Below are 124991 nucleotides of genomic sequence, written 5' to 3' on the forward strand. Positions count from 1 at the left end.
TATTAGAGCCAATGGGAAGTCCAAGAGCTCTGTACCCTGTTAAATGGCTGTAATTGTACAAATTACCTTTCAAAAATGACAGCACCAGAGGCTCAGTGCCATTTCTGACCATTTCTTTCTCAGTGACTTGTTTGCATCACTTGCATTGCATAAAAAGTTAAAACTCTCACCTAGAATTATTCAGTGTTAATTCATTGGCAGATAAACAAGAATGAATTTACTTATTATAAATAAACTTCCCAAAAGCAAAAACTCACACAAGGGACTTCTGAAGAAGCTGCTGGGCACGTTGTGAGAGGAATTTTGTCATGAGTCAGAAAGCAGGCAAGAGATGATAGCAAGAAAAGACAGGGTAGATTTTCATTGCGCCAAAATGTTGACAGTGAGTGTTCTCATTGCCCCACAAGACCAGTGTTTCTCAATACACTCAGTAATCTGGAGAGCTAACAGGTCTGAGAGTAGCAGTGCTTACTCTATTCTAAGTGTGTGAAGATGTACTGAAACCATGAGAAACAGTTTTACAGCAAAGCAGATGCTCTGAGCATCCAGCCATGTGGATGAAAAGCTTCATACCATGATGCTTCATTTGCTAATCCACTGAATTTTTCTACCATCACATGGTAAAATCATTGCACACATGCCAGAATCACTGCATGAGTGCAGCACCAGTCTGCTCAAAAATTGTTGCCTCAGAGTTCTGATTCATCAGCCAACTGGCAGAGGTAATCCAGCCCTGGAGACAGGGGGTGAATCCAGATCTGACCACCTAAGGGGCTCCCTTAAGAAGAAATACTGTACAAATGTTTTGATTTTTCCTGTCTCCATCTGACAGCTGGAGTGGATAAAAACCAGAGTATAAAAAGTGTACCAAACCACAACTTGGGCTGGTTTACAGCATGGTGACTGTTTTTTTTCCAAAATAAAAGGACTTGAAGTTATGGCTAAGTGGAGTTTCTGCAGTACCTTTCTGTAACTACCATCAGACACAGAACAATGAGATGCAGCCATAGCCTTCTGACAACTCCCTTTGCTACTGAGTTGCATAAAGGATGAATTTGTGGCACATAAACCTCCTTTGTTCATCCTATAAAAATGGATGATTCAATGTGCTGACACCTTCACCATTTATGCTTAAGATAGTAGCTAAATTTCAGGTGTAGTGGTACTCTCACTTTAATGTTCTCAACTATCCTTCGTTATAAAATCCATTATTTTATTTAGATTAGCTTGACATTTTCTTTGTCTTCATGAAGAGGTGCAGAACTGTCCCCAGTATAAAATGGGGATCTGTTAAATAACTATGTTCTTAAAAGTTTGCTTTGTGCATAGTTAAGACTGAAGCTATATCTCCAATTATTTTTAAGACTTGAGTTTTGAAAATTGTGTAATATATAATCATAAGGGGCACATAAACTGTGTTGTATAGCTTTAACACCACCCTCCTTGGATGACATGACTGAATATATGAATAGAGCCATGCTCCTGCAGACAATACACAGCACCAGATGAATGGGAACCCTCAGCACTGGAGAACATAATCTGATGGATTCTGAATGCTAAGACAAAAGCTGTAAATAGGTCAGAGAACTTAAGAAGAGTTAATTACACTCAGCACTCCTCAACAGAAAATCTGGCTCACAAAAACAAGTCATCACTTTCCAACTTTTATGACATTTTATCTCCTTTTCAAATTCTGATATTGTTCTTACATTTCTCCAGATCTACACCTATCGGACACCCTTCTTGGATGTTCTTGTCATTTTCCAAAGTCCACCCTCTCTGAACATTCTCAAGAACACTGTCAAACCACGGCAAGAGTCAAATATGCAGATCTGTGTGGTGGTAGGTCTTTGAGCCCAAAGTCATCCTAAGTGCCAAGTCACAGACATCTTTTACCCAGCCACACAGACCTAAATTCATTAAAGGAATTTACCAATAACTGACACTTTAAGACCCTGCATGTCCAAGATTTAGATGCTAAAAACATTAACTTTGCTCCTACCAAATCTTATGGAATCAAATGTTTTTAGCAGTGAAAATGGTAAAACACTCAGAGCACAACTTCTGGGCACTTGCAGGAACAATTGCATTTTGATAGCATCTAAGGTCCAGGGGATTCACAAGTTGGGCTTTTGCCTGGCTGAGAGATTGATCTAAGTGTTCTTGGAGACTGCCAAATAAGCAAGCTTTTTATATCATCACATATTGATATAACACATGACAGGCAGAGGTTTGAAATCCACACATCTCACCCTACTGCCACATGAATTGCACCAAGCCTGTGGGAAACTTGGCCTCAAGCCCTAATTCTGCCTGAGAAAGAGAAGGGTTCATTTCTTCCACCTCCCAGGGAAGAATCTCAGTTGCAAAATCCTGGTGTTTGGGGTGGGTTCCCTATAATTTTTCAAAGACAGACTACCTTAGATTATCAGTTGAGGTCTGTATCATTCAGTGTATGCATTGTAATTGCTATCTCATAACAGAATGATTCGATAACCTGTTCCAGATGGCTCAGGCCAGAAGCTCAAAAGCACAGTCCCACACATGTTTTCCTTTCCTAGCCAAACATAACACAAGCAAGAATTAACAGTGAAAATTAACATAGTATGTAATTGTAAAAACTTCACTAGTGCTAATTAAAATGTACTGGGAATGTGCAGTCCCTGAGATGCTGTGGTGTGTTGATCTGCAACTCACAATATTGTTTTTAGGAAGGAGAAAGTGTAACAGTTCCTGTTGTGCTGCCGTTTCTTGGGGCTCAGTTACCACCTGTGTGAGATACCCACGGAAAAAAGAGCCAACATGGCATCCCTTCCTTCCCTCCTGCTCAGACACCTGTGTATCTGAGGTGTATGTTCCTTTGGGATGATGATACCACTGATAGCACTGCTCCCAAAGAGCAGCGAGCTGAGCATCATTGCAATGTTGTAGCAGATGGAATCACATAGTGCCCAACTACAACACTTTAGGTCTTTGTTCTACTTTATCTAACTCTACATCTTTGTCCTGATTTCAGTTGGTGTTAAACCCCAACAATCTTACACCTGTTGCTCTCTTTATAGGTCTGTGGTCACTATGATAATGGTTAACAGCACAATTTCCTTTAGGATAAAAGTTATCAGTGGAAAACCCAGGCACCACTGGATCCATTATGAAATGTAACAATGCTAGGACTAGGATCCGACTTTATTGATTTGAAAACATATTAATCGTTTTATTAGATGAGGAATAGTAGGATCTAGCAGGTGCATACCAAAACCCAAACAGTTAAAACTATGCCCACTGAACTGCATCTGCTGTAGGACAAAACTATTTCAGGTATACTACCTTTAGTCAGATCAGGTTTGATGTTCGTGATCACTGGTTTAGCTGTAGTGCTTTCTAGGACAGTCTAGGAAGATGCTTGAGGCAAAAAAAAAAAAGAGCAATATACTTGAAAGAATGCTTTAGTATTGTCTAGTGTTTTTTTAACCCAATAAAAGTAAGATAAGCAAGTAAACTAAAAGCTTTTTATAACTTTCTCAGGAAAAATACAGAGTCTTTCTCAGCATTTTTGGTGCACGCGACAACTTTCAGCAGGTCCCTTCCTATTATTAGTAATTTGCAACAGCCTGTAACGTTCTTCTTGAGCTTTCAATCCTTAAATGACCAACATTTATGCTTTTAAAACTATTTTCCTGTAAAGAGTATATGGAACATCATCCTCTACCTAAAGACAAAAAACATACTTGAGAACTTATATCTTCCCCTTGGTTCCTCTGTCTGAGAACATAGTGTCCTGGCCACTGTTCATACTTTTACTTGCTTTACTGTTGAATCTCATCCTTGAGCATAGCTCTGGTTATTGCAGTTCACATTTTGCCTGAAACTAGACAGATATTTTAGTTTGGTTTTGTTTGTTTTATAACATTGACATGTACATAAACAGGGCTGTGGCCTTTTCTCCTCCGCATTTTTGTCAAATGGTCTAGACAATGTGGTTGAAAACAATGATCTTTAATCTTGTGACAAAATGTTTACCAGCTCCTTTTAATAGCAAGCATAAATTCCTTATGGCCAGTTTCAGCTAATAATGACCTTCCATAAATAAAGACCTAAAACTCCTAGTACTCCTGGACCAAGACTAAAGTCTGTTTCACTGTTGGAGCAAGCCAACATTTAGTCTTTGCGAGTGCCGGGGATACATAAACCACTGGTCTCCAATTATGACCAGACAGTTCGAAGTATGTACTAAAACCTCCCTTAGGAATATTCAGGACTGATTTATTTTATGCTTAAATGCCTTGAGACTTCTGTGTCTTTTGCAGTTTCCCAAGGCCTTTACCAACCCAAGCACAGCACTGTGCACACTGGGCACATCTGGCACAGCAGCATCAGGTGGTACCTCGGAGCAGTTGCCTGGAGACAGTGGTTCACCTTTCCTGGTTAACCTGGCAGTGTACCCTGTCTGCTGGGGCATGAATGCCAGTAAAACACCAGCTTCACCTGTGCACCTGCATCTCTCAGCTACTTTAATTCCATCACACGGAATTTATATTTTGGATAGTTTTTGTATTTGGGTTAGTTTTGGTTTGGTTGTTTGTTTGGGTTTTTTTTCCAGATTCAGTTGAGCATCCTTTCTCCATTTTAGTCTCCTTTGGCCATTCACTCTGTTTTTCTCCAGAGCAAAACATCACCCTCTGCAGCATCAAGCATATTCTGTGTTTTTCATTAAAACACTTCAGGTTCTGAACAAACCCAAACAAGCTGTGTAAATGCCATCTCTCAACAGGGATGTCTGAATGTTCACAAGTATGTGTACTATTTTTGTAAGGGTATCTGCCAGAACCCTGCTGATGAATCCAGAGTAGAAAAAATTTGACATCAGCCCTCTCTTCCAGACCTTTTCTCTTTTCAAGTGGTGGAAACCATTCCCTTTCTAAACATGTTTCACTCCTATAGTGCACACGTAAGCAAAGACTTGTGGTCTCTTTTTCCAATAAGACACTTGGCGAAGATGTTCGCATTTTTTAGTCTCTTCCTTATCTTAAGATTTCCAGGGTTATATGTTAGACAAATATAGGAGTATCAAAAACTTTCCCTATGAGGAAAGGGATAATTCTGACTGTTTTGTACTTACTCAACTGCTTTCCTAACTCCAGGAGACATTTATAAACTTTTCTTCAATTTAAAGACTACTACACTTAATTTACTTATTCCCACAGCAGGTGTTACACCAGTTCACAAACTACCTGTTTCCTTTTGTAAGCTAACCATGTTGTTTGGAAATAAATTGGCTATGAAACTGAGTGGTAAACATGACGTGTGTAGTCTGTTTTCAGACTCATTATTCACTCTGCAGCAACAAGGGCTGCTGTAAGGCAGTGATTTAGAGCGCTAAAGGTAGCAATTCCAACAAGAGGGATGTACTCCTGTTTGCTGGTTCTGCTGTGTGTGCGCTGCAGCGCTTAAAAAGTCTTGCAAAAGGATGCAGTTTACAACACAGAGTGTTTCTTTTTTTTTTCTTTAAATCTGCTGGCCTGTGCTCTGAGTTGCACTGGTTGTCACAGCAGGAGTACCAGGAGTTCCCCCTGTAGAGCCTGGCTGTTCCCAGGGCTCCCTCTGTTCGGCTGCCATGGGGTACCAGAACCTGAAGCAGCCATGTGAAAAGTCAGTGGAACTGAACCCTTCTTCCAACAGAGGCACTTGTACTGTTAACAGAGCCCAAAGCCAGAGCCTGATAAATCAATCAGTCTCCATTTTGCTCACTGTTTCAGAGCAAAATTCAAGAAGCTGAAGTTGTGCCAGATAAAGAAAACAGAAAGGAACAAAAACTCTGACAGGTTAAATGTGAAAAACAGAAATTCAGGCCAAGAAAGTTTGAGAAACAAATCATAAGAAGCATAAAAGTTAATAATAAATTCTTTTCCAGACACACCAAGAGCAGGAAAACTGCCAAGCAGTCTGCAAAGCCAAGAGATGAACAAGGTATAAAAATAGTGCTTAAAAAAGATAAAATTACTGTAGAAGGTTAAGTGATTGTTCTTTATCTGCATTCACTAGAGAAACTTCAAGAGATTTTCATAGTGGAATTAAAAAAAAGAAAAAGAATGAAGAAAAAAAACAACAAAAAACCCTACTTGGGAAGAGATGTCTAAATTGAAGTGCCAGCAGGAGAGGCTGTAGAACAAATCAAGAAAACGAAGAATAACAATTTGTCAGAACTCACTTGACATTTAGAAATTGTTGTTAACTGAATTAAATATGACAGTGTGTAACAGCTGAATTATTTATCTGAAGTGCAATATCTTGCAAAATTGCCTCAGTGCTAGAAGAACAGAAGGTACCAAATACAGTACTGTATTTTATAGTCTTCCATATAATGGTTAATAAAATACAGAATGCTAAATCCAATATATTAGGAAATCAGTAGCCCTGCACAGGAGACTTAGTGTTGATCTCTTAGGCATAGATTTTCTATGAGATTATCCTTAAGAACTACGTATCTCAGAAAACTAGCTCTGCTTCATGGTACACAGATTTAGTTTTACATTTACTCACTCCATGCAACTGAAAGTGGCTCCAGCCAACTCCTAACTGGCACATGTAAATAGCAAATGATTTTTTTTCAGCAAAACTTGGGAATTTGTGTACAATAGTTGCCATTTCTTTCTAAGTTTATAATTTCAGCTACAGCCTTTGTAGCCACCCTTGGTAACCCCAGAAAGGGACCGTGGAATGGGCACTGAAGTTGAGTTAGGTGTGGCTGAGACTCCAAGGGGTCTTCGCACTGGAACATGGAAGGAACCATTAGGAGTTCTGCTGAGATACCTTTAGAAGACTAAGGAGGGGGAAAGAAAGAAGGAATTACCCAAGAAGGTAAGTCCAGCGTTAAGCCCATTGCCTCTCCTCTGCACTCCATTTTTGGCAGCAGACAGATGCATCAGTACCCTGGGTAACTGGGGGACTTGGTGCTAAGCACAAAGACCGCGTCACTGAGAGAGTACGTAACCTTCTTCCTGTGAGTCACAGGCTCAGTTATGTCTCAGTTTGGCCTCTCACCAGTTTCCTTCATAGCTCCACAACTGGAGGGTTGGCCCTTCCGGTTTTGATCAATTGCAATGATTTCTGATGTTTCCCTACTCCATTTTAGTTTCAAATGAAAATCTTTTCTTTCACGAACTAGACTGCCTAGTCACATTTGGCCAGGGCAGTGCAGCCTTCAGGTTGCCTGCAAAGCATCTGACTATTAAAGTACCAGCACCATCACATCCAGAACGCAGCAGGCTCACTGAATCCCCAGCCCTGCCTACTTGGCAGGTTCTGGGAAGCACACCACAGTCACTGTTCTGTCCAGAGTCCAGGAGGGACAGAGGTACCACCTGCAAGACCTTTGCCTGCAGTGGCACTCCACAGGTCCTTCCTCCTGAGCACTCTGTAGACAATGTGCTATTCAGTCTGCATTTGGGTCCAGACAGATCTGGCAAGCCTAGTTATGACTCATTCATTTTCTTTAGAATCCCGTACTCCTCAAATTTTTGTAGTTTCATAATAAGCCTCCTCTAAGTTAGCTGAAAACTGTTAAACACATCTGTTCCTGCTCCTATTGTCAAAAATAAGGCAGTCTTCTGTTTGCCTTCATTTTTATTGGCACCCACTACTTGAGCACAGAGCAATGTGCAGTCTAAATATTTTCCAATTCTACTTCCAGAAAAAGTTTCAGTTTTGATGACTATTTTTCAGTGCTCCAGTCTACCATTCAAGCCACTTTCTTTACTATATTTTTCCTCCTGCTACAATTTAGTGTTGGAGCCATGGCACAGCCTGTAAACCAAAACCTATAGATGAACCAGAAATCAGCTTGGTGATTTGCTTGTAATTCTGAAAACACCCTTTTACTACAAACAAAAGCATTGCTCAAGTATTTTAATACTTTATAGCAATAGAGAAAACTGCTGCAGGAGATGGGAAAACACTTTAAGATAAAGATTAATTGTGCAACCAACATTTCATGTGGTTGCCTTCCCCCATGACAAGCTGAAATCTGAATCCCTTTTTTCCCTTCCTCCACAGTTTCCTGGACACCTGCACCCAACACTGTTTGGGATCACTCTCATGGTCTTTACTTATTCTGAGAAAGTGACCTCACCACTCTCTACAACTGCCTGAAAGGAGGTTGTAGGCAAGTGGGTGTTGGCCTCTTCTCCCGGGCAACTAGGAACAGGACAACAGGAAATGGCCTCAGTCTGTGCCAGAGGAGGTTTAGGTTGGACATCAGGAGGAATTTCTTCACATAACGGGTTGTTAAACATTGGAATGGACTGCCCAGGGAGGTGGTAGAGTCACCATCCCTGGAGCTGTTCAAGAAATGACTGGATGTGGCACTTAGTGCCATGGTCAAGTTGGACTTGATGATCTCAGAGGTCTTTTCCAACCTAATTGACTCTGCGAAATAACATTTGCATTATACATGCTCCCACTTAGGAGCTAATTCTTATCCAACTCCTCCGATTTGCTCAAAACTGCTACTACCTCTTACTATTGCTCTATTTACATCCAGTTGGCACTTTGTTGCTTAGGTTAAATATATTCTAGACTTGGTGGCAAAGAACATCCTTTTTTTTGGGACAAAAAACCCTTCAATTTTTCTGCTGTCAGATGCACGTTTTAGTTAGAATAGTGTGAATGCTGGCAAATACATTTCATCTTCTCCCTCACTTGCAGGAAGTGAGCACCATCTCTCTGTTTCAGCAGATTAGGTTGAAGTTTAACTTACACAATAACCATACAGTCTCTAAAATACACACGTGATTGATCTACTCAAATACATGCCCTGTATGAACATTACAGCCGGGTTTCACTCCTGTGTGCTGTCCCACTTGACAGTTTGAGTCGTTTTCATGTCTTAGCGAAACATGTCAATTCCTCTGTGTTCACTGACTCTGCATGTACTTGCCAATGAACCACAAAAACACCCAAGACAATTTGGGAATATATTCCACATATGTTCCTTCAGAGCAGAGACTGTAAGCCCCAAGATCAGCTGGGTCTTGCCAAAGCAAAACTGGATGTCCCAGTGATAGGACAAGGGGTAATGGCTCTAAACTAAAACAGGGTAGGGTTAGGTTAGATATTAGAAAGAAATTCTTGACTGTGAGGATAGCGAGACATTGGAACAGACCGCCCAGAGAAGCTGGGGCTGCCCCATCCCTGGAAGTATTCAAGGCTGGGTTGGATAGGACTTTGAGCACCCTGGTCTTGTAGAAGATTTCCCTTCCCATGGCAGGGGCGTTGAAACAAGATGAACTTTAAGGTCTCTTCCAACTTAAACCATTCTGAGTCCATGAAAATATACTGAACTAGAAGCTGAACACAGAAGACTGAGGACTTCCGTGTACACACAAGCTTCCTTCCTGGATATATTCCCGCTGCCTGGGCATTAGAACCACAATCCAAGATTGTACAGGTTTTAGGATCATAGGAAAAAAAAAAAAGAGACATTAATACCCTCATTTCTACATAATTCTAATGGCAAGATGTTCATAGTTCTAATTTGATAGCAGATTGATGGCTTGAGGAAGACTAGCTCTGTGCAGTACGATCCAAAGTCTGTCAGTCACTTCAGAAAATAGCCAACTTGTGTCTCCCAGTAGAAATCAAACCACAAGGATGTGAAGGAATCTTTCTCCATGATCTTAGATAAGGATAAGCTCAAGCCACAGCTTCTATTTTTGAAGCTGCAGCTGCAGCCTTGTGTTTTGAGAAAATTATTCTTGAACTTTCATATGATAATGTGGCAATAAAACCATCAAAACCATAAGTAAGAAGATATTAATTAACTGAAAAGCTTTCATGACGTATGTGATACTGTGAAATACTTACAAGGCAAGTATCTTCCATTCTGTCTCTTCCACTTAGCCATCAGTCACTCCTATGCATAGTCCAAGTCACCTGCCTTACTATTAACTATTTATGGAAAATGGGTCAAGAATAAAAATAAGAAACAATAATAAAATGCAGGCTGCAGAGTGACATTAGGTAAAAAAGCGTTATTTGTCCACTGGTCACTATAATGTATCACATTATATCACTGTGACTAACTGGTTTAATGCAGCAGAGTTTAATTAAAAACAAAATAAAAAACCATAAACCCCCAAACCACACACTGTGCATTCTTCTACAGTAACAATCAGACCAACCAGTTACTTCCTTCTCTTTGCACAGAATGCAGGATAAGCGAAGAACAGCAAAAAATAAGGAAGTCTAAACAGAAGAACAGAAAATCCTAACCCTCATTTTCCTCCCTTATATAAAGTTTGCAAAATGAATCCCTGCACTAGAATTCTGTTACCTTACCACTAAAGATAACTGACAGCTTGTTAGACCAAAACTAGGAGGACCAGACACTTTTTTTCCCCTTGCAAAAGCAACAGGAAAGAGAACAACAAAAATCTTCAATTACTGCACCTTTCTCATAAATTCCAGGTAATGTTTTCCTTGTGCTGCTATGTGAAAGGCCCACACAATTAACAGGACAGACTATATGAGTCACATATGTACATGTGGGAAACCGGTAAAGCAAATATATACGGAACAGTTATCAAGCACAAAGTAAGCACAAAAGAAAAATTAGAGGAAAAAATATATCCACTAATCTTTCAATAAAAACAAAGCTTGAAGGTTTATAATGGTCTGTGAAACATTCTAAGAAAGAAGTACTGCCTAGAACACAGAGCCCAGCTGATTTCTAACAAAGCAACAAACTCCACCAATGTAACTGCAGAATAAGCCTTAGAACAGAAACCTCTAAGCCCTGGGGATTTCCTCCACAGTTCAACAGACCTCACCTCCTAGGACTTAAGGACTGAAGCCTCTTGTGTATCTCCTGTAGAGGATTTTCTTCTCCCTGAAGAAGCTTATGAGGAATTCTGAAGTTCTTCTGTACTTTGCTTGGCATTAGATTTCCCTCTCCAGACTCACAGCTTATTGTATAAATGGAAGGGATTTACAGCATGCAGAAGCAAATGGTATTACTATGTTTTCTTTATTGGCATTTATAAAGCTTCCTGAAAGAGAAATGTGTACACATTAGGCTCTCTGCAGTTAAAAGAAAAAAAATTGAGCAAAAAAAGAACTGCTTAGATAGTATATTCAGAGAATAGTGAGCAGCATGACTCCACTTCTAATTTATAACATATAAGTCACATAATTTTTAAAAACTAAACATTTCCTTCTGCTTTGGCTCACCAAAAGGCAATTTTATTGTGAAGCAGCTATATATTATTAAACAGACATGACTACAGGAACAAGAGAGATTGCACAGAAGCCATCTGATTTCACTTTTAAAATTGCTACAGGAAAAAAGGTACCTAAGCCAGCCCAGTTCAAATGAAGATGTACATTTCAAGTACCCAATTGAAATGCTCTCAGCCGAGGTAATTTTACATTCTCATTACATTTATTACATAATGCAGAATTTACTTTGGTAAATGTGTGGCTGCTACCCTTTTGGAAATCAAACTGCCAATCTGTCCATAATGGAGTAAAAAATTTAAAAATCAAAATCCAATATGGTCAATCCACTTAAAAATCTGCATAAGTCTTCCATGAAACATTACCAGAGAAAAGGACTCAAACAGCTCTTAAATACAATAATTAAAAAAAACTTTGCTAGGTTTCAAGGCAACAAAAGGAATTCACTATTTGACCTCTATATAAATAAATCCAAAGATTTCTTGCATTTTCTTGATTCTGTACAAGTTTCAGTAATTAGTTTTATTTAAATATAACTTTTACAACAATTTAACCCAAGATCTTAATGAAAATGAAGAAGGTTGACAGTTCTAATATAGAACTTCCACAACGGTTATCTTAACACTGACTAACAAGGAATGGCATATAAAAGATTTAGAAATTACACATTTTAAACTGAAGATGTTTTATCTCAGATTCACTAGGAAGGTGACTTTTATCTGTTAGCATGTAACTTCACTCTTCACCTACCAAACAAAGTGTACAAGTTATCACAGCAAAATTTACAGAATAATTGCCTTTGGCCTTGGTCTTACAAAGACCTATTTACACATTTGAGATAAGCAAGCATCTTCTTCCCTTTTAATTCTATACACGTGTTCAAGCTTTAAGCCTATACTGGGATCTACAAAGTCTTGTGACATAAAAAGTCTCTCATATATACACTTTGGACCATTGGAGTACAGTGACTTTATATATGTGAACCATCTTTTGCTAAATCACCCAGTCCTCATCGCATGCGTATCTCATGAAGCCCTCACTTCCACAGTTAACTCCTTGGTGCTGATGGGTTTGACTGCTGAAAACAGCTATTAGTCTGGGGGGATATATCAAATCATTGTGCAAAGACGCTGATGTGCCTCGAACTGCCCCCAAATGCAATCAGACCTGCAAATAAGAGATACGTGTCCTAATGTACATTAAGTAAATACCATAAATCACATGTGGGAAGACTGCAGCTGCTCAGTGATCAACCCCCACATGCTCACCATCTTATTCTTTGAAGTTTGTGTCATTAATCGAGCACCTCAGATCAATTTTTGCTGGAGGAGGTGTTTTACACATTTTTTTGTTTTCAATTCTGGTTCTTGAACGCCCACTGCCAATGGCGGATTGTTTCAATGGTAAAACAGATCTCAGCAGCAAAGGGTTAATGCTGTCTATGCATAACTGATACAACTCGATACAACAAAGGTTTAAAAATCCTTCTCTCTTGTGACAATCTAGCAACAAGACAGATTTTTCTCAGTTGAATATTTAACCCATGCCCAAAATGAATGCCTAATATACAGAAGGCAGTTATTCATACCACCATTAGAATTTCCAAGCACTGACAAATTTGCAATTAAAAGAAAAGCAAGGTACAATTGCAATCAAGTACATGACTTTTTACAGAAGGCCTCATTGTGATAACTTATATACAGCATAGTGTTCTCATTTTCCTTAAAGTGCTATTATCATCATACTGATACAAGATCATCTATTGTTTTAGAAGGTCCTTTAATACTGCACCAGCACTGGCATCAGGAGACACTGGCAGTGGTGTAAAAGTAGGCAATGCATCAGAAATAGGTTTCATAAGCAGATGACCAGAACTACTAGCTGGTGTTATGAGAGGCACGGCTGCAGATCGAGGTGCTAAAAATGGATTTGCATCTGGTCTTCTGCCCACTGCCGAGACTGCAGAATCTGGAATGTAAAAAACAACAAAAAACCTAAACTAACAATGAAAGTACTTTGTTAGAATCTACCCAACTTTACAGCATTTGTTCACAGAAAGTTCTAAAACTGCCTATCACTTGACAGTCCTTGAAAATCTCCTTGCTGTGGACTGTAGACACTCTCAAAGACTTTCAATCTCCCTGTCTTCTCTCATAGAACCATAGAATTGTTTAGGTTGGACAAGACCCTTAAGATCAAGTCCAGCTGTTAACCCAGCACTGCCGAGTCCACCACTGAAATTCCAAAACAGCTCAGGCTACCCAAAAAAAAAAAAAATAAAATCTACATATCTCTGACAGGCAACATGAACACCCTTTGCAGTTCATTTCTCACACGCAATGTCAGACACGAAATATCTGTCACACTGGCTCCAGCACTATGTAAAGGCACAGGGCCCCTACACATGCACTACAATACAGTGCACAGGTAGGTTTCCCACCACATGGTGCACTGGCACAGCTTACCCAGGGTCAGCCCCAGGAAAATCCCTATCCACAAACATCATAGACAGTGAGTCACAATTTAGTGGTTCTACACAAGGAAATTTTTGTTTTGCCACGTAAAACAGATACTTCACCTATATTACTGCTATGCTACAATAAAAAAAGAATAAAAAAATCAAACTTAATTTAGGTTTATTTGAATAAATAACTACAGCTTTCAAAGATAAACTGGTATTTTGGAGTAGACATTTACACTTTGTAACATCCAACTACTTGAGGTGACTTGAAAGAGGATTTTTTAGCATCTCTATCTGTAGATATATATATGTAGGGTTTTGGTGTTTTTTTTTTTTTTTTATTTGAGTTTACAGTAGAAAGTTTCGAACAAAACGAGCTTCTGCAAGTCAGCAGGCCTATATTAAGGTGAAGTCTTAAATGCATGTAAAACAATTAACTACAAACTGGACTAGTTAAACTGAAGATGGGGATCTTAAACTACTTACACAGAAGTGCATTAGCATGCATAATATAAGCCTAAGTGTTCTCTGCCTTAGGAAACTCAAAGTCAACACTCTTGCACAGCTTACAGAGATTTCATACCAGGCCATACACTTAACTGATTTTATTTCGGTCCTCTCTGAACAACCAGGTTCTACATAAAAGAGACACTACAAGGTTGTATTACTTGCATTCTTCACTCACTTCAACACAAAGCTGATCAAACAGGGATGCTGGAAATCAGGAGTGGGTTCACTGACACACCATACGAAGCTGTCTGCACAGCATCTGTTTGGCTCTGACAGGTGCTGTTAAAGCCTTTTCATATCAAAGACAATTTGGTCCCTCTAATTTTCCGTATTGAGATTTTAGAAAGTGGGGTGTAGAAGCAGTGGGAAGGAGAGATGGGAAAAGAATTGAAAAAAAAAAGAGAAAGTAGGAAATGGTTGTGGGAGAGTAAATCAAATCCATATTTCACAAGGGAGGAAGCACAGAATCATTAAAATCCCCTTGAAAATTCTACCTTTAGTTATTTAAATTCTGTGAAAAGATTCCAATGTTACCTTGCATTTGACTCTTGGATGGAGTACTGCTAGTTTTACCAGTTCCTGCTGCTCCTAAAGGCTTCATATCATGAACAGAGAGCTTTGGTGGGGGAAGGCCTGGGCGAGATTCAGTTTCAAGGAATTTCACGAACAATTCTGAAAAAGACTGCAAGAAGCTACTGGTTACTATATTTCACTGATGCTCTGGTGAAAAGCACTAAGTCAAAAATACATACATTCGTAAACTAAAAAGCTGTCAACAACCTCCAAATAATTTTGTACTGGTACTTAGTACTAAGCAATCCTTAGTGAGTGACAATGAAATTTATTTTCAAAATACACAGTTTGTTGATGTCTAAGTGGCATTTATGTAAAACTGATAAACTCTAAAAGTAACATATATATTTCCACCATGGTTCCATTATTGATTTAAGCCAATTGTTTCAAGAAATCCACACTGCTACTGACATCACAGTATTTCCATTTTCTTTGCTCAACCAGTCACTTATTCAGAAACACATTAAGTCCAAACATTTCTCTTAAAGCCCATTGCATGCTTTATTTCACAGAGACTCTTGAATAAAGGAAGCATGGAATGATTAAGGTGTCAGTGGCATCACAAGATAAAATTTTGCTTAGTAAAGCCTGTACTATATGTACAAAAGCATTAATTTTCCTCTTTTATACCTATAGTTAATCAGACCACAGTCCTCTGGCAGCTTACATGCCTGCATTATTTTAGAGGGAAAAAACCAATCCCTACATTTCAAGATGATTTATAGGAATCAATTCTCAACATTCCTAGCTCAATTGAGCAAAAAACCAAAGTTAAGCCAAAAACCCTAATCCCACAGTGCTCAATCTTTGAGTGCATTATTTATTGGTCTGCAAAATGGAAAGTTTCACAAAATGCTCCCATGGATTATGCTATGAGATCTGTTGCTTTACTGTATTTGAAAACTTAAAATATCAACTTTATACGCTGTAAGTAAGAGGCACTAGCTGCAGCAGCTGAAAAAGCTTTTCAAATTAAATTTAAAGGACATATGGGAACACAGTCATCAAAATACAATGTCATGGTCTTCTATACTGTTGAGTATTGCAGAATTCCAGACTCAACACGTATTTAGCTTCTAGCACTGTTGAGTTTCCAAGATAAAGTCCGTACTGTAAGAAGTCAGTGATCCCAGGAACCAGTGGAAGAGTAATTGTTTTCTCCATTAGCCCAAGACTTAGTATTGTAAAGATTTCCAATGTCTACATATTTACTTGGTTCAGGAAAAAACCTTTTGCCAAAGCAGTTGCACAAAACAAATAATGCAAGATACAGTAGCATCAGTAAATTAAGCTCAACACACTGATGAACCAAACATCAGCATTAATATGCAACTGCCCCATTTTTCCAATCAAAAAGAATGCACAATTAATTCTTACGCTATTAAAAATGTTCTGCTGAGTTGGCCTCAAAGGTGTACTGGGAACACTCTTTGACCCAGCTCCTCCACCAAGCCAGCCAGTCACCCATCTCGTAACTCCTCTTTGCTCTTCAGATAACAACTAGAAAAGTATTTTAAAAAAACTAAGTTAGGAAACAAAAAAAAAATAAACCAGTAGGTAAAAGAAGTGCAGCTTGTTATATTTATTCAATAACACTATGTGAGAATCCTACAGATACATAAAAACTAAAATTACTGTAAAAACTATGTTCTCTGCCTCCCAAAGACTGGCAGTATAAAAACCTGGATCTTTATTTAAAATTATAAGCCCCACATTCTTCACAATAACTACTGGTACATATATAACTGGCTTAATTTTCTGTAACTGATATATTACAGTTATTGTACATACCAGCACAAAGTTAAACCCCTTCCTTTCTGCATTAGCATTCCTCATCAAAATGAGATCTACTCTATTAAAATGATGTTATCAAAAATTCCATTAATATCAGCATGTCCCACGTAAAAAGCATGAGATAAGAAAGCAAAAAAAATACTTTCCCCTCCAAGAAGTGCAGGGATAGTCACATTTAGTTTAGCAGCAAGTAATTCTATTTTCAGGTAAGGATACTGCAAAGAAATAAGGAAGTCTGGTTTTCTGCAAAGCATTACCTGATCGAGTTCTTCCTTTTTTATTCCCAAGATACTTCCCATTAACCTTAACACTTCAAGACGTTTATTTTTTGGAGTATGAAAGTGTCCAATAAAGAGATTTCTCATCAGGAGCCTGCAGAACAAAGGAAGCCTGTTATACAATCTCCTGTCATGTAACAGCTGATACCATTATATTGATGCATTTATTCTCCATACTCTTGCTTAATTTGCAATAATCCAAATAAACAAATCAAATACAAAGAACTAAAAAGGTACCTCACCCATTTCCTCCTCCCACAAGTTATCACATTTCTTATACAGTACGTGTCAACTTGGACAGTATTCAGCAATACTGTAGGCAGTGAAGTGAGACCAAACAGTACATGAACAAGCTTTGATGTACTACTGTACCAGGGAAAATGCTTATTCTAAGATCTTGATTCAGGAGAGCAAATGACTATTTACAACCACCAAGCAATTAAAAAATGTCAAAATAATGACAGTATAATTGTAAGATCACATACAGAAGTCCAGTTCTGCACTACTCTTGCAACTGTATTAGTAACATGTCTGTACATTGAGAGGAATAAACCCCAAAAACTTATAGTGAATCTTTCATTAAAGACTTACTTGTCCACTTTTCCTTCTGTGCTGTTCATAAGGTTCATTAGTTTATTTTGTACATCTTCTAGCATTTCTTTTCTGATCTCACCTGTTATGTCACAGGAAATAAACAAAAATTCAAACTTTGAAACACTGTTGCGAAATTTACCAATAACACTACACTTTTGTAATAAAATTGTTATGGTGCATTTATGCTAATATTGTTATGGTGCTTTTAAATAAAAAACAAACCCATAAAACCTATTTGATTTTTTTTAAATAAAAAGTGTCAACTTAGTAAGTCATTATTATTTGAAACCATAAGCTAAAATTTTGGGAATGATAATGCTAAAGTACAGCAACACACAGAAACTAAATCCACTGCGGAAGATCTGATGAACTGTTCTGTTCTACGTAAAAAATATGCAACTGGAAAGAAACTCTTGGGCAACTGGCTAGCAGAGCAACATCAGCAACTTGTGGGTCTCTTCTGTTAGGACCTTTCCCACTCCTGTTACTGATGCAAGCTCTGAAAACAGCACGCTGGGACACACTAATGCACCCTAGAACCAGCGCTGTGCTTCACCATTCAGTATACTGGCAAGCAAGGCAGATATATGCAAGATTACCCATACTTTTGGGAACAAAGACACTTAGTAAAAAATGGGAGAGATGAAATGACAAATTACCATCAACCAAAGACAAAACTGAGAGGAAAATGGCAAACACTTTAGTCAGGCATCACAGCCTGCAAACAGAGTGAACAGGCCAGTATTAAACATTAATGAATGTGAACTTGTCTAGGAGTGTGCTCGGAGTCACTGCACACATTTTCGGTCTCCTTTTCAATGCTGAATCTAAGTTCTGATGCTGTTCTGTAGCGGCTGCAATGAAATCTGTTCATTTAGATATCACAACACTGATAATGACCTTCCTGGCCTAGACAAACACTCTATTTTTCCTCATCAGAAACATGAAACAGGAACTATTAGCAGAGTAAGAGAGGAGTTTAGATTCTGCATTTATCAGTGCTATAGTTTTTCAGCTTTCTGAAACTCCTAACCTCTATTCAGGACCTGTCTACTGTCCACACACTTGAGCCTCATGCATCAGAGTCTTTAATAAGGGAGATACAAATGTAATAACCCATTTCTTTAAAAGGAGCCATGGCATGATATCGTTATATTCACTGTTGCCCAACAATTTCACAGCACCAACTTCTCTACAATTCTAAAACTTCACTAACATAAACTACTTGTTAACTCAAATACACCCAATTACCCCAATCATACTGTGTCAGTAACTCAGGTTTCTTCTGGACTTCCCATGAAGCTCATAAAAGTAAAGCTCATAATAAAGAAAAAAATTCTCCTAAAAGTTTTATTTGCCATAAATATTTTACAGCATTCCGACTGTAAGGAAACAAGACAAAAATTTTCTCTTTATAAAAATGCAGATATATTAGAAACTGGGTAGAAGTATCTGTTGTTCAAGTTTGCACAGCTTGTACAAAACCCAGAGTAATTTGCTAGAAAAACTTATCTCCCTTAAATCCTCAAATGAAGAATTTAAGAACACTGGCAGTTAACAAGTTCTCAGACAAGAAAGCAAATAATTACATACAAGGTACAAAGAATTCTTAAAAGATAAACTCCAAATGGCTTCACCTCAAGACAGTAAAAATGTAATTTCTCACCAAACTAGGGTTCAGCAAGATACTACCTCTGAAGACATTTTTTTCCTAATAAAAGTACAAGTAAGCCTTATTCACACACACAAGCTTGACAAATATAATATGGACTGTCCATGTGAAGACCAACTCTATCCTACGTTTGTATAAGCTGACATGATCAACTTTTTTTCCAAATCTTTGCTTATATCCAAATCCAAATAGGAAAACTGCTGATCAATTTAATTTTCCTATTATTTTAATACTTCTTGGGCTCATGTTAATTAAAATTACTTAATTAAAAACAACAACAAAAGATACTTTTATCTATCTTGTAGTTAATTTCTAAAAAGCCTCCACATCTTTGTAGGAAGAGTGACTTTTATGAATTTTTACACCCTTCAAATCATCTGGGATGCATGAAAAACATTCCACTCCCGTTTCCACAACTTTCAATCATTAGTAAATGCATGCCACAACTATGTTGACAAAACATGGTTCTCAATTAACACCAATAATTCCATGAGAATCCACACTGAGATTTTGTATTTATACACATCAAAGAGCCAGGCTGTGAAATGGATACAACCTAATATGCCCTGTTCAAATACTCCATGTCTTTACACAAACATTTAACTTCACAAATATGAATTTTGTACAGTATAGAATAGAATTGAACTAACCCATGTCGTGCTGGGAACACACAGAGTAAGCTCCTTATTCAAAGCAAGTTAAAAACCAAAGAAAAATATATATTTTATAACAATATTATCTCGTAACAACCACATCCATATGCATTGAAATCTACTCCAATAGTGTGACTGCTCTTCAGCACTCCTTTCTCAAAACACCAGGGTGAGGCACAGGAGAGTTAATCCGTGGTTTCAAGGTTTAAATTTACTTAAAATTATGCTACTTTGTAAATATGCTTAAATAGGACCCAAATAATTTAAGGAAAACATTGGTAATATAATTATAGAATGATAAGAGTTGCAGGAGCGTACATAGAAGCTGAGTTATTTTGATCTCTATAGAGTAAAAGGGAATAAAAAAAGTTAAACTACTAATGTCACAAATAGATAAAATAAAGAGCATTTGAAAACAAATTTTAATTAAATCTTACGCTGTTGCTATTTCTCTACAAAGCAAAGCAATTGTGTGTTGTTTTTTCAAGTTTTATTCATGTGATGAATTTTAAAATGAAAGTATTAACAGTTCAAATACAATGTTACTGCTGTTTTTTATTTTTTCCTGTCAAAAAGATTTATATGAAAGAGGGTCAACTTTTAAGGACCACTACATAGCTATATTCCATCCACCATAGTGACTATGCAACTCTATCATTAAATGTATTTTTTAAATGAAACATTTCCTTCTAAAATAGAATCTTACAGCTAAAAAGGACTTAAACATGTATTTTGGGTATATGAAAAGACTAAGTAACAAAAAAGACCTGAGCCAAAATTCAGTATGGACTGCTGTAAACCAGACATTTACAACAGTCTCCAATAATTTGTTAACCATTTATGGCAATCCAGAAAACTGCATCTGGTACATCTTATACTTTTCCATTAAAATCACTTCTCCTGCCAAAAGAATCCATAAAGAAATCCTTCAAAAGATTTGGCCAACAAAACTGTGTCTGGGAATGTATTTGGCCAATTTTCAATAAGACATTATATGTTTTCTTGTGTAAATAGAGAAAATGAAGTGGTGTCTTTTTTTTCCCATAAAAATTATGATTTATTCTACAACAACATTAAACTGCTGTTTCCTTTATGCAACAATCTCGTTTTAAATTTTTTTATCAAGTAAATTGCTTGCCAATACAACACAGTTTGATAAAATACTGAGGTTTAGTTTTCTCTCTGAGTTCAAACCTCTCCTGCTTTTATGTGCAAGGGTTTGCAATCAAAATTAAACAGTAATGAAGAGTTTCCCATTTAAGAGTGCCATATTTGCCTATTCCAAAGTTAATTTCAATCCAGAGTGCCTATGAATTTTTGCTGTAAATGTCTGCAGTGAGACAGATAGACAGATCAGTCAATTAAAAAATAATCAGTAGTTGTACATTCATGTAGTAGCTTGAAATTTAATTTGAATTCAGGGAGCACTCCTGTGATGTCCACTTGGATGCCAGATTGCACTTAGACACTAAAATAAATTTAAGTAAGTACACATTCAAATATGTAGTGAAAAAGTCATATGTTTTTGTAGGGTTCTTGCTGGAGAAGACTTCCAAGTGATATTTCACACCAACCATCTGATTATAAGCTTCAAGAAAACATCACTTATTTCAAGAGTAAGACTAATTATAATTTAAAAATGAATAGCAATAATTAGTTGTATATGCTCAGAGCAAGAGTCACCACTGCAGCCAGCTGAGATGACAGTCACATCTGTGCAAGAGCTGCTCCCTCTTACCAATTGCACACCCTTTCTCTTTATCTCACTGTATTCCTGTGTCTATGTCAAATATGGTAGTTAACTACTTTGGAAGATGTGACAACATTTGGTATTCCACAGACTTGTAAAAAGCACACTAACAGAGCTAAATCAAGGGTTTTGGTATTTACAGGCTTTCTTTTGAGAAAGATCCCTAACAGAAGGTAAACATACCTTTTCATATCCGCTTTATAAACAACGAAGTCCTCAAAACGTGGCAAAGAATTACTCTTTTCCTCATAGTATATGAATTTTGGTAAGTTTCTAGGAATACTATATTGTCTGCTCAGCTGCCTGAAATGTTTTAAGCAGAAATAAATAAATATAGTTACCTTCTTTCTTAAGCTCTTCAATCTGCTCCTCTTTGATATCAAGCTGCTCAGTAAGCCTGGATGCTGCATCCAGGGCAGTATTTGCCTCTTCTAAACTTTCCTAAATAGAGGGTAAGAAAGGGACAAAAAGAGAAGCAAGAGAGATCACCATCACAATGACGTTAATACAAACGTAACACATGCAGAGACTTCAATCACTTGTTCTTTTGAATAACTGGATTGTAAACATCTTCAGAAAATGGATGGTCAGCAGAGGAATGGTACTTTGCTTGTTCAGTCAAGAACTAGCATTCAGTTTCCTAGGGTTCAATTTCATTATTCAACCCACCTGCAGTGATACAACTTTTTCTTCTAGGTTTTCTGCTTTTTTCTTCCATTCTGCACTCTGTTTTTGGTGTCTCTCCAGCTCTGCTGAATACAGAGCTTTTTCTTCTAGAGGGTTAAAAATACAAAATGAAACAAAAAAACCCCTTAATTAAGAACATTTAACTCTTTTTGGGATATGCAATTTGCAAAACCTCAGCATTATCATATCTGGTGTTCATAAGGTAGAGGTGGAATTAGCATTTTATAAATGGGATATTGATCATCAGCTTTCACAGGGCCAGAATTGTTTTTATAAGAATTTTAAATGTCAACAGATTCTGAAATTCAGGCTACCAAGAGGAAACCAGGGAACTACTGTTTCAAAAGCAGCAAAATATGTTAACTATCCCAGATGGAAAGTGCTTGTTGCAATCTTTGCTATTTCTTGACAAACCTTACCCTGTTGAAACTGCTCTAGTACCATCTGCAGGTTGGCCAGTGACAGTGCATACTGCTTCACTTGGTCCTGGGAGATGGTCAGCTGCATCACAGTTTCATCTCTCTGCTTGGTAACCAGGTTTAACTGCTCTTGCAAAGATTCAACTTGCAGGCTAGCCTGATGACTTAATGAAAATAAAATACATTATTTAGGAAGGCAACAATAGAAGTTATCACAGAGAAAATTAAATCCAGCAGAAACAGCTCCGCACAAATTTTTCAGCTCAACTTCTAAAATTGAAGGCATTTTTTCCCTGATCCCTCTTTAAAAACAAATGAACAAAAAACTCACCAAAAACCAACCAATTTAACAACAGATTTTAAGTAAGTCTGGCAATAAGATTTTGACAATCAAAAAAACCCCACACCCAAACAACTGCTTTTGTTTGAAATGCGTTAGGAAAAGAAGAAAAGTATCTGTAGATGTTGCTCCATACTAACAACTGAACACCTCATTTAACTTCCCATCATGCAGAAATATTATGAACCTGATCTCCTCGTATGCCAGTCTTTTTAGAGAGTGGCATATCAGGTGGGAAATAGGCAGTATTTCTTAAAAGGTATTTGAAAAATTTATGAAGAATTAAGTAATATTGATTTCACACAACCATCTCCGACACTTCCACTTTCTCCACAGTTTTTCACAATGAATTCTGCTCAACTCAGAAATCTCTTTACTGAGAAAGTTAAGAGCAGAATCCATCTTTGACACTTAAAAAAAAAGACTGCAGCTACACACATATTTTTAATTAAAAAAAACTTTTTCATTTCGACAACTGTAATAACATGAAAAAAGAATTCTTTTGCCTAAAGTAGCCAACATTTGTTTAAATAAAATAATAAAGCAGTAAAGATAAGCCTTGAGTAATTTAAATATTTGATGTTTCATTGTCCTGGCTGAAAATCATGTTTATGGCAAATAAATAAGAACACATGATTGGCTCTAGCCTCCCAGATTCTGCTACCCATGAGAGTTTTATTTTCTCAAGTGCTTAGAATGTTGCGGAATGGCAATTCAGCAAAACAGAGCCGCCAGTCTACTTAACTAGGATATTTAAAAGGCTACCTGGCATTTTCCACTGCAGTAGATGAGGACACGAGTTTTTCCTCCAAAATCAAAACCTTCTTTCTTAGCTTGACCTCTCTGTCTTCTGCAGCCAAAGCTTCTCTCGTGTAGGAATCTTCCATTTCTAAGAGGTGATTTCGTAACCTCTCCAGCTCCTGATTCAGGCGCTGCTCTTTCTCGTGCAGATGCTGCACCTGTGTACAACACACCTTAAGTTGCTTGTACTATCACTTTCCATAAAAATAATGTAAGTAAACATAACACATGTCCATTGAAGCACACTGCATGTGTATCGATTTTAAAACCTTTTAACTAGTGACTGCTATTAAAAATAGTGCAGAAAATACAACAGATGGAATTTCTTACTCTTTATTTCTTGCAACTGTAAATTATTTAGTGGTGTACCTCACTCTGCAGGGCACTGCTCTCCATTTGCTTCTGTTTGAGTGCTACCATGACTTGGTCTCTCTCTTGCTGAAAAGTAACAGCCTTTTCCTGCATTGACTTAACTTCATTTAACAGCTGATTCAATTCTCCTGTCTTGCCCTGTTGAAGACACAAACAAACATTTCAAACATGGCCAACAGTTTTACCAAAAGAGACACCATCTTTGCTCTGAAGAGTGTAAAGATGCTACTGATCTAACAAGGAAAAGGGCAGGATATCTATGGCCTTACAACACAGAAAAACATTCAGGAAAAATATTATTTTGAAGTTATTTCATTCACATGTTACATGACAAAGTAAAAGTTGTTGCGAGAAGATACACAGGGCATTGCCTTAACTGACTGCTGCGAACAGATATCAGCTCTCTTAAATGAGGGACATATATTATGTACAAAGTGTCTCAGACATCTGATACTTGAAAATTTCACTCTTCCCCCAGTGTTTGGAATCTGTTCTCTGTGATACCCATTTCTCAGGCCATGCACAAGTAAAGCATCAGCCTGGATAAGTCAGCTTGTCTGAACTTAAAAACACTAAACACACAAAGAAATCTTTAAAAACAAACCGTAAGGTGACCTCACTTCAAAGATTAGCCCTCAGTGAATCACAGCAATGTCCATCACATTTTCAGGTGTCAACTTTCCATGAATAAAAAAATTTCCTACAACTTTACACAAGCATATAAAGAAGTGTGACTATGTCAGTTACAAAATTCACACGTACATGTGAATGAATTTCAGTTATTTGAAACTTTTCAGCCTGCTCCTTCATTTGGTTTCATATGTTGCTTTGAAAGAAGTTATTTTTATCAAGTATGCTGGACAGAAGTAAACCAATCTTTGGTTTTATCACTAACACTTAATCGCTTCAATTATTAGCTTTTATTAATCAAGTTAAATATAGTAAAATTCTTCTTGCAGTAGAACCATAAACCTTCAGGAAAATCTTCTTTTTATGTCATGCTATCTTTCGACACATGCAGACACACAAAATTGGTTGACTATTACTTTTCCTGGTTCTGCATGGCAAACACAAAGTGTGTAACAGGAACTTCTCCGATTTGTGCAATAAAAATGTGCAGACAAATGTTCCAGGCTTGTGAAACCAGAAGCCTTTTCACCAGAGATTGGAAGGGTGCAGGCAATGACACGCAACACAAAGAACCCAGCCAGACACTGCACATTTTCATAAGTTAGAATAAAAAAACCCAAAATAGTAACACTGTCAATTTGTAAAATATTAGTGTATTTTATATGGGCAAGACTGTTGAACATAAGAAGTCTCAAAGCTATTTTTCACAATTTAACTGCACTTTTGAGACAATAAACCTTTTCATCACAATTTTACAGTATTTCCTTAGAAGCCTTTGCTATGAGCAAATGGAGCTAAACATCTGTCCTAAGTCAAACTTCTTTAAAAAAAAAAATCCTAGTTTTTCACATGTATTATGGTAAAGTTGAGACTTCTAAATTATAAATTTAAAAAAGACACACACTGTTAAATGTAATTAATATTTTGGTTTTCCAAATACTTTACACTGCAGATATAGCATAGCTATAGCTATGTTTGAAAATGCTTCAGAGATAGATGTGAGGGTGGTGAGACACCACAACAGCCCCACAACAGGGACTTTGAGCAACCTGGTCTAGTGGGAGGTGTCCCTGTCCATGGCAGTGGGATTGGAACAAGATTATCTTTAAACTCCCTTCCAACTCAACGGATTCTATGACTCCATGCGTTTTTTCTTATACTTACAGTGCAGGAGAAAAATTAATGCCAAGTTACTTAGAAAGAGTTTGTATAAATACCACTCTCTGGCAGTGGGTAATGCTCATAACCTTGTAAAATGAAATGGGATTGCCAAGAACAGGGAGAATAAGCACAGTATGCATCGAGTCATAGAACTGTAGGACAAATGGCAACCAGATCCAGAGACCTGGGCAGTACAGAGGAAAGAAAAAATTATCTGTTTAGGATTAATTACCAGAAAAAACTGCCCACTAGGCCACACTCACTTTCAGTGCCTAGGAGCAAACCAAAAATATCTGCACCCTGGAGTTCTGCTGTCAAGTGTTTGTCAAAAATACAGGAAAACTGTATTTGCACTGTACTTAACACCTATTTCTCAAAGAGAAGTGCCAATTCATACATGACTTCATTAACTCCAGCAGCAGTTCATACAACATGGTGTAGCAATGATGCCATTTAATTTCTTGCTCTTTTAAAAAAGATTCTTCTTCAAATTACATACATGGTAATAAGCCACTGCAACTTTTCTCTGAATACAAACTTTTTTCAAAGTATCAATTTTTCCATATGTCAAATTGTTGAGAAGAAACTACTAAATCAGTGTGTCCAATTTTTTTTTTTTTTTTTTTTAAATGGAGTCTCCCCATTCATCTCACTGAGATGTTGTAAAGCAATCCCATTGGAATAACAAACACTTGAGGAAAGTAGATTGGGAAATTAGTTGTGCTGGCTAGCTCTGCAGAAGTTTGAGCATCATAAATTCAGTAAAAATCACACTTCATGAATGGGGCCAAAGTAAAATATTAAACAGCTGTTCAGTAAATAAGCAATTTCCAAATAAATGAAAAACATAGTTTATGGTTGCACAATTAACAGATAACATTGTAAACCACTCACCTGCTGACTTTTATATTTTTTAATTTTGCAGAGGGAGGATTTTTGGTGAATGTAATTCAGTAAGGACTTACAAACATATTTCAGGCAAACACTTGAGGGCTACGTGTACACAAAAATACATTACCATATGACTAATTTTAAAAGACAGTCATAAATATGAATGGACATACCTGTTCCTTCTCTTTCAACAGCTTCTCAAAAGCAAGAGCTTTTTCCTTCATTGAGTGAGACTCAAACTCTTTCTCTTTCAGCATCATTGAAAATTGCATATTAGTTTCCTGAAGTGCACGGAATTCTGTTTCTTTTTCCCTACACCTTGCAACTATGTTTTCATTTTCTTCTTTCAGTTTTCGAATATCCATTTCTAAAATTAAATTTCTTTCTTTTAGATTAGTCACGGCTTGCTTCAAAAGCTCATTTTCATTTTCTTTGTTACTAAGATTTTCACTCACAGAAAGCAACTGATCACTTTTAGATTTAATTAATATGTCTTTTTCCCTAAGCGATTTCTGTAAGACATCATGTTTTTCTTTGATCTGCCTCATCTCTGACTCAGTCCCTTCTTGACTCTTTCTTTCAATCTCTGATGCTGTAGCAACAGAATCAGATAATCGCTGATTGTTTTCCTGAAGAGTCCTAATAGTTGACTCTTTTTCTTGCAACTTTTTCTTCAGTTGTTCCAACTCATTTTGAAGGAGTTTACACTCATCACTGAGTACTTCAGGAGGACTGTGTTGAACACTTGAAAGCTGTGAAATGGTGGAAGCTGCTGCCAGAGATGGTGTTACCAAATCAAGTTTACTCAGGAGAAGATCCTTGGTGTTATAAAGCTGTCCTATGCTGTGCTGAACTTGTGCTAATTCCTGACTAAAACTTTTCAGCTTTTTCTCATTCTGTTCATAACTCTGAATCAAGCCATTATAATCTACCTGCAGCTTTGAAGTACTATCACTTTCAACTGAAATTTGTGCTTGAAGCTTGTGTAACTCTTCTTGGAGATGAGCTGACTCATGTTGCATGTTCTGAACTGTAGTTATTACTTGTTGTTTCCACTCTTCCATTTTCTTTACTTGCTGTTTTAGTTTATCACGTTCTTGTAGAAGTTCCTCAAACTGGTTACTGTTCACACCTCCTGACCCGTTATCAGCACCTGTGCTGGATGTCTGCAAGACAGTCAATAAGGTTTGACATTTTTGACTCAGAGCATCTATTTCGATATCTTTTTCTCGAATGATACGGGACAAATTCTGAATAGTTTCTCTAGACATGTCTTGACTGCTGTTTTCAGATCTGTTAGATAACTTTTGATTCTCCTCTTGCAACCTCACCAAAGCTGCTTCTTTAGCAGCAACCATGTCCATGATGTTACGATACTCTGTTTTTAACTGACTGTTTTCCCTTGTCTTTTCACTTAGAACTGCTAATACTTGTTCTCTTTCCCTAACATAAGCTTGCAGCTGCTGCTGAAGACCAAGAACATCCTGCCTATAGGAAGCTGAGGAAACTCTAGCATTGAGAGCTTGTATTTCTAAATCCTTCTCTTGAATGATCCGAGTAAGTTTCCCAACTTCATCCTTAGACAACTGATCAATCTGCTGACTTAGAGAAACATTCTTTTCATTTAGAAGCTTAATCTCCATCTCCCTTTCTTTGATACCTTTTACCAATCTTTCAATTTCAGCTTTAGATAAGTCATGTTTTTCATTTCCATTTTCTCCATTAAGAGTTTGAACTTTGGTTTCCTGAAAAAGATCAGAAGAATCAGTCTGAATAATCTGTCTCTCTTTGTGCAACTGAGTTTTAATTTGTTCAATTGTTTTCTGCAAATTTTTAATTTCCTCATCTTTCTCTAAAAAGAGTCTTTCATGTGTGACATTCATTTGCTCACACTGAAATCTGGATTCATCTATTTCTTTTCGCTGCTCCTGCAATGACTGCTGAAGTTTCACTGTTGTTTGATTCTGATCTTCTATCGTTTTTTTGTGAACTTCTATTTCTTCTTCAAGATTATTCCTTATCATTTTTAACTGTGTTACCTCACTTTCCAGTTCAATAATAATATCTAAAGTTTTAGGCTCAACCACAGGCGTGGATCTACTTTGCTGGTCCTTGAGCCGTTCAATTTCTTCTTTCAAATGATTATTTTCTTCCTTCATGACTGCAAGACTCCTGTCTTTTTCCTCCAAGTTCTGTTTGAAGACATCCTGCTTTTTTGAAACTTTCATATACTCCTCAAGTTCCTGCTTCAACTGTAAGGCTTCATTTTTGTATTTTTCAATAAATACCTCTTTCTCTTTTAATAGATCTGTCAACTGCTTTTGTCCTCCTAAGCTAGTAGTCAACATCTCTTTTGTTTCCTGATGGTCTGTTTCCATCTGCTCAATGCTACTCTGAAGTTCAGCAATCTTGAAGTCTTTCTCTTGATGGAGCTTAACCAGGCGCTCGTGTTCCAGCTGCAGTGCAGTGGTATCCATACTGCGGGCGTTTGATAATTCCTCAATAGTTTGCTTATACTTATGTGCTTGTTCCAAAAGCCTCTTCTCTGCCTGGTTTAATTCGCTCTCTAACTGTCTTTTTTCCATTTTCAAAGCCTCCACAACAGTGTCTTTTTCCAAGTAAACTTTATTTTTCTCAGAAATGGTATCACTTAACTCCTGTTTTAGTTCTTCAATGGCTGCTATGAGCTTTCCATTTTCTGTTCTGAGATCAGACAGAGAATTCTCTAAGTGTTCATTTACTTGTTTATTTTCTGAAATGTCATTCTGTAATTTTGCAATTTCTACTTCTTTTTCTTTCAGAATCAGACCTTGACAAGCATAGTTAGATTCCTCATTACTTTTTTCTGTTAACTTGCTCAAGGATACATGAAGTTCCTCCTCTCTTTCTTTCAGTCTCTGCTGCAACTCTCCAATTTCTTTTTTACTATGTGAATTACAGTCTTGGGCTTTCCTTAGTTGTTCCTGAAGATTTTTAATATTATCTTGTAGCTGCTGCTTAGTTATATGCAAATCATTAAGCGCATACGAACATTGGCTTAGTTTTTCTTTCTGACTATCTAACTCTTTAATAATTTTCATCTTCTCAATTTCTAATTCTGATACTTTCTTTCTTTCAGAATCAACGTCAAATTTCAGCTGTTTGATGATACTATCAGTTTCTGTGTGTTGTTTTGAGAGCTGCTCTTTCAGTGTAATCATATGCTGAAATGAACATAAAGAAAAGAATTAATTAGGACAGGAGAACTAGATGAACTATGCATTTCATTTTCATCCTCTAAACAATTAAAAAAAAAAAAAATCGAGAAGAAACAAAAATGTTTCTTAGTTGCCAACATAAGTTAGCAAGTAGTATCAAGTAGTCAATGCTCAGTTAATTAAAACCAAGTATCAAATACGGACAGATTACACTTCACAAAAAAAAAAAATCTCCCCTAAAAGAACTCTAACTACTTGATCAAAGAAAATAAAAAAGGACTACCTAAAAATAAAGCACTGCCAGAATTTGTCAAGGCGGTTCAAATGCAGCAAACACTCAGTGCTTAAAAAAAGGGCGGCACTACATTTAAAATAGCTGTATATTCAATTCTCAACTTCTTGTTTGAGCTTATTTTTAAACAAGACTTGCTTGGATTCATTTCACAGGAAGAACTTTAAATGTTCAATTCCATGTAGTAAACCAATCTTGAAAACAGATGGCTTGCAACTCTTAAGTTTACAGGTCAAATATATCGGAACTGTAACAAAAAAGTATAATTTAATTCTGATTACATACAATTGGTGACCTTTTTTACTCCACAAATGCTTGTATTATAAAGAACTTGTAATTAAGTAACTTAAATATTCAACATAATTAAAAATTATGAAAGGAAGAATGTTTAAAAAAAAAATCATTCATGTAATTCAGACAGATCAGAATATTAGCAGGTTAAATTCCATCAGAAATCTTGCAATGAAAAATCAGGTACTATTTAACTGGACTTTGTAAAGTAACATCTGTTATAGATAGCTGACATGCTGTATTATTTCTTTGTCCATAACAAGGGGGTTCCTTGCATTTCAGAATTTCACACTGAGATGACAGATATGGAGAAACACTGATCCCAATATTTTTTTAAGCCTCAGAGGATAACTTTTATTTCCCTGCTATCTATGTTCAAAGATCAACTTAAAAGATAAACTCACATAAATAAATGTTAAACATTTATTTAGTAGTTTAATAATTAGTTGCATTATTTATTACCTGAGTAGCTTCTTGATTCTGCTTATCTAGTTCTTCCAACTCCGCTATTAATGTTTCTCTTTCAGCAATGCTTTCATCTAATTCATGTTCTTTCCTTTCCAAATCTTGTCTTAACTGATTTAATTCTGAATTCTGATCCTCTGTATTCGGAGAAAGAATATTCTCATGTTTATGTTGTGCACTCGTCAGTTCCTTCTCAAGTCCCTCAAGACAAAAAAAAAAATTATAAATATTAGACTTTATCTTGGTGAAATTTATGAACTGTTTTGATTTGAGATTGTTTCCTTTCCCCTCCTCAACTAAAAGCAAAGCATGCATTTTCATGTTAGAATTTGTAAGCTTATATGAATACTACCCCAGTTAAAAATTCTTCATTGTGAATTATTTGCCTCTACCATTCACACATACACACTTATTTCCTCATCACTTCGTTCAGGAGTGCAGTTTATAAACTTCTGCATAAAAAGCCATGGTACAGTAAGAAATTATATCCACCTCTGAGATATGGACTGACAGCTGGGATAAACTAACATATCTGCATGAGTCACTCTAAATGTGGAATGCTGCATGGGGAGACAGGAAGTTTTAATCAAGGGCACCTGAATAACATCATTATGAAAAATGCTATGGGAACCCTTGAATGCATGCAAAAAAACCACAGAAGACCAAAGCAAACTAAACCAAATCTCTCAAGTCTGAGAGTTTATAAAGGACCAAGTCAACCATGACAAAAATTAAAAGTGCGTTCCAGAGAAACTGCATGTTCCACTGCTAAACTTCATCAGCAAGATGGAATGTAGTATTATTACACTACTACATAGAAGAAGAGAGATATTTTACAACTGATAAGTGTCAAAACTGAAACATCCTAAAGCAGAAGTAGAAAATGACACATTTTACAGAATGTACTATTAATACTTTAAAAACATATGTTACAGCTGTCTAAATAACAACGAGATATGTGGAACTCCACTAGTTTTCCTTAATAGAATACACTGTGGAGTTTCATAAATCAAAATGTATTGTTTCCATCAATTCCATGTGCAATTATAGAATTAAACAACAATTATGTCCTTTTACATTACAATGTTATTTATGTAGAAGTGTGAATGCTCAAAAAACTCCCATATAGTGCCAAAATACATGTTTTCCATCAGTTACTACTGTTAGGAACTTTTCTGTTGGCTTAATTTAGAAATTGCTTTACCTGATTTAAACTGGAAAGTCTTGCTATTTCGTTTTCTGCTTCTATAAAAGAAAATGAAATAAAATACATAATTTTACTACTTTTCAAACTATGATAAAACCAAATCATTCTTCCACCTTGCCCCTACAAAACTCTGCTGCTCAGAAGAGAATAGTTTCACAGCATTTTGTGACGACAAGCACAAGTGCTGTCAAATGCACCATCAGTCACCACTGCAAAGCAGCGCGTTACTTTTACAACTGATTCCCCATTAGGAGGACTTTGGTACTGCAGCTTATCAGTTATGCCATATTAAAGTATTTTCTACCTACATATATATTTCTTGAACTGGCACGTGACAGTGTTTCCTTAAGGAGAAGATATTAGCAACCGAGTGCCTTTATACACACAAAAGAAGTACTTTCAGAATTTAAATGAACAACTGCTATTGAGGTTTACTTACTTTTAAAGAAAAAAACCCCTACCAAACCGTTGGCAGACATGATTACTTACTCCATCAGAAACCCCTGTGATAATCATGTTAGCCCTAATTATATCTCCTGCTTAGCCTTACTTCAATGGATAATGCTTTTCTAAAGCAGCAACATTTAAAAGGTATGTATTCTCATATTCTATTCCAAATTTATAAAATATTGAGTTTTAAAAGTGAAAGCCTGTGAAAATATACTAAAAATAAAAAAGATTAATAAAAAAAATCATAATCTTAGTACCTGATAATGCTTGCTGTAGTCTGACAACATCTTGTGGTAATGATGTCTTTGACTGGAGCTTCTCCTGTTTGTTCAGGAGAGCATCTTGCTCTGCCACAGATCTTTGAAGCACACTAAACTCATATTTAAGCTTTTCATAATCTCGTGCTAGTTGAATTTTTTCTAGCTTTGCCAATTCTTGCTCTTTCAGAAGATTTTTGTTTTCTGCTTTGGCAGAAGACAATTTGTGATTTAACTCTCTTATTTCATCCTCAACCTGCAACTCTTCTGCTTTTCCTCCTTGTAGACTCTGAGCATTTTTTTTCTGTTCAGTAATTTTAGAGTCATCCATGGTATCAGTGCTCACACCATCTAAAAGGTAAAAGATATTGTTTGCAATATTAACCAAAACCATCACTCTAGATCTTCTACTTAAGTCTCTTCTTCCATCTCTTCTCCTGACAGAGGGAAATAGCCTAAAATGAAGACACGATCATCATCAACAGAAAGCTTGCTTAAATAGGTTTAGCATTTGGGGCTGTGCTATACATGTTACAGATTTGTTAAGTAGCTTCTTGAATACTTAGATATACCTGGCTCAAAATAATTTTAAAAGTTAAGGGTTGAAAGACATATTTTGTTCGCAATTTAATTAGAATATACTTGATCCCCACCTCTCTTGGTGAGGAGATGATAGAAGGTAATTTATCAGGGCTTGGAATCCCTCAATTTTCTAAGAACAATTTATCAAATGCCACCTAATTCAGATTGATGCAAAATCTATTTATAATTTAATTAATTAAATTTCAAAGGTTTGCCAAATGGTTGCTATAGAGAAAAATTTGCTACAAATAATTTGCTAAATGATGCACAAAATTTTTCCACCTGAAGAAAAACATTTTTCAGAAATAATGTTTTTACAGGTACATCATACTATCACGACATCCATATTTTTGTACAATCCTCTGTAATTTCCAAGTAAGTCAGAACGTACAAAAAGGTATCATCAAGAGTGAACAGAAAAAAAATTAAATGAAAGCACACTGCTTGTGAATTCACTTCACTTTCCTCTGCTCTAGTCCCTATTATGTTGTCAGACAGAATAAACTAAACAAAAATATAAAATATTGTACTTCCTCAAAAGCGTAAGCAGTATTTATTTTGCAGATAACTGGTAATGCAATAAGAAAGGGATTTCTGCCTTTGACTTCATTAAATTAGGCCTGCTGGTGTATGTACGTGGAGTAAAAAAAATTACATCTTAATAGGCATCTGATTTTAAGAAATAAATTCCTTATCAGTACTACCTTAGAAGTAAAGGGGCTGTGAGAATACTTCTCTTCTTACCAAGAAGGGAATGGATCTCCCATTCCAGGAGAGTACATACTCTTTAAGAAGTCCAAGTTTTAACAGAAAACAAAGTAGAGGTTTACAAGCAAATCTTATATATTTGTGCAAAGAAGCCCCTAGAGGAAACCAACCTGACATGAGTATTTTTAGGGAATGTGAAATACCTACAAGACAACAAAAAGTTCTCTGTGGGAACTAATGAGCTTCTCCTACATTGTAGTCCCACCACAGACTGGTCCTTACAGCAATCATAGTTTGGTTTGCGCTGGAAGGGACTTTAAAGATCATCCAGTTTCAACACCTGCGTCATGGGCAGGGTTGCACCCACTAGATCAGGTTGCTCAGGGCCCTATTCAACCTGGCCTTGAGCACTTCCAGAGATGAGGCATCCTCAACTTCTCTGGGCAACCTGTTCCAGTGCCTCACTACCCAATCCTTGAGCTTTCCGAAGTAACCCAATTGGCACAGAGTACTTCTCACAAAAGTTATGTGCTGATATTTTTTATCTTCAATTCTATGTCTCATCCACACCTATATTCAGTGTAAGTTGAAAAAAAAAACTAGAAAGTGTATAATTTAGAGCACAATGACTGATATGTATATCAGATTGATATATGTCAGAGATGAAACGTTATCATTCCAATGTTCAAGCCAACCAGAGTGAATATAAGACACAGGACAGGACACAAATACCTTAAACAGAAAGCTGAAATGAAATTGAAATTCGAATTCCTAAACATCATGTATATGATATTTACTACACTGCTATGTGCATATTCAATGCATAACCACAACTCACTCTACATGAAATGAAAAAGAAAGCATGTGGTAACAAAGACCTTGCTGCAATCGGTTCTCAAGCTCTTCAATTCGCTCTTCATATTCACTCAGTTCTTCTCTGTGCCGACGACTTATCTCTACTAACTTTTGTCTGTGTGCATCCTGCAATACTGACAGTTCATGCTGATGTTCATCTATTTCTTGACTTAAATTCTGTTTGAGCTCCTAAAAAATATCATTAGAGAAACAAAATGGCAAAATATAGGACAGCACCTTATGAAAAAACAATGTAATAAAAAGTAAGATGTTTTTCCCAGTCAAATTAAAGGATTTATTAAAAGAATCTCTCACAGGACACGTCAAGTTTCTTGATTTTTGTTGATCTGGATTTTTTAAACGTTTAATGAAATTCCTTTAAAAATTATGTTTTTACAAATAGTATGCTCTACACAACAGCAAATATTAAATCAATGTAGAGAGATCACAGGTGTTACAAAGGAAGTGGATACACTAGGACATATTTCCAGTAACTTTCAGGGATGACAGCAAATTCGTATTTTGCATCTTCAATGAAAAAAAGGCAAGATGTTTCTAAGAAATGAGAAATTATTTTCTGTTTCAGTTTCATAACTCACCAACAGCTTCACAAAGTGATTTGCCCTCATAAATACTAATGTAATTTTGTCAAGCTTACATACTGTATTAAATCATACAAATACCTTTTCTCAGAGTAACTGTTTTTAAATATTGTACTGCTGACTGAAATACTGCTGTGCTATTACATGCCCACATGCATTTTTAATCACATAAGTGCTAGTGGTAGTTAAAATATTTACAAGTCATGTGACCATATGCAAAACGATGAAGAATAAAGGCTTAAGAAAAGATGAGTTTGTCATCTTACCTTAACAATATTCTGTAGTTTGCATATTTCACTTTGTTCAGCATCATTTGTGCCTTGCACTTTTGAGGACTGAAAAAAGAAAAACAACATATCCATATGAAAATTATGATAAATATGTGTATTTTTCATGTAAGTGCTTCCTCTATTGATACTCAAAAGTAGAAAACAACCAAGCTAACATGAAGCAAAACCAAAATCCACAGTGATTTTGATTTTTAAAAAAACATTATAATGGAAACATTTTAATTTTCCATAGATTTTTATTATTACATGCATATGTGTAAAAGTTTGGAGTGTGAGGTATTATTGCACATAATAAGACAACAGGGTTGCTTAATTTTGAGTATTTCCACATGGGAAAAGCATACCTCTGAAATCAGGCTATACCTTGAAAAATGGTGATCCACATCACCAACAGCTTGAAAGATTATACTTTCTTGTCTCAACAGACCATAAATTATAACTGACATATCAAGGACTGAGAGAAGAGCAAGTAAAACCAGTATGCAAGTATCCAACTATTACTTTGAACAGTACTGTGCTATCAATACAACATCAATACTATAGCCAGGAAGAAGGAAAATATTTTTTTGAAAGGTTGCACAAAAATGAAACCCTGAAGCAGCATTCTAAGCAAATGGTCATAAAACCCTTTACCTAACTTGACAAATTATGCATAAAAGCACCACAAAAAAGCATATGGAAGTCAGTCACTGGATGTGTCCCCAGTCACGTGTCAGCAAGAGGTTTCAGCTTTTCCATTGAAATATATTGCTTCTAGAAATTTTTCAGTATGAACTCTTAAAACATCCACTCCAAAACCACCAAATGCAATGGAAATGATAATTTGGAAGGGAGAGGGAAGGGCAAAGTAGAGGAAAAACCACTCACCACTGCAATCTGCTTCCAGTGGTCAACCTCAGATTCGAGCCTCGAAACTTCATTGGACAATCTGTTTATTTCTTGTTGTGACCAGATTATATCTCCAAAATCCATGTCATCTCCTTCAAAACCTGAGGAATGTCTGACCCCTGGAACATAGGAAGCTGAGGCAGTGGCTGGTGGCAAAACACCAGCTCCTAACTGTGCAGTCTGAGCAGCTGTCTGTACTTTCTGCAGTTGTTCCTGTAGCGCATTCTGTCTGGCTTTTAGATGGCTGATTTCCACCTGAGTATACAAAATAAAATGCATTGTTTGAATAAGAAGAATATCAAAATACAGTTTACTTTATTCTTTGTGGCGTTATGAAATATGAACCAAACAACTCCCCCCCAGCACAAATTACTGATCACTTTCACCAAAAAACCCCAAAAAACAAACCAAAACCAAAAAGCCCAAACGCTCTCATAGCGGAGAAATGCAGTCTTAGCTCATGTGTTATAAGGGACACGTATTTTTTTTTAGCAGCCAAGGTACACAAGTACTACAACAAGATTCAGGCTAACAGGTTATAAAAAAATTTAAATATATAAAGAGGGTATTCAGACATGAAAGTCAGGCAATACATGATGCCTCCCCAGTTATTTTTATTACATTTTACTTCTTTTAACAACTCAGTGTATTGAAAATCTACATATTTGCAAGAGAGTGAAATTAGCTGCACGCAATTTTCTCATAAGAACTCTGTTATTGTATTTAAGAAGCAGAATTTTATACATCTCATTCTGCTTCCTCGAGCTCTCACATGCATTTATGAATAAAGCAGAAATAAAACTACATTTGTGTAACTCTAGGCATACTGGCAACTTTCTTCATTTAAAAGGCTATGAAATCTCATGTTACACAGTAGGTTATAAAGCTGGTGTTTCCATCATAGAGGGGCATTTTACAAATTTGGAAAGCTAGCTCTGTTCCCTTTAATTGTGTACGTTAAGATAAATAATGATATCTACAGACAAAATAACTGCTTCAAATAAGAATTTGCTCCTGTTGTCTTCCTTAAAGGTAACTGAATCAGAAATACAAAGCAGTTGAGTGTCATTTCTCACAGCGATCCCAGAAACAACAGAAATTCTGACAGCTGCACGACATTCCCAGAGAGTTTTCTCACCTCAGCTATCTCCCGACAGCTCTGCTTACATTACATGACACAATGAAATATATGTCTTAGTTGACATTAACAAAACAAGAAACTACAGGTGTGACCAGTATTTCTACTGGAAGAGAACAGATACTGTAACAAAGAACTTAAACACCACAACAGATAAATATTGGACATACTTACTGGGATATTTTACTCTGTATCCTACCTCTTTCTGTTGAAGCTGATTGCGGTACTCTATAGATAACTGCTTTATTTGCAACTCTGCTGCTTCGTGCTTTTCTTCTAAGTCACTACAGACTTTTTTCAGCCTATCATTCTAGCAAAAATAAGAAATTAACGTTGGTTAACTCGGCACAGTTCTTAAAGAATCAGAAAAGCACAAGGGTAATGAACAGTAAAGAAATAAATTAAATTGTACAGATTTCTTGTGTTATTTCATTCAAAAAACAAAGTAACAGCAATGTCCAAATGTGGGCCCAAAAATCAGGTTCACGTCCAAGCTTTCTGTTTTTATATGGCATGGACTCTGGCTCACTTTCAGATAAAAGTTTTGTGATGACCAGAGGTAAATGCCAAGAATAAAAAAAAAATAATAAAAGAAAATCAGGACTGAATTACATCTTAGGAAGATTCGCAGGTGGAATTTAAGAACGGCCATAATGCACAAACTGGAGCTAATATCCAGTGTTCTCTCTCTAACAGCAGCTGGCAAGAAACTAGAAAAAGCAGGAACAGTTATGTCCCCAAAATACTACATTAACTTCACAGTGCTCTTGAGGACTGAAGACATAAAAGAAAGTTGTTGGTTTAGAGTCATAAATAAAGCCACAAGGCCAAGTCCTGTAAGTGCAGAAAGCCACTTTCCACAAGGGCACATGGGATTTGTAAACAGTTTTGGAAGACCAGGAGCAGCCACAGCTACATCAGAATGACCACAGGGTAGGGCAACACAGAGAGAGAACATCACCAGGGAACACACCCACCCTGTGCCTGAAGCTGCTGCAAAAGACACGCTGCCCTGCATCAGCAGACATTCTACATCTGCTTGTTCTGATGGTCATATATGAAACTTGACCTAGAGCTAAAATGTATGAAAACTTAAAGAATTTTTGCATTTTCAAGCTTTTCAGGCTCAAGTTGCAGTCCAAGTCCACGTGATAGGCAGGCACAGTCAGGGATGCAGTAAAAGGCAAAAACTTGCACCACATGCTTAATCCAATAAAACAATGTATCTCCCTGACTGTGATGGCAGTTTGTCACAAAAAGTCACATTCTAATATCACAATCACCCTTGTTTCTAGATTTACCCAGGGACAAGCAATTTCAGTGCAATATTTCACCTTTATACAAAATAAATGTTATGTACTGCTTTTAATTACAATAGTGTTCCAAAGTTTCTTACTTCAAACTTTTGTGCTGCATTAATACTTTCTATTTCTCTGAGTCTAGAATTGGACACGTGGAGTTCCGTTGCTGCATCTGAAAGAAAGTGAAAATTTTCATTTTTATTAAAATCCACTTATCTGTTAACTAGACAGCAGTTAAGAACAGTTATTAATACATATCTTACTTTACACTGCTTTAATGTTCATTCCTAGGTAAATATCAAAAGTGTTTTTATAAGAACACTGACAGAATTATTTGTCAGACAGTCTTTCTGAATCAAGTTTAGTTAACTTGTATCTAGGCTTTAAATCAAATCAAACCCCTAATACATTAGTATAGATTTCAGCTTTAAAATAAGGGAAATGAAAATGTTTTACTTGACTATTTTGTGTTCCTGAATCTGTTTCTCATTTACAACTTTGCCCCTGACATGACAGTTGTGTGTTCCTTTGTAATCTCATGTGAAATTTCAAAACAAGAATTAGTTCCATTAAATGCACACAGCAGTGACTAAACATTCAGGAAAAAAACCAAACAAATCACCCAAACCCAACAAAACCCATGCAACTAAACACCAGCCCCATAACTTACTTTCATTTACAAAGGTAACACATCTACCATCCCAGTTTATCCTGTACAAAAAGCACATCCCTGGATACACTTCCTTTAATGATCAACCTTCCTCAAACTATGTTAACTGATCCCATGTCCCATTTTTAATAGGCTGAAATACCACATTTCATTTTATCAATGAGAAATCATCCTGAATTAACTATAAAGCAATCCCGACAATTTTTCAGATTTTGAAATAAACATAATTTCCAGGTAAATACTGTATTTCATCATTTCCTATGTGCTATTTAAAACTGATGCAGCTCAAGCACTGCAGAGGCAACAATCTACCCGTAAAAACTATGAAACAAAGATGTTAAAGTCTATAATGCACAAACAACGTTCTCAGTTCTCATGGCAGTCAAAGCACTGAAGGTAAGGGATAATACTAAAAATTAGGGAACTTTTAGAAATTAGGAAATTAAAAAAAGGAAAGCAAGGAACTATTTAAAAAGTGTTCTTTAGGCCACAAAGTACTTTAAAGTCTCTACAGATGAGTACTTGGATGCCACCAGATTTTTTACACCCTCAAGTCTAGCAATCAATCTATTACTCTGAAATTTTTAGGACACCAAAGCTGTTCTCAGCAGTATTTAGCAGTGAAGAAGTACACCTGGAAGTAACTACTGAGCATCAGTACATCTCTTTGCACAAACTCATGCACAAATATGTGAACTGAAATCACAATTTATCTTTATAAAAGCAAAACAAACACACCAGGTGACTGCATAGTTCAGGAGCCTAAGTTTCCAAACTAAACTAATATGGACTTTGAAATTTAAAACAATTCTAAGCAAGTCTTTCAGAAAAGAGAAAAAAAAAAGATAATTTCACACTTATAAGAATAAATTTCTCTCTTCTGAGCGTTTTACCTGTATTACCAAAAAACCCATCCATATAAGACATGTAGCATCAGCTTGCCAACAAGATTTATACAATACACACTTTCACAGTATACTTTCATAATGCTTCATAGATGAGAGGTTGCAAACGAAGTAGAATTGCTTAATCACATATTTAAGAGGACTATTCAGCTGTTCTTTGTGATTGCTGTTCTTACCATCAATTTGAGAAAGCTAGTTTTTAAAATAATTTATAGTTACAAGAAGGTAAACAATACTAGGGGTATTAACCTACTGATATTTATTACATTATAGAACTGCTTAAGAGAAAAAAAGTATTAAAAATTTGTAACAAAACACGTTATTAAAAATATAAAGAAAATAATATATTCTAGGCTAGATTTACTATTGCTTTACTGAATATCTTACACTGATGTCTTGGCTTTTTTGTTCTTTCTGTTTTAAACATAAATCGTTCTAGTCTCTAATCCCTATAAAACAAGGGCCATGTTCTCCTCTTTGGCTGTAGGAGAGTTGTAGAACCTGACAGGTTTGTCTGGGCCCAACTGAAATATAAACAAAACCACCAGAAACACTGGACCTTTGCCTGAGAGTGACACGTCAGACTTAGATCACACCAGTGGCAAAACAACCTCTGTACTGCTACAACTGGGCAGTATCATGAAACCAGTCAAAAAGCAGCTAATCAGCGGGGGGGTGGGGGGGTGTCAGATAAACTAAGCAAGCAGAATGGAAGAAGAGTGTTTGTCTGCGTGCTTTCATTACGGATCAACACAACACTTCACGCAATTAGAAACTTCCGAATAATAAGCCTAGAACAGGTTCACTTATGCTATTACAGCCAGGGAATATGTTTGTTTATTCTCCATATCCTGAGGTCACAGGGGCAGAATAAAAACGGAAACAAAAGCAGCAAAGCCGGCAGCCCTCCTGAAAGGCACCAAGCAGGGACCAGCTCCTCCCGGCCGGCGGGTCCCAGAGGAGCCCGGCAGCCGGAGGAAAGGCTCCCTGGCGGAACCGGGCCCGCCCCGCAGCTCCAAGCCCCCCTTACCTCCCACTTCCTCGGCGCCCTCCAGCAGGATGTCCTTGGTGAAGCTGGAGATCTGCCCGGTGAGCGAGGACAGGCTGTCGCCCACCTGCCCCAGGGACTGGCCCAGCCCCGAGCCCAGGCCGCCCAGCCACGACGCCATCGCTGCTCCGAGCGCTCCGGGCCTCGGTTGGCCCCGCCGGCCGGGCCCTGCGGCCGCTTCCCGCGGGCCGAGGGGCCGCCTCCGCCTCCCTTCTCCTGGCTGGGGAGAGTCGCGGCTCTTGTTGCGGGCTCAGCACACCGAGATCGGCGACTCCTCCGCCGGCGCCGCGCGCATCCTCCCGGCTCCTCTCGCCTCAGTGGCTCCTCCCGGCACAGCTCGGCTTCTCCCGGCTCGGCTTGGCTCGGCTCGGCTTGTCCCGGCTCGGCTCGGCTCGTCCCGTCCCGGCTCAGCGGCTCCTGCCGGCAGCTCCGGCCGCTGCCACCTCAACGGCCGCCATGACACCCCTCCTAAACACCATAGAGAGCGAGGGCTCGGGCTAGAGCGCCCCCGCGGGGGCGGATATGGCGTAAGCGGCGGCGGAGGATGCCGGGACAGTGGCGGAGCGGCGGGAGGGGCCGGGAGGCGGTGGATGGCGGCCTGTCGCGATTAGTGACAGCCCGTATTAACGCGAACCCGCCCCTCGGGACAGACTTGGGCCCTATGCCAATAACAAATCAGTGTCCGAGTCTGAAGGATGTCCTTCGGACTTTTAAAATACTTAAGGATGATAAAAATATCTTTTACTGTGGTTAATTTTACAATTAAGTATCAAGTACGGCAAGTAGACAATAAAGTAGCACACAGGGCTTTTTGTCCCACTCTTTTTAATTACTGCTCTTGAAAAATTAGAAATGGACTATTTAGCATCACAACTAAGTTTTTTAGCCGACTTCATCCACTTTTGATAAGGGTGCACAGAAACAATCCAGTGTACTCTGTGGATTGACTAAACTACAAAAACAGTGCATTTGTGTCACAAAAAGAACGTGTATTCTGGCATCAAACTAGGAAACGGTAGCTTACTTTAAAATCAGAAAGCATATAATTTTTAAAGATGTAACGTAACTATAATGGGCACCAACTTTCTTCCCTAACAGGAGTGTCTTTATGTAAATTCGAGAGCATCAACAGATGCAAAGACATCAGAGATGATGAAATGTCAGTTATGGGCAACAGAAAACTCCCTCACTGCTGATGTGCACACACACATCTGGTGCAAAGCCCACTGATACCTGAGATGAAATTTCAATGTGTGATGAGCCTGTGCCCAATCAGCGTATAAGGGAAAGCAAGTATTCAAAAATACATCGGTCAAGTGAGGAACATTAGAAGCTATAATCATATTTATTTAAAAAAGTGATATCAAATACAACCATATATATTCATGCCTATTTGGAGAGCATTTTCAAAATATCGAACAGCGCTGCCATTTTCCAGTCGAAACAATGACTAAGCATTTCCGCTTTCCCTTTTTAATCTTTTCAGTATTCTATGCTTTATATACACAAAATAGACAAAAATTATACAGGAATCCAGAGCCAAGGACATGATACTGAAAACAGAGTCTTGACCAAAAAAACCCCAAAACTATTACTGAAATAAGATTTCTAAAATACACAACTATTAGGCAAGAGATGAAAAAAAAAATCCCTTACAAAATCCTCTACACTGCTTTGTACACAGGGGGTTTCATGTAGCAAAAAATAAAATTTTATCAATGCTTGCATGCTTTAAAGACAGTATCAAGGTTTTTCTCTTTTTTTTTTTTTTTTTGCACAGTGGCATTTAAATATTACATCCCTTTCTGTTCAAACCATTTTATAAGTCCCCTCCTGAATTCCCACAGTGGCTATACTGAGGATGGGGGGGATTAAAAGCAAAGTGTAATTACAATTATTTGCTTTTCTTAACAAAGAAAATAAAGTGAAAGTATTTTGATTTGGTAAAAGCAGTTGAAAAGTCACATGTACTAACTTTCTGAAGAACAGTGATTGGGGAAGATGACTATGGCAGGTTAAATACTACAGCATTCCCTCCATGTCTGAAATGCAAATAAGGCAAAATGTGTGTATACAGGTTAAAAAGGTTTATTGCAAAACAGCTCATGCTTGTAAGATGAAAACCTGGATATAACACAAAGCTACAACCACCTTGAAACTCAAGAACTAAATATTTGGATCTAGCAACTTTGAATGTATTGAGTATTACTCTCACCTACTGATTCTGTGTGGGAAGGGAATAGGTATATATGTATTACTGGTTAGACTTTGTTTCCTCTTTTTTTTTGGGTAATGATTTGTGAGTAACTATCAAGATTTACCAGGAGTTAAATTTGTTTTATGCAAGACAGTAATGGCTTACAAAGTGCACAACATAATTTTCTGTCTAAGCCCTTGAAGAAAGTTTCTACATCAATTTTTCTTTTCCTTGGATTCTTACTTTGATTCCTTTAAAAGTGACATGCTGGTAACATGAATTGCACAATACTATTTCTGTATAAGTCTGAGTTCTAGAGTTCTCCTATACCATCCCCCTGTACTGGGTTTTTCAGTACAAAGCACACCATTTGTATGTTTTCATCATTATTTGAAACAGTAATTAATTTTAAAAAAATCACAGACTCTTAAAACTGTATCATGTTCTTGTTCATTTTTAAAAGCCTGTCAGTTTTGTAATAAAACAAAGCAGCTTGCGAATGATAGTATTTGTCTGAGATACAGAAACAGAATTGTTTACTAGGCACCTGCAGAAGCCATTTTAGCCCCCTACCACTTTGTAAGTCTGTAATAGAAACAATAGCCCAACATTAAAACACATCATAGATTTGAATTTGTATTGGTTATTTTTAAGCTGTCTGCAAAGTAAAAAAGTATGAAAAGTAAGAAGTGTACCTTGGCTGAAAATTAAATTTAAACTTGCTGAAGTTTTTTGAAGGGCACCAGGAGCCCAAATGTTGGAGTAAGCCAGTCAGATATTAGATTAGTTTCAAGTCTACAAAAATGTAAGCATTTAAGCAGCTCATATTCATACCTGCTGTTCCTAACAAGAATTGCATGCAGGCATGACTGCATTACAACTCTTTTTCCTCCTGTCCTCATAAGACCGCGAAAGCAGTTTATAGAATTACACTTACAGAACTAATTCTGGAACATATTTAATGTAAGTATCTCTCATTCCCCCTGCCCCTTTGATTTCTACTGTCAGCAAACCATAAATTATGTCACATGGACCCTTTACTGCAAAACAGTAAAACTGCTGGATGAATGAAGTCTGAAATTCCCTCAAATATCATATCATAATTAAAAAAAATAAAATAAAAATCTGTCTGCTCCCTTAGAATGGACTTTGGCCTAAAGCTATAACATGGGAAAAAAAACCCAACCCTTCAGCATGACAGAGTAGATAACACTGGAAGTAGGCTCTAAATTAGTAAACATATTATAAGCATAGTTAAGCCACACTGAGAACTGTTTATCACTGAAAGAATGCACACAGAAAAATGACATCACTGTTTTATTGACTGCTTCTTGGCAGGTGAAGTTGAGGCCTGAGTTATAAAATATGTACTGTCAGTAAATACTACTATTCTTTACCTTGGGTGCAATGGAGAGGCACAGAGGAGATCTTGTCACTCTCTACAACTCCTGAAAGGAGGCTGTAGTGAGATGGGTGTCAATCTCCCAGGTAACAAGAGGAAATAGCCTCAAGTTGCACCAGTGGAGGTTTAGTTCAGGTATCAGGAAATATTTCTTCACTGAAAGGGTTGTCCAGCATTGGAACAGGCTGCACAATAAGTGGTTCAGCCCCCATTCCTGGAGCTTTTTAGAAGAGGTGTGGATGTGGTGCTTAGGGACATTAAGTTTAGTGGTGGACTTGGCAGTGCTAGGTTAATGGGTGGTCTCTTAGAGGTCCTTTCCAGCGACAGGGCTCAGAATTAACAGATGAGCTTAAACTGCTCTCTCAACTGCTTGACTAGACAGATATGCCTTCATCATTAAACTTGACATTCCACTGAAAATCAAACTGTTTTTTGTTGAATGACAATGTTTCTACACAGAAAGGAATGTCATTAGCCCTGTAATGACTCTCTCAGTTGCGCTTTTCAGGCATCGTTACTTTATATTCCTTCAATATTAAAAGATTTGGGTGATGAAGTGACTTACAATGTGACATTAAAGTTCAAAGGCAAACCTCCCTGTTACAGTGGTTAAAAAAACATGTATTCGGCCTGGGTTACAGTTAATGTCATTCAAGGGCTTAGATTCTTTTTTTAATCCAGGGCTGCTAGAGTTGTAGAAATGCTACATTTTTATTATATTCTTATAATAGAGGATAAAATGTCCAAGGTCCAAGTATTGGCATCAGATTGCCAGTCTATACCTATTTATAAAAATTAGTCTTATTTCAGAATCAGTTTATGGCACAACAAAAAAAACGGAAATTAAAGCTGCAATTAATTTACAGATGAGCAAAGAAATAATTCAGTGCTGTAGAGATACCTTTCCTGCTTTCCGTTTAATAGAAATTTTAAACTGAAAGCAGAAAAGTATATCCTGAAAAATACAGCATTTCAAAATGGCATTTGCATACATGGACTTTTAAAGCCATTGTTTAACTATATTGGGCCCCCTGGTGGTCTAGTGGTTAGGATGTGGCGCTCTCACCGCCGTGGCCCAGGTTTGATTCCCAGTCAGGGGACTTCTCCGGGCAGATGGAGCTCATCAGCCCTGCAAGGCCATCCATCTAAGAGAAGGTCACTCCAAGCAAACCTACGTCCTGAGGACCTCGCTGCCACCGTCCGAGCTCGCTCAGCCCTGGCAGATGAACCTTAGGGTTAAAGGGTGGGCTCAGTTCAGCGCACACTGTGTCTCACCTAAAAAATCCACTGCGCAGGCTTGAAGGGTAAAGACCTTTCCCAAATCTTCGCTCGCGAAGACTGGCCATGATTAACTATATGAATTTGAGACATTACAAATAATTATAATGCGTATGACAGAATTATTTAAAAAAAGACAAAAATCAGTTTTTTAAAAGTCTCATGTCAAAATCCATATTGTCTTACACATACCTGATTCTGGTGACACTGGTGAAAATTCAGCACATATGTAAGGAAAACAGAATTTAGCCCAGTTATGTATAACATAATAATATCCTAAGCTATCAGGAAACCATTGCTGTAAACAAATCTTTACTGAGAGGTAAGAGCCCTTTCATGTACAGTACTACTTGATGCTGAATGTATATTTCCATCTAGCTACTATTCATTTCATACTAATTTTAATTAAATGTTACTTTTGTAACATTTAATGCAATGATGTAACTTAAGAATATTTTGATAAAGAAATTTGGGGTTATCTTTGAAAGATTCTTAGAATGCCTGTGCTAACTGTTAATGCTTTAATTGGACTACAGCTTATATACTCTATCTACAACATATTTCCATATAATTTATATGTAAACAGAATTTGTATTTCAAGCACCATTTAGGAAAATGAAACATATCTCTTTCGTTGCACTGAAGTTCCAAGCCAGGTTTGGTCACCCTTTTACACATTCATCCTGGATATCAAAACAAATGTCTTACAACCAATAGCATAAGCTATCTCACATACTTTGCTCCCCAATTTTTCTCAGGATCAGAAACAGCATGATAAAAATTTGTAAGGTGCGTGAATAAAGGCCATTCCTGAAAAAACGGCAACATTCTGACAGACACTCATAAAAAGCATTTCAGAAAGAACATCCACACAGGCATAAATATTCATTCTTAAAAGAGCTACTTGCACAGGGGTCATTTCAGATTGCAGGAATGCACCTTGTGTGTGGCACTGACTTTATGGCACCTATATCCCCTCCTCCTTTCTCCTAGATTCAGTTACAGTTCTCTCATACTGAAAGGCCAAAATGAAGGTTTGAGCTTGAAAAGGGGGAAAAAAAAAGACTTTGGAAGAGGTAGAAAAGAAAACCTGTTCAACCCAATTAATTGTATCCTACTTTAGTAGTAAAGACAGTGGCTTAACAAGAAAGAACATAACAAACAAAAATTTATAAAAAACCTCATCAAACCAAATAAGGCAAGTTATCTGCCAAAACCCAAAATGTTAAACATGGATCTAAAATTTTAGAGTTGGAATTAAAAGTAAAACCACAAAGTGCTAGGAAGTCAGAAATCACTGAAAGATTCATGAGTAACATTATACTCAAGAATCCACTAAAGATTTTATCTTGAATTGTAAGTATGAAATCTATGGATTCTTGTTTCTCCTGCAGAATGGGTCATTTCAAAAATGGACAGCAGGATCAAAAAGTTGATGTTAAGTCACTCAGAATTACAGAATATTCTGAGTTGGAAGGGACCCACAAGGATCCTCAAATCCACCTCCTAAAGTGAATGGCCCATACAGGGATCGAACCCATCACCTTGGCCGTATTAGCACTCTGCTCTAATCAACTCAGAGCTCACAAAATAAATTTAAGATTAACAGAACTTAATTATTTTCCCCATTTTAGAGCGATTTATTAAAAGGAACATAATAATTTATGAGCACAACTTATTACTTGTATCTCTTTTTCCGTTAGTACTGAAGGAAATCAGTAGATGCTGGTTTTGGCACCATTTATATCTTATACAGAATTCTTCAAAACAATTTAAACTTGCTTTTTATATGTAAGTTACAGATGCTATACTCATCTGACTTTGTTCATGTGAATAGTTCAGTAATTTTAACACTACTACTTTTTTGAGCAGATGTTTTGTAGTAGGAGTGCTACAGTTTTCTAAATTAGTGTGATCTTTTTCATATTTGCAGATTCCCTCTAAACTCTGACCTCCAGCAGCCCCCCTTTCATTCCTGCTTCCAGAACTCTGAAATGAACCCTGCTTGTGCAACATTCACACGGTAGAATTTTAATGGAGACTTAGCGTTTTGACAATAAGAGGGGAAAAAAATTATGTCATTTCTCCTCTTCCGAATTCAAGTGGTTTTTAACAGATTCCAGAGACATATTCATGGCTGCTTGAAGCATGTCTTCTTCACTCATATCACCTCCTAAAGACAATAAATGTGTATAAGCTGTAATAAATTCACAGAGCTAGTTCTTAACTGTAGTTAAATACTTCTGTTGTTCCTTTTGTCCACATCCACCTTTTTCCACCCCACCCACAAAATTGTTTTTGTTTTTAAAATCATTGAACATTGTGAACTTAGTTTTCCACCAACAACAGTCTGTTTGTAACACATAATACACATCAATTTTGGATCACCAATACCTAATACTGGTAAGGTCTACATTTAATGTTCTACTGAAAACTGGTTCCAGTAATTTTGTCAGATATTAACCCAAGTGGTCATACAACTTTAAAAGTAATTTAGGAAACAAATAGTTGGCACAAATCCTGTCAAAGATTCCAATTTGTAATGCTGAAGACAAACAAAACAACAAAAAGCAAAGCAAGAACTCAAGTGATCTAATAGCAATGCTCTTCACTTTGAAACAGGATATTGAGATTCAAAGAGGAACAGGCTTTTCAGGAAAGTGATCCTTTCCTTCACTGCCAAAAAAGCAATGGCTGTGACAGTCTGAATGGCTGCTGGAGTGAGGAAGTTGGCAGACAAGGAAGGTTAGGAAACAGCACAACACAAAGGGGAAAAAGACAAATATTTCAGTGTTGGATGTAACTGTAAAAAACAATACCTGGGTCAGCTTCTTGAGTGCTTGAGCTAAGAGTTGCCTTATCATGTAGGTTTGGCGTCTGATCTTGCTGCTGTAGCTGTTGTTGCTGTCTGAAAGTGTCATAAATTTGTAAGAGACTAAGATTAAGACCAGTATGACACCTGAGTCAAGTTCATTTCATTGTAAGGAAGACCAAGAAACAGAGGTAGAAGCTGTTTGGTACAATAAAATCTCAGTACTTAAAATCTCTTCCATCATTTCACCCTGCTAACCTTCAGACACCTATCTTCACAATATTATAGCCCAAGCCACATTACTACTTTCCCACCATTGGGAAGTTCTGCATTCTTATCCTACCACGCGAAGTCTAACTCCTCCCATCCATAGTATTTCTCCCTGGTCTTTATTTCTTCCATCACTAGAAGACAGAGATAAGGAAAAGCTACAACAATAACACAACTATGTATTAAGAAAGTACACCAGAACAGCAACATAAAATATCTACAATGCTTTCACATGATGCACATGAGAAGCATCACTACTAGAAGCAAAGTCTTAAAGAAGTAGTATTTTTTGTCAGGAGGATAATTACAGAAATTTATAGGATTTCATTTAAAATACTTCTATAGCATGTGTATTTTCTTTCTTCACAAGACTGCTGTTGCATTAGTAACAAACCCCCTCTTATTTACAGGTTTCTTCATTGGAACCACATGAGAACAGTAAAATTTAGGTACTGTTAAGAAATCATGTTAAGAGAGAAAAGTCAAGCTGGACCTCGGTAAGAAATCCATCCACACCCCAAAAGCACTGAAAAATACGACATGTACTTCCACATGCAGTTTTCTAACAACTACTTTACTTTTCAAAATAGGCTTGTCTTCTCCTTCGCAGTTCTTCTGAAGAAAGGGATTCTGTCTGACTGCTGTGAGACGACTGAGGAACATTCTGCGGTAACGAGCCTGAGAGCTCACTTCGACGACTACCTAAAACCAGAACATGCCACATCCTACTCATTACAGTAAAATGAAGTTAGCAAATGACATACAGCTTAAGAATATGTCTTCAAACTTGAGAGGAAGAAAGAAACTTGTTGGAGAAATAAGCACCTCGACTAACTTCCCTTGATACTATCTCTCCTCCTCACCTTAGGACTGTTTCCCTTCCCTCCTGCCACCCTTAGCCAATCTGTTCTTCCTTCCTAATGATCAATGGAACGTGAAAGTTATAACTTTTCAAAAAGCAGAACAAAGAGAGCTACAGGAAATTCTGCATCATCCTTCCATGCCTCAAAGCCAATCTTTCCAGAGAGCTTGATGCATGCTGGAAAGTGCCTGACAAACTGATTCCAGTAGCAACACAAACACGAGCAGAGAAATTTAGATGGACACTGCACCTTGCATGCTGAGCTGAATGGCTCTGCGAAGATCAGCTTCTTCATCCTCCATATCAATTTCCTGCCTACTTAGAGCCAGGGCTCTCTGAAAATTCTCTTCATCTTCATCTAACATGCCTGTTCCATCAAAAGGATGGTTAACTTCTATTGCTTGGTCCACATCACTTCTGGGTAGCCTGTGAAATTCACATGTTTATAGCAAAATTCAGACAGAAGTTATATTATAGAGTGAGTTTTAAAATTACTATTTTCTGCTGATTTAACTCTAGGGTTTTTTAACTTCAGAAAAAACGTTTCTATTGTGAAAGTCTGTTACATAAACAAGTATTTTACTTTCTACATTAAAAAGCACAAAAGAGCTGCAAGCAGCTGTAAAGCAACCTTAAACACTCATTCGCAGCACACTACAACTCTAAAGCCATGCATATGTTGACAAGAAGCTGTTAGACAGGAAAATCTTCAGAAATCATAATCCTACAAAAAGCTATAATACATGCTATTCAAACCTACTGCTATTTAAACAGTTACACCAGCAGAAAATAGAGTATGTGGTCTCCTCAGGAAGCTTTGAAGACCACACTAAAGCAAAAGATCATCTGTAAACTGTACACACTTTCCACATTGCTGCCAATTATTCCATCCATTTACAACATCAGTTTAACTTTACAGAGGGGAAGAAATAATAATGAATTCCTCTGAAAAGCCTTAACCCTTTTTATCAGTTTGCAATTTATTCACCATGAAAATTGAATAAAATTATTGCAGAAGTAATACTTTATACATTTTCAAGGATGTTTTATATTAGCAAAATGCATCAAAACTGAGCAGCACCACAACACTGGAATGAAATTACTCCAAAAGAAAATGGTGTATGATTTATATGATGTGAAATTCACATTTGGGTTTCTTGTTGTTTTCTACTTATGACAGAATGCACAAGCTAGTCTTAATTACAGGTTAATTACTATTCACCATAGTTTGGTAGGATTTGCTAACCCATTTTAATCACAAAGTTAAAAATCTGCACTATAATATGCTTATGCACATGGAAAAACTCAATCCTTATTAAGGCAGTTTTTACCCACTTAAAAATACACCATTTAAAAATAAACCATTTGTTGTCTACCAACTTGTTTTTACTGTGTGCAAAAGCAGTAAACGTTGCACTAAAGGTACTTCTAATTACTCAAGGGGGTTGTCTCCATGTGGCATTAATCATGGAAACCAATCATACTGAACATTATTAAAATGAAATCTCTATTTACCTTACCTCTGATCTCTTGACTGTGCTGCCTCTTCTCCAATTAGTTTTGGTCTCTGCATTTGCTGTACCCGAATCATCTGCAGTAGCTGATCAGCCTCACAGTCTGGCAGGTCTCCTTTTACTACAAATATGGAATAACCTGAGAAAAAGAAATCATAAGTCCATGGCATTAAGGTGCAGATATAAACACTCTAAAATGCACACTCCATGGAACACAACGATGTGCCATTTATTACAACGTAAGACTCTACCTTTCATTATAAAGACTTGGGTTATTTCACTATTTCAATCATAAAACTAAGGGTAGTTGACTGAATACATAAGTTCTAAGAAATAATAATTATTACCTACTTTTAATTAATGACATTTAACATCTGCAAGTTACTATTTAACATCTGCAAGTTTCTATTACCTTCCTGTTGTAATTGAGCCAAGAAAAGTGCAAGATATGTGTCTGATATTAGTTCTGGACCCATCAAGAGAGAGTTCAAGTTAAACCACTGTAATTAAAGAAGAAAGAGGTTGAGAAAACAAATTAGCATAAAGATTACTCAATAATTCATTTCTGTACATTGTGGTAATTTTCTATGATGGAATATCCAAGTAAATCTAGTAACATAAATTATCAAATAAAATTCTTTTGAAGCACAATACCTATACTGCTAAAGGTTATCTTCAAATACTCTTCAGCTAACAGGAGATCTGAAGAGTGGAAATTACTGCATGCTCTCTCCCCTTACTGAATATTGGTACCAGGCAAACAGATTAAAACAGATAATTCTTCTACCACTGTATTTTGATTTATTTCGGACATCACTGTAAAACTCTGCTTAATCCTACTTTTAAAGCTGAGATTAATGAAGTTAAGAAACCCTTCATAAGTTAATGCTGTGTGTTAGGAAATTAATAGTTACAGTAAATATATGTTAAATTATTTCCATTAAATACTTTCATTAAACATTCTGCCTTTAATAGCTGGTGATGCTGGAAACTATTGTTTACCCCTGAGATTATTTTTAAATTTAAAAATTAAGAACAATTAACTCATATTTAATATGCTGACAGTATAGCACTGTATTACAACAGGGGACACTTGATATAAATATATACAGACCATTTCTAGTTTCCTGAAGAAGATAACTAGTAATTTATAATACTTCAAGAGAGAAACAATATTATATAAAACTTCTAGACAGAAAATATATTCAACATGGACCATAAAATATTCTACCCTTAAACCCCCACATATATTGCAATGAAACCAAAGAATCTTTTTTAATACCTTACTCATTCAATATTATCTAATTTTAACCAGGAAGCACCATTTCAGATAGTAGAAAGAGAATTCCATCTTCATTCTCACAAAAAATGCATTGATCTAACCAAACTTCCACATATGCAGTCACACACCTGCAGCCACACTCATAGAGTAAGTGACTATCTACCACTCTGTCTGGCAATACTTAATTAGCCAAAACCACTCTTTGCCACTAGGAAAGAGTAAGAAGACCACCAGTGTAGGAGCACTGGGGAATAAAAAGTTATGTAAAAAATACAATGCACAGACTACAGAAACTTTTAAAAGGGAATATGGAGGAGAAAGTTTTGGTAAACTAATTTTGCTTTAACTGTAACAGAAGAGAAGCAGGTTAAATAAATCCAAGTCAACAAATTTTCTCTATCTTTTCTCATTATCCAGTGTTGTCTTCATGTGGTTACAAGCAAAACACACTCCCCCTCCAACTTAGGATGTTTCAGGTTAGAATGCTCTCTCACAAAATTCCACCCAATATAGTTGTATATATAATAAGGAGCATTCCCATAATTTTAAGAGACCATACTTTTTGATATCAAATAAACAAAAACTGCCTGTAAGCATTAGCCATACTTTTAAACTGAAGCAGAACAGTAGAGTTCAGTTTGCTTACTCAGAGGTAATTTTTCTCTTTTTTTTTTTAATCTGGATGACAACATAGGTAGCCAGCACTTGCAAAAATGATCCAAATGGGCAAAGAGACTCTTGCCTCACTATTACAGAATCTAAAGGCTGTTTTCCATTAACATTTTCTAAGAAAAAAGCCACCTGAAAAAAACAAACATCAAACCAGCTCAAGTTGCATAAAAGCTTATGAAGTATGATCCAGAAGGATGACTGGCCACTGAAATAAGACACTGCATTGATGTTGCAAGGGACATGGATATGAATTATTATATATGTACCAGATAATATTTGTATGGCCATCCCTTACCTTCAATAACTATTTCCTGATTAGAATACAATTATTTTATAAAGTTTTCCAAAATAGTACAAAGTTGTGATTCTACTTTCCCCAACCTCATTCTAATGGATACTCTTAAATACTAGCAATTATAAATATTAATTCATTTGAACTTTGAATTTTTTTATACCTCTTGTCAATAATCTAGTTCATTAAAATAAGTTTGCATTCTATAGGGATCCTAATCCTTGTCTAGACTCCCTGCTCCTCCCCCATACAATTTTTTCTGCTATTTTTCACACAGAAGAAACCCAACAACCTAGCTTAAATATCACAGAGACTCTTCCAGAGCTGCATCTCCCTAAAGGACACGTTCACTCGGGAATTGCTGGTCTTTCCCCAGGCTAACAATTATAATGAGCTGCCTGGCATTTTTGTGATAAAACAACAATTTTTTTTTTTAATATGGCATACTATTAAAGCAAACTGTAGCTAAAGCTTGCAAGAGGCCAACACATGATCTACTTGCAACCACTTTTCCACACCCATTCTGAAGTCAATATTTAAATAAAAAAAGACAATGTCACCTGTTTTCCTAACTTTCGAACTGTAAACCAGTGTTCCTTATAATTACAAATAAATGATTTTTCATTTCTGTAAAAAGAAAAACAAAAGGTATAAATAAAATTAAATACTCTAAAATCAGAATACAGGTTAATGCTTAAGTTCTTTGCAACCACTGATTCAAATTTATATAATAAAATTTCAGGAATACAACTGTTGATGCTACATTACAGAATACTTATACTGCTTTTATAACATTTAGGAAGTTGTCAATATCATTGAAATTTCCATATACCTGTGATATCAGAGATTCTAAGACATCATGAAGGCACAGAGGACAGATACTCATATGTACCCCCCCAAAAAATAAAACAAAACCCCAAGGTATAATACAAACATCAGAATGCAACAGAGTTTGAAATAGTAATTTTAAAGAAGGATTTAAATCATACATTAAGAGTATTTTTTCAGTAAAATGAAAGCAGGGTGCTAAAGAAGTCTTACATAGGGTCGATCCCAAGTCTCTGATACTCTGGGCTGTTGAAGAGGATTAGTTCTAAACCCCACACTTTCAAGGCATTGCTTATAACCTGTCAAAAAATAGGAGTTTTCATGAGTCAAACCATCAAAATTTGAGCAATGCAACCACCTTAGCTACTATAAACAACTACACTGTTCTTGTAAAACTTAGATTTCAAAACATAGCAAGGAAACCTAGGAATCACATTATGCAAAATGCAGCTGTCATCAACTTGCATGCAAACATAACACTTATACCTTATCTAAGGGGAAGTAACAAAACTAGGATTTAACTGAGATGTGTTAAATCAAAAACAAAGCTGTAACTTCAACTCCCACACACATTTGAGTAGTTGTCACCTCTGCTCTCAATGCACTGCTCTGCCCTCCCTCCCCAGTACCAACTCAATCTTTCTCCACAGTAACTATTGGAAATTCTGTACTGCTGGATTGTCATGGGATCAATCAGGCACTGAACTGAGCACAAACTCTTTAACAGTAACTCTTTAAGGCTACACGAAATAATGCTTTAAGAAATTTAAATTAACAATTCAACTTGCTTTCAGGAAGTTGAACTGTGCAGCAAGTGAGAAAATCCATGACAAGACAAAAAAGTAGAATGGGGAAGCATATTTTTTTCAGCTTCTATACTGAAGGAACACAATCAAGAATACAAGGAAAACCAAACTAAATGGTTTTTCACTGAACATAAAAACAGCCCTGTCTTACCATAGGGAAGAGGGATTCTGGAACATGGAAAAGCACCTCTGAAAGCTTGGGAGACAGCCAAAGGTGCAAAGCGTTGCCTACAGCTCTAGTCTAGACACAAGCCCCAGTTTGGTGTTCAAAACCTTTTTTGTTGTTTTTCTGGTTAAAGTATTCATTATTGATTACTTTTCCCCTATAGCCCTTAAAAAAACCCAACCAAACAAGAAAAATAATAAAACCAGCTCTGAAGCATCTGGAGTGAGTTATAAAAACTGGAATGCAGATGCTTTCTGCAGATCACTCTGATAACCCTGTAATCGCTGTCAAGAGCTTTAGAGTCTATAATCTGAGAAAGCAATCTCAATTCTGCTTTTTTACCTGTTGTCCATGGGAGCCAATGTTTACACCTAAAGTGTCCATAAGAAGCAGTTTAGAAATCAAGCTTATTGCCAGCAGGTGTCATTTCACAGTTCTATGCTTCTATGTGTTTAAGGGCCCATGAACTGAAGAACTGCAAGTCACTGCTCTTAATGGATAACGCTCTGAAGATTTGGAAGTCCAGCACTTAATCCCATTAAGCCCATAAATTGGCAACTAGATGAAAAAGCTCATTGCCATTTAAATTATATGAGAGAACATAAAGTGCATAAACAGAAAACTGTGTAAGAAGAGAGCTGTGCTTACTTGAATTGAGAAGAATCCACTATCATCCATATTTACAGAAGGCTGCTGCTCAGTGTGAGATTGGGAGGGAGAAAAGAGAAAAATGGTGTAAGCATAAAAGGTCAAAAATAATTGAGTTTTGAAAATAAATGTAATTGCATATTCTTAAAGCAACAACTTGTTATGTCCTTGTCTGTAAGGCTGATTACAATGCTCCAAACAGGCATATTAATTTAAAACTCAAAACCTTTAAATTAGAAATGCTCAGTGCTTAAAGGGCAGACAGGCATGGGCACTTCTGTTCCTATCTGACACTGGATTACAAAAACAAAAGGCTAATCGCCGATCCTCCTTGTCATCTTTGACCTTTCTACTTGTAAGATGAATGTAGCTTTCTGTAGAATTATTGTGCTAATAACATTTGAAAATGCCAAATCTAAGATGCATGAATGAAAAGGACTACAAATTTAAGAGCTTTCAGCACTAGAAAATTAACCTTGTCTAGCTTAGCAAGAACAGCAGGTCTGTGCTAAACAATGTTACATTTCAGGCAAATATGAAGCAACCCCAAATTAAGATGATTTTACCTGTAAAAATGTTCTATATTCTTCACTAGATACTCCTCCCTCTGCCATTCTCATCCTTTCTTCCTCATCCAACTGCTGTGCAATAGAGGATAACTCTACAGGACTAAAGTATTCCCCTTGCAGCAAATTATTCAGACAGTGTTGAGCACACAATGAGCCTTCTTGCTAATATTGGAAGAGAAAAAAATACCAAAGACAACAAGAAAATCAGGTTTACATAAACTCTGTAAAATGACTCAACCATTTCATTCTGGCAAACTTCCTGCCCTCCCCACTCACCCAGAATACAATGTATTCTTTGAATGTATACACTGCAAGCTATAGAATGCAACCCTCCCATTAACTTTATGGGAAAAAACAAACAAACAAAAAACAAACAGGCACACTTTCATCAAAGGAAATTAATTTCATGTAAAAAATGTTTTTGAAAACACCGTAAAAATTGCCAGTGACCCAACTGAATCACACAGGGACTCTGCAACCAATGGATTCTGTCCTCTTCCAAATCACCACCATGTGAAAACAAAACAGTTTAGATTTCTACTTCTCAGTAACTAATGTTTTCTGTTAACAGACACTCATTCTTTAACTTTTCTTCCCTGACAGGTGTGGCTGTTGAAATCTGCTCTCTGCATTATTGCTGAGGAAGTGATTTGGAGCTGGAGGAGCAGTAAAGCTCATTTTCTATATGAAATTTACATATGGAAAGTAGGTAAAAGAAGCTCCACTAGTCCTAGAACCCTGATGACAATGATGAGGGGACAAGAAAAAACTTCTTAAATTCAGCATATTAAACAATGAAAATATATTTTGTTGATAAACCATTTAAATAAAAAGTGTTTTAGATACTTTGTTACATATCCAGTGCATTGCAGATAACAGAAATGTAATGTAACATTTTTAGAATGTCAATGCAAATTTAAAGTAAGTCAATTAGAAGTGTCAGTCATGATTTTGTAGGACAAAATAAAAAAATATCTAATCTGAATGAATGCATGTCAAGCTCCATTATTTTCCTACGGGCAGATAAATTACTGCCATGTTAAAAAAAACCAACAAAACAACACAAATCAACCAAATTAGAGTTTCCCATGTAAAAGCAACCTTTCTCTTTTTACAAATAACTAAACTCCAAGTGAAAGACAAGTAGCATCAGTTTTAAAATCCTGCTTTTCTCTTTAATCAGTCTTCACTTTTATTTACATGAAGAACTCTAATGTCCATGCCCTCTATTAAAAACAAAATCAGAACCCCTTAACAAAAATACAGAACACCCCTCCCTCATGCCAGACACATAGAAACTAAGAATACAAGAGTATGCCTCTGAGGAATATTCTTTAAACTTCCTTGAAAGCTTCACACAAATCCCACGTAGAACACTCTCATGATCTCCCTTGAAGCGGAATCCTTGAAATTTCCCTTTACTCCAGATTACAGAATCTTCCAAGGGCTTCATCAGTTAATTGAGCAATGAGTTATTAAAACCAGACTGGCTGTACAGCCAGGCTTCAATGGAATCCAGAAACCTCCTCTTGGCTCACACTCCTCCTGTAACAAGAAACTCAAGACTGAACACCAGCTCCTGTCCCTTGGGACCACATCTCTACTGCTGGTCATATGACAAACTGTAACAGCAGAACCTGCTCAACAATCGCAGGTTTCTCCATTAGACATAATAAAATACCTCTAAAAATTAGTTGTACTATAGGCTTACATCTTAATTTCACTAAAAGGACTTTTCTGTATTTGTACAGGTTTATCTTAAAAATAATAAACCTTAATTTTCATATGGAAATGTTATACATATCAAGTGCAAAATGCAGAAAACTGATCATACGATTTTTACAGACATCAATTTCTGTTCTTTTGTGCAGAGAACATTACACTTCCCCTAACCTGAAATCCTCTCGTTGAAACCTCTCCTGATACAAACTGCTGCCCTGCCTTCAGTCTTTTCAATCACTTATATCTTATTAAGGAAAGGACAAACTTCTAAGACAGGGGCTCCTGAAGCACCATCCTTAAATCCTACTTTCTGCAACTGTCATTTCAGTCTTAAAAGTGACACATTGCTTACTTCCTAATTTTGTTAAATTTCCTTTATAAATACCATGTTTCTCATGCTTTTGATGGAAACACCTGAGGTGTGCAGAATCAAATGTGCCTGTATATGCAGCACTTCAAAGTATATTGACAGCAGTTAACAGGGGGGAAAAATACCCCTTAAGAAAAAAAGGCAGAGATTCAGTTACGTTTTCCATAGAATAACAGGATAAAAACATTAGATATTCCAATTTAAAACAGGCATTCAGGTGGAACTTTTTAACTGGGTAACTAACCATGGAGCAGTTACGTTTCACATGTGGGAGACCCAAGACTGTACACTTCCCCTTCCCCAAAACCTGTAGCAACTAAAAAATACCATCACCTTGTACTTTGAATGTATTACGCTTTGTCACTTCAATTTCAGCAGAGTTTTGTTATTAAACTAGAAGACAACTTAGTCGTTAATAAAAGTTATCATTTCATTATGTGATAGGCAAGGACAGAGAAGAGAAGGGTAAACTTCCCTTAAACTATTTTCAAATCTAGACTGAAACTCAAGGTCATTGTAGCAGAGGCCATAATGGATGAAATCCAACACTTATTCTCTGAACAGCAGCTGCTTAACACCACAGCACTTGCCAAATTTTGCAACCCAAACCAAGTTTGAAAGAACACTCCTCAGTTTCTATGTACTTCAGAACAGTAATTTTATGTTTTTTAAGGAAGTTATACTGCTATCTTGCTTAATTTCCTAAGTAAACCAACCATTACACATGAGAACAATGTAACAGAACTAGTGTTAAGATTAACACAATAAAGCTGAAGAGACATTGGCAAAGTACATGAAAAAGGACAATTATATTTGAACAGCATTTAAACAGAAGAAGTTCATATTTGGGAACCTGGAAAAATCACAGCAGTTCATAGAAGCATTTCTTCGCCACAACAGGAAGTACTGTTCATCAGCGCACAGAACCACAGTATATGAATCAGGATTTCTTTAACAGCTCTCCCTCTTCCTGCTCATTACACAACCTCAGACAAGCCAGGCTCGGTGAAGAGATGAGTCTGAGGGCACAGAGACAACCCTGCTCACCTTCAGACTCATTTTTCAGCCATGTGAGGTCTCCCTCAAGAAACACGAGCAGGTGCAGCCCGCACCTTCCCGCACCTGAGGTTCATTTCTACAGCCCCCAGAAGGGCGGTCCCCGCGCCAAAGAGGCCGATGGGGCTCAGCCCTGACTCATTCTGATCTGTAGTAACGACATTCCCTTTACCGCAGAGCCGGCAGGGTCCAGCCGGAACGGGCCCAGGCACCGGCAGCGCCGCGCGGGAGGGCCGCGGGTCCCCACGGAGCGGAGGGGACGAGCCGCTGCCGCCGGAAGGTGCCGGGCAGGGGGCACAGAGGGCTGCCCGGCGCCCAGCCCGGCTGCTCCTCACTCACACATAGCCGCGGGCGGTGTGTCCAGCCCGGCCGTGCGGGGGCAGCGGGTCCCGCCCGGCCCCCGCTCCGTCCCGCACTCACCCGCTCGTGGAAGATCGACTCCATGTTTACAGACCGGCCCGCAGCCCCCGCCCCACGTGACCCGACCGCCCAATCACGGCGCCTCGCGCCACCGCCCATCCGCGCACGGCCCGCCGCGCCCCCCCCGCCGCCGCGGGGGCGCCCCCTGCCGGGCGGGAGGCCGGCGGGCGGGTCACGGGCCACGAGCGCCCCCGCGCGGCGGGAGGCCCACACGCACCGCCCGTCCCCCCATCCATCGGCGCGTCCTGCTCTTCCATCGGCGTGTCCTACACCGCCCCGGGCCCCGGGAACCCCGATCCCCTGCTGCCCCGGGAACGCCTGCTCCCCCCTATGTCCCAGGGCTCAGCGCCGCCGGTTCCTTGTGCTCACCAGCCGCCCGTCGCTCACACCTTCCCATTCCTGTCTCAAAGTCACAGTACCCACTTGCCACTGTTCCAAACAAGCCTACAGAGGAAATCAGAAAAGAAACTTGTCCACGTTCAATTAAAAAAACAAGCAATTAAAAAAGCCAACCACATTCTGGGTCTATGTGAAGTATTCCTTTGAAGGCTAGTTCATAAATTAGGCGATGAGCCACTGCTGACACTGCTGCCACACCTGAAGGTGCCAGGTAGGGGCAGTGCAGCAGCTGGCCATATAAAATCCATTTTAATACACAGATTCCATACCATACAGATAAATAACAGCATAAATTATTTTTGCATAGTTTTTCTTTATTACATAATTCTTCCTTCTCACTTCCAGAGTACAGGACAAAATGTTCTCAACACTTATGGACTAATGGAATTCCCGGACACCTATTAGTCATGTAATTAAATCAACTTCAAAAAGTAACATTGGAAATTGAACTAGGAAATGCAGGTGTCCTTTTCTGTGGTATGCTCTCAGGGTAAAAATCATAATCCTGTTCTTTCAACATGTGAGATAAGATGATGAATCAAACAAAAATGTCTTCATTTTCATCGGCAGCTCTTATCTCCATGTCACTTCTTCACCAGGCTTCAACTCCCTGTGTAGAAATAAGAAAAACAGAGGGAAGAGACTAAAATTAGGATTTTTTTGATAGAATAGTTACTAATAAATGTAATTAATTTTTCTACAATAGCTTAATTTTGAGATTTATGTATAAATTTAACTTTCCTTGCAATAGTTGTCAGTTAAAAATCTTTAAATACTGATAAACTTCCTCGTTTCTTTCCAAAGCTTGAACAGACTGAGTCCTCTTATTTCTATTCATTTAAATGGTAGCACAGAACACCTGACCTCTAAGGAGTTAACACACTTTTAATTAGATCCATAATGAAAAATTCTATTTCTTTTAAATACAATAATTCATTACTTTAGTGGAAAGAAAGGTAGGTGTGTAATCAGAGGCTATTTTTTCAAGATGCTTAAACAGCATCCCAAGTTCACAGCAACTGCAGTAAGAAAAGTGCTAAGGTACCTGTGGAGTGGATTATGTCCTAAGTTTTCTTTCTTACTCAAAAATTTAGGTGAGACCAGAGCTGGAAAAAAAAATCACCTGCAAACTGATAACATTGCTATTATTAATCCATACTACGCAACATGATTTTTTTTCTCGTTTTGTTAACCCTATGATGTAATACAGAATTAGAACTGACATAGATGAAGCAATGCCTGAAGTTCTTTAATCTAAATTCTCCCTAAGAAGTCACAGCCAGTAAACCCAAACTCGTCAGTGTATATAATCACAATGTGACTAACACGTCTATTCTAGAGCAGGCAGCAGTCACAAGTATCGAGGCCATGTTACTGAGAACACAGCTGTGTTGGGCAGGGCACGTCTCCAGGATGAAGGACCACCGCCTCCCTAAGATCTTGCTTTATGGTGAACTTGCCACTGGCTGCCGCAAGAGAGGAGCCCCAAAGAAAAGATACAAGGACTCCCTGAAACAACATCTTAGCCTTGGCCTCCAATCGGGAGGTCTGGAGACACACCATCTATAACGCTGCTGATGCTTTTGAGAAAGCACGCAGGATCACCCTTGAGGAGAAAAGACAACGCAGAAAGGATCGTGCCTTGCAGAATATACCACCTAAGGAGTCTTTCTGCCGTGCCTTTTGCAACCGGACATGTCTATCTTGGCCTTTTTAGCCACCAGCGCGCTTGTAGCAAATGTGGGTAGAGCCCTTCCCAAATCTTCATTCGTGAAGCCCAGCCATGATGATGGTGATATAATCACATCATTCAGTGAAGATATAGCAGTTGCCAAAAGTTAATTTTTAAAACCTTGGTTATTATTTTTAAATAACATACATTTATACAAGTATTTAGTTAAAAAGTGATGTGATAATTTAAGACAGAAAACTAAAATTCAAGCACTGTGTTTCCTGCTGAACTTTTAGAGAGAGACAAAATGGTGTTCTACACATTTCATGACTAGGAACTTGATAGCAGTTAATAATCCTTTCTTTCCTAAACAAGTTGGCTCCTAAAGACCCAATTTAGTGACCTAAAACACTTCATGAATGCTTGATGAAATTTTTAGGGATTTCTTTCCTTTAATATTTTGACTGTTGGGGTTTTTGGTCATACTTAAAACTCTCAAAAAGAAGCACTTTGCAAAATAACTATATATATATTTAAGAAGCATCATAAAGCAGACCTTTTATATAATAAGCTCTTGTTTCTGAAAGCTGACAGTTTTTCATCATTCCATCTGTCCAAATAGCATCCAATCACAAATCCCAAGGGAACAAAGATGTGGACCCAGTGATCACGCACAACTTGTGGTAAATTCACCATGACTGCTAGAAAGAAAAGGATAACAGGTAAGAATTACTAATAAATCTGCACATGGAAACTGTTGCATACTTGGCACCTTTACTCTCAATTACTAGGATTCTACAACCACATAATAAACATGAAGGTCATCACACACTTCCTAAGAGACATGTGCTGTTCTCAAACCCATACCTATGTTTCCTAGAAATAATCCTAATTAACTCTTCACCCTGGGAAAGAGGATTTCATCCTAAAACAGAGAAAGAAATAGAACATCTCTTTTAAGATATCCCTGATGAAATAGTTCCATTTTAAAGAGCTATCTACCCATTAAAGCAACTCTACACAAGTTTGCTGTTCTGTAAAACAGAACACATCCACATAAAACAAACACATCTATAATTTAAACTCCTGTAGATGGATGCCTTATTACCTGTATCAAGACTGAAAGACAAGCTGCACATTCAGCAGGGAGCTGACAGATAAAAAAGGACATTTCTAAAATCACAGAATCGTAAGGGTTGGAAGGGACCTCTGGAGATCATCTAGTCCAAATCCGCCTGCCAAGGCAGGGTCACCCAGAGCAGGTGACACAGGAACGTGTCCAGGTGGGTATGGAATGCCTCCAAAGAGGGAGACTCCATGACCTCCCCGGGCTGCCTGTTGCAGTGTTCTGCCAAACTTAACGTAAAGTTCTTCCTCATGTTGAGGTAGAACTTCTTGTGTTTCAGTTTATGGCCATTCCTCATTGTCCTATTGCTGGGCACCACTGAAAAGAGTCTGTCACCATGCACCTGGTACCCGCGTTTGTGATATTTATATGCACTAATGAGATCCCCTCTCAGTCTTCCCTTCTCCAGAATAAACAGGCACAGCAAAGCTTTCCAACCCAACCAATCCCTTCCAGGTTAGGGAGTTAAGCTCGACACCACGGCAGTGTCCCCCAGAGCCAGGCTCCGCGCTCGGGCACCGGCGCCGCCGCTCCCGCCGCGACCGCTGTGGGGCGGCCGCGCACCCACCCTCTGCGGAGAGGGCGGGAGGCACTGCCCCCGCACCGGCCCCGGCCCCGGCCCCGGCCCCGGCCCCGGCCTCGGCCCCGGGAGCGGCCCAGGCCGCGCTCCCCTGCGACAGGGCCCCGCCACTGCCTGGCTCCGCTGCCCCCGCCCGCCTGGGACCCCGACCGCTCCCGCACGACCCTGGCCGCAGGGGCAAGAGCGTCATAAAGCTCCGAGGCTGAGGCGCCGTGTCCCGGCCGAAGGGGTTGGGGAGGGAGCGAGGGACTCCCGCAGAAGAGTGACATCGGTCCCACAGAACCACCCTCAGCGCTCCCGCCCTCCGCGCGGCCCCCTCGTTACCGCCGCTCGCGCCGCCGGGCCCCGCTGCGGCCGCACCAAGGGCACTGCGAACGGGCGGGCTGGGAGCGACCATGGGCCACGCAGGAGCGGGGGGGGCACGTTTCCCCCCCCCCGGCGGGCTAGCGGTGGTGCCGCCCGCCACCCTTCCGCTTGCCCATCCCTTCTTCCCCGCCTCCCGCAAGATGGCGGCGGGTACGGCGCGCGCCGGGCCGGGCTGAGCGCCTCAGGTAGCGGCTGTTCCTTCTCGTCCTCCGCTTCCTCCTCGTCCTTTTCTTCACCGACTGCAGTGAGCGCAGGGCTCGTACCCGAAACGCCGTTCCCACCCGGCGAGACTCGCCCCGTCAGGCCGGGCCTGGACAGCGGGGCCCGGCGGACGCTGGAGCCCCGGACCCCCGTGCGGAGCGCGGGCTCTGTGCCCCTGCTCGGGGCGTTGAGGGGTCGCGGCCCTGGGTGCGCCATCTCCGAGTGCCCCCGTCCGGCCCCGGGAAGCTGCTCTTAACTGCGCTGCTTCTAGCAATCGTTTTTGTTTGTTTTTTTTAAGCTTTATACAGTTATATATTGTAAAAAAAACCCCAAACAACAAACCCCCTCTTTCTATAACAGAAGACCTATAACGATAGAACGTTACTGTTTGAGACTTAGTTGGTATCCAGCAGGTGTATTAAACATTGTTAACACCGTTACCCTGCATATTTTCAGGAATGTATGAAGCTAGATCTAAATAAATAGACTTTTTTCTTTGTGTTAGTAAATGAGACATTTTCTTCTGCCCCCTTCAGATTAGTTCTTTTGGAGATTAAACACTTGGAGAGGAAAATGACATCGATTATCAAGTTAACTACGCTTTCAGGGGTGCAGGAGGAATCTGCCCTTTGTTATCTGTTGCAAGTAGATGAATTTCGTTTTCTTTTGGACTGTGGCTGGGATGAAAACTTTTCTATGGATATTATTGATTCTCTGAGGAAGTAAGTAGTTCAGTTCATACACCTTTTTTTTTTAATAGGCCTTGTCCTGTCTTGAAAGTTTCCAAAATTCCATGCAATGATATGTGTATGTGTTAAATCCATGTGTAGGTGTTAAATCCAAAATTGTTCTTTTATTTTTTGTTTGGTGTGTGTTTTATGTGAAAGGAATCACACTGCTGGAGCCTTTCCAGTAAAAACTTGGGATTTTTTCTTGTCGATCCAATTAGTTACATCTATTAACTGTAATTCTTAAGCTGTTCTGTGCTTGTTTTGGCTTGGATGTTTTGGTTTTTTTCATAAATGTGACACAGCAGAGTTTATGGGAGACTGACCTTGTCTCTAAACTGATTTAGAATGCTTAACTAAGTTTTAAATGGAAGAAGCCTAAGCATGTGTAGACTGAATACACAGTGGTTCTACTCTTGCCTTTTGTTTCAAGTTGAACAGACTGTCAGTCAGGAAAACGGCTTCTGTCAGTTCTCCAGCCCTGCAAAGGGAATAAAACAACCGACAAACAAAAACCTATCTAAACTTTAGTACTAAACTTCTACAGATGTACAGCAAGGAGCTTTGCTGATTACCAAGTTAGAATTGAAACTAAAAACTAAGCTTTATGATGCTAGTTTTATAGATTCACTTTTCTAGCGTTCACAGTCTTGCAGTGTTTGAAGTCTATTAATGGAGGATTATTAGGTGCTAAGGATAATTTATAAAATTTTTTGATTATCTGAGAAGCAATTAGATAAAATTCACTTTTTCATAACAGCCATCGAGAAGAATGTATGTGCCCGAGTTACTATACAAGGGAACAAAAAGCTTTCAACCCAAGTTATATTTTCATTTGTTACGTATGTTTTATGGCCTCAAGTTTTTCAATTATGAAATGCAGAAAGTTATTAATCTGAGTTCTTATTTTATGCAACACTTTGCAAGAAAAAAAGAATCTGTTTTTAAAATTAATAAAATCCCCCCAAATGATGTGCCACTTTTCTTAAATGATATATTTGACCTTTTCTTTTTTTTTAAAGAAATAGATTTTGGTTTGATCAATTTAAGAATTGTTGTGTCTCTGGTCCTTTTAGTTGGTATTTCTTATCAGAAGAGAAGTTGTGGTCTGTTTTTAGATGTATAAACCATTTGTAGCACATCTGCACTGATAATATTTTTGGTCTCTCAGTAAATTTACTTTCTAGTGTCCACATATATATTACGGTCTTTTTAATCAGGAATTTGATGTGAAACTTAGATCTTTCAGACTTCAAAGTTATGTTTTCAAAAGTCACTTGCATTTTTAAGTACTCGAACGTTAGGAAATAACTGTAACTTTTAATTATGATTTTTAAAGCTTTTTCAAGCCTTGAAGGGTTTCAGTTTTGTTGTTTGGCATTCAGACTGTGTATGTATTCTCTAAATATGTATATAACATGTATATAACACCATGTGGAAATCCTTTCAATGGCTTTTGTTGTCCCTTTCTTTATAGGCATGTACACCAGGTTGATGCTGTTCTTCTTTCTCATCCCGACCCTCTACACCTTGGTGCACTTCCATATGCAGTTGGAAAAATGGGGTTGAATTGTGCCATTTATGCAACTATTCCTGTATATAAAATGGGACAGATGTTTATGTATGATCTCTACCAGGTACATTTAAGTTGATACTTTCATACACAACACCTTTGATATAGTGGAGTGTTTGAATGCTCCGTACCTCTTTTTTTATTTTAGTCCCGCCATAATACTGAAGATTTCACACTCTTCACATTGGATGATGTAGATGCAGCCTTTGATAAGATACAGCAGCTGAAGTTTTCTCAGATTGTGAATTTGAAAGGTAAAGTTGTCACCAAAACCTCAAGAAATTACTTTTATTTAAAGGCAACAAAGTCGTTAAGAGTTAAAGTAACATTTTTAAAGGCAGTAAATTCTGCATTATGTATCTTGCAGTGCTGATTGAATTAGCCCTGTGTCGGGGCAGCAGAATGTTTGCCTCAGTAATTATATGTAGAAATGGGTAGAATTTTCACTTAATGTGGAGGAGGTCCTGTCAAAGAGTGTTGGGAGACATTTGTTTCTCTTTTGTGTTTTTGTAACTTTTCTTGGAATTTGCTCCTGTCTGTTAAAAGCATTTACTTAATGTCTGGTGGTAGATACCTCAGAACTTTTCATAATCAGTAACACAAAGGAAAGCTTTCTAGAGCAGGCATATGTTGCAGAGGTGAAGTTACAGCATGTGGTTGATTTAATGAGGAGTCTTCACTGACTCAACTGTACTCAGTGTAGTTGATTCCTAGGAACTGTGGCAGCTGGAGACTCAGCAGCTTTTCACTCTTATTGAATGTAAAGGTCAGAATGAAATGGAAACCCTCTTCTTGAACAGGGACACATACAGGCTGACCACCAGCACTTTGTCTCTGAAATGCAGTATCTCACAGTTCATGGAATGGTGCTTGCCAAAATACTTACCTTGTTCTTTGAAAAATAGAAATAAGATATTATCCTTGAAACAGTACTGGCCTCTTTTCAAGATATTTGTAGCAAAGCTTTGTCTATGCTGCCAATTTTTACATCTAAAGAGTAATTTTAGTGTCTAACTTTTTTTTAAACAACTAACTTTTTTCATGTTTAATGGAGATGATTTGAAAAGACTCAGTGGAGGTATTTGAGAAGATTATGTTTAATTATTAACTATTACTGTGCACTTCATGCAGCAGAGTCAGTGAGTAATGGTCGTGGGTGGTCTAGTTTTAATCTGACGAAGATGCAGGCTAGTATCAGTGACAAGGAGCAACACCACATTAAAAAATGCATTGGATGCTGAAAAATTCTGTCATCCCTGATTACAGCACCTGAACACCTTTCCTGCTATGATTTGACTTGTGTGTTTGTCACTCTGGAAAACTTCTAGTTTGTGTAATTTATATAAGTTTCTCTAAGTACCTCAACATTGAATGATACAGTAAACATTCAGTGTTGCCCCAGAGAGGGATCTGAGTTTCACCAGGGCACTTGCTTTCGTGTGATATGTTTGCTATATAATTTACTGTTGTTTAGGTCTGTAGTCACAGCAGCTCTGCAGTGCCTCTGAGTATTGGTGGGAGGTGGAGGGAGGAAGTGACCTTCACTTTAGTTTCTTTATTCTGGAGGAAACAGAGAAGTGAATTGCAACAAATGTTGAAGTTACTGGTTAGATGGCAAGGACAGATATTACTGCTTTTTCATACTTAAGTTAACTTTTTGTCTGACTAATAATTTAGGTATTCCGTTGTTTAAAGTTACTATCTCTTGTTCAGAGTAATGGGTTTTAATACATGTAATGTATCTAAAATACTGAAAACTTTTGTAGGCAAAGGACATGGTTTGTCAATCACACCATTGCCAGCTGGTCACATGATAGGAGGCACAATTTGGAAGATTGTCAAGGATGGAGAGGAAGAAATTGTTTATGCAGTTGATTTCAACCACAAGAGGGAGATGTAAGTTCAAGATAGCAATGTTTCTTATATATTATGTTAGATATGCATCATTTAGTGTGTGATAAAGAGGTATGGAAGCAGAAGTGCATTTCCAGTTCTAGTAAGACCACTAATTTTGTTTGCATCCAGATTAATTGGTTTGAAACAAGTATTACCTCCGGGTTTCTTTATTCTATTAATTTTTTTTTTTTTGGTAAGTTTGAAGCAGGAAGCATTCAGCAGCTGAGGAGTTTGATTTCTGTACATGCAAATATCTGGAAGCTAGCTGTCTTATTTTTTCTCATAAAGTAAAAATGCAAAAAGTGAGATTATTGCCTTTTTTCCACAGCCATCTGAACGGATGTTCCTTGGAAATGTTGAGCAGGCCTTCGTTGCTTATTACAGATTCATTTAATGCTACTTATGTGCAACCCAGGAGGAAGCAAAGGGATGAACAGCTGCTGAGTATGTATTGTTTGGGCTTGAAACATAGCACTAATGTGGTTTATTAGCCACTGCAATATATTTTTCTGTGTGAAATTCATCAGCATCTAAACTAAGAACCCTTATCAAAACTTAACAAATTTTGAATTACTCTTTTCTGGTGGTACTGATCCTGTGAGTTAAATGTTTTCCTAAAAACAACGAACTGTATTTGAAAGCAGTGCATTTTACCCAGTATTGATAAATCACTTCAGGGATTTTTAAATTACCTTCCTCATCGCATTCTTTTTTTTTAAACTCCATTTTACTGACGTTTTTAATTAAAAAAACAAAGTAAAGAAAAAGTATCAAGGCAGTGAGATCTTCAGATAGAGAAAGCTCCAGCTCCCTTTAATTTTGGTGGAAATGTGGCTTTGGATGTCTTTTGAAGTTCAATTTATTTCTGTGTGCAGTATGCTTTTGATTATGATTGCTAGAGTGGTATAACAAACATAAAAACCCCAAGCTACACCACAAACATTCTAACTTTGGTTCAAAGTATAAGTAGGCTTTTATTTTGTTTTTAATTCTTCTCAGCTAATGTTTTGGAGACATTACGAGGTGATGGAAATGTATTGATAGCCGTGGATACAGCAGGCAGAGTTCTGGAACTTGCTCAGCTTCTTGATCAGATCTGGAGAACAAAAGATGCAGGGTTGGGAGTCTACTCTCTAGCACTTCTGAATAATGTCAGCTACAATGTAGTGGAATTCTCTAAATCACAGGTTTGTTTTGGTTTTGAAATGCAACTATGAAGAGGAATGGAACGTGTATGCAAAAGCTTTTCTTTTTCACAGTAAAAAATGGAAAATACTGGGGGAGTGTCTTTATTCTGTAGTGCATATTTGTGTCTCAATTCTTTTGATCAAGTAACAGTCCAGTCATGGCTATGGGCGTGTTAGTTGATACTCGTTTCCCTTTTTATCACAAGACTTGTTAGCAAGTTTATAGCTGTTGAAAAGGAGGACTTAAAGTATTTGTTTGCTGTAGAGTATTTGTAGGTGTTGTTTATGCTCAGCATTATTTCTATTCTTATAATGAGAAGCATTGGTGTAATCATGAGCATATTGCATCCTGTACTTCACATCATGTTTGCACATTAATTGTAGAACTTGTATTCTTACAGATAACCTTTTGTTACTACATATTTTAGGTTGAGTGGATGAGTGACAAGTTGATGAGGTGCTTTGAAGACAAGAGAAACAACCCTTTTCAGTTCCGCCATCTCTCCTTATGTCACAGTCTGTCTGATCTGGCTCGAGTGCCTAGTCCAAAAGTTGTTCTTGCCAGTCAGCCTGACTTGGAGTGTGGGTTTTCTAGAGATCTTTTCATTCAATGGTGCCAGGATTCCAAAAACTCTATAATTTTAACTTACCGCACTACACCTGGAACATTAGCACGATTCCTGATTGATAATCCCTCTGAAAAAGTTATAGATATTGAGGTAAGAATTGTCTCTATATCTCAAAGTTTTTTATTGTTGGCCATCTGGGGGAATATGGGCAAAACTGAACTTAAGTTTCCTTTTTGATCTGAGAACACTTCTAGTGATGGAGAGAAATCTGAAACCAGTCTTGGTGCATATTTAATCAGTTGTGGATAAACGTACATAAAAATATGTCTCATATTGGGAGCTTTTTGGTGGTGTGGCAAAATTAATACTCCATTGAACTGAGCATGAAGTTCTTTCTACGTATTTATCTTTAGGCCACGCTTCCCTTCTTGTTTTTGTTATAATAGAAAAAATCTGCTTGCAGTTGATGTACAGATCACCATATATGATGGATTAGTCTTGCTGGAAAATAGTCCTGGTTTGGATGAGGGGAGAACCAAGTCAAATTATAATATAATTTAGTATAATATATCCCACCAGGATTAGGAAAATAAGCAAACTGTAGAAATTATAACACAATTTTTGTTCTTGTTTTCAATAATCTATATACCTGTGTCTACTTCTCTCTGGTAAATGTTGATTTGTGGGAGTCCCCTGTGATTGCAGTGATAATTTCAATCCTGATGAAGCAGCTTTATTTTAGATTTAGTTTGACTGGAAGCACTGAATTACAGTGTTAGATTATTACTAGAATTTAGTTTAATTCAAAGTGACCTATATTCTAATTTGATTTTCAGAAAACAAGAAAAAAAAACTTACCATTGTTTTGCCAACTAGTATGACTTTGCCAGGTTCTTCTGGTTTGATGTTACTGATAGAAAACTTAAAAACCACTGGTCATCTCAGAGTATTTGCCTTCATTTGTTGGAGAGAGATTTCCTGAAGGTGTTTCAAGAACTTTTTGTAACGCTTAATTGATTTTAATATTTTTAAAAATGCTTTTCTGTTAACGTAGACTCTATTGATTGATAATATCACAATGTTCCCTTGCTGATGTGCTCCACATTTGCATAATTGTGTCTTGTGTGTGACATACAAGTTGTACTTACCCTTGGTACCTAAGTACAAATATTCTTAGTAGCAGTATGTAGGAGAAGTATTAAAATCATGTCAACTACTCACAATAATGTTAATTTTAATTCTATCTGCAGTTGAGAAAACGTGTCAAGTTGGAAGGAAAAGAACTTGAAGATTACCTAGAAAAGGAGAAGCTAAAGAAAGAAGCAGCTAAGAAGTTAGAGCAGTCTAAAGAGTAAGTGTATTTGGTGTTCTTGCATTCTGCTGGTACAATTCCAGTTGGGATTTCTGTGTGATCATTCTGCTCCTTATACTGTTTACAGGGATAAATGAAAATTATAGTTTTGGTAGACTTGTCTGGGGGCACTGAGGGTTGTGGTTGTCTTCAATCTGTTGTTCTGATAGGCCTGTTTCATCTGCCATTTGACTGTGAGCTCTCTCTCCGATACATAAACTGCCCTTGGTCTGGGTTAGTGTTATGTCAGCTGTTATTTTCCAGTCAGTGTGTTTACGTAATATGAAACCCGAATTAAAAAAGAAGTGCTAGGTTGTTTTTTTTTTGGAATGTCATTTCAGGGCAGATATCGATTCCAGTGATGAGAGTGATGCTGAAGAGGATATTGATCAGCCAACTGTACATAAAACCAAACATGATTTGATGATGAAAGGCGAAGGTAGCCGAAAAGGAAGCTTCTTCAAACAGGCAAAGAAATCTTATCCAATGTTTCCAGCCCCTGAAGAAAGAATTAAATGGGATGAATACGGCGAGATTATCAAGTGTGTGGTGGCAATGTATACTAACATGTAGTAGCTATGAAATAATTAAAAAATAGAAGTAATTAAAAAAAAAAATCATCATTTTGTCTCTTTTGCACCACTGTTATATACTCTTTTCAACTGCTAAGTCTCACAGGAAGCTTATGATAGGATTGAAGCTGCAAAGTGCTGATCCTTGATCTGTGTTCACACCTCTTAGGATGTATTTTCACTCCAGGCCTTTTTTTTAATCTTATAAGATAGAAGATTTAAAATTTTTTTAACATGACTTTTTTCTGCTTTAAATTACACACATGTTGATAAATGTATGAGGGGAAAAAACAGTGTTCATCCTCGAAAAATCTAGTGATATTTGTCCTCTCTGCATAAGGAATACTTGCTAGAAATTCTTGACTTGCCAGTATTTCCCAAGTTATTAAAGTTCTTTTTTAAGATAGGAAGGTGATATTTCCCAAATGAACTCTGTTCAAGTATGGAAATAGTGAAGGCAAACATAATAAAATTGTTGGCAATAACAGTTGTAAAAAATCTCAGTAGGAGTAGTTAGCATTGTTTGGTTTTATATTATATAGTGCTTTGGTTTTACTCTAAGACTATTAAAAGCAAAATGCCTTTCATTCTTTAGACCTGAGGATTTTCTAGTTCCAGAACTTCAAGCAACAGAAGAAGAAAAAAGCAAATTAGAGTCTGGTTTGACAAATGGAGAGGAGCCTATGGACCAGGATTTATCAGATGTTCCTACCAAATGTATTTCTGCAACAGAATCCATGGAAATTAAGTGAGTGACTTTGTTCTCATCAGTTCTGCTAGAATCGTGGCAGTGATTTACAGTGTGAACTGGGTAAAAGGATAGCTTGGATTTAAGAAACTGGGAAAGGACTTGCTTTTTGTTTGTTTTTTCCCTGAACTAAGTTTTTTACTAGTCGTTCTGGGAGAACAGGATGGAGTCTTACAGTTTCCCACTCTTAAGAAATTTGGTTTGTTCAATGGAGACAATTGGAAGAGGTAGAACAAATGATACAATAGTATGTTAGCATAGATACTAAAACATATTTTGTTAAAAGGGTAACATATTCAAATGTGCTTATCTCATGTTCTGGATAATTCTGTGATTGAATTTTTTGAATTTATAGTGTTAAATACACAATACATGCTGATATTTCACAACTCTGTATTTTACTTACCCATAATATACCTTGTGCTGATAGCTTTTGCTGATGTAGAATAATTTAAAAATATCTTCTGTCTTTAGACTAAGTATTTTGGAGCACTCAAAGGTTTAATCTTTTAAACTAAAAAATAACGATTTTTAATTCAAACTAGAGCCAGAGTTACATACATTGACTATGAAGGACGCTCAGATGGGGACTCAATTAAAAAAATTATTAACCAAATGAAACCAAGACAACTGGTCATTGTCCATGGACCACCTGAGGCCAGTCAGGACCTTGCAGAATGTTGCAGAGCTTTTGGTGGAAAAGATATTAAAGTTTACATGCCCAAACTTCATGAAACTGTAGATGCAACCAGCGAAACTCACATTTACCAGGTAAGGTACTGGAATTTGTTAGCTGGGTGACTGCTGTGGATTGTAGTAGAGCTGTATTGGCAGACTCCCATTTGGCCCTCACTTCCTTGGGAGAGGAGAGAAGGAACTACCTGTGTGTACAATTGGTTTTGTGTGATCAAGGCATTAGTGTTTTTCTGTGTTCTAGGTAAACATTCTTCTGATGCTTATTCATTAGTGTTTGAAAGCTTAAACATGCGATCAGTGTGTTTTTACGTGTAGTGCAAAAGGCAAAGCTGGTGTCCATGGGAACATCAGTTTACTTTTTTGAAGTATTAATAAATTTATGCCTTTATTTAAAGTACCATTGTATACTAGTTGCAATCCAGGATTCTCTTTGAAATCTGAAAGGGAGCCTTAGAGAGCAAAGAGAAAAAAATTCTTCATACTTAAACAGTACCTAAGAATAAATATGTAAAGTTAGGAGCAAGTTACCGATAAAAATAAATAAGACACCCATACCCTCAAAAAACAGCTTATATGATGAAACTTGAAAAGTGAGGTTGTGATAATGTATTGCTCTGTGCTAGCCATGAAAATTAAATGCAATATATTAAGTCCTAAATAAGGAAACTTGGATAACTTGTGTGAATTTTGTAAAAACTGTGTATGGTCCCAGTTCAGTTTTTGAAATTGTTTAGAGGGAAGTGTCTCCAGAGGAACTTTTTGCATTAGTCCTTTATTCCTTTATCCTTTTTAAGTTAATAGAAAAACACTGGTGGAATTGTTGAAAAAGGTACTTCTGCTTCTTTCCAGAGAAAAATGTCTTACCCTGTAGGAAGCAGAAAATTCAGACTTGAAACAGCTTGTTTTCTGCATTTTGTCTGTTAGTTGTTGATGGGGTTTTTTGGTTTTTTTTAAAGCTGTAGGAATTACTAGTGTGTTAGAAATGACACAGGAGAAGTACAGTGGAGACGTTGAATTTGAAAATAATAGATATGAGTGAAGCATCAGAATTGCAGTGTCTTTTGAGTGGACCGTGCTGCAGATGGGTAGATGGTTGCTGTATCCTTCAAACAGTTGCAGCCTTGATTCCACTATGGGAATCGTGTGCCATCTTATGTGGAGAATAGTCTCTAAGAGTAGAGCTTAAAGTCCTAGAGTGCACCAGAGGAATCAGAGTAAGGTCACTGAAGTCCTTTCTTACAATAAAATATTAATTATCATTTTTTGGAGGGTTGAAATTTGGAACTGCTCTTCAATAACCTAAGTGTATCTATAGAAACTTTTCACGGATTTGCTAAGACCAACTAAGGAACTCCATGGCTGCAAAAAAAGGTTTCTGGTTTTTTAAAAGGAAATTATTGCTCTTGCTGTAAATTTAGCTCAGGCTTGCAGTCATATATATTCTTTTTTATTTTAACAAAGAGAAGAAAGGTATTGATCTCTGCTGCTTTTATTTTTGTGCAACCCAGGTCAGGTTAAAAGACTCTCTTGTCAGCTCCCTTCAATTCTGTAAAGCCAAGGATGCTGAGTTAGCTTGGATAGATGGTGTTCTGGATATGCGGGTTTCAAAAGTGGATACTGGAGTTATTTTGGAAGAGGGAGAGTTGAGGGAAGACGAAGACTTAGAGATGCAAGTGGACGTGCCTTCTTCAGACTCGAGTGTGATTGCGCAGCAGAAGGCCATGAAAAGCCTCTTTGGTGACGATGACAAGGAGATGTGTGAGGAGAGTGAAATCATCCCTACTTTGGAACCTCTGCCACCTCAAGAGGTACAGAAATGATGCTGATCTGAATTTCTTTTATGAAGAGCTCTGTATTCATTTGTGTTTTTCTAGTGCTTAGAAGTGGATACTGATCTTAACTGGAAGCCTAACTGAAACTGGGTTTTCGTGTTTGGTTTTCTCTTTGTTAAACCTGGTGCTGTTCTTTGTTCAGATTTTAATGCTTATCAGTGAGGATGGTCTTTCACTTCCACTAACAGTGCCTAGCATACAGAGCCATCTATTTATGAAGGAAAGATTTTAATTAGCGTATTTATGGTGTTTAGTCACTTTGGGATTTTATTATGTTTTGTTGATGCTGTGGAAAATACTTTATATGCTTGAGATACAGATCTTTGACATTCATACATCTGCTTCTACAGTAGTGATTTGAGAGTTCATTGAATTTAGCTTTTCTGTAAATCTGTCTTTGCTCTTAAAATACTTGGCGTGTGAGGAGATATCATTTTATCTTTCCGTTGAATGATTCCAATGCTTTTTAATCCTAGAGTTGCTTTTTAAGATACTATTTCACAGTCCTAAGTGTAGTCTTTTCTAGGAGCTAGATGACTATGGAGACAACTCTAAAGTCTGTTCAAATTCATGACAACCATCACAGAAGTATGGACTGATCAGCAGTACAGCTTACTGCAGCTCTGTCCCTGGCATGGCATGGCTTGGAAGAGGGATCTTCATTGTCAGCTTTCCATTTGTCTTCAGTAATTTATAGTTGTATAGTCTAGGCCACACTGCTGCCTACGCAATAATGAGATCTTTGTAAAAATGGAAGGTCTTCAATAGAAGTATTAAAATTGTGTGTGTTGTTTTCAAGGTTCTTGGACATCAGTCTGTGTTTATGAATGAGCCAAGACTGTCTGACTTCAAGCAGGTTCTCTTGCGAGAAGGTATACAAGCTGAATTTGTGGGAGGAGTGCTTGTGTGCAACAATCTGGTGGCTGTTCGCAGGGTAGGTGTTCTGTGTCTTAAACTCTTTGGTAAATAATATTCTAAATGAAAATGAAGTTTCTCAGTGTAAAGATAATAAATCAAAACATGTCTTTTGTTGCAGACTGAAACAGGGCGCATTGGACTGGAAGGCTGTCTCTGTCAGGACTTCTATAGGATAAGAGACCTTTTATACGAACAATACGCAATTGTCTAAGGAAAGTGCTGCAAAGGTGTTTTCACTTGAACTTTTACAGAAAATGGAGATTTCTCCCAGTTCTGACATTTTGTAGTTTTCTAATTTATACAGGGAAACCTAATCCATAAAGAGCAGTTAGCTACCCTGAACGTGTAAATAACTGCTACTGTTTTCCTTCATAAATCTGTTGGTACATTCCATGTTGTTGACTTTCAAATTGTTGCGACTTGGCATCTCCCACATAACACATTATAAATGAGTTTACGACTGTGAACACTTCTCAGCAAAGGTTCAGCTTGTCAGGACGTGTTCTGGTTTCATAGATTCCCTGCCAAAGAATACAAAATATGTAAAAGTCATTCTTTTGTTCTAAAATAAGATAAGATAGGCAAGTATGGGTTTTGTTCATTTTGTTTTCTATGTGGTTGTTTTTGGTTTCGGTTGTTCGGTTTTTTTTAACAAGTTTGATTTAGAGAACAGTCTTGAATATTTTTTTTTTAATGGAAGTTAGTTGAAGTACGTTATTAGTAGCCCACTTAAAGCTAGACTACCTAAACTTTCCCCTAGTGTTAATCTGGCTCCATCTTACTGATTTGTTCTCAGACTGCATTTTGTATTCTATGTAAAGTATTAATCTGCAGGATGAAAAAATTACTTAGGAGAGTAATCTCTAAGAAGATTGGATATTTTCAGTCAGTTTAAAATCCAGTAATTGTGCTTCAGAATAACTTCTGTACAAACTTAGAGAATTTGCTAACTCCTAGCTTTTGCAACATTATGCAACTATAAAATAGTTTCTGAGTTCTGATTTTAATACTTTTCAAAGTCTAGAGCTTTTATCCATGCACTGCTGTTTGTTCAGAGTGCCATGAGTCGAGTTCAGGAAGATCCTTTTTCTTGAAATCTTGAGTTCATGTGATGTATTTAATGGTTTTGTGCCATGTTCCATTCTAATTGACAGTGAGACTTACTGGACCTGCTGATGCTGGGAATTGACCTTACTTTTTAGGTGAAGATGAGCACAGTTTTGAGTGTATTAATTTCTCAGATATTAACTTATGCAAACAAATGGCCTCTCAAGAGTTTATTTACTTCTTTTTTCCCCTGTCCATGTGTGAAACACCGGCTTTGGCAGTGGAGAGTTGCTTGCTTTTCACATAAAACAGCAATGTGTTCTCGTTGTGTGTGTTTAAATAAAACCTTTGGAAAAAGTGGCAAAAAATGGCCGTGTGGGCTCAGTGGAAGGATAATTTACTTTACAATTCATTCTTGACAAAAGTTTTCTATCTGATCTACAAGTACTTATTCTGTTTGAAATAGTAACTTAAAACTGAAGACCATGTTAAACAAAAAACCCCATCTGCTAGAACAATATATTAAAACTGTAAAAAACTTGTAATGCTGAGTGAGAATGTATTTTGTTACACAAAGAAAATCTTGGCTAGGAATGACTAAATGGCTTAATGGTGCATTTTTTTCCTTAAGAGTCTAGAAAAATGGTTATTTCCCTTATATTGACAGCCAGAAGTTTGTAGAAATGCTTTGGTTTTGTAGCAAAGCTATGTAAATCTACATGATGTTGGACACTTGTTGGTGAATACTATTGTATTACTATTGTTACTGATGCTAATGAACTTTTATAAAGTGAGTTCCTTTGTACATAATCATGTTGGCCTTAGGACTTTTAACTTGAGGGCTTAGGATGGGAAGAGATAACATATGCCTGCACGGAATATGCTAATAAAGAAAAAAAACCCTTAGAAAATCAAACTAAAAATAATGCTGTTTTTAAGAAAAGGATAAAGACAGTGCAGTGTGATCATAAACCTTTCTATCAGTTTTGTTTCCTTTTCTAACCTATTGATACAAGTTAAGCTAAGATCAACAAATTTTGGTGTTATCAGTCGCTAAATTGTGTGTGCTGACAGAGAACCGAAATTAGTGCCATCACTGAGGAAAAGGCTCAAGTATGAGCAAAACACCTAACTGAGGATCTGAATGCTGTATGATACTCTGTTTCATGGCTTTTACAGATGTTTTCATGGTTTTAAAAAGAGGGTGTTGGGGAAGGTGTTCTAGCAGTCAAATCTGGTAAAAAAATGTATCCAGTAAACAGAATCTTAGGTCAGAAAACTCTGTAAGAAATCAGTGGTAGTTCAAAATGGGATAATGAAACTAGATGAAAGAATCTATAAAATTGCTTGTTGAAATATATTTTTAAAAATACTTCAAACAGTTCTAAGTCCTCCCTGCACGCTAAGCAGTACGTGGTGAACTGTTAGTGTACATCACACTGCTTGACCAGTATTAACCAAGGCATGAAAGAGCATGTAGTTTCAGATCAACTACACTAATTAATTACATTAGTAAAGTTCTTAATTCTGTCATTAAGGCTGTCTTAATGTTTTCTGGCAGAGGAGTTCTGAGCAATGGTTGCAGTTCAGTGGTAAGTGAACTGATCCTTCCTTTCAGCTCAGTAAAAATTCCTCACCTTGGTAGAAGAGGAGCATAGATACAAAGATATGGAAGAACTAGGTTGTTTCAGACTTTACTGTCTGTGATAGGTTATGTATGACCACTGTGATAGGGAGTAAAAAAAACCTAACCTCACTCCTGCATTTTTTAGTAGAACTTCCAATAAGCCCCGTAACTGTTTTCCTGGAAGAGAAGGATCCACAAAAACTCTGAACATTAGGATGAAGCAAGTTTGCTGTATGAGCTTTAAGCGGTAATAACCTGCCTGTTGTTGCATAATCCTCTTAGGTGATACAAGCTGGATCTGTGGTTCAGCAGCTGAATGATAATGAGCTAAGCATCTGCCAAAAAGTATAGTTTGTAAGTGCAATCTGGCAGTCACCAATTTTGATAATGAGCAAATACATTATTTCAGTTGTGTAGGCTTTTCTTAAGGAGTTTTCATTTTCAGTGTAGTTTTTCGGAAGTGATAAAAACTTCCCTAAAAGCTACTTTTGACAAACACTTTTAAAGAAATTTGCAATGGTGGTCAAACCACAAGCTTTCTGTCAAACTTGATTCAAAGGCTAATACCAGTTTTTGTAGAGTTGACTTTGGAAAATTACACGGGGAAACCAATGAAAAGAATCCATTGTGTTGTTTAGTAGTGGCTATCATGCCCTTCCTGGTATTTAAAAAGATGATTTTGAAAGATCCTTGAAAGGAAAAAATGGGATGTAGATAGAACTTAGTCATCACTAAAACTTGGTAGGACTGTCAGACTGTTCAGTTTCTGTATCTGCTTAGTGCACCATGATAGGAACAAACTTCTAGGGAATGCTTTCTGATCACGCTGCTATGAACAGGTCAAATAAAAAGAACTAGTCAGCAAAAAAAAATTACCCACATTTAGCTAACTAGCCTGTTGCATGTGCTTCAATATGTGAACCTGAAAATGTTTACATATAAAAAAGTGTGAGATGGGATGTGTGATAACACTGCCACCTATTTTGTAATTTTACCACATGCCTGGGGCAACAGGTATAGCTTATCCAAGTAATTACTTGTATTAGAACAATATTGTGGTGTTTCCTATTGTTTTCAGAGAGCTTGTTTAACTTCCATGGAGAAAAAGGTCCGAGCATGATGTAATCATTACTTCATAAATTATTGGCAGGTGCTCTCCAAGACATAACAGTGAACTGTCCTTAAAATCATCAGGGAATTATTTTTTTCTGCTGTTTTGCAGCTCCTGAAGGAGTTGCACAGCTGGCAGAGCATATTGCCCGTCATCGTGCCAGACTTGGCATTTGAAAGCCTGCCAGATTGCTTTGTGCTGTTGTGCTAGCTATGGATCAGCAGTTTGCAACAGTATGAAGATAGTAAGCATTTTATTCCTTGCCCTTCGTAGGATCACACGAGTTAATACTGCATTTGTGAAGAGTCCAACCTATTTTCTGAACCTATGAGGTATTCGAGTTGCATTACCTGGTTAGATTAGCATCCATGCTGCAGGAGACTAAAGAGAAGTTATGTTTATGGTGTATTCTGGTAAAATTTCTATCAGAACCAATGTTTGGAGTCACTCTATATAGCCTGCTTTTCAAAATGTTTTATGTAATTTTATTATGCTTCAGTATTTCTTTCATAATCTCCCTGATTTTACTAATGCACAATATTGCAAAAGCACTATAAAACTAGTCAACAGACCTGAAATCATTTGTGTATCTCTAAACCTCTTATGCTGATTAAAAGTGTTAAGGCTATTAGTATTTTTTATGTAACTGGGTCTAAATTTAGTTTCTGTTGCAGTCAAAAAACAGTCTGGTATTTCAAACCATGATCCTAATCTGCTTCCTCTTGGAGTTGATGGTAACAGTTCTTCAGCACAGCTTTTGTGTTTCTGTGTGTTGATGACTTGAATAGTTAGCATCATATTTATCATACAAATTCAGTGGTGACTTTTCATAGTTCTGATTTCTCTTCCAGAAGTGTCAAAATACTACCTTGGTCGTGAAATAGGATTTTAATTACTTTTGGGCATTTTTAAAATATGATTTGAGTAGCTCATAGGCTACTGTTCCATTGGTTGGGAGGACAGGACTGTTAATATTTTTCCTTATGTTAAATTCTTCTGGTTCTTGTATGGAGAGGCAAAAAGAAAAAGAAAAGTTTAACTGGAAAAAGTAGAAAACATGTATGTAGTCTACACCTTCCAAACTGAATAGCTGTAAAATACCTGCATGACAGCCTCATCCTGCAAAACTGCACCTGTTTTACTGCCTGATCTTACTGTTTGAGCAACTTAATTGTTATAAAAAGGTGATAAAGTCATGCCATCACATATGAATGACTTTATTTCCTGCAATATCGTGCATTGCCTTTGGTCAGTTGCAATGCGTAGTCCTGTTTTCATACATACACACGTTTCATGTCATAGCTGACAGCTTGCTGCAAAAAGCCAGCTTACAAAAAACAAACAAACAAACAAACAAAAAAACCAAAAACAACAAAAAACACCAAACCAAAAAAAACCACAAAAACTGCTGGTGATTCAGATATTAGAATATATCATAAAGGAAATCATCAGCTTTGTGTTCAAGGAGCCCGTTAGGAAGACTGACCATTTGACTAGTAGTCTTGCTGCTATTTACATACAAAAATGAGTGTTTTTATGTCCATGTACAGAAAGGGGTCATTTACATGATTTTTTTTTAAATACAAAATTGAAGATTATATTTCTAATGCATGTCTAGTGCATGGTCTCAAAAGCAGCTAGAAACTGCATTGTGTGAGCTGGATATACAAGAGTCAATAGTTACATACCTAAGAGTTCAGCACTTCAGTGCTTCACATTTCTGGTGATTTTACTCCTGCACTTGCAGGACTACTCAGCTGACTTTTTTCTAAGAAACAAATAGCTTCCAAATTACACAGTTAATTTTTTGATCTGTGAATGGAATTTTCCTTTCCTTGTCAGAACATGGGTTCTAACAATGTTGAAATGGTTCTAAAATAACTCCTCCAGTTATGGGGCAATACATTTTCTTTCAAGCTGAGCATTTCTTTGAGACTGAGGAAGGATATCTGACTTGGTATTCTTGGTTTGGAAATAAGGTACGGATAGAGTGAAGAAAGAGCTTTAGTCAACATGGAAGGAAGGAGAAATAACCAAAATTGTGATGACTTTTCTGGGGAGATGATGTTCTGCTTTGCTTGAGAGGGTTATGGATGTCTTGTCAACTATTCCCCATAGAATTAAGCATGAGTTTAAGATTCGGAAAGTTTTAGCGGCTGATTTTTCAGTGTCTGCAAGCCTGTCGTGTCAGAAGAAAATAATGGTGTATGTTTTTCTCCAGGATGAGATTAGGTTAGGATTATGAACAGCATCAGAAAGAGCTAAATTCATGGATCACACAGCAGAGTTTACAGGTCTAGGTTTGATGGCTGCAAGTTGCTTAAGAAGTGTTCTGTGATTTATAGTTTAGGTTATGGCCAAGGAAAGGGTTAGGGGCACCAGGGTTACAAATTTAAATTTTGTACAGAGTCTCATGGTGAAAGAAGTGAAAATGAGGTTTGGTATTGATAATACAAACGGAGTACAGCACTGAAGGCAAATCATGGGTATTCTTGATAACTTATGCCTTACCAACTGATACTGGGTTGATACCAACAAGGAGTTACAAGACTCTTATTTCGTGTCTATTCGTAAACTTTTAAATATATGCAGCGCTCCCATGTCACTGTACAAAGTGTTAGTCTGTATGGTTTCAAATACACAGCTTTATGTATTCAAGACCAACTTGTTGGTCTAAATATTCCTTTCTGCTTTTTGTTTCATTATATTGATTATACTATTCTGCCACTTAATAACTCATTAGATAGTTCAATCATATGCAATGTAATTCTGTGAAATCCAGAATTAGAGGGAGTCTTTATAGTTGGGTTGCTAAATACTGAAAAATCTTCCTAGTAATAAATGACTTTTCATTATGATATTGCCTTTTTAAAAATTCCTTGAGCTTTCTGCAGTTATGTTTAAAACAGTACTGATTTCCTAAATGGATACTTCTGTAGGCCTTGATTTTAAGATTGCAAATGCTCTGCCACATCTTCTATATATTGTGGCTCTAAAAGGGCAAATGCAGGGAAGTGTCTGAATAGGGTATTGCACTTAGAAATCTGTCTGCTGCTTTCCGATGTATGTACAAGTGTAAAATCTCTCTCCTATCAGCACTGCAGCAACTGCTTATTGCACAGAGCTTTGACTTCTTTTGTGTGACTGGTTTACATTATTTTGAAAACTGTCAAGTCAACTGCTTGGCTTTGACTACAAGGTTTTTTTTTTCATTGCCTAGCAAATTTGTAGCCCTGGAGTTGATAAGTAGCTTATGTCTCTATGCAGTCAGCTAAAATTTAGCTAGCAAGGCACCTTTAATATCTAGTCTGACTGGGCATCTATCTACAGTTTACAAAATGATCTGCTTCAGGGAAGACTAGGAGGGAAAGATGAAAGTGGTGAAGACAGGCAGATTCTTGCTTGGTTGTCCATGTCCTGTGGCATATACCTATGAATTACTTCTGCATCATCAGCTTCACCCTATTTGTGATGTATGTTTGTAATAGTCTGCTTTAGTATAACTGCCTCCTCAAGCACTGGGCTTTTCTCTTTTCTCTTCGTTGCATGTCTACAAGTCTTCCACTCTATGATCTGCTGTGGTGCATGGATAGAAGAGCAGTTACTCTTTTACTAACACCAGGTAAAAGGAGCCTAGTATTCCCTTGCTGCCTATGGAAACTGGAGGATGTGATTCGGAACATGACAATTTGAGATCTTCCTTTGGTATCAGCTGGGTTTCTGCACCAGGTCTCCTGAGTTTTCTGTGTATTTCTTCCCCTTAGGAGTCTCTGTTTATTCATGGATACAGTGGATGGGTAGTTGTTTTAAATGCCTTTTTTTTCCCTGTAGGGAGTCTAAGCTCAAGAGAAGAGTACATTAAAGCAGCGAACTTGAATTTCTTACTCCAGTTTACAGTTTCTTACCTTCTGGCATTTTCAGACACCTCATTGCTTCATTTGGGACACTCAGCAGCTCTGCTTTTTGTCTTTTCTAGGAACTCACTCAACTTAATGCTTTGTTGTTTCCACTTTTCTAGGTTTTCAGCTTGTGAAAATGACATAACACTTGTGATGTATTGACTGTTAATTAAGGGAGGAGTTGCTGTTCATTGGGGAGTATGGATGCCTGTATGGGGCAAGGATGCCCTTGATTTGAATTCTTCAGTCAAAAACCGGGATATTAGGCTAATAGAAATTGTCTGCCTCTGCATTGCTGCTTGTTGTTTAACCTTACTGTCTGATTAAACTAGTGCAATTCATGGAATAAACATCCCAATAATACAGCCACAAAATTTGTGGAAGTTACAAAGACTCTATCATTCAATGTTTGAACCAAGAAATCTTTCCCTTGGTTGTGTTTTTCTAGGAGTAAAAAACACGTCTCATTTTCCATGACTTTTGGTGAAATTTGGTGTGCAGAACTGTTAAAACCACCACTGTCTTTTCAGAATATTGCACTCCTAATGATACTGTTGCTGTCTTGAATGATAAAATATCAAGGAGGTTCTAGATTTTTTTTGAGTGCTTTTCATCGTATCCTGAAGCTGTAGAAATAATTCATTTCAGAATTCTCTTGGCTGGTTACTACTAGCCACATCATTAAAAGAATATGGTAGAAGGCATTAGTAGTTCAGAGATAAAAAGTACATTCTCCTGCTGCAGTCGGATGGAAGTAAGTGAAGAATTTCAGTGCCAACACCTCCTCTGTGCTTTTCATGTGTTTGAAAAGAATTCCCAATATAAGTGACTTCAGAGTTTGTGATACAAGTTGGCCAGAAATAAAAATTGATGTGGCTAATGTTAATGAAGACCAATTCTTTGTCATACAAACCCCACTCAGTGTCCGTATGCCATGTGTGGGTGTGATGTCTTGCCTGCCACGTTCACCTCCCCAGTCTCAGGCTCTGCACTGCAGAACATGCAGCACCATTGTGGGCGGCCTGTGGTGCGGCCGCGGGGCACATGTTGTGTCCAAGTGCTGGTCTGAGGCTGGAGCTTTGAAGGCCAAAGCAGGACATTGATGATGCAGTTCAGTGTGGGCGTTAATGAAGCTTCTTTGGAAAAGCAGAATGTACGTGTATCTCTGTGCCCAAAATAAAGTCTCTTTTCAGGAAAGTACATAGTTGGAACCAAGGCTACTTTTGTGCTGAAATTGCATTGTGTTTGAAATTGCATTCTCTGTCTGAACAAACCCCTCCATTATACCCTTCAAGTAACTTAAAAAGTCTCGCTTCTGATACAACACTTAAAAGGATAATTGATTTTTTCCTTTTTAGCTCCCCTTTGTAGAGTTATTTGTAACTTCCTGCAGAAAATGTTAATTTGTTTTCAGTATGTGTATTTTTAAAGCATGAGTTCCTTAGCAAGTTATGCAAGCCTTTGAAACAAAAGCAACTATAAAAAGAAATCTGAATGAAACAATTTGCATAGCAATAGCAGTCCAGTTTTGGTATATATGCTGAAACAAATGGAAATCTGCAGGGGGAAAAATACCCCAAATCTAGAACAGATAAACAAATCCAAAGTAAATCACAAGAGGATTTTCCACAATTCTATGTCAAAGACTGCTAAAGTATTAGTGCTGTTCTACTTTAATATTATTTCAATATTTTGACTTATCTAGTGGTGTAAGAGCAAGGGTGGACTGATATTGCCTTTTTTTTTTTTTTTTTTTTCATAGTTTGGCTCTATCACTTCTAAGCTGTGTGATGCAGAGCAGCTGGTCGCTGTGTGTGGGCAGTGGGGGGCTGTGGGCTGCCCTGGCTGGCAGGTGGGTACAGGCAGCCCATGGCCACCAGCACTGATGCCTTTGGGCGAGAGCAGCAGCTGCGAGGGGCCAGAGGCACCACACTGAGAGCGTGGCTGCTCTTGGAAGGAGATGACCCACGCCGAAGGAGGGATCCTTTGAGGGACGGTGGCTGTGGGCACCCCATGCCAGGGTGAGGGCACATCTTAGGAACAGTGACTGTGAATGCACCACTGAGTTGGAGACGTAAAGGCACAGGGTGGCAATGGAAAACTGGTAAGAAGGAAAGAGCAGCAGATGAGGCTGTTATCATGCAATCCCAACCGCCTCCTTCATCCATCGCCTCGACAGGGTGATGGGACTGGCTGGCTGTAACTGGCCCTTGATCCGTGAGAAGCTGAGACTAGAAAGGGGGTGGAGAGCCGATCATGGAGGTGTTCATGCTCTCCCACCCTCCCAGCACTCAAGTGTTGGAAGTTGGTGTTAACTGGCAATAAATTAAACTAGGAAAAAAATATCTGAGTTCCCAAGGTGTTTTGCCTGTGAAAGGCCTGTGACTGCCCACCGAGAGTGTCCCTTTGGGCCCACTGACCTGGCAAGTGGGAGGGAGACTTACAGGCTTGTATGAACATCCAATGGTGTCAGCCATTAGTGTTTGATTAGCAACATTACAGACCTCAGCAGACATCCCATTTGCTATGGAAGCTTTAGAAGGGGTTATACCACTGTATGATTTTTTACCAGATAAGTAAATTACATGGAATGTGGAATTTCTTGGAACCAAAATGCTGTTGGGTTAGTCGTGTTGCTTACAATATGGTTAGGCAGGTGTGAGCCAGCTAGCGTCAAAAGCGGCCGATAAACACGTCGTTTAGGAACAGGCACTGATGAAGTGTAAGCTCCAGCCATATGTGGAACAAACATTTAATGGTGTCAGTCGTGACTTTCTCTTCGCTCTTGTTGAGCTGAGCACTGCGGTGCTCTGTGTGCTCTGGAGGAGGCACATGGAGAGGTCCTGGCTGGGGTGAGCGGTTAGAACAAAGCATTGAAAGTTAGGGTTTAGTACTGAAGCTTTGGGCGACACAGGATTTCTGATAGAGTTGCCAGAGAAAGAAATTTTTTGTTTCAGCTGGTACTTGCAGCTTCAGACATGAGGAGTCCACTTGCATTTCTGTGTCCCTAAATTTTTATTACAATGTGTCTTACTGTTTAGACTTGCATTGCCTATCATGTTGTTAAACTTTGGAACACATTTAACTACACATTTCTTGTATCTTTCACAGCACTGCTGCTTCTCTTCGGTATTGTTGTATCCTTTGCAGTTGTGCTACTATTAAACCTATTGTGCAAAGGCCTAATGGTTTTCTGGGGTGGTAAATAGAGGAGTGTGTAGGTTAGTGTGGGGTGGGAGGTGTTAATCTGGCTGCTGGAATGCCGGATCCTATGCCAGGGAGATTGCAAAATGAGATGGTACTGGCTGTGACAGTTTGTGTCCTGCTCCGCCCCGCCCCCTGATGCCCCTGGTCTGAACAGAATTCCTCCTTTACCTTTTCTCAGATCAGAGCAGTCACATCTATTCTAGCTGCTTGCTGAAAAAAGGGAAGATTCCCGCCTGGTCAGGGAAAGAAAAGATATGCAAGACTCACTGTCAGCCTGCTAGCTTTTGCCTATGTTAGCATTTTGGCCAGGGGGGATGGTGTCAGGCTTTGTGGCAAGGTAATACAGAAGTTTAGTTACCGTGATACAGTCACAAGCTCATTATTTTGGTATCATGTATGCTTAGGCTTCAGGTATTGTAAATCTAGTAGAGTATTGCTCATTAGTTGTGAGCTACCTGCTCTAATGAATTACTTGGTGAGAATCTACAAATGGTTTTCTCTGTTGCTGCAGCTGATGTTTTAAAGTAGCCAGTCTGAGAGGCTGGATCCTCCTACCCAGCTTTTTGGATGCATTTTTCCTACATCTGATGTGATTTGTGCTCTGTATTAAAATTCTGATTGGGTACAAGGTAACTGCTTTTAAAACTAGTTGGCTGCAGTCATAGAGGTAAAACTAGTGATGGTCCACGCTGTGTGAATAATGTGGTCAGCTGTCAGTCACTGAGTGTCCCACTACGATGCTAAAGCTGAGTGTGATCAAGCTATGAGTGAACGTCAGCGTTAATATAAGAAACCTGGACAGGAACCGAAGCATGTGGTGTGTTAGTGATAAAATAAATGGGCTGTATTGCCAGAAAGGGCCTGCTTGCTGCTGTGTTTCATGTTGACAGGACAGGGATGAAGTATATGTCAAATGGTTTAATCTAGCTTTTGCAGTCTGGAGCTGTTCGTTTTCATCCTGGGATATAATCTCGCTCACATGACCTTTGGTTGTGGAAGTGTAAAGGTGGCTTTAAGTGCTAGATGGGCCAAGGAACATGGCTTGAAGGAAAAAGCAGCATTTTTGGTTTGTTTTGGTAGGTTTTATCTACTTCAGTTTTCTTTTCATTTTATTACATGTACACAGGTTCATCTGAGAAAAAAGTTACACATGTCACATATCAACATACAAGTATGACTTGCAAACTGCAAGTATGGCTTGCAGTTCCAGAGTTCCTTTTAGGACATATGCTAAATTAATTTGGATAAAAATGAGGGGAAATAAGAGTTAGTAGTAGAGTTGCACATGCACTTTACTTCCTTGACTGACTTTCACGTAAATAAAGCATGAATAAGAGATGCCGTTATAAAAGATATGATTTCTAGCCACTCTTTAAGTCTTCCGAGTGTGTCACGAGTTCAGGAATCTTCTGACATGTACCATCCTAATATTCACCTTACCTTGGCTCAAGTGATGAGTTACAGGCACTCAGAAATTAGTGTAGGGGCATATGGAGAAAGTGGGAACATGAGCCCTTTCCCTAAAAAATGGTTGTGTTATGGCTCACATGGTGTTAGTGATATCATTTCAGTTACATGTTGATGTGTGACTTGTGTAACTTTTTTTTCAGAGGAACCTGAATTTTCTCTTAAAGTGGTAGAAGATACATGCAGAGAGCAAAAGAACTCAGCTGGCCAAACTTTGCTCAGCCATGCAATCAAAAGCATTAGAACTAGGATGGCCATAGAAGGGCACTGAAGTCAGAGCATTTCCTCAGCTGCTAGCAAACACTTGTCCTTTCACCCCTAAGGGGATGAGGGAAATCATTAAGGAAAAAGAAATCATGAAAAATTAAAAAGCAAGGCTGTGCCATGTTCAGGGAGTGGACTTAATTGGTTGCATTGGGAAATCATCAAAAAAAGTCCCTTCTTTTGATTTGAATCACTCTAGATTGTTTTTCTCAAGTTGTCACTTGCATGTGTGTGTGTTAGATTAAGTGGCATCTGTTTCATGTTGCTGTACAAGTATGCCTGCACATGGGAAGTGAAGCATTTGGTTGATCACATTCTTTTTTTCTGGTACAAGGTCTCCAAGGGATCATCCAATAAAAACTGGAAAGTGCTACTATTAGAAATAAAAGCAGAGCCCTTGAAATCAAATGATGCTCATGTGTAGTTATAAAACCCACATAGAGATGGAAAACCAAAGCCAAATGGCAAATTGTCTCATTTGCCTCTCTGGGATTTTAGCTTGCCAGTAATGCTATATGATTTTGCCTCAAGGAACAAGATGCTGCATGCTTCCCTGTGCCTTTTGCAGAGACAGAAGTTCTGCAAACCCTGGTGTGGCAGGTTGACCCTGGCCAGCAGTTAAGCACCCACACAGCTGCTTGCTCACCTCCTCCCCCGAGGGAGTGGGACAGAGAATAGGAAGAACAAAAGCAAGAAATGCCTGGATCAAGGTAAAGACAGCTGAAAAGTGAAGGAAAGAGGGTCGAGGCAAAATTCTGCAAAGGTGTGCTCATCATCTTTCATGATCAGAGCGATGTATAGCCAGTCTCTGAGCAATGGCTACCTTGGAGGATATTCCACCCCCTACCCCAAGGTTTTCGTCTCTGAGCATGAAGACATATGGTATGGAATATCCCTTTGGCCACTTTTTGTCAGCTGTCCCACCTGTGTTCACTTCCACATCCCCCTCCCAAATCCTTGCCTACCCCCCGAGTGACAAACAAGGAAGCTGTGCAAGCACTGTTCAGCAATAGCCCAAACCATTGGTGTGTTAGCAACACTGTTCTAGTCACAAACTCAAAACATAGCAGAGCACGGTCCACTATGAAGAAGGTGAACTCCCTTCCAGCCAGAGCTGGTACACCACATTTGGATAGAGTCTTTCAAATGAAGCCGCCCTTCTTTAGTTAGATGAATGAAGTGCTGTAGGTTTGATGACTGATGAGGATATTTCTGGCTGTCTGAAGTAAGGTAAAATAAGGATAAGTCTGGAAATGGGTGAAGTATCAAAATAAGAACTGAAGTTATATAAGCCTTTAGCTAAACTTAGGTTAAAATTTACACTGATTTCTTTTTTTCTTTTTTTTTTCCTTCCTCAAATCCTTAAAAATTTTGTGGAAATGTTTTACAAATTGACCTTGATCAAGTATCATGACAATTAATAGGAGACTTTCTGATACATTCCCAAGAATGAACTCCAAAGAGATGAGGTATCATATCAGCACTGAGAAGAGAGAAGGACTCTTTCTCTATTGCTTAAAAATTAAAGTTGAACGGGAGGAAAATGAAAAAAGGGAGGTGAGAAAAAGAAGGAAAAAACACTTTTCTGACTAAATCTTACTAAACTTTCTGAAAGGATGAAAAAATATCTAATCAAAAAGCAGAACAGAAAATCAGGTTGACTGAGGGATCTAATACAAATTTTCATCCAAAGGTGGCACTAGTCTTTTGCAGTTGGAGTTTGTGTTGAGAGCTGGGAAATGCAGATACCAGGAAGCCCTCAACTAATCCAACGCTTACCATTAATCCCAAACAAACCATCATTAGTATCTGGATTTATCCTGCTTAGTCCTTGCTGGATAGTGAATTATGTAACCTTTGTTTTATTAACGTTTAATGGCAGCTTATTATCAGGTAGGTTACCTCTGGAAAAAAAAGGAGGCCAAAAAATGTAAATGTGCTGCTTTCTGTTCTTTGTTGTTCGTTTGAGTGATTTTTAAGGACTTTTTAAAGAAGTGAATGGATTCTTCATGACAGTTCCATAAATAAACTAACTTAAAACTCACCAAGTACATTGCATGTCAAGAAGCAGCTGTTTGAAAAATTACATGGACCTTTTCTACTTAACTAGCAGATAATGTTGATAATATAACTTAGAAAAGGACTAGAAAAGTTTTTTGGTATGAAAGAATTTGATGTGATATTCAAGTACAAAAATAGATACTTTAAAGTCTTTTTGATTAATGCCTATTCTTGTGTCCTCATACATTATTGCAGACTGATTTTAGTAGGTGTGGTATGAATAAGATGACAAAATTTCTACAGTCATGAAGTATGACTCATTGTGCTCAAGGTCTTGCCCTATTTAGGGGGAGGAGTTGATGCTGGAATTGTAAACAAAAGTCGCTAGGTAAGTATTGCAGGAAGGGGAAAGGATTTTGATGTTAAAAAATGTGGAGGTGACCAGTGCCACAGGATATTAGGATTTTCACATGCATATGATGCAGTGTTGCAGTGGCTGGTAAGCAAGCAATTTTGGAGCACTTACCAGAGTTGCATCAGAATAAATGCTGATAAAAAAGGAGAAAATTTTTTTATAATCTATGATGTAAATGTGTATGCTGAGCAGCAGACCTGCAGCAATACTCTGTGATTTGACCACGTATAATGTGTGATAAGAGAATATGTTTAATTCTATTTACCAGATGTTTGCTTTCAATTTCTCTCTCATTTTTTCCCAAATGATAACGGTTCATTATCAAATTGTCAACATTTTCTCGGTATTGATAAGACTCCGGAGATGGGAGAAGTCCCAGCGGTCAATGTACAGCATTATTTCATGCCCACACTGAGACAGATGCAGTAACAGAGGCTCTACAATGAAACCACAGGCTGGACAGTCCTGACTTGACGTGAAACCTGAGGAAGCTCCTTGATGACCTGAAGCCCATTTTCAGCTGAGCCTTTGTGTCCTGAGGTTATTCACACAGCAGTTCAGCAGTTCAGCTCCTGCAAGAGGCTGAAGATTTTAATTGCTGGAACAAACACCAAAAAGCTGTTTGCTGTGTGTGTGAGGCGTTGCATCAGTCGTGCCTGTTGTTTATTGCCACATCTGAGATTATCACTTGACACACTTTGATAATGATTAAATGCCTTTCCAGAAGTGACAGACTAATCAAAAGGAAATTTATTTTTTAGAACTCTTCTTGGAGAATTTTTTTTTAATAACAAAAAGCTAGTTGTTCCACTCACCTATTAAATGGATAACATCTTGAGTGTTGATGAAAGACTGCTACAACTGTAGAAAATTATTCCTAATATTGAGTCAAATTTACAGCCTCTGTCTTCTAGGCAAAAATACACTGAGAATAATATAAGGTTAGAGGAACTTCCATATAACTTTGAAGGCAAAGTTTGATATAAATAGGGCTAAAAATGTTCTGAGGAATATGTTTGCAACTACCTTTTTTTTTTTTTTCTACTGCAAAGAAATTCTATGATATTATATGAATTGAATGTGTTTTATTTCAGCAAATGTGTAGGAAACCTAGAAAACTGTGGTTCAGAACATTGGGTGATTTTAAAAAATCTTGATGTTACTTCTGATTCTCAGATTAAATGAAACAAACAATTGTTTTTGCAAATAATTAATTTTGATTTGACCATAATATTCACTAAAACTCAGAATTACTATTTCTTATCCTTTGAATCACAGGATTTGTATTAGTTCATCTGAGTGAACAGATCTCTCTACCTGTTTAAAATACTGGTTTTATAATGCATATACTCTACCACCTTGCAATCTGTATGCTTGGAATTTCCAGCACATACCAGATTGTGTTGCTGTTAAATAGTACTAGGAGACAAGCAGAAATGTGATTTGCTCTAAGAGGAAAGTATCATCAGGGATAGAGGCTTGAGTATCAAGATCCTGCAAGGTATGCTTGACTTTGCTGTTGCCTTGTTTAGATTTCAGCTATATCCCTGCTTCCTCTTTATCAATTGGAAAATAGGAATGCAAGAGTAATAAAAATACAGCTAACTTAAAGGAAAGGTTAAATAATAATTTATTCATTTGATAAGCATCCACATAAAAGCCCATCATCTCTTGAAAATGAAATTACACTGGAGGTAAGAAGCAAAACATTAACAGTGAAGGTAATTAACAGTTGAGTGCAATGGCAGTTGACAGTGTAGTTTCCCCATTGGGTAGAATTTCAAATTGAAGATGAAAGTCTTATGAAGGCTTGTTTCAATTCAAAGTTCTGAGCTTTATAAATAGTGGATTCAGAACTAGAACAACCATGAGAAATCCTCTGTGCTGAATACTTGTACATAAGATGATGGTAATATGGGTATCTAATCATCCCCTAGTAGGGAATCTGTGAAGTCTGATGCCTAATGCTTGTAATGTGTTCCAGGAGCCTTGGCTGAGAGACACAGATAATTATTTATTGTTATTATATCTTCTACTTTATATCAAACTGGATAAACTAAACTAATTGAATTTATTGCCTTTAAAAACTGAGTATTATTGCCTAAAAACTGAGAGTGTAGGATAAACTTTCTGTTTCTTACATTTATTTTTCTGATATACCTGGATAAAGGGGTGAATCATAAGAACATGGACAGAGTTAAACCCTTGCTCTAGAACAGGGATTGACTTCTGATCAGTTAATTCAGAAAGATATGAAACCTTACAGCAGCAGGCGCTCTTTGATTCTGGGGGTTAATACTGAGAAATCACCAAGGATGTTAGTAGAGTCAAATTCTCAAATATAGCAATTGCATTCAGAAAACTTGAATCCAGCTGGGATGTGAGGCTGTTTCCAGCAGGTGGAGTTGGTGCCAGCAGCATGTTGAGATGGCAGCGTGCTTGGAGTGGCTGGCGAACTACTAGTATGAACTACATTTGGATATGGGTGAAAACAGTGTCGTCTTATGCCAAATCTTACAAAGGTCTCTGTGCCAGTGTTCTGACATCCAAAAAAATGTAGGAATTCCTGTGGTTTTAAACAATTCAACAAGTTGCCAGTAGAAGAAGTGCTAAAATATGGGGTTTGTTCCTCCTCCCCTGCCTCCCTTCTTTACTATAGGAAATGCAGTAATAGAGAGAGATGTCCTATAGAATTCAGAATCCTCCTGCAGTGGTTTTGTCCCCCGAGTGAAATACCAGCAGCAAACAGTATGGACTTTTCAGACAGAGATTCAGCATAGAAACCCATTCTCTTGTAAATGGCATAGATAGGGAACTTTTTGCAGCTGTCGTTAAATTTTCGTGTCATCTCTATTATGTTTTTAGGGAGTTGTGCCATACTCTTACTTTCTTTCTTAAACATCAGGTACTCTCTGCTCCAGATTTGATGTGTTGGCAAAATGCTGCAATTGAAGAGAATCCCAAGGTAGAATATTTGTGCAGAGCAGAGAGCAGTGGCTTCTTCCGTAGCACCAGTTGTATGCATAGACTGTGCTGGGTAGTGGGAAAAGGTGCAGCTGTCAGCAGGAGGGGTGACTCTATTAAGAGATCTGTACTGAGCAACAAATGCACGTGAAGTAGCAGGTGGTTATCTGAGCTAAGTTAAGAAAGATGTGCCTAGGCACATTAAATCCAGCTCGAGTAATCTTCATCAGTGAGGAGAGCAGATTTATGTTCCTATGAACAGGCTGTGTCTGAAATAGCGGACACAGCTCCCAGAAGGGATTTTCACAGGCTTTGGCAGGCAGTCTCCGGAGGGATTTTCACTGGGTGGGTGTTCCCAGAACAGATCGTGCGCATTATTTTAAGGGAAAGTTAAGAAATGAAAGCATTTCCCCTCTACTCGAACACTTGGCCAAGCCTGAAATCCTTCCTAGTCGGGTTCCCACTCTGCTGACCTGCCTGCAAGATGTCTGAGAAATGTAGATGAAGCTGGGAAAAGTTCTTGCAGTCTAATGCTGGCTGTCCTTGTGTTAGGTGTCCAGGGACTGTGCTGTATCCATATGCCTGAGTATAGGCCTTGTAAAAGCTGAACTGAGGGAACTGGAGGAATGGAAGTTTACTTTGCTCCCTGAACCACAAACTGGGTGTGCTACCATAAGCATGCACCCCCAGCTGGGTCCATGAGCACATTGACTCTTCTAAACCCACCAGCACAATGAGTCCTGTGGCTGAGCAGAGGGAAAGCAATCCACCAGCAGCACCAAGCACAGAAGCAGGACAGAGGGAGGGCATCTGTCCAAAGGCCAGAGCTTCCCTCTTCTGCCCTGAACACATGGGGAAACTTTCCCTGCCAGTTAGATGCTTCCTGTGGCTCTGTCTTTAGTTGCAAACCATTCACTATGTTGACTAAGGAGAAAAGAGCTTCTAGGGAGTTTCACTGAGTGTCCTCCTTGCCAGACCCTGTGCTTCCATTGTATCTGTCTGCCTTCAGGGCAGCTGGGTTCTGCATCTTTACTGTGCAAAATTGGATATTGCCCTGGCAATTTAATGTAATTGATCTGGCAGGTGATTTTCAGGATCAGTTCTGATAATGCCAGGTAGGTAAGGCAGTGCAGACTATGAGAAGCCAGTAATGTTTGGGAATTGTAGTGCATTTTTTCTCCAGGGCCTGGGGAAAATTGGGAAAGACCCCTTCAGCCTAAACCTGGCTGCTTCTTAATCCAGTCTTTTTTATCTATGTCCTAATTACAAACAATCCCTGAAACAAGTGATCTCCATGTCTGCTGGTGTCCTACAAGTGCAGCGACTGGTATGTGCAGCACAAGTGATTCCCACTGCAGCCCTGCCCCAAGGCGCAATATCCAGGAAGGATGTGTCAGCACAGAGTGCTACAATGCTGCATTTTGTTACAGTTTCAGAAAACCAGATTAGTTTAAGGAAGAAGTAAAGTTTTTTGTTTTGTTTCTATAATGACTTGCTGTGCCATCTGCTGCTTTTTATTCTTGAACCACACAGCTGAGCAGCAGCTCAGGTGCCTGCTTTCTCAGTAGCAGTGGGGACCTGCAGCTAAACACCAGTGGTCCTGTGCCCTGGAGCAGCACTAGTAGGACCCTCTTTCTTTCTAGGAAATGTGGCCAGATTTCTCTAGGCTACGCGAACCAAATCTGTTTTGTTTTAGTTACCTGCACTTTGAGGGTCCGGCACATACATTTGTGCTTAAAAATACAGCGAACAGCACCCTGCTGATGTAAACAGGCTTGATCCCTTGGCATTCAAGAAAGCTGGTTTATTCTGACTGGAAAAAAGGTGCATAGATTTTAGCCACATGTTATTATGTTCTCAATGATCAGTGGAAGATGGGAGGGCTTGTCCCACTCTTGTGCTCATTTTACCTAAATTCAGTGCCACTGGTTGTGGTAGCACTACCCAAGATTTGTAAGTGTGTGTGAGTGGACATGGGGGCTTCTCTTCTGCCCCACTTCACTCAGTGACATTTGTACCTTATTATCAGCCATTTAAATCCAGATCAGAAATTGAAAAAGCAATGGCAGACTATGGCACTGGCCTGCCCACTGGTGTGGTTCCTCACAGTAGTTTTATGCTCCAGTCATTTCAGAGCATAAATAACTGCTATTTAAGTGAAATTAGTTATGATTCATAACTAAGAACACTTCTGGATAATCAGATAAAAAAGAAATCTGAAAGACTTCTGAGAACTGATAGGAAGTCTCTCATAACAATGTCTTTCCAGTTTAGCTAACTGGAAATATTAGAAAGCCTCTGCACTCCTACAAAAATAATACTCAAGTTTTGAATTAGTTTAGTTTTTAACAGTTACCTTCACCTGTAGCATTCTTTTTAGCTATTTTGATCTAATATTTATTGACTTGAGTCTTCTAATAACTGTGTGGCCTAAGGAAAATCCATAGACAGTGATAATGCAGAAAATTTGCCTTATGGTCTATTATCTATACTAGAGAAATCTTCTTGAATGTATCCATGCCATGGGCTTGTGTTAAAAATCCTAAATCAGGCTTGGAGAATACAGGGTTTAGGGTTTTTTATATATGCATTTTGACTTCTGAGCATGCTGCCCAGTGAGGTTGTGCCATCTTCAAATTTGGAACCTTTCAAGCCCCAGGTAGATAAAGCCATGGTTGACCTGTTCCAGTGTTGGAAAAGATCCTTCTTCAAGTGAGACATTAGACAAGAGCTGTCCAGGGGCCCCTTCCAATGGGCAGTTCCGTTATTTTGAATATGAATTACATTTAACAGCTTTTTCCACAGTCATGAAAACTTAAAATCAACTTTTACAACTACATGAAGGTATGAAAGCATAAGGGAAACCCTCTAAGGCTGAGACTTGAAATAATAGATGGCAGTGCTAAAGGACAGTGGGGCCTGGGAGTCACTTCATAACAACAAACTTGAACACAGTCTCAGCGAGTTTCCAATTCAACCTTGAGAGCTAGCCTGAAAAAGATATTTTAGGAACATGGAACTAGACAAAGTGACTGTCTTGCTTGAACATATCCAATATGATAATAAAGATCTGCCCCAGCTGTATAACTTTAGGACTCTGTCCAGTTGGAATTCTGCAAGGATAATTCCCTGAGTCACATGAATATAAACACCTTCCTCTTTATAGAAGTATGTGGGAAAGTAAGGCTGTCAGCTACATAATGTGCTGCGGAATCACCGGCATAACAATTCTGATCAAAGCTGACACCTCCCATCTGTTTCTATATGCAGTCTGTTCAGCATAAATCATAAACAGATGGTGCCATGGTGTCAGTGTCTCACAAGTCATGCCGCAGTCACCGGGTGTTAGCTAGGGCTCAGTTGATGCCTAACTTTGCCACTTTACCCTTAATTGTTGGGTGTGTTTCATCCATAGAAATAACCTTTTAACCATCTGAATCCAACTGCTTGCTGGTTTCCATGGCGTGGGTGGCCAGAGAACAGGTTTTTCCACCAGCCAAGCTGTTCATCTTCCAAAGCTGCCTGGCTGCAGCATCATTGTCAACAAGTTTTGCAGAGGATCAAGGGCTGGTAATGCATACTGACTCCCTCCAACCCATTTCCCATCTCTCTGCCACCCACATAGTTAGCCTGATTCTCAGAGCAGCACATGCTTTCACTGTCTCATCCTACTAATTTGTTAGCTGAGGTAGCCAGTCCTCTTCCTTTACTCCACTTGACCTTGCAAACTAGGTAGTGTTTGAAGAGTAGCCTACCTTCATGTAAAAAGCCTACCATCAGTAAAGGATTTTGAAGGACTGGGTAATGGTGATTTAGGGCTTAACCCTTATTATTTGTGACTACTGTTGAACATCTGGCACTTTAATAGGAGTTGTTTCTGGTTCAAAATCCAATCAGCTAAATTCTTCCTCTCTGATTTCTCCCTGAAATTGCAGCTGAGCATATTCAACTACATTTGAATGACTGAAATTAATTTTTCTCTTTTCTGGTTTCCTCTTTGACCATATCAAGGATCGAGTTTGAAATTCATCACTTTAATTCTTTGATTTAGAGCCCAATCAGCAAAGCTGTAAGAAACTCCAAAGTTTCTTAATTCTTCTTGATACTGTTGAGATCCAGAGTCTTGGCTATGTCTTGTTTAGCAAGAGATTGCTGCTTCAAAGCTTGGATCTAAGTCTGGAGTTTGAGGAGGCTGATGAGTTTGAATAGCTGGGTATCATCTGTGCCTCACTTTAACTGACTCTATCAGACTACTATCAGACTACTATCAGACTACTGGGCAACTGCTTTTAGCAGTGCAGCTGCAGCTCTGTGATGTGACACTGGCTATTGATGGCTCTGTCCCAGAACCCATGACATGGGATGGACTTTGTCCAAAGTGGAATGAGTCTTAGTTTGCAAAGGCAAAGCTCCAAGATATGAATTCCTCACCTCAGCAGCAGCTTTAGTTCTTCCTGGATTTCTCCAAAGCCTGTTTGAGAAAAACACCCAGTGTCAACAGCACCTGCAAATCAGAACAGTCAAAGTTCATCTGCTGTCCTCTCGCTCTGAGATGTGTGTCTGTGCTCAGAAGTAAGGCACTGCATCGGTGATTTATTTCAAATAAAGAAAAAACAGACAAAACTCCAAAGCAATTTTCAGCCTGAGTAATCACTGCAAATTTGCTCCAAATGTTGAACAGATGGAATCTGTATGTGACTTCTCTGAGTATAAACACAAGCACCCTGTCATATTTCAATTGCTGATGTAACAACACAATGTGGCTCTTGCTAAAGGGAAAGTACGTGAATTTGGGGTCTGATTATTTGTTTTCTCAGTGCAGTAAAAGATCTGGTGTATTCACTTGCAAATAACACATGACACTTGCCAATTGGTTCCACTCCATTCAAATATTTGCTCAGCAAAGCAGTAGTATGAGTTCTCTGCAAAAGGTGTATTGTTGCTATTGTTGCTTACTTTGGCTTGCTATTGCCACATTTGGTCACTTCTGATATCCAAACCAGCCTGAGAACAGAAGTGGAAAAGACTGAGGGTCTTTCTTGAGTTGTGGCCTCCTCTCTGGTTGAAGGGGAAGGAGCCTGGCAGTCCTCAAACAGAGCTTTTCTACAGTCTCCTCACTTCCTCTCTGGCTTTAGGAAAGTCTCTCACCAATTCATGATTATATCTGTGAACTGAGAATAGGTGATTTGAGATCTGTTGAGGAAAAATACACAACTTAATATTCTGATTGTTGTGGTTTAAGATGGGAGGTTCAATTGGAGTGTGGAGCTCTGTTCTACCTTTGCTGCTGGTTTTTGTGGCCCTGCATAGACACTTGTAGCAAAGGAGGAATAGGGGTAAAACCCTCCTACTTTGCAAAGTGGTAGGTTATCTGGGACAGGTTATCCTGACCCTTCATGGGTGTTCCCCAGAAGGGACCTGTGCCCTTCTCCCCAGTTCCTCCAGAGATGACTGGGATCATAGTTTTCTTATGAATATGTAGAAACTCCATTGCTGCTTTCTCCCTTGATGCCTGGCTTTAACTTCTCTGTATTTTCCTTCTACTCCAAGGAATGAGCTGGAATATTCCCCTCACCTTCTTCCCTTTCACTTTAGTGGGTCTCCTAGTGCTGTTTTCACCTCCTGAGCATCTGGGTTTGCTACTGCTTTTCCTTCTTTCCCCTCTGTCACCTCCAGACATGTGAGTGATGGGAGGTGTCCCAATAGCATCCGTCTTTGCTGTATCACCAGTGCAGCAGGACTTTTCCTTCAGAAGACTTAAGCTGGTGCAGACGAGTGCCCTGAGCTTTTCCTGCCTCCTTTTCCCAGTCGCGTAAATGCATTACATCCAAAACATATCCTGAATGGAAGAGGGGCCAAGCAGCCAGATGATTGCTGTAGCTGATTGCGGCATCTGCTGGAGCCTCATTAGTGTTTTAGCTTTCGGACGTAGTTGTGGGATAGATTTGCTAGCTTCATTTGCTTCCAGCAAAAGCTGCTTTAGGCTTACACATGTGAGGCCAAGGATTTAACATGGCAAGCCTATGTGTTAATGTTTTACATAATGTTTAATAAGAAAACCAGCTGTCATTTACTTTTAGTCAGCTGACTAGATCTTCAGCAGTTTCCAATACTTACAACAAATTTCTTTCCTGCTGGAGATGTTAAAGGTGTCAAAACCTCACACATAGTAAAATGTTTGGGAACGTGAGATATTCTGAAATGTGTGCAGGAATTTCCAGCTTCCTCTCTTTCCTTTTAGATCTTGCTAATATCATCTATATAAATACAGAGACATGCAGATTTTTCACACCTCAAACTTCTTTTAAATTCTCTGCTAGCCTCCTCCTCTTCTGTTTAATAGATGTCTTAAAACTCTTCACTGTTGGCAGGTTCTCATCACCAGCCTCCACTCTGGATCTAGTTATATCTGCCTGACTTTTTTTGTGGGTTTCTTTTTTTTTTTTTTTACTCTTTTGCCTCTTTTTTCCTCCACTGGAAAAAGAGGGAAGGTAAAGACAGGTTAGAGCAGTGTACCCAGTACAGATCTCCCAAGGGACCTCTCATCTTATGCCTATGGAAATCAATTGCTGGAATGTCTCAGCACTGCCATTGCTGTCATAAAGTGCAGAAATTGGCCCGTGAGCTTCTTATAATATCACTCGTTGACTCTGCTGCCTTGTTTGTGAGCTCTGGTTGATCTGATATTTATGACAGGGGCTTGCTATCTCCCCTTTGAAATCTATCATACTGAAGAGCTGTCAAAATATTTATCAATAGTATTTGTAACCAAGAAGCTGTAATCTAGGGGGCAAACAGCAATTTGAAATTTTGTTTTTTCACCTTTGCTATTCCAAGTCTGTCCTCTGTGTGTGTGTCCCCTCTGACATGTGAGCATTTACTTTCAAACATACAGCTTCAGTCAGATTTTTGTTGCCTTGAATTATTTTTTGCTGTTTTTCAGCGATGGTTGGTGTGTAATGGCTCACAAGTCACAGGATGATCTCCAGATTCTCACATGATCAAGTAAAGGAAATTTATTTTAGTGCCCCAAAGCTCCTGCTAGTCCCTGCATGCTGTGTACCTTTTTCAGTTATGTTCTGAGTGGCTGCATAAATCTTTTCAGGCCACATCATTGCTGAGCCTCAAGGTCCTTTAACTGGAACCTCATCACCCTAAATGTGCTTTCATCTTTGCTGGCTGGTTTCCATTTGACGTTCTGCCGCTGTGAATTGGGAACTGCTGTGTTTCATCCCACTGTTGCTATTGGGTGGATTTAATAACATTTTGCAATCTGATACAGCACCTTCCCAGTACTAAGCTAGGTAATTCTTCTAGTAGTGCTGTGTATGAGAATTAAATGAAAGCACATTCAAAGATACAGTTATCTTCTAAGTGATAGAAAGGGGTAGTCTTACTTTTTGCTCCATTCCACGGTAGAGAAAGCTGCAATTGAAAAAAATGCAGACTTTGGAAATCAGGATGATAAAATCTTGTTGAAAAAATGATCATAAATATGTTCAGGACTGAGCTTTGTCTTGGATTTTGTGTAATGAATTCTGTGGGGAAGGTAGTATCAAATGTTACTGCTCTGATGCTGTGCTTTACAGCGTTATCCTTCCTCAATATTGCTGTCCAGGGGTAATCTCCAATACCATGTGTCTAACCCATGCTTGCAGCAGAAACAACCTTTAACCCTGCATGTGTTTTACCCTGCTCCTGAGGGAGAGGACTTGTAGGATTGATCTGGTTATTTTTCAAGGCCCAGGTCATGGGGAATAATTTTTTCTTTTCACTAAGTACCACTGAGAAAAAGTTCACTTTCTTTTACAGTTTGGTTTCAGATGGAAGATGCTTTCCTGAAGAAAGAACAAGGAAGGGCATGCCCCTGGGGACTTTATCTCAGTCAGGATGTGGTACTGCAGAAGCTGCTGAAAGAGAGACTGACCATTTGAAAGATCATGAGATTTGTGTAGTTTCATAAGCTATCTGCTTGTTCAGCCATGTGAAACATAGGAAAAGAGGTCATGTGGTATTTTATTACATTGTTCTTACAAAATCAGAGGTATTTTCCCAAACTATGCAAGTTGCTGTACATGTGTTCTGTCATCTGAGCCATATTTAGCCCCATTGTCACTTTTTAACTTTCTGCATATTTTCAGCTGCTGCAGATTTTTAAATCCTTCTTATTTCGTATAGCTTTCACTATCTGAATCCTTGAAAAAAACACTTGAAGTGTTCCCTGTACTTACACTTCTGAGAGCTGAAGCTCTGCCAGAATGCCTTCAGAGATCCCGAAAATGGTAATTACAGAAATGGATGCTAAATGTATGCACCAGGAACTTGTGGAGTTGCAATGTTTCTATTTGCAAATAGATACATGACCTAGGAAAGTTTAACGTGATGATTGTCGATAACAGAGTGGCATGTAAGAAATGTGGACCAAAGCGAGCACTTTTCTTTCTTTTCCCATTATTCTTGCTATTTTCAGTAATACTTTTGGTCACACATGGCTTTTCAGAGGAAAGCCCTCACTTAAGTCTCTTACTGGTTTCTACTCTCTACAAGTTGACGTGACAAGGCAAAGAGAAGAGGGGCTATACTGGGGAGAACAGGACCAGAAAGCTGCTGGATAAATGAATACCAACTTAGACATGGTGAGAATTTCTTTTCTCTACATGGAAAACACTAATTAAAAATAAAATTCATAGAAATCACTGGGGTTTTTTCTTCCTTTTCAGCAGTTTTTCACCTTAACCAAGTTTATCTATATTTTTGCTTTCAAAAAAAAAAAAAAAAAAAAAAAAAAAATTAAAAATAGAGCTTTACTCATAAAGTATTTGACTAAAACATGCTCTAGTTTCTTCAGGTCATATAAATCTTTCATATAAAGTGTATACTGTCTGTTAAAAAGGTTTTGAAATAAAATACCTGGCCAACACTCAGTCTTTGTACTCAGCCCTGCAGCTGGTCTGAGGCCTCAAAACAAGCGAAATCTAGATTGTAGTCATGCACTTTACTTTCCTCCACTCTTTCTAAAAGTTGCTGCTTTTTCACTGAATATTTTTGTCTTAGTAGTTCCTAGAGTGTGGCAGCTTTGTGTGTTACCAAAGCACTTCTCCTGTGCTGTATATAGCTAGTGCTGCAAGTGCTGCCTCTCCGAAGACAAGGAAGCAGGCTGCCTGGGAGCATGAAAACCTACAGCCTGGGCATCAGGCTGAGTTGTACTCGATAGAGGAATCTAACATGCATAAAGAGAGCCCAGCACAGCTTTGTGATTCCCAGGGTGTCCATGTTCTCCTGGCAAGTGTTAAAGCTGCCCCCAACTTGGCCTGGCAGCACGTTTGCTTAGATATCCCCAGGGCCCTTCTGCAAGCACTTTCTCCCTGCAGGGCTTGTACCCTGGGCATTAACAGCACACAGAGTTTGTCTCATCTTCTCAACACTACTTCAAGGTTTCTCCATGCAGAGACAATGTGTATCTGCTTCATGGAACAGGTTTGTGGCCTTTTTGTGTTCCTGGAGCTGTGCATACTGACGGCCTGAATCTGGTCTAAAGGAAGTCAGCAAGAGAGCCATGAGGTCAGCTTCTCTCTTTAGTGAGCTTTTTAAAAATGTTTGTATTTTGATCAAATATGTGACTTAGAGTGAAAGGACACAATTAGCTTATGGTATCTAGACAAACAACCCTGTTTTGCTGAGCTGTGATGTCACTGGGGATGAAGGTCTTGCATCGCTGATCTCAAACAAGGGCATTTTCTGCAGCTGATCTTTGAATAGATGAGCAGATCGTCTAACAAACACTCCGAAGATGTTTACATATGTTTGGAAACAGATTTAGTAGCTGGATATTTTTCCTAACAAACGATGATTTGTTTATGATAATTACAGTAATTGTTTTATTCTTCTTCCCCCATCATCTTGTGGTCAATCATTTCTTTAATCCATCAAATCTGTTGAGAGCATTTGGAGAAAAAGAAAAATGTAAAAAGCCTTTGCACCGAAAGCACTGCTCTGCCTCGCCGATCGTTCTCACAGCCATTAGCTCCTCAGTGCTCCAGTTCAGTAGAGGTGGCATCTGAAAAGATTTCTGTTGTTTTCTAGAAACCTTTTCATAAGAACAATATCAAAAAGATGACAGGGAACGGCCACATATATTATTCAATGTTAATATCAATACCCTCTTTTGGTCTTTTTATAAGCGACACCAGGTGAAGGAATCTGTGCTGACCTACAACAGAGCAACCTACTTAGCTCTGCTTTGAGGTGGGCCTGTTCTTAAGTTAAGGACAGCTCAAAACTTTTTGCAAAAGCTATTCAGTAACTTTTTTTCTTTTTTTTTTTTAAATCACAGAGACAGTGTTGGGTTTTGTAAATGCCTTTCTTGCTTTCAATTGCTAATAGTTTTTCAGATCACGAAAAATAAGATTGTGTAAGAAACCTTCACTTCCTTTTCTCTGATTGTCTTTTATATTTCAACTGGAAAAAAAAAATCTAATAATTTTGTTTCATTTTTTTTAAACAGCCTCTCTGCTGCCTGATTTGTTTGTTGGGCCATATATACTCATGCATTCATGTACAGCATGCTGTGGCTCTGCATAACTCAGCTATGATCTTTCTCAGAAAAACATCCTGAAGAGAGAATTTCTGTTGCAAAGTCAACCATTCACTTTTACGTTCATCCTTCTCCACTGTAGTTAATTAACCTAATTGATGTTTCAGATAGATCTTACAAAAGTGTACCTCATTTCTGTTCACTAGCAGTAGAATCCAGGGATGACTGAAATCCCAACTTGTTTGGCTCAAGTTACATGTCTGAAATGTGGTGGGATGAATCCAAGTTATTGCCTTGTGCCCTTTGTGCATCTGTAGTAGAGATAAAAACAGCACCACAGAGCACAGGACCCAGTCTTGCATGTTGGAGGCTGCTCTTGTTATTCACAGTAGGGTTTGCAGCGTGATTTCCTGTGTGCTCTTTGAGTCCCCTCTGAAAGCAGAACTGGTGTTTTCTGGACAGGCTTTTCCCTGGTGCTTATTGCCATCTCCATGCTCTGTGGACTGCAGTGAATTGATTGCTTCATCCCTGATTTGCTATTATTCACTTTTTACTTGGTAGAAAAATGAGGGAGGGAGAAAGGACAAAAATATCCATAAGATTTGGGCTCATGGGGTTGAAACATTATCTGCACTTCTAGGGCTAGTCCCTCTCTTGCCCTTTTCTTGGAAAGTGTTTGAATATAAGACTCTGTGTCCCTATAGGTAAATAAAACAACATCTGGTAGTGAGCTTAAGCACAGGACAGTAATTATCCGTGTCACTAGGCAGGTTACTGCCTGCTGTGGCTGGGCTATGCCAGTTGGCAGTCAACATGGCTAAAGGAAGATGATGCTTCAGAGATCATCCCTCACAGGCAGGATGGAAAGCACTGTGCAGTGTCTGACCGCTCCTCAGTCCCCTGACATGCTCCAATAAACCTTGCTCCCCCAAACATTCCTGTTTGCCCTTATGCCATATTGCACGGCACAGATTCTTCACCTGCATTTGCTATAAAATTATCACTCTCCTGAAGTCACATAAAGTGTTTGAGTTCCATGATTTCAGGCATTTTGAATTAAACATCGTCCCCCATTCCAGTAGTTAAGGCCACAAAACATTACAAAGGCCACAGAGGACATGTATGGCCAAATCTATGCAGTGTGCATGTAAGGATGGTCAGGGGCTGGAGTGCCTTTCCTATGGAGGCAGGCTGAGAGAGTTGTGGTTGCTTGGCCTGGAGAAGGCTCTGGGGAGACCTTAGAGCACCTTTTGGTACCTAAAGGGGCTCAAGAAGGGTGGAAAGGGACTTTTTACAAGGGCATGTAGGTATAATACAAGAGGTAAAGCCTTTAAACTGAGGGAGGGCAGGATTAGATTAGATATTAGGAAGAAATTCTTTGTTGTGAGAGTGGTAAGGCGCTGTTGCCCACAGAAGGTGTGGATTCTTCATCCCTGGAAGTGTTCAAGGCCAGGCTTGAGCAACCTGGTCTAGTGGAAGTTGTCTCTGTCCACGGCAGGAGAGATAGAACAAGATCTTTAAGGTCCCTTCCAACCCAAGCTAATCTATGATTTTATTACCCACTGTGGTTCACTTGGCCTCAGCCTCATTCCTGTTGCTATTTAGCAGCATAGATATAGGCAGGTACTGGAGCCAGGTACCTTTGTGGGGAAAGGGCAGATGATAAGGGTGCTGTCTGTAAGACCTGAAGCTGAGGGAGCTCTTGGTGTTTAGGAGAAATGGGGAAGAGCCATCTGCAACACAGAGGCACTGGTAAAAGGCTCTTTTCTGGGCCAACGATAATGTCATTTTGGAATTCATGCAAGCTGATGGTGCAGCCAAAAAGTGTTGCCCTGAAAGGAAGGTTGAAACAGGCTCCACCTGTTGTGATTTATCTGTGCTATTTGTCCAGATCTCCAGCCTGTAGTTTAGGGCCAAAGTCACATGATTTATATGTCCCATTTAAGGTGTCTAGAAGATCTTTAGATCTTAGTAAAGTGAGGCACACCCTGAAATCAGGTAGACAACTACACACGGATGAATGGCTGTCTTCTTTGTGCTGGGATTTCTGGGGAAGGTTGACAGACTGAGCCTGTTTTGGCTTTTTTTCCCCTTTTTCTCCCTGGTGCTATTTAGTACCAGAGTTAAATGCAGCAGAAGTTGTGCGCAGTCGGAACTTCTGCACCTTTGACACTTCTCTGAGCTCTGGCACTGACAGGTAGAACAAAACTAGGGTGAATGAACTTGATAATAGATGAGAGTCTATCTATCAGATATCAGAATCTATTAGAATAACCAAAAAAAAGGCAGTTATTTCTGATAATTTTCCTTCATACAAATCTGCAAGGCTTTTCCCCCTCAGAAGTAGAAAATGGGAAGTACTTTTTGGTCAGACATGTCCTCTAAATTCTGTGGTTTGTGTTCCTTATAACTGTAGTAGTAACAAGTGGTTACTCTTTTCTATTGTTATTTTTAGAACCTAGAAAAATAGTGTAGTGCTTCAGACCTGCAATGTTTTGAAACCAGCTGCTGAAGTCAGGCTCATGCCCCAAGTTGTGGTGTACCTGGTAATACTGTTAAGAGTTGGGTATATGTGTCTACAATGTGGTGAGTTAGCAGCAAATCTCAGGTGTCAGGTTTTGAAAATAAGCCAGACAGGACATCTGTAGATCACAACCTGTACCAAAACCCAGTAGCTGGATTTCATAAGTCTGACTAGGAGGCATGAGTCTGAAATTTTCAGTAGTAAGGCACTAGCCTTAGGCTCTAGCAGCTGGAAATTACAGAGACTCTTATCAACTGATCAGTGTAGAGTTAGACCCTGTCAGCAGCTCACTGGATGCTAGTGCTTTACTCATGATTTGCCCTTGCAATGCTGGGCAGGGATGAGGGTCCTTCTGCAACTAATTTAACATTTGTAACTCCATTTCCTTGTCTCCAAAGTAGGGCAGCTGGTGATCATGTTTATAGAAAAGATCCACTGACAAGAAGAAACAGATTACAACTTGGGGTATGGTTGTTTGCCCACATGCTGAGCAAGCTTTTTCTTTGTTCTTGTTTTGCAGCGACCTGCTTGTCTTTCCCTTCACCTTGCATGTGGTGTTCTCTAAAGGGAACTGGAAGGAAAGGCTGTAGGAGACAGCCTCAATCCTACCTCTATTCCTATACTAAGTATCCTCTTAGCTTGCTCTGGGAGTGTTTCCAGTCAGTCCAGTGATAGGCTCAGCAGATCACTCATGTGAGTTGCTCACTTCATTATGTAGACAGAGCAGCAGTTCATTCCTGCTGAATACAGTCCATAACGCCCAAGCAAAGGCCAATACCTTTCCTTTGCTTATTTAATGAAGCCGAGTAAGAGTAATGTTTACATGACTTTCATTTTGAATCTGAATCTGACTAGGTTCCCTCACTAGGTTTAATCATCATTGCTCAGATATTTTAGCAGCTTCCTACTGAACCTCAGCATTATAATAAAACCTGAAACTGAGCAATTTATTTGCAAGCATTGAAGGCAATGCAGATCTTTTCAGAAAGGCATCTTCCAGGAGCACAGAAAGTAATGGCTTTCAATTTCACACACAAAGAAGTATTAAATTTCATTTTTAGTTAGACTTTTGCACATTCACAACCTTCCTCTCTAGGAAACTTGTTTTACTGACTGTCACAAAGCTTTCCAAGCTCCTGGAAAGAAATCAGAAAGGACTGTAACAAGCAGACGTTTCCATAGGACATTAGGGTTATTTGGAATGCAGACATGGTCCTTCTATAGCTCAAACATTGTACCAAAGCCTCCTGCTCCAACAGTGCAGACTGTCAGTGCAGAGGCCCTAGGGAGGAACAGTGGGTTTAGATGGGTGCTCTGGTTCCCTTCCACCAGTAGCAGCACACACCATATAAGGCCAAGCTCTTCCCCACTCAGTTCTGCCACCATTTTTGAGCTTCACCTGCAAGAACCCCTGTTGGCTTGGCTCAGGCAGCCCTTTGCTTCATGTGCCCATTTCCAGTGAAGACAGCTCCCCTGTTAGTACCCTGTGACATTACCTAGGGATCCTCAAACACCCTACTCAAATCTGTAAGGTCTCTAAGGTTCTGACAAATTCAGTCCCTTTTGGACTTAGCCCTCAGGTCAAAATAGTGAGTTTGTCTTCCTTGTGATTGATCCTAGTTTTAAAAACAGGTCTCTAGAAAGGTGAAACATTAGTGTGTTGTATTCTCTAACCTGGTACAATGCACAGGGACAGGTTGGAGATGGCACCTCTGAGCTAAACAAATCTGAGACAAATTTTTCAGAGATTTTCCAGCATTCCTGGAGTTCCCTCCTGAGTCCTCTCTTCCTGTGCTAATCCAAACACAGTCTTTTAAAAAGTCAGGAGACTTGTGCTCTTAATCCCAGCAAGACTCTGCTAACCATGCAGGATTTCAGTACTCTGGGCACTATCCAATCAATCGTTTTCTCTGGCAGATTTTTCTTATATTACCATCACTCCTGGAAATTAAAGCATAGAATAGAATAATTTCACTTGGAAAGGAACTACAATGATTATCTAGTCCAACTGTCTGACCACTACATGGCATGTTAATAAGGGCACTGTCCAAATACTTAAACACTGGCAGACTGGAGGCATCGACCACCTCTCTAGGAAGTTTATTTCAGTGTTTGACCACCCTTGGTAACGAAATACTTCTGAATGTCCAGTCTAAACCTCCCCTGGAGAAAAAGTATGCTAATAAACTACTTTTGCCATGGCTGTAATGGGAAATGTTTCTGCTTAATTAGCTCAGTGGATTATAGCATTTACTCACAATCACACATAGAGAAGCACTTGGGTTTGGGAAAAAGCTATATTGTATGTGGAAGGTTAAACTGGATCAGTTCTTCTTGCAGAGTAGCCAGATGTGGCTGTTTTCCTCTCCAGACAGATAAGTCCAGCAGTATCTCCATGATGATTTAAAGCATGACTCTCTGTGAACCTCAACAGTATGGGCTGATATGATCCCAGTTTCGTCTTTCTTTGATCAGCTGTGAAGCCAAGTCTGGCGAATATGTGGTCATGTGCTACCTGAAGCCTTGTTTGGGTTTTTCAGGTGATTTTTTAACTTCTTCATGCCTTAGTTCCAAGCCTTTAAGTCTAGTTTAGTTGTTGACTGTAGATCACTAGTTGAAGTACTAAGCATCTATTTTCTGTGCGTTTCCCCTGAATCATGAAGAGTTGGACTAGTACTGGAAGAAATAATCAGTCCCAGGTGCTACTTACAGCCTCTTCAGATTAATTTTTCAAATTGTCTTTTTAGAAATTATAAATTATTCAGATACTAACAAATGTCACAAAATATATTTCAAAGTTTTGAGTTCTCTGTTATTTCAGCAGCAATGGCTTTTTCTACTTACAAACCCAGAGAGAATGGGTGAAAACCGGTGCAAACAACATTACTTTTTGGTCACTGGTGACCAACCAGGTAAGGCCAAGCAGTTGTTCCATCTCTGCTGTCATTCTTTCTTAGCAGTACTACATCTTAATAAAAACTTTGTTCTCATGTTTTGAGTATGGCTTGTGCCCCTCTTGTTGGGAATGTGCAGAATTGAGCAATGCAGTTAATTTTTTCCAATGAATCTAGTCATATCTCCTACACCCTAGGCTGTCCTGATGGCCCTGCCTACCTGTTCTGAGGTCATCATGCCCTTTTGCTTGACTATGATCAGGTACATGTGCTGCTGCATAAGGATCAGCAAATACACCCCTTCTGGACTGTTAGCTCAAAAGTTCTGTTCTCTTCTAACTTGAGAGAAAACAAAAGCCCTGTGGCATTCACTTGGTGAATACTTTTATTTAAGTTGAATTATCTTGAAAGGCAGAAATAGGCTGGAACTGAAACTTCACAGCTGAAATACTTTGATTATATCTATTTTGTTGGATTGTACCTTGCTTGAAGGTAACTTAGATCTTTAGTTCTGCATCTTTAGTTCATACTGAGAGAGTTAGAGTTATAGCTATCTTGTGGAAACACAGATTTGATTCATATGCTAGTAATATTTCTCTTCCACCTTCTCCATATCTGGCTTGGTTGAAAACTTCTGTTGTTGATCTGCAAGTGTCAGTAGATTGAAAATTTCTTTGGCACATCCACATGAAGCTTGTGGATGATGTTTACTGTTCCTTAGGCTGTAACAGTAATTATACATCAAAAGGAAAGTGAAGCCTCTAGACACTGAAATTTCCTCTAAAACATAAAGCCTGTGAAGAAGTGCTATCCACCTTCTAATCATGTACTTCTTACATATGTGTACATAAGCTTCTTTCTAATTTTATTTATATCTTAAAAAGATTGTTTGTATTAAATCTTGTTCTGATTTAAGCATTAGTTCCTAAATGCTATTTTTGGATGTCAGAGATTTAGTTCTCACCACACAAGAAAATGCTTTTACCCCAAAAAAAGTAATGGGAAGCCTGCAGCAAACTCCTGCCTCCCTGCCATAGGGAGGATGTGGTGAATAAGAGGCAGAGAAAGGCCACGTGGGTGTATATCTTGCTGAAATCCAGTCTACCCAAGCAGAGTTAATGGGTTTTGAATTGAGGTCGGGGATTGTTGGTTCTCTTACTGCTTACAGCAGGAAACAAGGAGCCCTCACTCTCTGTTCTTCAGTGCCACCTTGTAAACACAGGTTGAGGACCTGGATAGTGCCAAGTTAGGATGATTTAAATTCATTATTTAAATAGACACAGTGACTATCTTACTGATGCTCAATGAACTGTTTCTGTGCGAACCTCTATTTGAAACACTAACCCTAATCAAACACCTGAAGAAAGAAACCTTTACGTTTTCACTGAGCTCCAATCTTTTGCTTTATCTCAGTTTTCCTCTTTTATTTTCTTGGTATTGAGGCTAAGATCAAAGCAATAACTTTGTTAAAAAGTAATCAATTATAATCAGTTTAATAAGCAGCAAAGGAATTGCTGTGACTAAACGAAGAGTTTGTAGCCAGATTTCTGTGGCTATGAGCCTGTGCCTGCTGGCACTGCTCTGTGCTTTGTGTCTCAGCCTCCCTTGGTACCTGCCTCCTTCAGTCCCTGGGCAGTGCAGGTACTGCCTCAGAGTGCTGCAGGTATCTATCTGCCTGCTTTTCCCACTCTGGGAGCGTGAGCAACTATAGTCTGTTCAGCTCACATGAGAAAGGCCTGAATAATTACACCTTAGAGACTTTCCTGGAGCTGAGGGTAAACAGCAGGGAAGTGGAATTTTATTCGCTTCTAATCTGAGCAGAACTTACCCAGCTCTTGATATCAAGTGTGGAATATTTCAGTTTATTGCTGTTTTTCACTTACCACTGCCCAGATCAAAACGAAGCAGTAAGTTGGTGCATGTGCTCAGGCCATTTACTTCCTGGGGCTTTCACATACCAGAGCCACATTTCTCAAATTCCTCTTATTCTTTAAAACATAAAGCTCCAGTTATCTCCAAGCTTCTGGTGTTAACTAATTTCCAGATACCAAACTTTACCTTTTCCAGACCGCTAAGGACAAGATATTGCTTCTCCAGGGGAGGCTGCTGTGAGCAAGGTAGACCACAGTTCAACAACTTAATTTACTTTTCAAATTGTGCTACTGATGTGGAATGTCAGGCAAGAAGGCAATGACTGGCACTGGCATTAGCATTAGCCTCAAGATGGAAAGCAGCCTTTGCTGATTAGTTCTGCCTGTTCTCTCCCAAAGGGTATTTCTGATATGCACAAGCCTGTAAAGAGGAACAGGGTAGAAAAAGTGGGAAGAGCAAAATAAAAACAGAAGACAAAGGCTGAAGCATCAAAAAACCATCGTCTGCTATAACCACAATTCAGATTATCTAGTCATGAAGGAGACTGGCAGTGCTGCAGAGAGATTCACTCTCTGCTGTAGTCAATGCAAATATTGCACCAACCTGTTTCTCCTGGTTACACAGATAAAAATTTAAATTAAAATGACACAGATTGTTATTGCATGGCCTCAGAATCCCCTACAGAAAAGCACCCTCAAAACTCCTTCTGGTCTCAAATCTGTCTAATTGAATTGAGTTTGAATAAGATTTGAGAAGTTGCTGATGGATTTTTATACTACAGTTAGAGCTTCTGATCCCATAGGTAGACTGCTCTGACAAGAAGGTGATTGGATCACTCAGCATGCCTTCACCAAGGGGAAGTCACTTGAAAGCAGATTGAGGGATGTGATCCTGCTCCTCTGCTCAGCGCTGATGAGGCCATACTTGGAGCATTGGGTCCAGTCCACCAGAGGCAGTGGCACAAACTGAAACACAAGAGGTTCCCTCTAAACATCAGAAAACACTTTCTTGCTGTGCAAATGACTGAACACTGGCACAGGTTACCCAGAGAAACTGTGGAGTTTCCATCTTTGGACATATTCAAGAGTCATCTGGACATGGTCCTCAGCAACCTCAGCTTGAGCAGAGGGTTGGGCCAGAGGACCTCCAGAGGTCTCTTCCAACCTCAATCATTCTGTGATTCTGGGACCTTTCCCTGTTACGGACTGTGAAGGCAAAGGATGACATCCTTCAAACATTCAAATTTAATATTGAGCATCTTTGATCTAGCTAACTTAATATATGAGTACAATTTCTTGGTGTAATTCTTTTCCCAGATCAAATAGCTCAGACTGGAGTGTATTAAAGGAATCCTTTATCTGAGACCTTTGGGATTAAAGGAAGCACCCGCAGGAAGAATTTCTAAAAATAGATGTGGGAGATGAACTCGAGCATTTCTAGGTGCCAGATTGCACATCATATATTCATGTTCCTCTTTTGCCGCCCACAACTTCCTCTGGACACACCCTTTGGCTTTGGCAACATGAAAACCTTTCTTCAAAATTAAAAGTTGTGAAGCAATTCAGCAAAAGTGAGACGCTCAGGCAGCTGATGTCCCAGCAGGCCCAGGTACAACAGGGTGAGGCAGTCTTACAGGGAGAATAGCTGTACACAGACACTAAGTAGTTCTTTACGCTGTGAAAGGTCTCATGACACAGTACGTGGACAGTACATGGACAGTGCTTTTCAAAGTACACTCTGCATAGTTGTATTTTTCATTCAGAAACTCTATGGAGCTTTAGACCGTAATCAATCACCACTGTGTTTTCTGATGTTTGCTGATGATCGGCTGGGACATGCTATTTAATATGAAAGCAGTGTCTGCATCATTTCTTCTGTAGATTGGCTCTGAATAACCTCACAAATATATTAAACTGTAAATTTGACTTTAGCTTGTCTAAATGCTTCAATCTAAGCTGGGCATTCTTTTACTTAGAGAGCATTCATCCCTTATAAAACAGAGCACCCTACTCGTCTTCCCTTTTAAATACCTCTACTGTAAAGCAGTTGTAAATAGTAAAGTCAAATCAGTAAAGCATTGTGGGAATCATCAGGTGAATACTAGTATTTTAAATTTATTTTCAGGTACTTCTCCTAACAATATCACAGATATATTTCTTGTATTTGATGATGCACATCTTGCTGATAAGCCAGGTACTAATTAACATACCCTGCATTTAGGATTCCCTAGTGGCAATCAAAGAACAAAGGTCTTGGTAATGATTAACAATCAAAGCCAAAGATAACAGCTGACTTCAGATCAATCTGATCTTTAGCAGAATGCATTTGTCTAGAAAGACATGAAGTGACCCCTGTAATCCTTTAAGTGAGGTTACTCCAATCATAAAGAGGCCATAAAAATAGCACTTGAAATTTAAGAGGTTTATGATGGTCAGCGCCCTAGATGAAGAAACATCAAAAGAAAATATTCCTCATACAGAAAGTCTGCTTAGGCTCAGGGGGCCATTTAACACCTATGGCACAGCTTTCAAGCTGGTGAAAATGCACGTCTTTTTCCTATTCTGTATACATCCAGTTAACTCCGAGTTCTGCCTCTTCCTCTGCCCCCTCATCTTCACTAAATCCAAGTGATCTTCTCTTACACAACATTTAGGTGACTTACTTTCTTTGGAGTGTGCTGTTACACTCCACTCTAAACATGATCAACACTTTGCTTTTTCACCTTAATGTTCTGCCTTAAGTATGCTCAGCCCTAAAGCATATTCTATTCTGGGAGCTTGCTAGCTTTTGTCATGTTTATAAATCAAGTCCTCAGCAACCTGAAAGTAGAGTGATGGTTAGTGTCCAAGGCTGCAAATCAGCTTAGCTTGTTGCCGATAAATATGACAGAAACACGTGTCCGTAACTAGTAATTTTCTCTTGCCAGGACATTTTTAGGGGCAAAAAAGCAGATTTTAACACATCCAGTTGAAAATCTCTCTCAGACATGTTATTTACATCTTCTCAACATACTGTTCTGGGGCTGTTAGTGTAGAAAGAGCAGGAATAACAATTTAAACCTTGCTGAAATTGAGCAAATTGGATTGTGGCGGCTAAGTTCAAGTGAAAGCTTCTTGTAAATGAAGAGCTTACAACTATTTGGTTGGCAGAAGGCCATGTGATCTTACTCATCTAATTCGCAGAAGACTTCTAGATGGTGACAAATCCTACTGCTCCACAGGCTGCACGTGTGCAGGTGCAGAATCACAGAGATACTGAAATGAATAGTGAGTGATGAACAGCAAGGAGGGAAGACAGGATGCTGTTGCTGCTCTCTTGTCAGTGCTGCCACTTGCTCTCCCCATGACAATTCTGTGACTGTAATTTTCACTCTTATTTATCACCTTAATGTCAAAGACTTGGTAATGATGGATTCAGGTCCCAGTGTGGTTCATACTTTGCAAACACAGAACAAAAATGCAATTTCTGTCTCTAACCCCAAGCTTGCCATGTCAGAATAAGATACAACCCAGCAGGATGCAGACAGCTAAATAGAAATATGCGGGATCCAGTGGAGACATTATGCTTCATATCAGAGGCAGGTTGCTCCAGCTACCAGCAGCCTAGCTAGCTGGTAACATTTTGGTGACATCGTAGCTAAAGAGAATTTAAGAAACATTTGAGGGTGCACATAAGCATGTCTATGCAACTTCATAGAATCCCTCTTTTCTGTGAGGGCAGGATAAAGAGAGAGGATGCATGTTGGGGCTCCAAATAGGTGAGTCCTGACATGTGGTCTGATAAGAAGTATGTTTGATCCCTCTGAGATGACCAGAAGACAAGAGTTAGGATGGGGTAGAGGACTGAAGAGCTGGGAGTGAAAAGATGAGAAAGAAAAGACATTAATGCAATGCAAGAAGAGGAGAAAGTGAAGGATCTAGATAGCAGCACAGGAAAATTATTTTCTGGAAGGATTTTGAAACAGATAGCAGGGATACTGCTAAAAACAACCTGTCAGGCTGAGATGTCACCTGGACAGGGAGACAGAAGATGAGACACAGAATGGCAGGGGTGAGAGGCTGGCAGTGTTTCCGAAGCAAGCTAGAGAAAAGGAAGGAGAAATGGTGGGACAGACTGTAGCCCTGTTGACTCTGTGTTAGAGATCATATGTGTGTAAGGAGGTATCAGACAGACAAATTTGCATGCAAGTGAAAGGCAAGACCAGATGAGGAAGGGCAGCATTTTTATGGAGAGAGGGCCAGAAGGAGAGATTGGACACTCTTGGTTTTAGTCCAAGTCCAGTTTGTGGTGTGAATTTCAGTGAATGTCTTACATTCCTCTACTCTCTTTGTCATTCAGCTACCTCTGTAAGGTAAGGGTAGTGTTAATGGGATAGTATGAGATTTAACTGATGCATGTGGGGGTGATTAGACACTGGACCAGGTTGCCCAGGGAGATTGTGAATGCCCCAGTCCTGGCTGTGTTCAAAGCCGTGTTGGATAAAGCCTTGAGCAACTTGGTCTAGTGGTCTAGTTGGTCTAGTTCCTGCACATGGCAGCGAGGGTTGGGGCTAGATGATCTTTAAGGTCTATTCCAACTCCTTCACATTCTGTGATTCTATGATTCTATGTACAGGGCTTAGAAAATTCTGCATGATTCTGTTATCAAAGTGCAAAATATTATGTACTCTAATCTTGCAAATACATTCTTTCTTTCTCAAATTACTTTGGTAACTAGAGATTCTTCCACTTCCAGACACCAGCTATTGCTTCACTGCAGACAGAAAAAAACGTCCAAAACTAGCTCCATGAATTTCAAGAAACTTTGATGTAAAGGAACAGCCTGAAGACCATGAAGTTGTGAGGGCTGAAGATCTCTTCAGTTTCTGTTCTGAAAGACCACTTAATCTAACCAAACATCTCACATACATTAAGCCAACAGACTTTCAGTGGTTTCCCAGGTTACAGTTCATTAATGTCTGTATTACAGAGGACCAGGAAGCACACTGAAGTAAGGACACTGCAGGTTTCATTGTTGCATGGTGCTGACAGAGAACTTGGTTCTCATACAGAAAATTAGACAGACCATGGTACTTCAAGTATTTTTAACTTGCGATCTGATGAGAGTTTTAGAAATAGGAGAGGTGGCACAAAGAACTGCACATAAATTCACAGTTCACAGCATAAGGTGGTGCTTTTTCAAGCTTATGGCATCTAAGAGCCACTGTAATAAACACCCACAGGCGGGGAGGATGGATTTGATGAACATTCTGCTGGACTCCTCTTTCTAGAACATGCATGCTGACAGGTTTTCCAGCTACAGGAGGGATGGCTTGAGGCCTGAAGGACTGCTGGAAAACTGGCATCATGGGCTAAGGCCCCCTCAAGTGTGAGGTCATGAAAAAGAAGCAGCCTTAGTGTTCTCCCCACCCTACTCCAAGGAAATATCTCCACGTGCTGATGTGCTATTTAAAGGTCAGGGGGAGACTGGGGAGATTTTCTGCATTTTTACTTATCCAGAGGACCTGATCTTGAAAGGTACTCCCTGTAGGAAAACCACAGCATCCAGCAGTGTCAATGGCCACCTCGTAGATGCAGTGTTCCAGGCATATAGAGCACCTTCCAAGGACCAGGGTTATCAGTAACCAGTCTAGGAGTTCAGACTGCTCATCTGCTAGAATCAGTGCTTGTCATACTAGCTCATGCTGCTTCTGTGGTCCCTATACTCTGCTCCCTGGGTGTGTCTCACCAGCTGTCTTGCTTTAGTTCCTGAGGTCACACAGCTTTGATGGTCAGTGTTTAAGAGAGCCCAACACGGCAGGCTCCACATCGTAGGCTCCAGAACAGTATTACCATTGATTAACAGGAGGAACGAAACAGGCAGGAGAACAGTGTACCTTTTGTGCTTGGTGCTGTTTCAAAAGAACTGCATAGCAATATACACCAAATAGCCAGTTTGACTTCAGAGACATTAAATAACTAAGCTTCATGTGATTAAAAGCTACTAAAGGAAAAGATGAGTGTGGAAAATTAAAACAGCCTTCCTCAATCCATTTCCCAACTGTCCTGGAAGTAGGAAAAGAGATCTTGGTAGAAACTCTCTAAAAGTATGTATCTTCCCCAGTTACTTTCCTGGATTTGCTGATGGATGGGACAGCTCACTGCAGAGGTTATTGGTACATTCAAACGTCAGTTTCATAAGCCTATTATTACTAGAATCTGTGGGATAATTAATGCTTGCGTGAGAAGTTAATGAAGGACAAAGATTTTTTACTGCTGATGGTCTCAGTGAAACAACTGTCTGGAACATATAAAAAAGCTATTGTGAGTAACAAATTACCATTATGGAGAACCAGATGAATATAAATCTTTCAGAAAAGGTGACATGTTCTTTATTTTGTGGCTCTTATTCTAATAGTGACCCTATGGTCCACGTGCAGTATCCCTCTGATGCACCCATTTGGCTTCTTGGTGGGCATCTCTACTTTCAATGTCTCACCATTATGCAGTTCTGACAGAGTCCCATTTACCTGCCACCTGAGGCTTGTTCTCCTGTCTAAAAACTCCTTGGCTCTCATCAGTCCAATTTGACTGTGTCATACAATCCCTGAGCCAAATACACAGATGTGACGCCAGCATTTTAAGCGATATTGATGTCACTGTGTGTCACTGAGCAAACAAATGTCCTGTACCCCTCACCTGCGCAATGTTTCTGTACACTGCTGCCAACTTGAGCTTTCATTTGGGTGGTAGCTTTATCTCCCTATTGGCTAAGGGCCAGCAAATCTTTGGATATAGGCTTGGAGATAATTTAACTCCTATCTACTAAATCAGACTGGATGAGAGTGTTCATCAGAGCACAAATCCTGCTTGAATTCAGGCAATCTAAGAGTAACAGGATAGAGAAATGTAGGTCTGGCTAACACCGTTAACATCATCTTCACATGGGATTGTGTTTGCTACTCAGTTTAGAATGAAATGTGACATACAAGCTAGATATCATCAGAACCAAGTATCTTTCATCTTCTGTTGCATATTTAAGAAAATGTTATATAAAACAGAACTGATTTTCCTCCTGAGAAAAAATTTCTGCTGAGTTCTACTTGGCTGTTGATAAAATGACTTTCCGTGTGGTTCATGATTATCTGGCTGACTGAGTGTGAGCTAATCCTCATTCCATCAGGCTGTGATTCTTCTGAGATTGCTACAAAACCTATGAAAGTCCCTAAACTCTTAGTTTTACCATTAGATTTAAGTTAGCTTAGGTATGTAAACCTGCCAGGGGAAAGAGAACATTTGGTTGCTTGGAAAGTTCTTGTACATTGTTTATCCCTGCTGGTACTTGAAAAGACTTACAAGGACAAATTGGTGCATGGTTTTGCTCAAGCTGTCTGTGCACTGCTTAGGGTTAAACCCTGAAAATGCACACCAGCTAGGGAAAATGCCTTGAATGTGGTCAATCAAGCTTGTTCGTAACTAAGGCTACAATAGAGAAAAATGGCTCATCCCACAAAAACTATAGGTGACCCTGTGAGTATCCTCCTCATTTTGTTTTTGGATGGCAGTTCGTGTGTAGACCTGCATTCTGGACCAAACCTTTACAGTGTCACCTCTCTTGGTCATTCTTCATTGATCTTGCTAAGACAGGAGCCCATGCTTTGTTTGCAGAGACGTTATTTTCATGTCATTACTTCACAGTGGTTACAGTTCAAGGAAGAAGTGTTTTTACTGAAGAACGAAGGGGCTGAAATGTTTCTATCAGCTGTTCAGTCAGGTAAGGGTGCACAATGTGCCAACACAATCCCACATGTATGGAGTATTCTTATATACGTCCACACAGGGACTGCATCCAAGCATGGTTGAAGTTTTATTAAAAGATTATTTTGAAAATACCTTTGACATAATAGAAAGCAAAACTGACTTGATCGCTGTGTAGCCTGGAGGAGGAAGAAGGGAAAAAAAATGAAGATTTTTTTTCTATCTTGTAATGGATCTGATTCAGCTCAAGGGGAAAGATACTGGCAACTCCTCTGCTGCAAACTTTCTTTACCTTGTAACGGTCCCTGTGCATTAATATCACTAGGGAACAGTCCTTTTTGACATAAATACCACAATTAAATATTTAGTCATCTTGGTACAGACAAGATGAGTGACCTGTCAAAGGTCATGCAGGAAGTACAGAACTGAGCAAGGCACTAACCTGTGGTTTTCAATAGGCACTATTCCATATAGGTGAAGCTGTTGAATGATTATACCTCAAAGTTCTAGAAACTCTACTTTTCAGAAGCTTTAGATGAGTGGACAGAGTAATGGGAGAAAGGACTGACCTGTTGCATGGCCTGGGATGTCTGTCTTTCTTAATTCTAAATAGCACAAAGGAAAAAAAGAAAAAAAATAAAAGGAAGGAAACATGTTTGTAGCAACACCGTTCATCTTCTGCCCTTGCGGGGCTGGACTTAAGGTAGGATCAGTTTAGTAGCACTTGTATGTTGACATAATGGAAATCAGAGTAAACTCAGCCACACCATCAGCTGCCACTGATAAAATCTGCTACCTGTCTTAGTAGGAGCATTGAAATAAGACAAACTGTAAAATCCTAGTGGTGCTTTAGAAACCATTTAATCCTTCAAAAGATGTCATAAATAAAAGGTTTCTTTGTGAGAAAAGATCTGGAAGAACAATAAACCAGCATATCACAAAACAATCAGCTCCTGCATTGTCATTTCTAAATGATAGGGACAAGACAAATGTGCTTGACTAAGACAGTTTAGGGACCTCACATTAACTTTACTAACAGCCATAGACATACCCACGTGGACACATTCATTTGCAAATGCAGGGCATAAGCAGTGAAGAGACTCATGTAATTAGTTGGCTCATGAAAAACAAGGAAAATACCCAATACTTATGCAAATGCAAAAGTCATCAAAGTCAAGTAAATAGCTATCTATGAGGAACGCTCAGAATCTTGTGAACTCAGCAGAGAGATGTAGACATGAGGTTCTGTATTGCCAACAGAATAAAAATACCCTTGACATAAAGGAAGGTATCCTACAATAATGTATTTCCATATAAGGACTCATAAATCTAAGGACAGGGAGCAATACAGTGTTGCCACAGGGAACCCCAAGTATTTTTGTAAACTGCAACTCTGCTCTACATTACAAGAAAGAGAATGACGGGGGACAGACAGACAACTGTTGTCCTATCTAGAGCAGCCTTCTAGTATGAAAAGACAGCAACAGAAAATAAACTATGCAAATAACACAGACATCACTTTCTTTTGAAACATCAATGAACCAGTGAGACAAAGACAATATCTGTACAAACCCAAGTGACTCTTCATACCCAGGTCATTCTTTCAAATATACCTCCAAATCACTCAAACATCGATACTTGGAAAATGAGCTATCAATTTTCCAGATACATTGGTACAATGGTACCTGAAGAAAGAGGACAGTTCTTTACTGAAGCATGATAAGCAAAGATAGCAGAGATCTAGTGAACTAGTTATGGATATCTGGCACAATATTAAGGCATTTTTAATTTCAAAAGATAAGGCGGCAAAAATGCTGTGCACCTCCTAAGCAATGATGTTGACTCAAGAATGGGCAAAGCTGAACGGACAGAAAAAATTGCTAATATTTTTAAAGATGTCTGCAAAAAGCAAAGAAAATTGGCAATAAGGTGTTCCCACATAGAAGAACATTTTGAACAGTTCTTGGTAAAAGTAACCTGTTACAATGTCTGATACTGTAGCTGGGACTACAGTACCAGCACTATTCCAGCTCACAAAGATGGAACAGAGACCCTTGCCAATCAGCAAACTAAAGCACTCTGAGACCTGTGGGGTCATGTGAGGATCTAACTGTTCTGGGGAAAAAAGACAGACTTACGTTCCATTAGGACATGAATATAGATAGAGTCAGCAAAAACATGAGGCAAAATCACTACAGTGAAAGGTGGTGAAATACTCATTGTCTTGAGGTTTCAGCATCAGCTCTTAAAAAAGACATAGACCAGACAGCACCTATTGGAGGGAGCACTCAAACCAGAACTGCAGTGGACCAACTGCCAGGAATTTCCTGCAGTTCCTGGAGACATGCACTCTTGCCACAAGTAACTCCTTTGGAGTACAATTTGGTAATAAAGCATGAAAGAGCTACTGTTCTAAACTGAGAGGAAAATATTCTCTGTTGCTAAGGGAAGTCAGGGCTTTTAACTCGTCACTTTTTTCTTAGTCGATACACATATATATGAATACAGAATATGCCTCATGAGGCACATTCATGGAATGATTGTTATATGAATTGGTTAACTCCTTTCATAGACACGATCTTCATATTTAGTTTTGCTATTTACATTCTAGTAACTGCCATTCTTGATTAGTGTGGTGAGATGTTCCTTCTCTACCTTTGGGCAAAGTCTGGGTCTTAGCAACCCAGCATATGGTTTGGTGAAAGCTGATGTGGATTATTTTCTTGCTTTTTATGCAGGTAACATTTAGCCACTGGGCTGTTCCTACTGATGTCCCTTCTGTAACTCAGTCTTTACGGATACAGAAGAATTCTTCTGCTTTTTGCATTTTGCAAATAGGCCAGCTTTAGGCAGCAATCTACCTCTTTCTGGAATAACGAAGTATCGACTGGTGTAGTGAAAAGTCCAGTGCACCAGTACTATGATAACTCTTAAAATATTTTTGGTTGCTAGTCTTAGATTTTCACTCCCAGGCAAAATGTACACACATCATAAATATAACTGCAATGTAATGGCAACACTTGTCTTCTGCCTCCTCGGTACTCAGGAGTTTGAGGCTCAAAATAGCGATGTGCTTGCTGCGCAGATAGTATTAAATAGACAGATGGTACACTGTTCTCACTTGGTAATCATACAACCCATATTTCCATAGACCTACGTAGGCAAACCACGGATCACCTACTGCCTGGTAGTCAGCATTTGAATACAAAAGGTTAACTCGTTAGGCGTGCCCTGGTAATTAGGGAATTGTCAAGTGTTTTCTGCACTGCTGAGCACATTGGTGCATGCTGATTATTTTCTAGTGTTTTAAAATGTACCTTTCTCTTATGCTTTTAATAACTCTTGCTGGAATGGAGAGATATAACAAAAACTGATGTGCATTCCCAAGAGACTTTCTTCTCTCTTACTGTTCATATATACACAACTTGGAAAGTCATGTTCCCCTTATGCATTGTAGTTGCTGACTTAATTAGTGGTGTATCCTACAAACGAGGTCCAGTTTTCAGGGGAATTGCTACATTTCCTTTGAGGCTCCTTCTAACACACAGATTCATGTTTTAAGTGTCCTGGTTCATTCTTTGTTACTCTTTTTTTTTCATTAAAAATTCTATTCATTTTGTAAGTCATTCTCAATAGTGGCTGCAGTGATATCACTGTTTGGTTTAAGCACCTTTTTCCATTTAACTTTATTCCCAAGTTCTGTAGCAGTGGTTTCAGACCCTTTGTAGCTAAGCTTATCTCAATTTTATTTCCATTTCTCTGTTTCTGAAATATTATCTTCATTAAACTTTTGCTTTCTTAGACAAAATATGAAACAAGCATTGCAGAGGTGCATGGGGAAACCCATTGTATAAACAAGTAGTATCTTCTTATGCAGATACAAAA

General features: G+C 38.6%; 4 protein-coding genes across 6 annotated transcripts; 1 reads left to right on the plus strand and 3 right to left on the minus strand.

The window, feature by feature from the left end:
• Window positions 1-11205: 11205 nt before the first annotated feature.
• Window positions 11206-42453, minus strand: TRIP11 (thyroid hormone receptor interactor 11). Its single transcript, XM_064659004.1, has 20 exons — window positions 41947-42453; window positions 39437-39513; window positions 38240-38350; window positions 36882-37157; window positions 35991-36059; window positions 35146-35311; window positions 32978-33328; window positions 32268-32308; window positions 31061-31264; window positions 26992-30021; window positions 24134-24274; window positions 23729-23922; window positions 22624-22787; window positions 22187-22290; window positions 21859-21958; window positions 17440-17521; window positions 16828-16942; window positions 16154-16276; window positions 14738-14885; window positions 11206-13200 (listed from the first exon to the last, which is right to left on the minus strand). Exons 1-20 carry the CDS (start codon window positions 42083-42085, stop codon window positions 12992-12994), a joined length of 5844 nt encoding a protein of 1947 aa, XP_064515074.1. The 5' UTR covers window positions 42086-42453; the 3' UTR covers window positions 11206-12991.
• An 837-nt stretch (window positions 42454-43290) lies between these two features.
• Window positions 43291-61261, minus strand: ATXN3 (ataxin 3). Of its 2 annotated transcripts, none has more exons than XM_064659024.1 (11): window positions 61131-61261; window positions 57560-57724; window positions 56994-57038; window positions 55587-55672; window positions 55106-55172; window positions 52712-52799; window positions 52306-52438; window positions 51036-51211; window positions 50502-50625; window positions 49661-49749; window positions 43291-49014 (listed from the first exon to the last, which is right to left on the minus strand). In XM_064659024.1, the coding sequence occupies exons 1-11, from the start codon at window positions 61227-61229 to the stop codon at window positions 48920-48922; spliced, it is 1167 nt and encodes a 388-aa protein (XP_064515094.1). In that variant the 5' UTR covers window positions 61230-61261; the 3' UTR covers window positions 43291-48919. The 2 variants fall into 2 exon arrangements, with proteins under 2 accessions (XP_064515094.1, XP_064515095.1); XM_064659025.1 differs by lacking the exon at window positions 61131-61261 and adding an exon at window positions 60702-61019.
• Window positions 61262-61822: 561 nt separating this feature from the next.
• Window positions 61823-65352, minus strand: NDUFB1 (NADH:ubiquinone oxidoreductase subunit B1). Of its 2 annotated transcripts, none has more exons than XM_064659029.1 (3): window positions 65232-65352; window positions 63758-63902; window positions 61823-62139 (listed from the first exon to the last, which is right to left on the minus strand). In XM_064659029.1, exons 1-3 carry the CDS (start codon window positions 65302-65304, stop codon window positions 62103-62105), a joined length of 255 nt encoding a protein of 84 aa, XP_064515099.1. In that variant the 5' UTR covers window positions 65305-65352; the 3' UTR covers window positions 61823-62102. The 2 variants fall into 2 exon arrangements, with proteins under 2 accessions (XP_064515099.1, XP_064515100.1); XM_064659030.1 differs by having other exon boundaries at window positions 63758-63899; window positions 65232-65339.
• Window positions 65353-65367: 15 nt separating this feature from the next.
• Window positions 65368-79136, plus strand: CPSF2 (cleavage and polyadenylation specific factor 2). The gene is made up of 15 exons (XM_064659011.1): window positions 65368-65458; window positions 66011-66196; window positions 67680-67839; window positions 67924-68029; window positions 69542-69671; window positions 70000-70115; window positions 70671-70858; window positions 71287-71577; window positions 72678-72778; window positions 73120-73320; window positions 73946-74098; window positions 74644-74869; window positions 76303-76602; window positions 77426-77560; window positions 77663-79136. The coding sequence occupies exons 2-15, from the start codon at window positions 66048-66050 to the stop codon at window positions 77753-77755; spliced, it is 2349 nt and encodes a 782-aa protein (XP_064515081.1). The 5' UTR covers window positions 65368-65458; window positions 66011-66047; the 3' UTR covers window positions 77756-79136.
• Window positions 79137-124991: the final 45855 nt, after the last annotated feature.

This window comes from Pseudopipra pipra, chromosome 6 (assembly GCF_036250125.1).
Source record: "Pseudopipra pipra isolate bDixPip1 chromosome 6, bDixPip1.hap1, whole genome shotgun sequence".
Classification (NCBI taxonomy): domain Eukaryota; kingdom Metazoa; phylum Chordata; class Aves; order Passeriformes; family Pipridae; genus Pseudopipra; species Pseudopipra pipra.

What these genes read in the sequence shown, in the direction of transcription:
- TRIP11 (XM_064659004.1), bottom strand. Translation starts at nt 42,085, where the DNA reads ATGGCGTCGTGGCTGGGCGGCCTGGGCTCGGGGCTGGGCCAGTCCCTG. An exon ending in ACAGAAGGAAAAGTGGACAA is followed by an intron (nt 16,943 to 17,439) that starts GTAAGTCTTTAA and finishes TTTGTTCTGCAG; the next exon opens with GCTCCTGATGAGAAATCTCT. An exon ending in ATCCAAGAGTCAAATGCAAG is followed by an intron (nt 13,201 to 14,737) that starts GTAACATTGGAA and finishes TTTACATTCCAG; the next exon opens with ATTCTGCAGTCTCGGCAGTG.
- ATXN3 (XM_064659024.1), bottom strand. Translation starts at nt 61,229, where the DNA reads ATGGGCGGTGGCGCGAGGCGCCGTGATTGGGCGGTCGGGTCACGTGGG. An exon ending in GGCTCAATTACAACAGGAAG is followed by an intron (nt 52,439 to 52,711) that starts GTAATAGAAACT and finishes TCTTTTTCTCAG; the next exon opens with GTTATTCCATATTTGTAGTA. An exon ending in CATTCAGCTCAGCATGCAAG is followed by an intron (nt 50,626 to 51,035) that starts GTGCAGTGTCCA and finishes TTCTGGTTTTAG; the next exon opens with GTAGTCGTCGAAGTGAGCTC.
- NDUFB1 (XM_064659029.1), bottom strand. Translation starts at nt 65,304, where the DNA reads ATGGTCGCTCCCAGCCCGCCCGTTCGCAGTGCCCTTGGTGCGGCCGCA. An exon ending in GCCCGGCGGCGCGAGCGGCG is followed by an intron (nt 63,903 to 65,231) that starts GTAACGAGGGGG and finishes TTTTCTTTCTAG; the next exon opens with CAGTCATGGTGAATTTACCA. An exon ending in AAGAGCTTATTATATAAAAG is followed by an intron (nt 62,140 to 63,757) that starts GTCTGCTTTATG and finishes ATTTCTACACAG; the next exon opens with GGAGTTGAAGCCTGGTGAAG.
- CPSF2 (XM_064659011.1), top strand. Translation starts at nt 66,048, where the DNA reads ATGACATCGATTATCAAGTTAACTACGCTTTCAGGGGTGCAGGAGGAA. An exon ending in GAATACGGCGAGATTATCAA is followed by an intron (nt 73,321 to 73,945) that starts GTGTGTGGTGGC and finishes TTCATTCTTTAG; the next exon opens with ACCTGAGGATTTTCTAGTTC. An exon ending in GCGAAACTCACATTTACCAG is followed by an intron (nt 74,870 to 76,302) that starts GTAAGGTACTGG and finishes TGTGCAACCCAG; the next exon opens with GTCAGGTTAAAAGACTCTCT.